Source organism: Cyanistes caeruleus, chromosome 1, assembly GCF_971803275.1.
Source record: "Cyanistes caeruleus chromosome 1, bCyaCae1.hap1.1, whole genome shotgun sequence".
NCBI classification, from domain to species: Eukaryota; Metazoa; Chordata; class Aves; order Passeriformes; family Paridae; genus Cyanistes; species Cyanistes caeruleus.
This window is the reverse complement of record NC_141701.1, coordinates 148,621,243-148,729,425: the sequence shown is the minus strand read 5'-3', so window position 1 is coordinate 148,729,425 and position 108,183 is coordinate 148,621,243. Positions and strand designations below refer to the sequence as shown.

The following is a 108,183-nucleotide window of genomic DNA, read 5'->3' as shown; positions in this document are numbered from 1 at the left end:
ATCATCATACTTGAAATTTCAAGTGTTGAGTTTGTGTGGATATATATACGCTATATATATTTAGAGTTTCTAGATTCTAAAAAAGCAATAGAGTTCTGTCCATAAAGTCAGAGAACGAGTGGAATGTTTGTAAAATTTGCAATACGGGTATTTGATTGTATTTTAAATACGAGATTTAAAAAAAAAAAAAAAAAAAAATTCAAATAGGAAAAAAAAAAACCAAACCTACAACTTGTTTCCTAAATCTCTTGCGTATTTTGAAGTGCAGTTACTGCATGCAGGTCACCAGGGCTGTTATAAACCCTGGGTTTCAATTCTGTTTCTGGATATTATAGAAATATTAAAAAAGTCTTTTCCCAGTTGGTCATTCTAAAGAGATGCTGCCTGGCCTGAAGTTCTGTTGTCCTTTTTATGTTGGGTTAAAAAACGTTTTTTTGCCTGTATGGGTATTTTTAAATTAAGCTGAAAGGCAGAATGCCTTAGACCCTTGAAACTCCAACGGGAGCGTTAACAGTGAAATTGCCATTTGTAACCTTAGGGCTGTGCTCAGAATCCTTGCTCACACCAGGAAGCGTGGCAGGCTGGGCATGGGGAGATGGTGGCAAATGTACAATATTGCTGTGTTCATTTAGGTAGCTTTGGAAGAATTTTGTCTCTTTGTTTCGCCCTTTTGATCTTTATTAAAACAGCAAAAAGTTACGCGTGGAAGAAACTCAACACCTGGAGACGTTTTGGTTGTCAGTGTACGCAATCACTTTTCTTACAGCATGATTTTGATTAGACTGGTTGGGGACAATAAAGTATCTAAATGACACTGGTGTGTGCTGATGTTGCAGCTTTTGAAATTTCAGTGTAAAAAAAAAAAAAAAAACAAGAAAAAGAATCTGTAGCTCTGTGACTTCCGAAGGCATTAACCCTCTGTTGGACAGATTGTTTTTAACCTAATAAAAACCACAGTTCCGCACAGCCCTATTTGTAAAACAAAAACAAGTTTGTGCCTCTGATTCCAAGGTGCTGTGATGTTTTTTTGCCTTTGTGGGGCGAGGAGGGGCGGGTGAGACTGGCGTGGGACAATTGCTTCAAAATCTCTCGGCTAACTATGCAAAACCAGCTGTCAGTTTTCTGTTTCACATGATGTTGTAAAATCCCAGCTGACTCTCTCTTATTTCTTGTTAAAGATCTGTTGGGAGCTCCTCAACAGAGGAGTAAGCAATGGAAATGTTTCTTTCTTTCTTTCTTTCTTTCTTTCTTTTTTTTTCCTTTTTTTTTTTTTTTTTTTTATCCTTATGATGGAGCTGTTTACACTTTGATGCAATGAACAATCCAGCAATACTTGAGAAACACTACAGATACCATATGAGTGTTTGCAGGAGAGAGGAGTGTTGTCAATCAGGTATTGAATGGTTTCTTTACTGTCACAAATAAAAAATTTTAACAATATAGTTACTTGTGCATGTAATACTTCTCTGGGAAAAAGCATTTCTGCAGTAACAGGCAGGGACTTCACTCCTGCTAATGCACATCCATGGTAGAGGGTAAAATCACCCATCTCTGTCCTTCCCTCCTCCCCCTCTCCTTTCTCCATCATGTGCAGGACTCCTCAGTGGCTGCCCTGGCACCTGCTTGTGCAAACAGAGCTGATGAACTACTGATGAACTCTGCTAAATAAATTGGTGGCGACTCTTGCAGATGTTCCAGCTATTTAGATCTCTTGGATGAGATCATACAATAATTTGTTCAAGTCTCAAAGCTGTGTGACTTCTTTTGAAGGGCTTACTTCAGCTACTTGAATAGCTGTTCTTAACATCACTGCCATATCCACATGAATATCTGAATAAAACACTTTATTTGGTTGGAAAAATCTATTTTGGGACTTTTTATCTGACACAGTAAGACTTATGCAGAGCCTTCCTTTCTAGGAAAAGGCACATATTATTGATGCTTTATGAGCAGAAAACCTCAGGCCTGTTGGAATTAGCAGCTGGCTGAAGATAGCACATCAGTTGCAATTAAAAATATTTTTTAGTTAGTCTTGTGATCGGTTGGAATGACCTGGCCTGCCTTTACTTTGTACTGGTTGGTTGGGTTTTTGATTTTTTTAGGTTTGGTTTGGTTTTGGTTTTGTTTTTTAATTTTACCAATCTCCTTGGCTGCTACTTAGGATAAAGATGCCTTTCTTTTTTATTTTTTGGTAAAAGAAGTGTTTCAAAATTCATAAAACAGCTCATTTATAGTGGTGAGAAAGATCCTGTTGTTCTGTGCTGACAGAAACCAAGTGTCTGCAGAACTGAATACACAATATTCTGTACACCTTTAGGCTTTCCAGTGGGTTTTGCCCCCACTTTTTGTTGTCTTTTGACTCAAGGAAAGCTAAGTGCTCTGCAGTTCCCTGCAGGATGGGATAGGGTTGTTCTAGGTGGGATGCAGCCTCCAGAAGGTTCCCTGGCACAGGACCTTTGCCATCCAGGCTTCCCACCAGCCTAGCCACGCTGGCAGGAGCCTGGACAAAGCTCTCCCGGGTTCCTCTGGAGCTGCTGGAGAAGGAATGACCCGTGGGTGACCCAGTGCTTCGGGCAGGTTGGCAGGCACAGCTTTGGGAAGCTCCCAGGGGTTTTGTTGGGAAGGAGCTGAGCTGGGAGCAAGGTTTCCGTGACTGTTGAGGGATCAGATGGGTTCCTGGGGCAGGAACCTGTCTCTGCACCGAGATCTGCTGCTGAGGCTTGGCCGTGGCTCAGGTGAGGCCAGGCTGGGTTTGGGAGGTGCTGGCTGTGGCTGTGTCCCCCGTGCTGCTCCCACCGCCCTTCTGGAATTGGCGTCGCTCGGTTCTGCATCCAGGTTCTGATGTGGACACTCCTGGAGGGGTGGAAATGGCAGGAGAAGCTGGACACAAGCACAGCACAGCTGGCACACCCAGCAGCCTCCTCACCTTGGGCTGCGCTCCAGCAAGGACAAGGCTGCTGCTGCTCCAAGGGAACAGAGGAGTCACCGCTCAGCCACCCCTCCAGAGAACCTCTGGCCCTCCAGATAATGAGGGGTGATCCTTTTGTCCCTACAAACGTGATGTCACCACCTCTGAATTCCCAGCCTTTCAGTAGATGTTGCACTTGAAAGGTCAGGGGGGTTGTTGGGGAGTTGCTGGCTTGACAATGGGTTGTTTTCTTTGATTTTAATGAGCTTTTGTGATGAAAACCAAATTTCTTTACAGTGTAACCTTGTATTTTTTTTTTTTTTTTCATGCTTTGATTCAGTCTGACAATAAACTATCTGTGTTATTTTTTTCATTCTCTTCATGTCTGATAATGCAAATGGTTTAGGTCTGTTCCCAGAAATGCCCCTTTCTCTGTTCACATGCCATTCTCCATGGGGGAAACATTGGGAGGGGGAAGAGAATTGGCTTCGGAGAATCAGGCCAGAAAGTTCTCATTCCATTCCTCTCACAGCTCTTGGGAGCTGCTTTAATAAAGATGAAAGCTTTGACTGCTGAGCACCAAGGCCTTCTTCCTCTGGCAGCAGATTTGGCAGAAGGCTTCAGCTCCTGTTCCTTTTGGTTAACCTGCTGAGGTTTGGATAAATCCATCTGGCTGCTTTCCAAGGCCACTGAAGCCTGTAAGATGGAGCTGAGAAAAGGAGCAAGATCCTGGATTGTGGGGGAGGATAAAGGGGCAGAAGTGCTGCTGGCTGCTGGGGTTTCTGTACAAACCCCTTTCAGTCCCTGCGTGCAGCCCCTTGTGTGACATTCACAGCATCCCTGGAGCACTCTTTGCTTCCTCACCCACCTGTCCTGGATTTTTAGGGATAAGTGGGGCTGAGAGAGGGTCAGGATCGCTGCCTTTCTCCCGGGCTGCGGTGTCACCTCCCTGCTGTGGTGGCAGTGCCTACTGTGAGAGCTGATGTTGAGCAGCTGCCTGGCACAGCTCTTGGGTCCCCCAGTCTGCAGCCAAACATTTATCCCCAGAGGGAAAGGAGGAGCTGGGGGAGCTGCCTGGTGCCAGAGCTGGGTTGGCTCAAGGTGCCCATGTGGAGCAGTTTCTCACCTGGCACACGTCCCAAGTCAGGTCTGCATGGAAGGATCAGGCTGAAGGAGCTGGTTGCAAGTTAAGCATTTGCTGGAAGACAAACCCAAAGAAAGGTGGAAGTCTGGCATTTTCATGTGTGTTTTTAATAGGAAAAATATTTTATAAATGCTGTTACATTTCTTTCATTCTAATCTACTTAATTCCCTGGTTAATACCTGCTGTACCCTCAGAGACTGAGAACCAGAGATTGGTGTGAAATGTGTCTGTAGGGTTTTTAGTGCACCTGAAATGGGCCATCTTTCTCCTTCACAAGCAAATGCATCTAGAAGAGGGGAAGATTTTTGTCAAGACCTGAAGAACCCACTTAATCACAGAATTACAGAGTCATTTTGGGTGGAAAAGAGTCACAGCTGAGAGGGACCAGGTGCTGTGTAGGAGTAGGGCTGAGGCTGAGCACGCACAGGTCCTGCCCTTGGCTCTGCATCACGGGGCTGGAGCTCTGTGACTCAACTTTCCTTCTGATTTTTCCTCTAAATAGCGACTGGAGCCTTGGTCTCGCTGGAATCCTCTGTAACAGACCTTAGAGCAGGTTCAGATGAGTGATCACCCCCTGGTCTGATCCCTGATCTGCTGGATAGATCTTGGAATAACAACCAGAGGGATCAGGCAAATGCTTTGGGATGATGATGCTTGGAAAACAATTGGATTATTGCATCCCAAAAAGGAGCGCGAGGGAGGAAGGCCTGGAGGGCTCTGGATTGTGGTGGTCCAAACCGTGCCATGGTCTGCCAGTGGCAGCATTTGGATTTGATGTGTCTGTGGTGGAAATCATGGAAAAAAAACAGGGTTTTAAAGGCTGTGGCCATGCAGGGCCCGGCCACACCACGAGATGGTGCAGCCGTGCAGCTCTGCCTTTTAAAAGCGCCCTAGAGGAAATTTAAAGGACATTATCTCAAGAAAGAACATCACCACAGCTTTGGATGTCTGAGTGCCCTGCAGGATTGTGCTCCACAGCTCCATGGATAGCGCCTTCCTTCAGGTAAAAAAATCTCTTTTGGTATTTCACAAGTAATTTCTTCATTTTCCCAATTATTCCTGAGTTTCCTTTGAGGAAGGAACCGGTGGCTCCACACCTGAATACAGGGGAAGTTTTCATGATAATTCCAGTCACTGATTATTTTTTTCTTCCATGAAAATGTGGAAATAGGTGACCAGCACAGGAAAATAAAAGAGGGAAATCAGTATTTCTCAAATAGTTGGATTCTAAATTATGTCCTTACACCTCCCCTAACATGCTAAACCGTTTTTTCCTCCAAAAAATTTGCTGCTCACCCTTTTTTTTTTTTTTATTTCAAGCAACATCATTTTAAATTGAGCTTTGGCTGAAGCACACAAGGAGAACTGTGGACAAATGTTGAATCTCCAGGAGGGAGAGGAAAAAAAGAAAGAAGAAATCGAAGTGGTGCCAAGCTGGCAGGTGTGTGACAAGGCACATTCCCTGTGCCAGTTCCGCTCCCTGCCCGTGTCCAGCGTGCGGGGGCGAGGGGACAGGGCCACAGGGAGAGGGGCCAGGCTGGACCAGAAGGGTTGGACCTTTCCAGGGGATGGACCCCACACCTGCAGGGCTGCCTCGCTCTGTCAGTGACTGCAGCATCTGCTTTCACGTTCCTGACACACTCCTGGGTTTTCTGGGAGAAAGGGAAGGTTTCCTGAGCCACCATCAGCCCATCTCCTTGGCTTTCTGCTCTCCTTCCCACCTGGAAGCGCCTGCCCTGTGAGGAAGGACTGGAGCAGTTGGGTCCCTGCTGCCTGGAGATGAGGAGGCTCAGGGGGCCCCTCATCACAGCACCCCAGTGCTGGAAGGTTCTACAGGGAGGATGGAGGCTCTCTCTTCACATGGAGCCCTGGAGAAGACAACAAGGAATGGCTACAAGTTGCCTCAGGAAAGGTTTTATCTTGACACAAGAAATCTTTACGGTGAGACTCATGGAAACAACTTCCCCAGGGATGTGGTGGAGCCCCCGAGGCTGGAGGATTTCGAGGTGTGATTGGACAGTGATGGAAAACCGAGGCTCCCTTTCCATGAGAGCCTGGGCCAGATGATCAAGATCTCTTTCAGCCCAGGCTATTCTTTGGTTCTGTCATTCCCATTTATCATCCTCCCCCTCCTGGCCATCAGTCCCCAGGAATGGGGTGACCATGGCAAAGCAGGAGTGCTCTTCATGAGGAGGAGCCATCCACCCTTGGCTGTTTCCTTCTGGCTTGGAGGGTCCCTCCTCTTTTGCCTCTCTTTTAATTCATGAGGGCAAGGCTGCCTTAAAAGTGAAATCCCATCTGGGATCCCAGCCTGGGCCCAGCTCCTGGCTTTTCTGGGAGACAGCTTTGTCCATCACAGGCAGCTCCATCCTCACGGGGTGTTGGAGCTGAGGGGAAGCTGCTGCAAGTAACTCCTGCATCTCTGTTAGCAAAACAAAGACATTGTCAGCTGCAAAAATCAGATTATCTGCAAATCCATGTTCTCCATGGGATGCAGGATGAAGGTGTAACTTGATGAATGTAACCCAACCCATATAGAAAATTTAAATTAAAAGGAGAAAAAGTCCATCTCTTAACCTTTACAGTGTGCCAGGGAAAAGGTTGGGCTCTGGTTAATGACTTGATGTTGAAGCTGGATCTCTCCAAGATCCAGTTTATCCTCAAATTGTTTCAGTTCCTTGGATGCTGCTGGGGCACAGACGCTTCTCACCTTCACTCCTGTGAAAGGGAAGGAAATTATCTGTACCTCATTGTCCAAGGGGTAAAACCATTCCACAAATAATATATTTTCTTTCATATTCTGTAAAGGTTGTGGCCTCATCTCATTTGATTGCACATCACTCTTGTTCTCCTGAAAGTCTTTGGGTCCTGGGGATAAATATTTTTTATCTGCCTGCAATGAGTCAGCTACAGGCAGCAAAGGGAGCCAGATTTTCTGGCTGCTTTAGATTTTCTAAATTTCAACTTTACAGAAAAAATCAAGTTCTTCTTTTAACTTTTTCATAACCAGGTTGTCAGCTGTGACACTTTGTTGTGATATTTTTTAAAATAATAAATTTGATGTGCTTGCTGACAGGCTGGATCACACAGGCACTGGGTTTGTACTCTGTCAGCCATTTTTAGGGATCTCACCACCAAAATAGGTATCAGCTCCATCCTGGAGACAGAAATGTTGAAGCAGAGCCACTAATTAGTCATAATGGTGGGTTCTTTTCCCTAATATCATTTTGAGCTTTAGAGCAGGTACCTCCTGAGAAGTGATGTGTGATTATCAGTGAAGCAGAAATTGGATCATTAAAAACTTCTGCAAATAATGAGAGTGGCAGCTCATCCTCCAGCAAGACGAGCACATCCTGGGCTGCATCACAAGAATTGGCACCAGCAGGTTGAGGGAAGTGATTCCCCCTCTGCTCTGCCCTTGTGAGACCCCTCCTGCAGTGCTGGCACCAGCTCTGGGGCTCCCAACACAACAAAAACCTGGAGCTGCTGGAGTCACTCCAGAGGAGGCCACGGAGATGTTCCAGGGACTGGAGCCAGGCTGGGAGAGCTGGGAATGTTCACCTGGAGAGGAAAAGCTCCAGGGAAACCTCAGAGCCCCTTCCAGGGCCTGGAGGGGCTCCAGGAGAGCTGGAGAGGGACTGGGGACAAGGGATAGAGAGACAGGACACAGGGAATGGCTTTAAATGGAAGGACAGAAGATTTGGATTAGATATTAGGAGTAAAACCTTCCCTGTGAAGGTGCTGGGGCCCTGGCACAGGGTGCCCAGAGCAGCTGTGGCTGCCCCTGGATCCCTGGAAGTGTCAAAGGCCAGGCTGGATGGGGCTTGGAATAACCTGGGTTAGTGGAAGGTGTCCCTGGTGGTACTGGATGAGTTTAATGTCCCTTCCAACCCAAATCCTTCTGGGATTCTAAGAGATCCCAGCTGCCATGGCCCTGCTGAGAATGACAGCAATTAGAGATGGGTCAAAGTGCTCTTTGTCCTTTTAAAGGACAATATTTTATCAAAACACACCTCAACATTGTCTATTCCTACAAACTTTCTGCTCCCCTTCCTACCCTATGACAGCTCAGGAACAATGCAAAAAAAGTAATTTTTTTCAACAGTATTTTCAAAATTCATAACAATTCTGTGCTTATTATTTTATTTCCTTTTTTTTTTCTTTAAATAAGCAGCAACTACAGCCTTACTGCTTTTATCAACCAACAGCCTTGAGGCTGTTATAAAAAAGCTGCACTGCTGTAATGAAAGAAACACAGAGACAGGAAAACTAAGGCTGCTACTGTACCAGTGAGATCTGTGTGGCCTCTGAACATTCAGTTCTAGCTTGCAGGTAGCCTAAACCACTATTCAAGGAAGGGAAGGGGAGAGAGAGGCCAAATTCTAAATGGTCCCAAGTCCAGGTCTGTAAACTGTATGAAAGCACAGCCCTGTTCTCTGAAATGTTCAGAGCTTATCCTGATGCTCTGTTTAAAATTGCACAGTGCAAGGTGGGAGGGGAGAATGACTGTATCAGCTGAGGTAGGAGGGAGGATAGGAAGCTCAAGCTGTCAGGTACTGGAGCTGCCCTCAGATCTACAGCCAAGGCAGCAGCTTCAAAGCTCTGCACCAAACCTCGGCTGTCTGAGCTGGAAAAGGTGCAGGAGTGGGAAAAATAACATCAGGTTTGCTGGGAAAAACAGTGGTGGGAGAATCCTCTCTCGTCTCAGGTCAGCCCAAGGTGAGGATGGCCAAAAAGTCATTCATAGAATCATAGAATGGTCTGGAAGGGACCTTAAAATTCGTCCAGTTCCAAGGCCCTGCCATGGGCTGGGACACCTCCCCCTGGGCAGGCTGAGGCCAGTGTTTCCCTGCTGTTACGTGCTCCAGCTGGTGTCTGTCTCCACCAGAGGTTTGTAACTTGGCTTTGCTCATCCTTCAGCTCCCCCAGCCTGACCAGAAGTGCTGCTTAAAATCTGGGGGGAAAATAATGCTTTAGTCATGCCCAAAGCCCCCTGGAAAGAACTAAACCCTCCTGTCTCAGCCTCAGCTGCTTAAGCTTGGTGGGCTTGGGGGGCTGCCCAAGCATCATTTCTTGAAGCAGTTTCCCCAGGGAGAGCCCTTTCCTGTGAGGATTTGGTTGCTGCTGTTTTAGGGGAGCTCCGTGCAAAATCAAGTTTGTCAGTGGATCTGTGGATCCAGCCACACCCGACTGATGCTCCCCCAGCCCTGAAGAGACCCAGCCCTGAAGAGACCCAGCCCTGGTGTCTGAAGCCATGGAGGAACAATCTGCAGTTGAAACTCCATGAGGAGGAGAAGAGAGTTTTCCCTGGGAATGACTGAAATCAGAAATGTGAGCAGGAAGATCCCCTTGAGTGACAAATCCAAGCAGATCAAATGCATGAGTAGAGAGCAGGGAGATAAAAGGAGGTGGTGATGAAGTGGGAGTCGGTCCCTTCTCCCATGTAACAAGCCATAGGACAAGAGGAAATGTACCCATGTTGAGCCAGGGGAGGTTTAGTTTGGATATCAGGGGAAATTCTTCACCACAAAGGTGGTCAGGCAGTGGAACAGGCTGCCCAGGCAGTGCTGGAGTCACCATCCCTGGAAGTGTTCCAAAAATGTGTAGATGTGGCACTTGGGAACAGGTTTTAGTGGTGGGCTTGGCAGTGATGGCTCAAAGATTGAACTCATGGATCAGAGAGGCCTTTTCCAAATTTAAAGATTGAATGAGCCTGTGCAATGAATGACAAGGTGTGGCTGGATCATCTGTGCCATGCTTCAGAAGGAAAAATAACCACAAGTTTAAAACAACAAACCATTGCCAAAAAAATGCCTATCTCATTCGAGGAATGGGGATTTTCAAAAGGGGAGTTATATAAAAAGTGAGAAATAACTGCTGTTGCTCTGCTGGATGCCAGAGAGGCTTCGATCGGAGCTGTGGTCAGTGCCAGTGGGCCCTAGGGCAGAAATCAGAGATAAAGTGGGCTAGGAGTGCCACAGAACAGAGTGTGGAAAGCACCATGGGATAAAAACACCACCAAGAAAGGCTCTTCTCTCCTCTGGTGTCCCTTCCCATGGCAGGGGGCTGGAACTAGACAGTTTTTAAAGTCCCTTCCAACCCAAACCACCCTAGGATTCTAGAAGAGGGAGAAAGTTGTTACTAGATAAATGCCTGACTTTCAGCAGGATGTCTGATTTGTGTCACATCAAAAAGAAGGATTAATTCTCAATACAAAAATGAGATTTCAGCAATGTGTAAGGACAACCATACAGCTACATCCTTGATGCAAGGGCACATGCTGCAGTTGGAGTGGATGATTCCTGTAGGTCCTTTCCAGCTGAAAACTCTCCTCTTCTCTTCTCTTCTCTTCTCTTCTCTTCTCTTCTCTTCTCTTCTCTTCTCTTCTCTTCTCTTCTCTTCTCTTCTCTTCTCTTCTCTTCTCTTCTCTTCTCTTCTCTTCTCTTCTCTTCTCTTCTCTTCTCTTCTCTTCTCTTCTCTTCTCTTCTCTTCTCTTCTCTTTTCTCTTCTCTTCTCTTCTCTTCTCTTCTCTTCTCTTCTCTTCTCTTCTCTTCTCTTCTCTTCTCTTCTCTTCTCTTCTCTTCTCTTCTCTTCTCTTCTCTTCTCTTTTCTCTTCTCTTCTCTTCTCTTCTCTTCTCTTCTCTTCTCTTCTCTTCTCTTCTCTTCTCTTCTCTTCTCTTCTCTTCTCTTCTCTTCTCTTCTCTTCTCTTCTCTTCTCTTCTCTTCTCTTCTCTTCTCTTCTCTTCTCTTCTCTTCTCTTCTCTTCTCTTCTCTTCTCTTCTCTTCTCTTCTCTTCTCTTCTCTTCTCTTCTCTTCTCTTCTCTTCTCTTCTCTTTTCTCTTCTCTTCTCTCCCTCCCCCTCCCCTCCCCTCCCCTCCCCTCTCCCTCCCCTCTCCTCCTCATCCGGACAAGCACACACCCTGTCACTGTCACCGTGAGGCTTCTGGCCACCCCTGCATCCCTGGCACCAGAGAACTTCTGCAGCTGGAATTTCCTGGCACAAATGCATCTGGACTCTTCTTCAAAAGCAAATGTCGTGGAAGCTCCCAGCAGGACTTACCTGCTGCTGCTCTGCCTTCAGGGAGTGTGAGGTGCAAAGCATCCCAGTGAAGAGGGTTAAAGACTTTGGGAAGCGAAATCCAGCTGGGAAAGCTGATTTAGCAGAGGAGAAAGGGGATGGAAGGAAATAACTTCAAGCCTGCATCATTGGAGATTTGAAGTGGTTTGGATTTTGGCTGAAATGGCTGAGGGCTGGGGCATGGGTTTTTATTGAATAATCGCCATTTTCTGTGTGAAGTGCAAAATTGTTCCTGAGAAAACTCTGATTTTTCAGTTGTTCAGACCACATATTCCCTGCATGCAAAATGTGGTCCTTTAGAAACAGCAGATCCTTTGCTCCCCGGGCAGGTTATCCCAGCAGCAATCCCTGTGTTCCCTTCAGCTCCCCAAACCCTGTGTCCTCCCAGTCCCTGTGTCCCTGCAGCTCCCCAATCCCTGTGTCCCTGCAGCTCCCCAAACCCTGTGTCCTCTGCAGCTCCCCAATCCCCGTGTCCTCCCAATCCCTGTGTCCCTGCAGCTCCCCAATCCCTCTGTCCTCCCAGTCCCTGTGTCCTCTGCAGCTCCCCAATCCCTGTGTCCTCTGCAGCTCCCCAATCCCTGTGTCCCTGCAGCTCCCCAATCCCTGTGTCCTCCCAGTCCCTGTGTCTCCTGTGGTTCCCATGAGGGAGCAAAGGCTGCAGCTGCCAGGATGGGCAGAGATGTGCAAACACACACAGTGCTCAGTGCTAACTCCTCTCCTTTGCTTCACTCAGCTGTCTGAATCTTGGAAATTAGTCCAGCCTGTTCCAATCCCCTCCCTCGACTGGTTCCTGGCCTTCAGTGCATCTGAGATGGGCTCTTTCCTTGTGGGACTGGAAAATGATTCATCCACCAGCACAGGAATGCAACCCTGGAGGCGTTGTTTGCAGGCCTCTCCCAAAATCCTCTTCTGGAGCTGGATTTCTGTGCAGAAGGAATGTGCTCAGGAAAAGTCCTCCCCAGTAAATCTTTGAGCAAAGAGGAGTCGAGTCCCACTTTCATTCTGATCCTCATCCAGATCCTTGCTGAGGAGAGAAAACATCCTAAACCCAAGAGTGGGGGCAGCAGATCTGCCTCAAGGGCCAGGAATCCTGCTCAGGTGTGAGTGCCCTGCCCTTCCCTCCTCCCAGGGGTGGTGAGCCTCGGTGCCACCCTCCTCCTCTTCCTCCTCCTCCTCCTCCTGCTGCTGTTTGCAAAGGGAGTGATGCCTCTGTCTGCAGGCGAGGCAAAACCCGAGCAGACACAAGGGAGGGCCCACGTTCCAGTGCACATCGATGCCACCAGGTGTGTGGTGCTGTCACTGGTGCCACCACTGCCTGTCCCCAGGCGGTTTTGGCGGGCAGGGAGATTTCCTGGTGTCTCGTGTTGTGTTGTGTGCTGGTGTCCATCCGCTCCGCTGCGTTTAATCCAAATCAGCCAAGCCCTGGGAGTAAAGAGAGGCGAGTTCTGTGACTCCTCATGCCTTCCCCTCGTGCCAAAAACAGGTGAGATAACACTGCAGGATGAGCTCTTTGAGTGAGTGCTGCTGTTCACAAGAGCCTGGAAAAGAAGGAGCCTGGAAGGAGACACAAGAATCCAGTTAATTCCTGTTGGGGCGTGGCACAGGGATGCCCCAGGAACAACCTCTCACTTGTATTAGGAGTCCCATCCCACAGGGAAGAAACGTGAGCTTCTTGTTTGGTGTTCAAACACAGTAACCAGAACTTCCTGGGAAAAGGCCCTCGGCTCAGCTGAGCTCTGAGCCGTTGCTGGGTGGTGTCCGTGTGAATATTCCAGTTATTCTCATGGAATAACCCCGAGAGGTTCCTGGGAAGCTCTGGCTGTATCAGCCTTGTGGCAGTGAAAATGAGAGGGTTTCAGGCAGCAGCACTGCTCCTCAGCAGCCTGCCATGCACATGCCATGGCTGGGGGACACCATTCCCTGCTGGCACCCAAGACTGGCTGGCTTTTTAACTCCACGTGTGGCCCACAGGGGACAGGGGCTACAGGAGCTGGGGGTTCAGCTCTGCCTTGGACTCTATGGAGATCACTCCTGATAAAGCAGCTGAAGTCTGTAGATTGTGATGTTGCCTGAAAAATGGCTGCTTGAATTCTCCACTCATTGAAAAGCTGTAATAATGCAAATCAGACCTGCACTTTATCTTGGGGGTATGGTTTGGTGGAGAACGTGGCAGTGCTGGGTTAATGGTTGGGCTTGATGATCTTAGAAGCCTTTTCCAGCCTTAACTACTCCATCTCCCATCTTTGAGAAGTTCTGTGGCTCCAAGTTAATCCAGCTCGCTCCAGCCCACCCAGTTTGTGATGATCCACGAGAAGGAGGTGATGATGTGCACCAGTGCCTGGACCACACGGGGAGTGTGTACATCACCTGCTGGAGTGCCTGGTGCTCCTCCACCACCTCCTCCTGAACCCAGGCTGTGATGGGGATCATCACCCCCCTGGTGCTGGCAGCAGAGGTGGCACAGCTCCTCCCAGCAGCCTGACGTGACCCACATCTGATGTGGGGGGCAATGGGCCAGGGAAGGACACCAGGCACAGACAGTGACTGTGCCCTTTGGGGACTGCACAAAGCAGGGAGGGGTGACAAACAGGGGGTGGCAGCTTCCCAGCCTTTAGGGGTGGTGGATTTTTGTTGCTCCTTCCTGGTTGGCACAGGCAGGGCTGCATTCCTGCTGACAATAGCTCTGCCAGGGCAGCCCCAGCCCTGGCCACCCGCTGTCCCCCTGGCCATGCAGGCACAACCTCGGCTCTGCCTGCGGATTCCCAGGCTCAGGAGCTTGCAGGGCTTCTCCTCTCACTCCTGCACCTCCTCAGAGTTGGATTCACGAGCTCTGCTTAGCAGATGTGAACAAGAGGAGTGATGAACTCAACTCAGCTGCCAGACTAGCTGTCCTGGAGAAATCTCTGCTCTGTTTTGGGGAAACAAACTCAAAAGTCCCTAAGAAAAATCTGAATTTTCTCGCAGGGCACAATTCCCACCTGACACAGGAAAAGGACATCCCCCGTGCTCTCCAGACTGGCACCACAGACTGGCAGCTGCTGGGATCCTAACAGTTTCATGAGAGGCTGGAGAGCCCTGGCAAAGGCAGGGATTCAGGATTTCACCCCCATCCCACACCCGAGCACACGGTGACTTTCTGTACTCACACGTGCAGCCTGGTCACTGAAATGAGACGGGTTAAAAATTAAGTTTGCAAGGGAGGGTGGAGTTATTTTGTGGGCACTAGGGTATGGCCACCAACAGGAGCAACCAGGTTTCCCACAGTGGTAAAAACTTCTGGTCTGCCTGAGGAAAAAAGGATAGAAGGAAAAAAGGAAATAAATGGTGAGGGTGAGAGCTCCAGCTGCCTTCACCAGTAAAGCCAATATATTCCACAGCTACCTCAGCATCCCGTGATCCTGACCCACAGTAAAACCACTGGGATTAAAATCCAGTTGGATTACTGAGTGCTAAAGGAGCAGTGTACCCTGCAGGGGAGAATCCCAGGCTGCCTCTCCTAGAGGTTGGGGGTGAGCTGTGGGCAAACTGAGCCAAATTTATGGTTCCTGCATGGACATCCCATGTCATCTTGCCCAAAAAACATAAATAACCTCTCTTTGCCTCAGCTCCCATGTTAGAACAGGGTATTAATCCCTCATCTTGCTTGCTCGTGGTGTGATTTTCATGCAAGGACAGTTCCAAGGAACCTGAACCTCAAGGGTTGTCACTGCCACAGCACAAGTGATTTCCCCCTCCACAGGATGCCATGGGATGACCTTTGTCAGGCTCACACACCCATTAACCAGCACCAGCGCCAGGACTGAGCCTCCCCTGCCTGTGGAATGTCTCCCTTCTGCTGGATTCAGCTGATGCTGGCAATGGCAGGGGCTCTGCCTGATGACCCAAAGTGTGCTGCAATTTGCTGGCTTCCATAAGGTTTTCATTAGGGCTGCGAGAAAGCCCCTGAGGTTTTGTGAAACTCCTAAACTATCCACACAGCGATTTGCAGAGCTGTTCTCTTTGCAGGGGTGTTAGTTTTCACTGATCCACTCTGGGTTTTTTCCTTCCTCTCTCACTGTCTCCCCCTTCAAGGTGTACACGTTGCTCTAAGGGAAACACCTGCTCTGTACCACGGCTGAAAGGGCGGTCAGGCATTGGAACAGGCTGCCAGGGAAGTGGTGGGATCACCAGTCCTGGAAGTGTTCAAAACCTGTGGATGTGGCACTTGGGGACAGGGTTTAGTGGAGCACCTGGCAGGGCTGGGTGAATGGATGGACTCGGTGATCTGAGAGGTCTTTTCCATCCTTAATGATTCTGTGGCTGAGGGACAGGGTGTGACAGGATGATCAGGAGGAGGTTGGGCACCATTACCGAGTTGCCAGGCTCGTGTTTGGGTGATCTGGGTTTGGTTTTGCCTTTATTACCCAGTTCCTTCCAGTGGTCCTGGTTGGAAAACCTCTGTGTGTATCCTGTGCTCCCTCCCAGCTCTCATCCCTCTCAGGGCAAGCAATAATCCCTGCTGCCTTCTTAAAACAGACATGGGACTGGAAAAGACCTCAGTGCAAGGCTCCCACAATGCCTTACCTGGGATTAAGTCCTGAATCAGGACTTAAGATCTCTAGAAGTTTGTAATTTAATATCAAGACTCAGCAGCTGATATGGCTCAGCCAGTTGTGGCTTGTGTACAACTGAGAAAAACACTCTGGAACAGGAACAGCACAGCTCTGTTTTCCTGCACATTGTTCCCCCATGGTTACTCTGGAAATTCACCCCATCAGACTCCATCTCTTTCCCTAAAGGGTCAGCTCCAGATCAGTCTTCACTGCCACCAAGCACTTCCCTAAAGCTTCTTGGCATAGAGGAAAAGCTGCATTTTCTGCAGCAGCAAACCCCAGTTTTTCCTGGCACAAACCTGATCCATCTTTGTGAGATAACCCAAAGAACACCTCGTGCCCGTCAGCATTAGGAGCAGGGTTTAACAGCAACAAGGGGGGGTGATGGGTCTTGGGCATTTGGGTGCTTCTGGAAGTTTCCCCAGATAAAACAACGGTCTGAACACATCCAGATCTGGTCTGGGGCCTCTGTGCTGCATTCCTCCTCTGGCTGGAAGGCAGCCAGGGCTGCCACGTCACGGTCCCACCCGGGCTATCCTGTTTTCTCAGTGCACCTGCTAATTGTTGGCAGTGGTGGGTGAGATTAAACAGGCAGAGGTGCAGAGGAGCCCACGCCCACAGTGCACACAGGCAGGGGCAGCTGCCCCTCCTGCCACCTCCCCTGCACCCAGAGAGTTGCAGATTAACCTCCTGGAAGGGGAGGGCAGCTCTTCTGCTCCAAGACAGGAGTTGTTCAGCAGCAGGAGTCTGGAATAAACCTCCTCCCCAAAGACTGGGAGAATTCCATTCTCCAAAATTCCATTCTCCCAAATTCTCCCGAATTCCATTCTTTCCAAATTTTGGAAAATGCGCTGCTGTCCGTCCCTCTGCAAAACTCCAGCCAGAGCTGACACAGACAGACCAAGGCACATGATACAGCCATTCCATCAGGATTGTTAGAGTTATGTTCACTGAGGTATTTCTCCTGGCTAGCAGAGACTTAGAGTTGTGCATCCCACTTTCAAGGATGGGTTATAGACATTTTAGGATGTAGAAGAGGGTTCAAGGCTGACCAGAAGCCCTGTCAGACCTTGCTGTCAATGCTGCAAGAAGTCACCATCTCTGTCTCTCTTTCAGGGGGGCACTTTGGCCCATGAGCCTGAGGACACACGAGCCCCATATCTCCTGTCCACAGCCCAACACAGATGGCTCAAAATGGATTTGGCACTACCATGGCCAAGTAATAAATTGGAACAACAGCTACAGGTTTGCTCAGCCTGAGTGTTGTAACCCCCATGTCAGAGACTGCTCCTGTCTTAACCTGCTGTGAGCTGCTGGCTCTGGAAGGGTGAACAGCATCTTCAGAGCTCTTGCCAAAGCTACTCCTGCCCCAAATCAGCATTTTCTCTCATGTCCTTGGCATGCCAAGGCCACACCTGTCTTCAGAATGGGCCCATCCTGCCCCTGCCTCCACAGTCTGCAGTTCCCAGGGCTCCATGCCTGTCTCCAGCTCCCAGAGCTGTGCTGGGAGAGCTCCTCGGGAGGATTGAGGGTTCTCTGTGTGCAGGGAGCCACTGACTGGCAGGAGGTGACCAGAGGAGGATGTAACCACTCCCTGCTGGCTCGAGAGGTGCGTGACAGCCCAGCTGTGCACTGCAGGACAGCCTCACTCCTCACCTGAATGCCCAGGCACCTTCTCCTGTCCCCAGATATTCCCATCTGCTGCTGTTAACCATTAACCAGCACCCTGGTGCCTGTCACGGGCTGCTCTGTGCTGCCCTGTCAGCTGCTGCCCACAGAGCTCTACAACAGGATCACAGAACCATTTAGGTTGGAAAAGACCCAAAAGATCAAGTCCAACTGTACACCCAGCACTGCCAATCCCTAAACCCTGTCCCCAAGCACCACATCTACCTTTTCAATCCCTTCAGGGATAGTGACTCCATCACTCCCATGGGCAGCCTGTTCCAGTGCCTGATAACCCTCGTGGTGAAGATTTTTTTTTTTCCCAATATCCAAACTAAACCTCCTTTGGCACAACTTGGAACCATTTCCTCTTTTCTTTTGTTACCTGGGATAAGAGACCAACCCCCAGCTCCTGTCAGCAAGTTGTAGAGAGTGATAAGGTCTCATCTGAGAGATGATCTTGCAGTCAGCTCACAGGCATTTGTAGTGCCTTCTCAACTTTTCCCCCACACCCAGGAGCACAGGAGGTGAGGGAGCAGTAGGTTCTAACCCAATCCTCCCCTCTCAGATCAGTAGTTACACCTGTAAGAGGCACTATGCAGATTTTCCTTTGGACAGCACAGTTTTATAGAGCAGAGAAGAGTGAGGCCACGTGAGGGATGTGCAGTGGAATGTCACTTGCTTGGGTTGTGGGGCGAGGAAAGCTCTCCTGAAAGCTTCTCAGAAATTCATGCAGTGCTTTTGCTATTACAGGTCAGGATCTTTAACCTCAGACTGATGGGTGAAGCACTGGTGATTTGAGCAGCTTGTGGGGTTTTTTTTTTAACTCCTTCCCTTGCTTTTTCAAGGCATGAGGCCCCTGCTGTGTTATCTCATCTGCAGGGCTTGGCCCTTCCCTCTTCCTCCCAGAGCTCCATACCCAAAAGCGGGCTGGAAATACCTTTGGAACGTGTCACTTTGCAAACACATCCTTGGCAGAGCCTGTTTCCCCATGCACAATGTCAACCTTGTCCACAGGCATGTGGGATGCTCCAGGCTGAGGCAGATGTTGGGCCATTCTGCTGCCAAGCCCTGAGTTTGCAGTTCTGCACTCTTCCTCCCAGCAGCTTCTGATTTACCCCAGCCTGGACCTGTGACAATGCTTTCAGTGTCTGGGGCTTGCACTGGGAGCAGCCTCATCTGCCACCTGCATGCACCAAAAATATATCAAACCACAAGTTCTCTGAGCTCTGGGAATACCAGGGCAGGGCTGAGGAGCAGGACACGAGTGCAGCAAGCTGCACATGGGAAGCACAGCTGGACAGATCACATTTCAGTTCTGAAAGTCAGGCTGTGTTGTTTTCCACCACTACTGAGTTAAACTGCTCGGAAATAATGTTTTCTGCTCTATAACCCCATGGCACGACCAGAATTAGCAGGAAGCAAAAGTGCCTATAGCTCAGCACTAAATGAGCCCATGTTTTATGATGAAGATCTTCTTTTCCCTTGGCATTGACTGTTCTCAACTACTTTACACATATTTCTGCAGAGCTGGGCTCCTTAAAAGCTCAACAGGATAATTTACTGCTTCTTCACTGTGGCACTAATGGAGAGGAGGAGAGGCATCACCTGTGTGTGAGCCTGAAGTGCATGAGTAAAGCTGTGGGTATAGAAATGACAGGTTCCATCCCAGAGCTCAGATCTGTGCAGCCACAGCCATGGAAGTGGCTTGATTTACATCAGCCCCAAAAAGGACCCAGAAACCCAACTATTAATTAAACCCTTGGTTCTGGGGTAATGAGGCAAAAGGGGAATGGGAAAACAAGATGGTTTAGTGCTGATCCTCCAAGATTCCAGGTGTTTTCACCCCACCTTTCAATGCCTCTCACCAGATCTGCTGGTGTGTGACCCTCACTGCTGTGCCAACAATGGGCTTAGGGTGGACTCCAAAGATAAAAGCAAGACCCTGTTGCAGGTCCCCATTCTCTGTGGACTGGAGGAAACACAAAACATTGTTCCTCTGTCCCCTGAAACAGATGAACACTCCCATGGTGTGCATGGTGAAATGAAAGAAAGAAATGAAAATAATGAAAAATGAAAGCTGAAGGCTGTTACAGGTTTATGAGCTGTAGACTGCAGACATAAAGGGAGAAATCACTTGCTAGGAGTTGGTTTTGCATCTTAAACTGTGAAACTCAGATCTCTGCAGTGATCCTCTCAGAAATGGGCACACCCAGGCTGAATAAGCAGGTCCAGCCCATGCCCTGGTTTGCAGCTCTCTGTGGTTAGTGGCACACAGGTCTGTAGGCAGCGTCACCGGTATTTTGGGAACTCTTCCCATTGCAGGTCCCTGAGGTCTAAGAGTGGTCAGTGGATGAGACCTGTGGAAACTGTGGTTTAAACCTATTCAGCCAGCTGGTTTAGCTGGTGAGCTGATTCATATTTATTTTCAGATTGTGGGGGCTAATCTAGAAAATTAAGGAAGTGACAAGAGAAAAATGTATCCGAAGGGAAGGGTGAGAATAGTTCCCAGTTCTGAGAGGTTGTGTGTTGTCTCCATCCTCAGAGATGTGCAGAACACAGCTGGACACTGCCCTGGGTCTCCCAAAAGTCTCCATCCTCAGAGATGTGCAGAACACAGCTGGACACTGCCCTGGGTCCCCCAAAAGTCTCCATCCTCAGAGATGTGCAGAACACAGCTGGACACAGCCCTGGGTCCCCCAAAAGTCTCCATCCTCAGAGATGTGCAGAACACAGCTGGACACAGCCCTGGGTCCCCCAAAAGTCTCCATCCTCAGAGATGTGCAGAACACAGCTGGACACAGCCCTGGGTCCCCCAAAAGTCTCCATCCTCAGAGATGTGCAGAACACAGCTGGACACTGCCCTGGGTCCCCCAAAAGTCTCCATCCTCAGAGATGTGCAGAACACAGCTGGACACAGCCCTGGGTCCCCCAAAAGTCTCCATCCTCAGAGATGTGCAGAACACAGCTGGACACAGCCCTGGGTCCCCCAAAAGTCTCCATCCTCAGAGATGTGCAGAACACAGCTGGACACTGCCCTGGGTCCCCCAAAAGTCTCCATCCTCAGAGATGTGCAGAACACAGCTGGACACTGCCCTGGGTCCCCCAAAAGTCTCCATCCTCAGAGATGTGCAGAACACAGCTGGACACAGCCCTGGGTCCCCCAAAAGTCTCCATCCTCAGAGATGTGCAGAACACAGCTGGACACTGCCCTGGGTCCCCCAAAAGTCTCCATCCTCAGAGATGTGCAGAACACAGCTGGACACTGCCCTGGGTCCCCCAAAAGTCTCCATCCTCAGAGATGTGCAGAACACAGCTGGACACTGCCCTGGGTCCCCCAAAAGTCTCCATCCTCAGAGATGTGCAGAACACAGCTGGACACTGCCCTGGGTCCCCCAAAAGCAGAGCTGGGGGTGATGACAAGGTACCAAGCAGTGCCCTCTCCAGACAGGGATGTTCCCTTCAGCAGTGAGCAGCACCACGCACATGGCAGGCAGGAATGCAAGCTGGCAATGCCAAGAGATGGTTTTTCCTCAGATCACCCCCAGCCAGCCACATCAGGCAGCCTTCAGTGGCTGCAATATTACAGCCCTCCTTCACAGGTCATTTTTTCCTCAGCAATAAGCTACAGGTGTCCACTCACACAGCTTTCTGCCGCTGAAGGTGGCTCAGCAAACGCTGCTGGGGCTGTCTGGTTTATCATTACTCTGCTCCTGGAAGGGCAGCCCAGTTAAACACTCCAATGCTCTGTTACATCCCCATCCCAGTCACTAATCCTCACCCTGTCCTTGTGAGCACAGGGACAGCCAGCTCGGCCTTGCAGGGAGCAGAAAAGCAGGGATCTTCCCCCAGAACTTTTCCCCTCGGCACAGCTTTGTCAAATCTGGGGACAGTCAGAGCCAGGGGCTGGGGCTCTTTGGCCCCAAGAGTTAACCCGGCACCGCACCTTGCTTTGTCCCGCAGACACCGAGAACAGGGCGGAAAAAAAAAATAAAAAAATCCCTCCTGTACCCTCCTAAACCTGGACAAAACAGGTTTTTAATGAAAGCAGCACTTAATCATTATTCAGCGAATTCAGAGCGGCGGATATTTGATGCAAACGCAGAGTTGGTTGGAACTCTCCCGTGCCGGCTCCCTCTTTGTCCCTCCGTGAGCCTGGGAATGGGTGTGATCTCCGGGTAGGAGTGTCTCTGCGGTTAAGAAGAGGATTGAATTACCGAACAGAGCTGTTCCCGAGCTGACAAGGTAGCAGAACAGTGAACAAAAGTGCCTTGAAACTCGGCGGAGAGCAGAGAGAAGGAGCTCGGTGGACAAGGGGCACCTGCGAGGACACCGAGCACTTTGCAGCCAGGTAAGAATCTGCACCCTGCCAGATTTAAATCGGCCACAGCTGCTTCAGGACTTTTCTTACTTGGGATAGCAGGAAACAAACAAAAAATTAATATCCTCCACACTTAAAAATAAAACCAATCCTTCCCCTGTTACAAGGCAGGATGCTGGAAGGAGCCCACCCTGATTTACATCGTTTGGGGCTGGAAGAAGCGGCTCTGAGCTTGCCAGGAGCCCCGTGTCAGGACACATCTTTTCCTTTAGCTCTCTGCACAGACTGGCTTTGATTTCCTGCAGCGACCAATTACCAGCGTTTTCTTTGGGCCTGGCTTGTTCTGTGTTTTGCTGCCGTGGGGATTTACCCAAATCTCGCCTGCTTTTGGGGGTCCAGGCAGCCACAGAAAGTCTTTGGAAGTTGCCACCGATGGGTTTTATTGTCATCCCATCGACAGATCGCTAATGGCCGGGCTGCTGTGCTCTGTAAATAGAATGTTGTTCTCATCCTGCTCGTTTGAGATGCGACTTGCACTGAGGTAAAATTGAGTTGTAATGGAGTTGAGCTGCGGGCTCATTTGCCAGTATTTTTCTTAGGCGTGCCTATTAGGAACATTAATATTTAACACAAAGGAGAGCTGATATGAATTAGCATCTGTGGGAGGTTCACGCTTATTCAAGGCTGCCCTAACGCAGATGTAAACAAGTGTTAGAGCAGCTGAAGCAAACTGGCCCCGCCAGAGCAGCACTCAGATGCTGGGTGAATCATCCAGGTGCTTTTTACACACCGCAGCCAAATGCGCTGATTAGAGCCTGCAAAGCAGAGATTAGACAATCACAGGGCACTCGAGGGGTTTTATCGTTCCCCCGGGATGCCAGGTGGAAGGCAATGCAAGGACGGGCAGAGCAGGAAAAACCCTGTAGTTGTATTCCCTCACCTTCCTCCTGGCAGAGCCAGGTGAGCATCCCCTCCTCCTCCTCCTCCCTGCACAATCAGGATCCTTTATCCTCCTCCAGCTCCTCGGAGGTTTCACGATGTTTTTTCCCAGGCAGGACTTTGAGGCAGCATTGCCAAGTTCTCCCAGCTGGGAGCAAAGGTTTTGTGCCATGGCTGTGAGCAGTGTCACCCTGATCTCCTGCCTTCTCCTGTGTCCTGGGGCTTAGGCTGTCAGTAAATCCCTGCTCTTGCATGGCCAGGGATGCTGAAGATCTCCACGCTGTCTCCTGGTCTTTCCCATGGAGCTGTGCAAGTGTTTCTGCACTTTGAGCATGGAAGTTATCTTTTCTATGATGGACCACCCATCCTGTGGTGATCCATCCCCAGCTGAGGAGGAGGCTGGCTTGGACACCTGCCCCATGCTTGGAAATATGCTGGGGCTCTGTGCTGGGCACATCCTGCTGGACCAAAAGCCTTGCCTCAGTTTCCACAGAGTTAAATACCTGGTGACCCACTTGGAAGCAGAGCAGGAAGAGAAATGCTCGGTGCAGTGAAGGGAGCTCAGGGCACAGCCAAAGCCTTGGTGCTTCCTGACCCAGATGTGTTTTTGTCACCCCTGGGGAACACCTGTGCCACCACTGACCCTCCTCAAGGTCCCTCCCTCATGACATTTTTGTGTCAGCCTTCTGAGATCCTCACTGGACTGACACAAGCCTCAGGCTGGGCTTTCCATGTCTGAAATGTCCATCTGCCCGAGGAAGGACTCCAGTGTAGCCACACCACACCCAAAGTTTCTCTCTTTGTTTATTTATGTATATTTTTCCACTTCTGTTGTCCCCTCAGAGGAGCAGATCCTTCAGTCACCAGGGGAAACACTCTCCCACAACTCATTAAAACCTCTCCTCTCATGAGCTCTCTCTCCATATAATACAACCCTGGAAATGGGCCTAATTGTGGTTTATCCTGGATGATTATACCTTTCTACTGTAATTCCACCCATTCTGGATGTGAAAGGGATGCAGAAAGGGGTGAATATTTGTCATTTCAAGTCTTTGGCATCTTTCACTCTGAAAAGTCCAGGCACCAAGTGATGTGAATCCAGTTCAGTTGCCTTGATTGCTGAGGATCTCTGCTTGTAACAGAAACCCTCTCATTTGTTATCTGCCTTTATCTGAGCCTCTCCAGGCATATCTGAGGCAGTGCTGGGTACAGCAACAGTGGAACTTGTCATTACCTTATATCCATGTCAGGGATGTGACACGTGGGGGACCTTAAATTGCATGGTTGGGCTCCATCCTGGGCAGTTCCTGTGGCAGGAGCTATTCAGAGCAGTCGACCTCTTCTACCTAAAAATGTCCTGTTGCCATGCCCTGGGATGAAAGGAGAGGTTTGTGCCTGGCCCTTCATTTAAAACTGCTCTTACAAAAACAGCTGCACAGGGTAGAAAACAGGCAGTGCTGGAAATTGTGTTCTTTTTTGGGTTAGAGAGACTATCTAGGTACTTTGGGAGTGTGCTAGAGGCCTGAATTACTCTCCTTTGTTGCTATCCCACCCATCCCAGCCTTTCAGATGTCTGGTTCCCTTCCTGATGCTCAGACAAAACTCCCATTGGCAACTCCTGGTGAAAAAGATTGTCCAGGAAGAGTGACTCTGTCTAAAACTGCTTTTACAGTGTTCTCAGGGGTGTTTTATTCACCTGGCTTCTTCCAGGTGATGTGCTGCTCTCTCTGCTTTCACTTCTGCCCAGAGAAGCTGAGAGCAGCCTCACAAGCCCCTGGGGGTTGGAAGGGCTGGGTGACACAGTGACAAACACACCGCAGGTGAGGTGTGAACACAAGCCTGGAGGGTAACACTGCCACCAAAAAGGTGTGTGGTGCTTGAGAAACAAAATTTCCCTCTGAATAAACCTCTCACATCTCACTGGGCCAGAGATGGAAGTGCAGTCACCCACAGAGCACCTGCTTAGGTCCAGGGCTTTTCATTTGCAATCCAAAAGGTAAACCTGTTTGGGTTTTTTGATTTGTTTTGTTGGGTTTTTTTTTAATGGAAGTTCTGGGTTTCTCTTCCCAGGCTTGATGTCATGTTTGCAGGTCTGAACTGGGACAAAACTGAAACTGTCCCTTCTTTTTGGTAGTTAATATTAATCTTGCCACTTTCCACAGGGAAGCCAATACTCTGAAACCAGTTCTCCAGCTGGTCTGAGTGGAGACAGAGCATCTCCCTGCTCCATCACCACCAAAAAAAAAAAGATCCTGAGGGCAAAGGCTTATTCAACTGCACTCATTAAACTGTGCACCAGGGGAAAGCTGCTCTTTGTCCTGCACACATACACATATGTGAATTCTTACAATAAATATAAAACTGTTGTGTGCAGCAGCAAAAATCCCAACTCTTATTTTTTGAGAAGGGTGGGCCAGGTGGGCACTGGCACTTGGGTTTAAAGGAGGTTTTATTTGTGGTGTTTGTCTCAGCTCATGCTGGCAGAATCTCGGGGCACAGTGGATGGCACTGAGCCCCCACACTGGGAGAGCAGGGGGAGTGTGACAAACTGGGCTCCCCACCCAGGGGTTTTCCTGTTAGACCAAGGGAACAGCAAATCCCTCCTGTCCAAGGTTCACTGGATCTGCCCTAGAGCAAACACCAGGATGAGGAGAACCACCCAGGGGAAGCCCTCCTAAGACTTGTGCAGCTGAAACTGAGATGCTCAAGAGAAGCTGGATAAATCCTGTTCACTGACCCTTCCTCCAGGCTCTGCATGGGAAGCTGGGGCCTTTTCTTCAATTTCAGCTGGGAAAATGCAATTTTTTATTTTTTTTTTAAAGTTTTTCTTCTGCCTGTAAGCTTTTGAAGAGCAGGTGCTCCCCAGGACATTCTTTGCACACTTTCTCTCCTCCCTGATGTCTCAGCTCTGATTTTACTTAACCTGCAGCCATGGGGTTAAATAATGCTCTGTTAAAATGCTGATGTGGCAGAGCATGGTAACTTTTTTAGTGGAGGTGGTGAGTAATTAGAAGTTGGTTAGAACCTGAACAACTTCCCTGGAAACCAGGAAGAGGAATTAAAACGTCTTTGCTTTTCTTCTGTGTGCACCTCCTGCCCTCACCGTGGCATGAAGCTCTGCCTTGGATGCAGTGCTGGTCCTGAGCCAGGAATTTCTCCCTTTCACCAGAGGAGAAAGAACTAAAAGAAAGGAGAGATTTGTTCCTGATGAATTGGCAAGCTACCTGCTCACCTTTCCCTTGGGATGGCTCCGTGCTGTTGCTGACTCAAAAACCCCACGGAGAGGGGCTGGAGGTGCAATGGATACCTTTGAAGTAGGTGTGGACCAAGCTGAAATTTATTATTTGACAAAAATGCACCTGGCACCACAGCAGCACAATGCTGTTGCTGGTAGCTTTTATGCAGAAGGTTTTTAACAGCTTCATGTGCCTGTTTTTTCCTCATGGATCTTCAGAGGGCTGGGTTTGCACAGCAAGAGTTTGTTATCGGTCACAGGGGCTGATTTCAGGGAGATCTTCCTGCAGCTCAGCCTCTGCTGCTGCTTAGGAAAGCTTTGAGCCTTTTAGGGCTGCCCTCAGCCTGCAGAGACCCTGCCTGCCTGGAAGAGCCTCCTGCTTTCAAAGACATCCTGGGGAAGAAGGACTCCCTGGGAAAGAACTCAGCCAGGAGCTGCATGGGTGCTCTGACCTTCTCTGTAGGACACCAAGGCCTGCCAGCCCCACCTTCAGCCAAGTGGCTCTTGCAGAGCTTTTCCAGAGCCAGCCAGTGCTGAGCTCTGGGCTCCACATCCAGAGTGATGAATGTGGAAACTCAGACTGCATGACTCGGGAGCTGTGGCTGAAATCAAGGTTCTGATTTAATTGTCAGTGCATTGTTCCTGCACTGTGAGAAGTTTGCTGGGACAATGCAGCTCCATCGTTCCCAGGACAAGAAGTCACCTGGTACAATTTTAGAGGGAGGACTCAGAGACAGCAGCAGTTTGGGGGGGAAAAAAAAAATGCTCTGACAAATCAGTTTCCCAAGACCATCTGCTTAAAGATCAGGCTTTTGGAATGCCACCAGCAGGGAGATAAACAGAAGGGGACAAGGGGGATCATGAAGAGCGGTGTGGAGAGATGAGCAATATTTCCTGGATGGAGAGAGGTGTTGAGCTAGAATTTATGGCAGGTGGAAATGCAGCTGCAGGGACCGGTCAAAGTCAGAGGAGATAAATCATGAGGTGCCTTCCCTTCCTAATCAGATGTCCTCTGAGGAGTTCAGAGAGGGAGATGAGATACAGATTGAGGGCTAGTGCAACTGGGAAGGTGGTTATTTGCCAGCAGTTTGGTATTTCCTTGTGCTCTTTGCTTTTATGTCAGGAACAATGGAAGGACTGGAGGATTAGTGAGAAGTCCATCCTCACAAGGAGCTGAAAGGTAAAGCTCACAGCCTCAGTGGTTTTCTGGGAATGACCAAGTATCAGCTGCTAAGTCTGAGATGCCAGAAATGGCCAGGAGGTGAAGGCACAGGTTATAAGAGGTCACACTAAGCCAGAGGTCTGTCTGTTTCTTGTAAGGCCTGGGATGGTGGCTGGAGATGGGGTAAATTTCCTGGGTTCAAGAGTCAGAGCAACTGGGTCCAGGAAACACTGGTCAACTTTTTTTCAGGTGAGGCAAAATGGTTATTGCTCTTTCAGAGTCCAAGAAATTCCTTGGCTAAATTAATCCAGGTTTCTGCATCCTTTAAATTTACTGAATAGGGAATTCAAACCTCTCCTGGGCTGTAGAGCACTTATAGTTTGAGAGGCCATCATTAACATTAAACCATCTCTTCATCCTGGGCTCTTATATCCTCACTCACATTAACCCTGAACAGGCTCAGCATCCTCAGCATCCCAGCCCAGGAGCAATGAACAGGCAGCACCAGTCACCCGAGGTGTCAGGTAGCTCATGGAGTGGTGATCCCTGGCAACCATTCATGGAAAAAGGAGGAAGCCTGCTCTGCTTAAACCAGTGAAGTCCCTTCTTATCTCCAGAGCCCTGAGGAGCACAAATCTCAGTTCATCCCATCCAGTGCCCCATCTCAGCTTTTGATCCAGCACCACTTAAGGCTAAAAAAGCCCTTCAAACCATTTCAAGATCCATCCTGATGATTTTGTAGCATGGACAGGGGATCTTTTCTGACCAGTGGAGGGGGCTGAAGCACGAGGGCCAGTCCATGTGTTTGTCTTATTGCCAATCCCATGGGAAGGAGCAGCTTGCTGGAAGTGCAGCACCTGAGCAGCCACAGAGCCGGAGGAGCTGAGCCCAGAGAGCACAGCCCAGCCATTCACTCATCTCATTTCAAAGACATTAAGTAAAGCCAAGCCTGCCAGCTTCCCTAATAAGCTGTTCCAATGTTTAATTGCCCACCGTGATCAGAAATAGCATCTTATTTCAAGGCCTGCTTTACGTAATTTTAGCTGCCAGGCAACAGCTCTTTCCAAGAAGGCTGAAGTGCTCCCTGTGGTCACCCAGGCGTGTCTGGGCAGAGCCCTGTCCTTGGCTTGAGGGCCCACTGAGCTCCTGAACCTGGACCTCACAGGACTTGGAGCAGGAGGATGAGCTGAGCTTTTTCCTCTTTTCCCACCCCCACCATACATCTCCTGTTCCCTGTCCTCATCAGCACGCTCCAGAACATCCAGCATGGGCTGGAGGAAGGTCTTACAGCTCTTAATGTGTAACAACCTGAGAGAGGAGACAAGCCCCATAGCTGGCACTCCCTGATTTTCCTGTGGCTGAAAAGCTGAATTTCACTCCTCTGGGCAAAACAAGAGTTAACCACTGTCCTCTCTGCAAACAAAAAATGGCACCTACTTGGGCCCAGATGCCCAACTATAGTGGAGACAATGAAAGCAATTCAACAGCCCCTGGTTTACCTCATCTAATGCCAGTCCAAGTATTCCCAATAATTAGGCCTTTCAGCCTGGAAAGGCTGGAGTCACAGCTGCTTCCTATTTTCCCAAAGCTGTACAGAGCATTAGTCATTTCACTGGGGGTTTTTTATTACCCTGACTACAGCCCAGGAAGCACGCGCCAAAACCCAGGCAAGCCAAAGCAGCCTGAATTCAGAGTGTGCTTCAGGAGCTTGAAACGTTCCCCTGTCCCCTTTCTGAGTCCTGGATTTTCCTCCCCACCCAAACAGCCCAAGACCGCCTGGAGAAACATCCTGCTAGGTCTGGGTTCCCAGCATGGACCGAGCTGACCCAACGGAGCAGTGATTGCTGCCACTTCCACCCAGCTATTAATCATTAACCAGCCTTGGGAGTGACCTTGACACTTAATTAGTCATGTAGTCCTTCCTGAAGGCAAAGCTTTTCCCCTTGCTGTGCTGGTAGGAGAGGGGATGAGGGCTGGATTTAGCAAGCAGGAGTGTTGCTGTGATTTTGGAGTGCACAGAGGGCAGGGGGTGTAAGGGAGACCCATCTGCCTTCCCCCACCAGCTGTGTTGCCTGGATTGTGACAGGAAAAGCTTTGATTTTAGCTCTGGAGGATCCAGGTGCCCCTGGCTGTAACATCCAGTCAAAGGCCAGCTCCAATGTTCGGTTTCCAGGTTCTCTGTCCTCAGTCAAGAGCAGAATTTGAGCTTTGCAATTTGATTTACAGCACCTCAACCAAGTGGTGATGACCCAGCAGAGCAGCTCCAAGGCAGAAGCTGCCTTTGCTGTGCAGTGACCACCTCTCAGCCCACACTCGTGGGGTGAACTTTTCTCCTCTTCCCATGGAGAGAGGAAGATTTCCCTGGCAATGGTGGCAATAGGACAGGCTGGCCCTGGAGGAGGAAATCGAAGTTGCAGGTTATTAATGTGGGGCAGAGAGATGTGAGCTACAGCTGCTTCTCTCCTCCTTTCACAGGTAAAGCTGTGTCTGCAGAAGGAAGCAAATCCATCCCCATAACCAGTGATTTTCCCTGGTGAATTCCTGCCCCAGAGGCAGCTGACTCACACTCCTTGCCAATTTGCATTTCACCTCATGCTGAGCAAAACTGGTTTGACTGAGATAAAGGCAAGGCTGCCCCAGACACTGCTTTTGAAACCCCAAGACTCTTAACTCTTAAATCCCTTTCTGTCTTCTTTTTAATTTCCAAAAGTTTCTGCCCCTCATGATTTCAGTACAGATGGGAAGATTTCACACCATAAATACCAGATTTCACGTCTGGACAGAAGTTGAATTATGGGATCATTAAAACCCCACATTAAATCATTAATGAAATGAGCTGTCTGATTACATAAGTCATATTCCTATTATTTCTAACTTGGCCACTGGCCGAAAGAAGCTGGAAAGTCCAAGGAAACAGACAACCTTGTCTGTGACTCACACTCCCCAGCCAAAGCTCTTAGGAGGAAGGGAGGGACACCATTTCTCAGAAAAGTGGGGTGTCAGCACTAATTGTGAGGTTTCAGATGGAGAAATGATCCCCAGGAGCAAGATCCAGGGTCCTCATTTTTAATCAAACAGGTTTGATTTGGAATCTGTGGAGCACTGCTGGCTCACAGAGGGTTCTCTCCAACACGGCTGCCTGTGGTCAGAGGAACCTCAGCATCCTTTGGGTTAACTTTTCTGGGAGAGGTTGGGATGCTGGGAGAAGCAGGGATCCAGCTGTGTCTCACAGCTGGCCAGCTGCTGGTTTCCTGAGCTGTTCGGAGGAGAGCACGACGCCTGCTGCCTTCCCCAGGGAGAAGTGTCAGTGGTGCTAAAAAACTTCACTGCCCTCAAATATAAATGTCTTTGCTGGCTTTCTTCTCAGGTTCTTCCTGTTTTGATGCTGGAAGGAAAAAACCCTAAATAAATTAAAAAGATGGCTGAGGGAAGGAGGCTTCACTTGGGTTTTTCCTTAATAGGGACCTTTTGAGTGTGACATTAAAAGAAAGGAGAAGTCTTTTGGCTAAAGATCTGAACTAAGACCATGTTTTGTATTTAGCTCCTGATAGCCCTGTACTCCAGGTCTGTAGGTGAGTCAGGACACGATTTAGAACATGTCTGTCTCCTCTGTGGACACTGAAATATCTTCCTGACTTTTAATCTGTGTGGGTGTCAATCACCTTTCTGTGAATTGAAGTGAAAAATGTCTTTTTTTGTCCTTTGCTGTTCGTCTTCCTGCCTGGAAGCTCTCTGGAGGACCTGAGAGGGAGCTGAAGGTTGCTGAATGTGTTCCTGAGGCCACATGGACTCAGTCTCTGACAGTCCTCCTGTGCTCAGGAAGGAATGAGCACTTCTGGCTGCTGCTGCTGCTGAGCCCTGCCAGGCTGTGCCTGCTCAGGTAACAGGGAGAGCTGGGGCTGTGCTCAGAACACCCCAGGAAACACCTGCATCTCCCTACTGCCTGAGCAAGGAGCCTGGCTCTGGCAGCTCTGGGCTGTGGGAGGTCTGGATGGACCAATGTTCTGCCTGTGGCAGCATTTCTCGTGCTCTTGCTTTGTGTGCAAACTCTTCAGGGTGACCAGCACTTGTTAGGACTTCACGGTGTCACATGCAGCGCTCGTAACGCGGGCAGTGAACACCTGGCAGGGATCACATCTCTCTTTTGCCCTCCTTCAGAGGAACACTGAGCTGTGTTTTCTCTGGAGGCTGGGCCTGGATTTGTGAGCAGGACTGGCTGATAGGGAAAAGGCTGATGTGGATTGTGCCCCTGCACAAACACAGCCTATCCTGCGGCTGCTGCAGCGGAGCCGGCTCCCATAGGATGGAACTCCACGTTTTGGTGTACGGTGGTTTGGGATTTAATTTGCTTCAGAAAGTTGCCCTGTAAACAAGCTGGGTTCAGAATCTGTTTCTTGAGCAGAAACCACAGCAGTAGGAACAGGGAGCATAGCTAAGGATACTCCTTTTTTTCCTCCACAACTGAAAGGATGAATGGGAGACCTCCACCCATCAGAGGGGCAGCTGAAGACACAAAAACCATCTCAAATATTCTCAGGCACCTTTGTGTGGGCAGCCTGAAAGCTGCTTCTTCCCCATGCAGAGCTTAGGAAGATGCTGGTTTTTGTGTAAAACAGACATTCTGGCTATTGACTGGATCACCCTGTGTGCACTGCTGTGCCTGCACTGAGATGGGAGCCTGGTGCCCTGAGATACCTGTCTCAGTTTGGAACTGAATATTGGCCTCAAGTAGAAGGGCTTCATTCCTTGGGCTCCCAGTGCCCCAAGGCCAGGGGTCCTGACCTGACCTGACCTCCAGTGACTGGCCCAGGAGGGCACAAGGACTCCTGGAGGTCCACTCGTGTCTCCTCCACCCCTCATACCACTGTGGGGACAAACCAGTCTTGATATCAGGTCCAACAACCCAATGGATCCTTTCCACCTTGCTCAAATCCAGGGAAAATAATCCCCCAGCCAAACAACAGTGTCCTATCCAGTGTTTGCTGGGCTGTGATCCTACACTTTGCTTGGTGAGCATGGATAGCCTGGGAATGGGGGTTCAGCCCACATAACTGTTAATGGCAAAGAGTCAGAGACACTTCAAAGTGTGGATTTTCTGTATTAAACCTGCTCTGACAGTAAGAGGAACCCAGCTGACCAGCACACTCACTGTTGCATCTAATCATATAATTATGTTGGGCTCTCTTCTTCCTTTGCCTTCTAGCTCAGACTGCAGGATGACAGACGGTGACACAAATCTCCCAACCATCGAGAGAAAGCTGGGACTGCAGATATGGGGCATAGAGGTAGGACAAGAGTGATGGCACATGTCCCCTGTCACATCTCCTCTGCACATCTGTGTGTTTATGTTTCAAGGAAGATGAATTCTTGCAGTAATCTGTGTGGGAAAAGAGGGACCTACAGATAAGATACAGTGGGAAACAGACTCAGTATTTCCCCATGAAATGTTCCACATGTTATTGTTTTGGTTTTCTGCTCTGTAAAATGGAGATGATAATATTTACTAAGGGAACAGGGATGTGGTGGGACTGAAAGAATTCCTCCAGCACTGGAGGCTTTTCTCACCCCTTTTTGGAATCAATGCAAGGCTGCTTTTATCACGCCAGAAATTCTCTGTTTCACCAAGATGGGTTATCCATAGGTACCCTTAGTTCACACCAGCAGCTGCCATGGGGAAGACACCTATTTTTGCAGCAAAGGCATTCCATGGAGTCTATTTGTACTTCTTCCTTGCCTTTCCTACTCTGTCACTGCAAGGAGAGCTCCTGCAGCCTGTGAGGTTGCCTTTTTGCTAGTGGTGGTATCTGATTTTGGACTGGAACCAAGCTGTGCTCAATTCTGCCTTTTCCTGGCCCAATTCACCAAGAGTGGGTTTAGACTGAGGTGCAGAATCCACTCAGGGGAGCAGTGGGAAGAGGTCCCAACGTCTCCAGGTGATATTCAGCAGGTCACAACCACATTCCAAATATCACAGGGTCTTCACCTTTCCATTTCTGTCCCAAGCACTGCACTGAGCTGCTTTCCAGAGGATCTGTAATTAGAGCTGTGTGGGTTCACAGGGGTCAGGCTGGTATGCTGGGAGACAAGTCAGGCCAGCAGAAGAATGTGTGTCTCTAATTTCAGGAGCCTCAGAGCCAGCTCCAGCCCAGGAGCTGCATGTGGACTGGTGGATGGCACAGCCAGGCACCTGTGCTGGGCAGGCATGGCTGGTTAATTATGCACTTGTGCTAGAGGAAATCTGCAATCTGGAGGGGTGAGGGACCATCAGTGTCCTCAGCTCTGTCTTTTCTCAGCACTGCTGGTTGCCCTGAACCTCCAGCAGAGTGGTTATCCTAACAAAGTGCTGAAAGCTGTCCTTGAACTCACAGGCACTGAGTAAAAACTCAGTAAAACCTTAGTTTGTGCCCAAAACTAAACCTAGCATGAGATGTGCTCACTCTCCTGGGAAATTCCCTACAAATGCAAGCTCTGGAGCACTTTAGCCTGACCCCAGGTCTAAATCCACAGGATTGCAGAAAAGCAAGGAGACTAAAACATACTTGTCAGTCTGTCCAAGCAAAATCATCCTTTTCCTGTTCTTGCACCTTAGTATTTTGAATATTCCCTCCAGAAGTGGCATTTCCCAGCTCCCAAACTCATCCCTGATTCTTCCTTCTCCAAACCCTGATTGTCACCTCATTGTTTTTCCACCCCAGCCTGTCCTGTTTCATACTCACCAAGTTCTGGCTTTGCACTTTTAGCAATGATCCCCACACTGATTTCCTTACAGAACATGAAGATGGTTCCTGTACCTGAAAAAGCTTATGGGACTTTTTTTGAAGGAGACTGTTACATCATTTTACATGTAAGTAATACAGCAAACACTGGTATCTGTTGGGCAACTGGTTCAGCCCTTTTTATTTAGATCTGCCTTGGTTCCTGTCCTGTGGAAAAAGCACTGTTGAAGTGGTTGTGCTCACCATCTAATCATGGATCTGAACTTCACATGGCTGTTGTGACAACACTGTCTGTTTAGTAAATCAGTTCAGAAGAGCCATTAACTTAGTAGTTCATTAAAAGTGTTTATCTTCCAGTCAACTGAGTCATGCACAGGTATGGCAAAATGACCAGTACATTCCTGGAAAACTCAATTAAGGTCCACATTTAAATTATTTATGGGAGTCCTTGGGGGATGTGGGATGTGACCAGCTGGAGGGTCTCATTTTTAGCAGGTGATGTGGGATGTGAAGATGTTCCATGTCGTGTGTCACGTAAGCAGCCCATCTCGTGTTCCCATAAGGACACTTCAGCCACACCCAAATTTGATCCAGACCTACCTGCAGCCTGAGCCTGGGCTGGCTGTGAAGGGCTGCTGAGAACCAGCTCTGTGCAAACTGCCTCGTGTTCTCAGATAATGTGTTACCTCCTAAAATCCCTTCCAAATCTCTTCATCTGCATGGAGCAGCCCAGGTCCCATTGTACCAAACCCCATCCATATGGTGGAAACCAGAAGCATTTCCCACTTCCTGGGTCTGAGAGTGCCTCCTGCAAACCTCCAGCAATGCCTCTGGTGCCCCACAATAACCAACTGCACATCCACCATATGCCAGGATGGGAAAGCAGGCTGGGACAGCAGCACAGGATGTGTCTCCTGCTCAAATGCCCCACACATGTGCCTTTGGGGTGCCTTCTGAGTGCTGGAAGCCTGAGTTACAGGCCTACAAACACACACTTAGAGCAGAATACTGGAGTCCTTGCAGAGAGCTGACAGTGTAAATAGGGATTTTGATGCTCACAGACTCAGCTTCTGTTGCAACAACTTCCCCAGGCAGAAGAGCCCTTCATCAGCCCACTATTCTCCTTTTCCCTGGAAGACAGGAGGGTAAAACACTCATCATTGTAATCTGCTTCTTTACTGGAGTCTCTTCAAATAAAGATCTTCTGTGGGACAATAGGACTTTGATCATCTTCAGTAGCAATGTATTAAATTGAACAATTTTTCCACAAATTAATTATCTGTGCCTGAGGAACAGAACTGTATCTTATTCAACTCCTTCTGCTGTGTTTCACTGTGGTATCACTGCACAAAGCAAATAAACAGAACTTAGTGTCAAATCCAGCTTAGAAAATGAGCTTTTATTACCTTTCCCAGGTGTCCACAATGGGATTTAACACAGTGGGTGCTGAAAATTAACTGGCACAACTCAAATAACACTGAGCACACCTTCTTCTCAGCCTGCTTGCCTCCTTTTTCTAGGCTGCTGGGGTTTCCTGTAATAAGATAAATCCCAGCATGCACACACTGGTTCAGCTTCATTTGGAGTTATGTCTGTTTTGCAATTCAGCAGGAATTCCGAGGCAGTTTGTGCTGCTCTGTCATGTGCTATGAGAACGACAACAGGAGAGAAAGAGTAACATCCCAGGCAAATAAACAGCAGTGTGCACTGCATTTCAAAAGGTGATCTATGAGAAGAATCTGCTTTAATTCTTAATATCAAAATATACAATAGTAGGGCAAGCTGAACACATTAATTTTTGTAATTGCAAAGGTGTTCGGTTTTCCTTGATAATAGATAGGAGTTATAAAAGAATATCAGACAGAAACATCCTTCAGTTCAGTTTATAAAACCCATAAATCACTCTGCTGAATAAGGAGAGCTCCAGGCTGAGCTCCCAGGGAGTACCTGAGTCTCTGTCCTCTCTCCCCTTGCCAAGGAGAAGGGCAGAACTGGGTAAGGGCTACATGGTCACTTGCTTTTCCCATACAAAAATGGGCTGTGCCTTCATCCTGTCTTGTCCTTCCCACCTCTTCCAGACCAAAAGGACATCCCGTGGCTCCGCTGTGGATCTGCACTACTGGATTGGCAAGGATTCCTCCCAGGACGAGCAGGGTGCCGCGGCCATGTACGTCACCCAGCTGGACACGGCGCTCGGGGGCAGCCCGGTGCAGCACCGCGAGGTGCAGGGACACGAGTCCGAGACCTTCCAGAGCTATTTCCGCAATGGGATCATGTGAGTAGCTCCAAATGACCTACATCGAGGTGGGTCATGGCCCCTGGGGTCCCCTATCTACGTCTCTCAAAGATATCCATGTCTCAAAAATGTGAAAAATACGGGTCAGCCCTGATGCTGGTTAAAATTCAGAGTGAAGAGTTCCCATTTTGAGGGAATTATTTATAGCGTTCAGTCTGGAGCCGTGGCATTCTGTTCCCCTGGTCATTTTCCCAGATATTTGCAGTAATTGAATCTTAACCTCCCTTTGTTCACCTCAGGGTCTTCGTTCCTCTCCTCCACAGACTTTCAAGTGCACATTCAGAGCACTTCAGAGTAATATCCACCTTAAAGTGAAGTGTTGATTTGGCTCATGCTGGGTGTAATGTTCCTGTAGTGGAAGGAAAAATTGAGTGAACTTGTGTCATCTAAAAGATAATGTTGAATATATGATATGCTGATATGTTGAATCCAGTCCCAGGGTCTTTGCTCACTCTGAGGTTTTTGGAAGGATTCCAATTACTGTCCTCCAAGGAAGATCTTCACTGGCAATAACACCCTGAGTGCTGCTTTGGTTTCAAGCAGCTGGAGGAAACTCAGATGAAAACCCATCAATATCAATATCAATGTCAATATCCTCCATCCCAGTCTGGCTGGATCTCTCTGTCTTGTGCATCTCAACAACCTGTCATGAATCTCAGAACTTTTCTGAGACAGAAAAGTGCTTTTAGCCTCATCTTAAAGATGAGTAAGGGGCAATGAAGGATTGAAAATCAGACGCTCAAAACCAGTCTATCTGGAAAGCCGTCTGCCTCTGAAATTAGCATGAATTAGAATTCATCTGAGTCTAAGCCACATCCCTGTGGTCAGTGAGGAAGTCTGAGGCAGAATGAGAAATTAAAGCAAGCTCTTTCCACGTCTTGGCAGGTGGACTAATCACTGAGCATCCTTCTGTGGGTATCTTAAACTGGGCAAAACAAGTCTAAAGTGCTGTGAGTCTGACGTTTCTGACCACATTAGCCAGTACCTTTCCAGCCACGATAAAATACATCTATTACCCACATGGCAAAAAACTACAATCAACAATTGTCTCTTTTTTCCCCTGAATGGCAATTCCTCTAAATGGCAATTGTGTCAATTATTACTGTAGTGTGAACAATGGATCTGTTTTCTAAAATGGTCTAGGATATGTAAGAGTGGATTAGACTTACCCAAAATACATTAAAAGGGCTGTGGGACTTGCTGTGGTGGGGTTGTGCCCTCTTGTGATTGTGTAAAGTTGCCACAAGAGAGGGGAATGGCACTGGGGCATGAGGTGATAGTGCTGAGTACTGCAAAGTGTGTGTTCAAGGATGGAATAAAAAAATTGGGAGGTGAAATCTGAGATAAAGACAGTGTCCTGTACCTGTTTGCAGTTTTGTTCTGCTTCTGGCAACACTCTCCTGTCTCAGCTGCTTTTCCTAGAATAACTATTTTGAAGAAAACAAAGTTTTAGCAAGAAGTTTGTTTTCTGCCAAGGCTATTTCATATTTTAATTGAATGCTTATGGAATATTTCAATTTTGGGATGCCACTGCCATGGTCAATGGGGTTTTCAGTTTGATTGTGTTACAATTCCATTGCCATCCCTGACCTGCCTGTTCATCTCCTCCTTTAATGCTTGAAATTGATGACCTTGAAAGGCTTGTCCAACCTAAATGATTTTATAATTCTGTGCACAGCAGCAACACAAAACCCATAACAGGCAGACAGACATCATGATAAGGACTAGGAACAGCAGTGAGGCAACCCAACATTTGCCACTGCAATTTTAGGACTTTGAGGTTATTTTGTTTCTTGATTTTTCAGTTGTCACCAAAAGTTTGGGATGTTCTCAGAGGATAGAGAGGAAGGTGTTTTCTAACCAGCTCTAACTCTTTTTTCTGTGCCACACAACAGCTACAAGAAGGGAGGAGTGGCTTCAGGATTTAAGCATGTGGAGACCAACATGTACAACATCAAACGTCTTCTTCACGTCAAGGGCAAGAAGCACGTGTCAGCCACAGAGGTGAGAAGCCCTTGCTCTTCTCATGGATCATTTCTCCTTCCCTCTCTTCCTACACTCATTTTTGAGCCGATTTGCCTGGTGGGTATCTCATTTCTGCTCAAGAACTATTTCAGGACAGTTTTCAAGTCCTCACTTGAGGGTTTGGTGTTACCGCAAGAGAAGCCACTGTGCTCAGTGAAGAGCTGAGCGAGAACAGAACGAGCAGTCACTGCAAACCCGTTCTTACATCCCCAGGGACAGGTTTGCCATGGCTGTGACTTGTCACCTGCAGCTCTCCCTGCCCTCCCTGCTCTGCCAAACTCTCTCATTTCCCTGTGGCAGGTAGCACTCTCCTGGGACAGTTTCAATAAGGGAGATGTTTTCTTGCTGGACCTTGGTAAAGTGCTGATCCAGTGGAATGGACCCAGCTGCAGCATTGCTGAGAAATCCAGAGTGAGTACAGGCAAAAGCCACTTGGTTTAAGGTTTCATCTTTTTTTGATGCCTAAGAGGAAAAAAAAATAAAAATAAAAACTCAGTTGTTTTCACAGCTAAAATCTTAAGAGCAGCAACATGTAGATGATGCAAATAGTGACAAATTTTCTACTTGCCCATCTGCTGGTTTTAGAGGCCCATGAAATTGCTTTGTTCCAGTTCAGACCTGGCCTCAGGTTGCGTTTCACAGGCAGCCAAGGGCACATTGTTACTTCCAGCCCCAGAAAGTCATCCAGCTCCCTCTGGAGCTCATCTCCATCCCCCTGTGCCCTGTTGTTTTCACAGCATAGGATTAGAAAGCCAGCAACTCCAGGTTTAGCTTTAGTAACCACCCCAGGGTAGATTAATTTTAATTTTTTGTTTACAGCATCAGCAGGGAATTCTGGCTTGGTCAGTATGAGACAAGCAGGAATGCATTATCCAGGTGCTGATAGGTCAGATCTATAGCTCTGGAGGCACTTTGCAAAAGGATCATTATCCTTATTTTACTGATACAGGAACCAAGATACAGAGATACAATAAAGCAAGATAGAGCAGTGGGTCATCAGCAAAGCTGATGGTGGTGGTTATTATAATATTAAAAGGCAGGTGGGTCTGCTCTGTGTGTGGTATCCCCTGGTGAACTGGGAGAGGGGGTATCTCCACTGGGAGAGGGGGAATCTCCACAGGGAATGCCATTTTCAGGGCACAGTGGAGATCCTATGGATACTGAAGAAGACACAAAGCAATCCTCAGTGCAGGAGGGAGAGCAGGTTCACAGCTGCTGGGTTCATCTCGGGCCTCAAGCAGGTCATTCCCTATGTCTGATAAACAGGAATCTTTCAAAGCTATTGCAGTAAGAGTCATGGGAACAAAAAAATCCAGTTAAAGATGGAGATTTCAGCCTAATTAGCTGCTTGACATTTCACACTGCTTTTTTTTCACAGAAGACATCCATGTTTTTTGAGCACTTGAATCATTTAAATGTAAAACGACACCGCGGGGTGGCCAGGGTCCTGCAGCTCTGCAGCATCCTGCCTCGGTGGCCTCAGCATGTGTTCATCTCTCCCCCAGACCACCCCATGAGACCTCTGGACCTGCTGGTGCACACTCACACACAGGCAGTGCCTATTGTGGCTCCCACGTGCCTGTGCCCTGTGGGAACAGCAACAGCAGCGACTACAATTAGCAGTATTTTCCTATGAGTTAGTTAATAATCAGGCATTACAGACATTTCTGCTTCTTTAATAGCTGAATTTGGAGGACACTAGGAGCTTCAGAGAGCTGTGCTAATCTGGCTTGGGCTGTTGGTTCTCAGTCACTGCTTGGGGTCAGGGGCTGGCTGGGTTTGTGGTGTGTGTCAGGACTTACCCCTGTGGGTCCTTGTGCAGGGTCTGGCTCTGGCTCGGAGCATCAGGGACAGCGAGAGGGGTGGCCGTGCTCAGATTGGCATCATTGACACCGAGAGGGACTCCCCAGACCTGATGCAGATCATGAGGATGGTGCTGGGCGAGAGGCGTGGGGAGCTCCACGACGCCATCCCCGACACCAAAGCAGACGAGCTGCAGAAAGCGAACGTCCGGCTCTACCAGTGAGTCCTGGGCTGTGCTCCAAACCCCATCCCTTCCCACAGAGGGCTCTGTGGGGTCTAACTCAGCTCCGTGGCTCTGTCTTGCAGTGTCTATGAGAAGGACAATGACCTGGTGGTGCAGGAGATCGCCACCCGGCCACTGACGCAGGATCTGCTCCAGCACGAGGTGAGAAAAAGCCAGAGTGGCCTTTATTGTGAGAAAAGGAGTCTGTAACTCACTTTGTTTTCAGCTGAGCACCTGTTTCCTGAAAATTATCAGGCCTCCCATCTCTAGGAGAGCTTAGCCCTGCTGTTAGGTTAGGACAGCTTAGCCCTGCTACAGTCTCAGCAGCCGGAGGTAGGTGGTGTGTTGAAGCTGTTCCAAGAAGAGATGGCAAATTGATGCTCTCAGCCAAGGATTATATTAGCTTGGCAATCACAGTGAGGGAGAGCTGCATACCAGGAATAAATTCCAGATGGAATGAAGGCTTCTTAATACCTGATGTTCAGGGATAGCCTTCCCTCTGCTGACTCCAGAGCAAATAAATACTCTGCTCACGAAACCAGGGAGATTTGTTTTCGTGCCGTAGCAAGTGGCTGGTCTCATTGACCCACCCTGGAAGGAGATTTCCTGACAGACCCTCTCTGCAGAATTTTTCAGAAAACAGAAGCTTTTCCTCTGACTAAAATTTGGCAGAGAATTGCTCATCCTTAATTCTCTGCAGTGCAGACCAGCCTTTTCCAACGCTGCACTGTGCCGCAAGGCTTCCGCTCCCCTTTTCATCCTGATGTCAGCCTTGTTAAAATCTCAGCCTCCCTTTGCAGACATATGAAGCCTTTTTTCTTCTTTCATAGTTCAGTTTGAAAAAGGAGCAGCCTTTGGTCCCACTGTGCTTGGGGCACCAGCTCTCTGCAGTGGGGATGGGCCCAGCACACACCTCATCCCCTTTGGGTTTGGGATCCTGCTGCGTTCACAGCAATGCAACACCTTGAGCTCCAGATCAGAGATCTCAATGAGGACAAAATATTCATGCAGAAGATGTCTAACTTGGACCTTTCCTGCTCCTTTAGTAGCAGATATGGGCATAAATACAGGCTGGGGTTGATATTTCAGCATATACTTCTCCTGGCCCCTTTTAGAGCTGGTGGTGTTTTGGTTTGAGAACACCTCCTATGAGGTGGTAATAGCCAGTTTTGAGCAATGCCTAAGAAAAATACAGACTTTAACTAGCTACAATTATAAATCAGCAGCCTGGGCCAAGTGTGCCCACACCTGTGAGAAGCCCTGCCCTGTGAGCTTGGTGGTAGCTGTACTCCATTTATAAACCATAAGAAATTCATTCTCTGTCACCTCTGATAATGGCTGCACCAGGGTTAGAGCTCTGCAAGGCAGAGAAATGAGCTGGATATACATCTAACCTAAATCTTCAAGAAGGATCCAACCTGATTAGGTTACAAATGGTGAGCTTTTCCTGCAAGAGCTTTTCACATCTGTTTTCTTCTGTTTCCTGTTTTTTTTTTGGTTTAACCTCAGGACTGCTACATTTTAGACCAAGGTGGCTTCAAAATTTATGTCTGGAGAGGAAAAGCCTCCAGCCCAGAAGAGAAAAAAGCAGCATTCACTCGAGCTGTGGTGAGTTGTAATAGAGTGCAAACAATGTTGTGGGTGGCTGATATATGCTGATCTAGATCTGACCACTAATTACAATTAAGTGTAGGTCTTGGGGAGTTGGCCTGTGTAATAACAGAGAGAGAAGTTAAATGTCTAGGGGAGGCATGATGACATAAACACAAAATTGTTAGGCATCAAACTGGGCTAGGACTAAGACCTGCCACTAAAACTAAGAAAAAAAATGGTTAAAGAAAATAAAGTATATATAAAGTATAAAGGGTTAAAGAAAATAACCATATATATGGTTAAAGAAAATAAAGTATAGCCATAAGTGTGGTTACAGAAAATAAAGAAAATAATTTTCTACATGGTAAATAGTGAACTTCTGGAAACTGTTGGTTCAAGGGGTGGTGGTGTCAGAGAGGATCAGCAGGGTCAAGATAGGATCAGACAAATTCATGGTCAAAAGGTGCATAAACCAATAATAAAGGGGTTCTGACATCCATGTGTTATTTTCTGTCAGAGCATTCCTCTCTTCTTCTCAGAAAAAACTAGCCTCAAGGGAGCCTGAGCAAGTAAGGTATTTGGTATTTTTTCACAAGTTGGCATGTTGGAAGTTGAGGCTATGAGGGAATTTGACATTTACATTTTGGAAAACCATAAATTTACACATTTACATATGGGATGACCATAAATGGCTTCATCTTCCATGAGATCTAGTTAGGAGATACTGAACTTCAGTGATTCCATCTTCAGTAAGGTCCTACCTGGGGACACCCAGCTTCAATAGGATTGTACCTATTGTCTCAGAGAAGATAAGCTTAAAAAACTTTGTCTTAGAACTTATCTAACTGTTCTCTGTGCTCCTAGCTTGACTCAGGCTCATTTCAGTAGGCAATCATCTCTGCAAATTCTGGCCCTGAGCTACACATGTAGAACAAAAGATGTGTCTTTCTTTCAGTGTGGCAGGTGGGAGGGAGGGAAGGACCATCTGCTGTGCTTTTCCCTGAGGGCAGTGTGTGGCTGCAGTTTTTACAGCAGAAGTTGGATGCTCAGAGAGCAACAATCAGGCTCCTTCCCTGAACCACTGCTGCCAGCACTGCACCTCGTGTCATCCTGGAGCCTTCTGAGATAAGCACAGGAGCGGTTCCCAAAACTGAGCAGGGATTTTGGCATTGTGGCAGAACACAGAACATTTTCTTCACACTCTTATTGTATCAAGCACCTCGTTGAAGTAGTCTTTTAACTCAATGGTAGCACTATTGCAAAGAAATAATATGGGTTCAGGGAAAAAAGTTTAAAAATAATAATAAAGATTTGTGAGAGTTTAGTCCCTTCAGAATAGACTTCATGCTCTGGGGATGCTGAGCTGCCTCCACCCCTTCACTCCCATGCTCCCTACCAGGCAGGACAGTCTTCCTGGCTTAGAGAGGGACAAAAAGTTTGCAGAAAAGGAGTAAGTGTAGGGTTCAGTCCCCTAAAGACAGATGTAAACATGGATACTACAGCAAGAGTCTTCAGTTATTTTTGATTAGTCAGAATTCAAATCTTGGACTGAACCTTGCCCTGTGTTCAGTGAGGGACACTCACTTTTCAAGCTGGTTCAGGTCCACACCCCTCTTCTCATGTCTGTAAAAAGTAAAAAGCTCTCTAATGACCTTTCTGAACCCTACCAGGGTTTTATCCAAGCCAAAGGCTATCCTTCATCCACCAACGTTGAGGTGATCAATGATGGAGCAGAGTCAGCCATGTTCAAACAGCTCTTCCAGAGGTGGACAGAAAAGAATGAAACACAAGGGCTGGGCAAGGTCTATACTACAGGCAAAATTGGTGAGCACATTGGTCCTGGGTTTGTCTTTCCTACCTGTGCTAAGCTATAGCTGAGGGAACATCATTCACATCAACTGTCTCCTGCCTTCAGGGTCTCAAAAATCTAATGTGCTTTCTATTTTCCATCTTCTTCAGTAGATGGAAAGGATTCATGAACTGAATGACATTCATCTCTGCTGAATTTTTTTATATGAAGCAAATTGCCACTTACTTTAAATGTAAATGTTGTCAGAGAGTCACTCCCCTCTGAAGAATTGTATGCAAAATTTCCCACTTGCAGAACTTCTGAATTTCCTTTATAAAGGGCTAATGCTGAGCCTGATAAGGAGTTCTGCTTTCATTTACACTGGCATCCATCCAATCCCCTCCTGACGTCAGTGGAATGATGCTTTATTTACACTGGGTGTAAATGGTGTATTTATCACACTGCTGAAGGGAATATTACAATGCATTAACCTCAAAGACTAAACAATTCCAAAGAGAGAGAATTTGTTGATGAATGATGGGAAGGTGACAGAGATGCTGAACATCTCCATCAATAACAGCTTGAGAGCCACAAATCTCCTTCCCTTGCAAATTCTCTCTTTATTCTCCATCTCTGTTTCTCTCTGTGCTGACTGTAAATACCCTTTGTTTATCATGAACTGGAGAAATACAGGCATTTTATTTCTGAAATCAGCATTTTAAAAGGAGGGAAATATTTATGCCAAACCATCATAATAGATTTTGAGAAAAACTAAGAATTTTCAGTCAGAAGACTACTAATATTTTTACCAGCTAGCCATCACTGGAACACGCTGTGTGGCCAATTCCAGCTTGCAACAGGTCCACACTGAAATGTGTGAGCTCTTGCAAATTCCAAATTCAGTGTTGGTTTACTGGGGGCAGGAGTGGCTCCTTGCAAGCCTGGGCTGGGTTTTACTTGCTGTACAATGGTGGTGTGTGAGGATGATGGGAAGGGTTTGTGTGTTGTCCTGCATTCACTGGGTTCTTGTTTCTGTTCTGCTGGCACTTGCAGCCAAGGTGGAGCAGGTGAAGTTTGACACCACCCAGCTCCACGCCAGACCTGAGCTCGCGGCTGAGCAGAGGATGGTCGATGATGCCTCCGGGGAGATCGAGGTGAGAGAGCTCCTTTGGCTGACAGAGGGTGCAATAATCAGCCTGTTTCCAAGCATTGCTTGGTTTGTTCAGCTTGGGGGAGACTGAGGATGGGCCTCACGACAGTTTACAGCTTCCTCAGGAGGGGCAGGCACTGCTCTCTTTCCTCTGGTGACCAGTGACTGGACCTGAGGGCACACCTGAAGCTTCAGTGGTGTGGTAGCCGAAGGGGTTGTGCTCTGTCCTCACCTTGACTCCACTGCTGCTCACCAGGATGTTTTGTTCCCCAGGTGTGGAGGATTGAGGACTTGCAAATGCAGCCGGTGGATCCCAAGACATACGGGCAGTTCTACGGGGGTGATTGCTACCTGGTCCTGTACACCTACCTGAGGTCAGGCAGACCCCACTACGTCCTCTATATGTGGCAGGTAGGTCAAAGCAGAGCAGAGGGAATTCTGCTGTGCCTGCTGTGCAAGCCTAAAGCTGAAGGAAGAAATTGCACACAAAAATCCCAACCCAAGCACCCATAAGAACTCAGGTACCCTTTGTTCATCAGTTTCAAATATCCCAAGCTGTCCTTTGTAGGTAGCATGGACACTGATCCCAAACTGGCATCAGACTGAGCAGCAGAAAAATCAGATAGAAAGACTTAAGGATGATGAGGCTTACAGTGCTGAGGTCAAACTTTGGAGTCAGATTGTCCATTAAAGCTTCAGTTCCTAGAGTTTTGTGGGTATAGGAACATCTCTACATTCCTTTATAAAGTATATTTTCATGTAGAGAGAAGCTTCAAACATGGAACTCTGAAGTCTACAAAACCAGAATGCCAGTGAAATTTAAATATCTGGAAGTTTTAACTCTGATCTCATGGTATTACACACTTGGGGATTGGCAAATGTTGAACTGTGAAGAGGCTCGTACCCTTGCTCTCATCACACTGTGTGTGTCACCTCTCTGTCCCCAGGGCCGCCACGCCTCCGTGGATGAAATCACTGCCTGTGCCCTCAATGCCATCGAGCTGGACAAGAAATACGGGGACGAGGCCGTGCAGGTGCGAGTGACAATGGGCAAGGAGCCCAGGCACTTCCTGGCCATCTTCAAGGGCAAACTGGTCATCTACGAGGTAACGTGACTTTGGGAGGTGGGAGCACCAATGATGGCTTAGCAGCTGCAGTGGAAATAGTCCAATAGAAATGGGCTGATACTCAGGAAAGGAGCCTGCCAGCTCTGCATGGGCTGGCAGAGGGGATATTTCTAGTACTCCTCAAACAGTCTGAACACTGAGTAAACAGAGTCCTGGTCTGACCCAACTCAACTGTCCACCCCTGAGCTCCAGCAGTGGTGTGTGAGGTTCATTCCAACTCTGTCCCAAAATATTTCACAGAGTCAGAATAAGGTGGTCATCCTGTGAATTACCAAAGCTGCTATCCAAAGAAGGTCCTTCAAAATATCCTACAAACATGATTTGAATTGTCCTTGCCTGAATTACCTCACATAACTGGCAACCCACCTCCCTTGCTGCCTTGACATCTGTGGTGGAGAAATTCCAAATGGCTGTGGGAGAGGGAGACTGCCCTTAGCTCTCAGTGTTGGTCCCACTATATGGTTTCCATGGCAGATGTTCAGTTAAGATGAGCACAGCTGGAAATCAGGGTACAGATGCCTTGCCCAGTTTGCATGGCAAATCCTCTACAGACACCAAGATCTGGTCACATGGATCTTGAGGATCCTGATGGGAGCTGGTCAGGACTCAGTAATCAGGGAGAAATGTGGAGGTTGTGCCACGTGGGTTTCATTCTAACCTGGAATCAGAAGATATTTAGATTTCCTCGCCTGCTCAGTGCAGAACCATGGCTGATCATTGCAACAGTGAGCAGGTTGCGAGCCCAAAGCCTTCTCCAAATCAGTCAGACCCTGGATCTGTGTGTCCTCCTCACCTCCCTGTACCACCCTTCCCTCTCTGTCCTTGCAGGGTGGCACGAGCCGGGCTCAGAAAGCCACACCCGAGCCGGCGATCCGCCTCTTCCAGGTGAGGGGCACGGATGAGGTGAACACAAAGGCCACAGAGGTGCCAGCCCGAGCCTCCTCCCTCAACTCCAACGATGTCTTCCTGCTGACCACCAGCCAAGTCTGCTACCTGTGGTGTGGGAAGGTGAGTCTGCAGGGAGGCACTGGGAAGCAGCCAAAGGAATCTGAAATTGCTGAGGTGGGGCTTGAGTCTCCTGCCTCTAGTGGGTCATGGAGGTGAATCCTTGGGCAGGTGTCCCATTAATTGAATGGAGAAACGGCCTCAAGTTGTGCCAGGAGAGGTTAATACTAGATATTAGGAAAAATTTCTTCTCAGAAAGGGATGTCAAGCACTGGAAGAGGCTGCTCAGGGCAATGGTGAAGCCAAAAGTATTCAAAAAATACATGGATGTGGCACTTGGTGACACGATTTAGTGGTGCTGGGCTGATGGTCGGACTTCATGATCTTAAAGGTCTTTGTCAGCCTTAATGATTCGATGATTGTGTGAGCAAAGTGCAGCCAGGAAAGGCTCTGTCTGTGAAGGGTCAGCAGTAACAGCCCTCTCTGTTCTGGGGTTCACCTCACCTCATTGCAGATGTTCATACAGCTTTTGGATGAATAAATCATCCCAGATTTTCCAGCTGTAAGAAATCAGCCAGGATGAGAGCAAACTCATTTATCTTGTTTCAGCTGTGTGTCAGGATGAGATGGCAGATCAAACCAAAACAGAGAACTTGTGGATGTCCCATCCCTGGAAGTTTTCAAAGCCATGTTAGATGTGGCTTGGAGCATCCTGTTCAAGTGGAAGGTGATCCTGATGATCTTTGAAGTCCTTCCTAGCCCAAATCATTCTGTCATGCTGTGAGTTTTGCTCTAGGTGCCATTGGCTGCACTAAATGTCCCTTCAAGGACTAGAAATGGATTCTGAGTGATCAGCTCAAGAGCAATCAAGCAGGTCTGAAGCTCTCCAGAGGACCAAGCCAGCTTTTCCCAAGGATAAGTCTTGGAAGTCCGCCCCTAACTGCACCTCAATCTTTTATCCTGAACACAGGGATGCAGCGGAGATGAGCGGGAGATGGCAAAAATGGTGGCTGACATCGTTTCCAGACGGGACAAGCACACCATTCTGGAAGGACAGGAGCCAGCAGAGTTCTGGGAAGCTCTGGGAGGCAAAGCACCTTATGCCAATGAAAAGAGGTAATAGTGTCCTGCTTGTTCCTTTGGGCCTGGCCAGGGGACATTAAGCAAGGGATAAAAACTTTTCAGGAAAGTTCATTCTTTGGTGCTGTGTCTTCAATAAAGGGAGCATGAGGCCACAATATCACCAAGACCTTGGCCAGAAACCACACAAAGGTGTTTCTTTCCTGGCTTTTGGGCCAGGAGTTCTCCTGAAGCGGAAGCTACAGGTCCAAAGCCTGCAGACAAGGGTGTGCTACATCCTCCTTTCTCCCCAGTAAACCAATCCCATATTTCGTCCTGAGGGCTGCAGGAACCACCATTTCCAGCCGTTAGCAGCAGCAGCCCCAGAAAAATCAGGAGACTAGATCTGCTTTTGACCAACATGGATTTCTCCAGCCCTCCAGGCCAGTGATGGTTTCCTTTGCAAAAAAAGGTGATCTGGTGCTGCTTTTACCTGTCATCAGGCTCATTGCCACAATGAGGAAAGGGTTCTGCTTTTGCCTTTTGGGGTGGAGAAAAAAATTACCTTTGAAAATCATTTAAAATGGTCTGAGAATCCCCTGATACCTGACACTGCTGACTTTCAGGCCTTCAGATGAGTGTGTTGCCATGTTCTACTTTTTCCTTCAAAGCCACAACAAATAGTTTCATGGCCTTGCAGTGAGCCAGGAGGGAAATATTTCTACCTTTCTTTCTTTTTCTTCCCCTGCCATGCACGAGGCAGGTTCCAGGAGCAGATCACACACTACCAGCCTCGTCTCTTTGAGTGCTCCAACCAGACAGGTCGGTTCATCATGACGGAGGTGGTTGGGTTCTGCCAGGAGGACCTGGATGAAGATGATGTCATGCTGCTGGACACATGGGAAGAGGTCAGCAAAAGCCTCCTCCCCTTCTCCTCTGACATATTTTCAAGCTGGTTATGGCTTTAGTTGGTGTTTATTGAGTTGTATCTCGGCCCATGACTGGGTTCAGCTACCTAGAAATGTTCAAGAGCTGTTACCTGAAATATTTATGCTCCGTGTCTGTCTCAAAAGAAAAATCTTCCTTGGCTGGGGGTAAATGAGGGCTCAGAATCACAGTGGCCTATTGGGAAAACACATTTCCAATCTTATCTCTGCTCCCACTGACAGGGGAGAGCAAACAGCTGTGTCTGCACAGGTTCTAATGCCTCTCTGGCCTTCAACACCTTCTCCCCATGCAGATTTTCCTTTGGGTTGGCAAAGCCTCCAATGCACAGGAGAGGAGCGAGGCAATTGCCTCAGCTAAGGAATATCTCAAGACCCATCCAGCTGGGAGGGACTTGGCAACTCCCATCATCCTGGTGAAACAGGGCTACGAACCCCTCAACTTCACAGGATGGTTCAACGCTTGGGACCCCTACAAATGGAGTGTAAGTTGCTGGAAAAGCCCTCTGGTGTTCTCAGTGGTGCCTGGAGGGTGTTGTTGTCAGTGAATATAGGATGCATGGAGTGAAACCTCACTAGGGCATGTCCTGAGCTTCACAAAATCATGGAATGGCTTGGGTTGGAAGGGACCTTAAAGATCATCCAGCTTGAACCCCCTGCCACGTGCAGGGACATGAGTTCATGGTGCTGTCTGAGCAGCTTCTGCTCCTTCACCAATAAAAATACCTGCGTGGTGAAACTGAGGCTTTTGCAAATGCACTTGAATTCACAATAGTAATATCTTTATAAATATTAGGTTCCAAATCAAGTTTTTGATTTCAGCCAAAAAGAGGTGGTGACTCTGGGTAGTAAAGTCAAGTTCAGAGGGAAAACAGACCCACCCACATCATAAAGGAAAAAAAAAACAACAAAAAACCAAACCAAATGAAATGAAGTTCATTGTTGGAAATGCAGCCACAGAGGCAAATTTATGACCCAGCTTTAAGGGCAAACTGTGGTGAAATGAAAGATATGAGCAGTCAGGTCTTGTGTTCAGGTTTGTGGAAAGCCCATCAGAGCCCAGGAGCTCCTGAGCGAGGTCACCCTTGGTCCCTGCACACCAGCCTTCAAATGGAGAGTTACAAATACCAGCTCCTCCCTATATAAAAACGGAAACCTGCCCCAGGAGATGACTGGGAAAGAAAAATTTCTTTCTCCCATCTTTCCCCAGGACTTCACACTGCAGGAAAACTCTTACAGAGATACTTGATTTCCTGTATCTGGGTTTGCATTGTCTTTCTTCCCAACCCATGTGGTGGTGGATCCAGTCTTGACAGCTGGATCTGGAGAGATAAGACAGCAACTTGCAGTGACCCTTAAAAATATGTTGATGTTTAAAACAAAGGTCAAAACTTGTGGGTTTGTTTTATTTTTTTTTTCCCAAGGAACTGCTGAAAAACAAGGATACAGCTCATAAAATATGTGCCTCTAAAAATATCCCCTGTAGGCAGCTTCAGCAACTACAGACAAGCCATCCAAACTGTTGACATCCCAGAAACATCTGGTGTGTGTTCTTTGCTCAGTTTTGGGTCTAAATCTGTTTTCTCTGCAGTCCATGTGTTTACGTTGCTTGCTCTTGTTGGGAAACTTGGTTGGGTGATTCTGTTAAGAACTGACATCTCCTGGCTGCTTAGGAAAACACAGTCATGAGCTGTGCCAATTTATCTAGCATATTCCTTTTTTTTTTAATAGAAAATAAGAGGTATCTCGTAATACATGGCACCTAATTACAAGAAGTCAGGACTTGAGGCTTTGAAAAAATATGTTGTTTTAGCTAAATTAATCAGGAAAGTTGGAAGAAAGGAATATTATTTCAGGCATTGCAAGATTCATCAAAAACGTAAAAGATTTAAATCCAGCAGTACGTATTATTTATCTTCATTTGCCTCTGCTCTAAAGTCTTTAAATTTCCTGGTTTCACCTGTTATTGTGCAACTACAAAGGCTGAATTGTTTTGGGGTTTTTTTTCCTTTGTTTTCAAGTGAAAACTCAGATTCTGGAAGTCTTGTGATTACAGGGGCTGAGGTTTGCAGGAGCTGCCACGTCAGTGTCCATCACTGGGCTTTAAAATTCATGATCTCCTGACCCAGGAGTGTGGATTTAAGACCCAGGAGTGTGGGCTAAAGGCAGCCCATGGCTCTCACAACTCTCTCTTTCCCTTTAGGATGGCAAGTCCTATGAGGAAATGAAGAACAGCTTGGGAGACGTGTCGGCCATATCCGAGATCAAAGTGGTGAGTTCTGTCTTGGCCATGCAAGTAGGAAACACCTGGGTTCACACACCACCACATCCCCCAGCCTGTTTGCACCAAGGAGGGGACACCAGGATCAGGGCAGGGGTGGGAACTCGGGCTGCCAGCATCAGAGCTGTGCTCCTCTGTGGGAAGCAGAGGGAGATGTGATAAATTACCCATAAATACACCCAGATCTCCTGGGCCTTTTCCAGTTCTGGCCAGAGGCATCTGTGAGCAGGACATTGTCCAGCTGCTCTAATGCAGAACAAATTCAGGTGTGGGCAGCTCTAAGAGGGTGCAGTTAAGTGTTCTGTGAATAGTTTACAGTGGTGGAGCCCTTGAGACCTCAAACAAGGGTCCCCTAGTCAAGAAGGGCACAACCCAGTGGGGGATCCTCCAAAGTAAATGAGGTCCCCACAGTCCCAAATTCCATTGCCACACGGGTCAGTTCTGCCCTGGGCAGGGTCAGGATGAGGGCTGGAAGGAAGTGGCAGGTTTGGATGAGGACAGATAGCTCATCAGGGAGGGATGTGCAGGTAATTTAGATGTTTTAGACATGGTAGACATCTAACCACACCTTCTGTCATCCCACATGTGCCTTCCCCTGATGTTATCTTGAGAAGAATGAGACTGCTGTAAGTATCCTCAGTTCTTTGCAAGAGCTCTCATTAGCTTTTAGCAGTCCTAACACCAAGGTGTAGCATTTACAGAGGCACTGCACTAACGCTTTAGTTGGGACTTTTCCCCTTGCTGCTTTGGAGCTACAGACAGTCTGTGCCAGAAACAGTCCCCCACAAACCCAGCAGAAAGATTCTGGGATCATCCCCAGCTTGCTCTGCCAGAGCATCTCATCATGACGTGTTTCCCTCCATTTGGCAGGACCTGAACAACCTCAGCCTGAACAAGAGAACCCTCAGCACGGCCAGCCTGGATGGTTCAGGTACAGCAAATGCCTCCTCGGACTACAAATCCCACTTCAGCCACGGTGACAGCAACAGCTACAGCAACAGCAACAACTACAACAGCAACAGCCACAGCAGCCCTGCCCTGGTGCCCAACGGGGAGGGGATTTACTCCCGAGAGGTGCTGATGCACAGGACGGTGGATGAACTTCCCGAAGGCGTGGATCCCACTAAAAAAGAGGTGACAGCATTGCTGGTTTGATTTCTAACTGAACCTGGAACTGGCTAAAAGTGTACTTTAGACTACCAAGCCCTGCTCAGACTCATGGGGACACTGGCAGGACACACAGGTGCTACCAAAAGCAAGAGCTTCGTGTGAGGAAGTTCATAGAGCCATGGAATGGGCTGAGTTGGAAGGGACCTTCAAGATCCTCTAGTTCCAGCCCCCTGTTGTGGACAGGGACACCTTGTGGTGGTTTTAGCCTAGCTGAAGTAATTATGGGGTTTCTATGGCAGGGAAAAAAAAAAAGAATTTTAAGTAGTAATTTCTAAAAAATATTTTATTTTGGTAGAATTGTTTTGCTCTGCCTCCCTTCCTCAGAGGGACAGGGGGACATGGTGACACAGCTGAGAACAAAGCCAGAATTTGCATTTTACTTGAGCTGTAGGTGAATGTTTTCATTTGAAACTCCTCCCAGAAGGGATGGTTTGGGTTTTTTAATTGTCACAAAGCTTGTGTTTCAGCAATTTTCAGTTTCGGGAGAAATTACACATCCCAGATTTCCAATCAGCCCAGGGATTTTGGCAGTGCCTGCAGCTGAATCCAAGCAAGCTGATGAGGGGGATAGAAGATTCATTCCCTCTACTCCCTGTATTCATTGTTTGACCAATGTCTCACCCAAAAGATCTGGCAAAGGCCAACACCCATAGCCAGAGTCACGATCCAGCTGGGCTCCACATGGGTTCTCCTACCCAAAATTCCAGGAAAACTCATTCCCATTCCCACAGGGCCTTTGTCAGTATCCCTGATGAACTTCTGCAAACCTTTCCAGCAATGGGAATGAACATTTCCAGTGAATATTTTAGGGGAGGGGACTGAGAGAGGGGGAGATGCTTTCACTGTGAATCGCTGCCTAAGGAACCACCCAAAATTCTAGCCAGCAGAGCTTCCCTGGGGGACCATAAATTGTCCTGGCCACAGTATCATCAGCAGGGACTAAATTCCATCCAGAGCATGCTATCTCCTCAAAACTGGAACATCTCTTTGGGCTGGTGGGCTTTTATTCCCCTGGTGCTTTGGGAAGCTGGGATGTCCCATTTCCCACCACGAGGACAGGGAGCTGCTGGTCTGGAGTCAGAGGTCAGCACTGGCACAGTGGGGAGGAGATGCAGCCATGGGAGTGTCCCAGGCTCTACAAAAGCCAGAGCTGACCTGTCCTTTCTCTCTCTTCACTGCAGTGCTATCTCTCCGATGCTGATTTCCACGATATCTTTGGGAAGTCCAAGGATGAGTTCTACCAGATGCCCAAATGGAAGCAGCAGAACGAGAAGAAACAATTTGGACTCTTCTGAGACTGCAGAGGGCATCTGATGACTCTGGGACCAACCCCTGCTCCCTTAGGAACTGCAGGAAAGAAGTGCAGGCATTTGCTCAATGATCCCAACCCAGCACCCCAGTCCAGTGCAGTTATTCCAGCAGCCGCTCTTCAGGGGATGGCTCCTTTCCCCCTGCAAACCCAGAACCCCCAGAGGCAAAACCTTTCACAGGAACAGCTTGACAGGATATTTTTGCCTCTTCCTGACACTTTATTGCTGATAGCCATGAAGACAAGTGTGTGCCATGCAACTTCACTGTAGCCTCAACTTTCCTCTTCCTTTTGCAAATTGCCACATGCACAAGGCCATGATCTTTCTTCATTTGTAGAAGTTTAGTCAAGACAAAGGCCATTTGTAGCTGCTGTGTAAATTCTGGGTGGGGAGAGGAGGGGGAAGCCCTAAGAGGATGGAGGGGGAGCCTTCAGGTCAGGAGAAAGATAATGGAGTAGCCAGATGCTTGATGGGGTAGTCTGTGGAATGACACCAGACAGCTCTGTCCCTTCTCACCTTGTAGAGAAACTACTCACCAAAGAACAGCAACCAGTTCCAGATTAACATTCATAGCCCAGGGCAGCTAAAACACGTGAGAACCTGGTTTGGGGAAAAAAGCACTTATGAGCATATTTATTAGCTGATCTGTCTCAAGACAATGATTGAAAAATCAGGCCAGACACAAATGTCGATTTTTGGCTGCCAGACAAGACTCTGTCTGCTTTTTTTCTCATTCAGACAGCATCTGCAATACCACCTGGCCTCCTTGACCATGGCCAGGTGAATGTCAGAGTCCACCTGCCCACAGAGCAGAGGCTTGAGGAAGCCAGGAGGGGTTTGGGTATGACCTGAGGCAGAGGGTGTCCTACTGAAGCTTTTATCAGAGCTCCATCCCTGTGATGTCCGTGGGGCTGAGAGTGCTGGTTCCACACTATGGGATCAGTCTGACTGGGGAGGGCAGTGGGAGATGTCAGCAGTGATTACAGGATGGAACTATAAACTAAAGGAAGAAACACCACCTTAAAAACTCAGACTATGTGGGTTTGCAGCATTACTCCATGTCCAACCTGATCAGTGATTCCAAATAAACATCCAGCAGCAGCACTGAAAGTGTCCTTGGTCAGCATGGGGGGTAGGATGGCAGCAGATAAAAGCTCTGCAGGGCCACAGATCCTTCAAACACCTGGTCATCAATAGAATTTTGGATTTTTTTTAAAAAAAGAACAAACTGAGGAGGTGGGGCCCCTTCTGTTCTGTTCTGTTCCATGTAGCTTGGGCCATTTGTCCCACCATGCCCATTTACCCTGCTCCTGAAGCCCCCACTGCCAGTGAGCAGCAGTACCTGGCAGCTCAGCAGTTCCTGACTGTCCTGACTGCCCAGCCTGGCTGCAGGGATGTGGGCATGGAGCTGGGGAGCTCCAGGCTGTTGGTTGAGGGACAAAGAGCTCTCACTCAACATCCAGGATCACATCATTGTGCTGAAGTGTCCCCATCTGTCTGGGCTGGAGCAAGGACCTCCAGGTGATGGGATCTTCTGGATAGAACTTTGTGTTTAAGAATTGGTAGTTAAATAAACCCCAACCCCGTTGTTGTGTCCCTGTTCCTACCATCACTTCATTCCATTTCTGCTTGAGGGTCCAGCCCAAAACCCACTGGAACCCCCTGTGCAGAGTAAGCTAAGCATCAAGCAGAGACACAAATCAGCTGAATTACCTGTGTGATTGCTCCTGTTGTGCTCATGTGAGTTGCAATCAGTGCACAATGGCCATGTTTCAACCTCTGTTGGCTCTGCTGGAATCAGCAATATTTGCCTTGCCTTGCTGAGGCGTGCTGCTGCCAGCTCCCAAATCCATGAATTGCACGTGCTGCTCAGTAAGATGCAGGAATGCCACCTACCTGTGAGTCTAAGGTGCTTCACACAATCAAGTGAAGACCAGCCAAATTGCAGTCAGATTACACAGATTAGGCCAGTTTGCTACAAATTGGTTTAATTCCCGTGGCCACCACACACACCAACACGAGTGGAGCGCTCCTGACAGCACTCAGGGACCAGCCTGGGATTTCACAGACCATGGAGCCTTCTGATATCTGGGCCTGATGGAAACTGCTGCTGCACTCCTCCTCTGATGGGAGAGCTGCTTTTACTCCCCGCCTCTGATTTCCAAAGGAAAGATCCTCTCCCACCTCCTCCCTGTGATTGTCGGTGGCCATGTCCTGTTTCTGCTGCTCTTTTCCCCAGAGCTCTTCCCTCCAGTGGGGCTCCAGCACATCCTAATCTTCTCAGAGATGAGCTCACTTGATAACAACATGGACCACATCCCTTCCTTTGGGAAGAGAGGAGACCTTGCAGCATTGTCATCATGCTCTGCCCATCCCATCTCAGCTCCTTTCCCACCTGGCTATAGTAGTTTTCCCCAGCTATTCCTACCTGATATGGGATGTTTTTTCCTCACATGAATCTTGCCTACCTTTAAGTGCAAAACAGGCAGAGGAAAACCTGGTCTCTCTGAGCAATCCATCCAAGCCCACCCTGGCCAGCTGGTCCCCCACTTCTCTAGTGCCAGCCACAGCAGGCAGGTGACGGCTTTAGCTCAATAATCCAACTGAAATCAAATCCTGCCATCCAAAAAATGCAAGTAATATGTTCACAGCCAACCCAGCAGGCTGATCTGACTTCACAGAGGAACAGAATCACAGAATGGTTTGCACTGGGAGGGACATTAAAGATCATCCAGTTCCAGTCCCCTGCCACGGACAGGGACACCTCCCACCAGCCCAGGTTGCTCAGAGCCCCAGCCAAAGTGGCCTTGAGCATTCCCAGTGATGGGGCATCCTCAGCTTCTCTGGGAAACCTCTTCCAGTGACTCACTGCTCTCACAGGGAAGTATTTCTTTCTAACTCGCCCCACAAGAGCTGGTGCTGATACAAGTGAGGGGGCAGGAACACTTCTTACCACCTTCACCTATGCTTTTCATCCTAAAACAAAGTGCTGAGAGCACACTGGGAGCAGGGACCAAACTCAGGCTGTCCCTGGGTGGAAGTCAAGGATGTTCTTGTGTCTCCAAGAACGTGCCCCATCCCAGAGGTGACCTGGGAGAGCCCTTGTCACTGCAGGGCCCCTGCTCTGCCTCGCTGGCCACTCTCGAGCTCTTCCATCTGGCTGGTTGTTAATGCAACATCAGCCTTTGAGAGTTGGGTTTAATTCACATTTAATCTGGCAATGGTTTACAACATCACACAGTATTGTAGTCAAGAGGAAAAATCAACGTGTCCAGCAATGTTTAGTGCAGCATAACAAACTCCAGGGAGGACTAAAAGAAACCCAGTTTTGCAGTGGGCCCAAGAATCACTAAATCCAGGCTATTTTGGACTAAAAAAATAAATGCATATCTTTAAAAGGACATTGACATCTTTGGTATCAGCCCCTCATCTTCACCACCAGGAATCAAAACTCCCAGGAAGAATTTAAGAAATTTAGCAGGTCTATCTCCAAATTCATGTATGTTGCATTCAAGTAGGACAAACAGGCAAACAGTGAAGTAATTGAACACTTCCAGATTTTTTTTGAAACTTTTAATAGTCTAACATACTGTTAGTAACACAGTTGGCACTTCAAAATATATATTATTTTATTTCAACAATATTCCCTTAACTCTGTAGTTCTACTTGAAGACAAATCACTTGTTGCCATAAATACTGTGTTGTTTTCAAAACACTCTTGTGCTGGGTTACCTCTACAGTGCAACTGGGACCTGCTAGCACTTACAACATCTACTTCCTCTCTGTTAAAAAATAACATTTTTCTGTAAAACACAAAATTTTACTGTATTAAAAAAAAAAGAAAAAAGAAAAAAGACAAAAAGAAAAGCCCTGCTGGCAGTTGAACATGTTTCCACTGTCTTTGGCAAAAGACCTTCTCTGAGGTCCCTTTGAGTGGGTTTCACTTTGGGTCAGAGGGAAATCTGCTGTTCGGCAGCTTCTTTCTCCTTCACAGGATGAGAGCCAGGCTTTGAATGCAAAGTGGCCTGGCTGAGAGCCAGGCACACAGGCAGAGTAGTGCTCATGTATTTTTTATTACAACACAAAAGGAAACTCGGGTTACATAACACGGGGCTTTGTAGTGCAGCTTTCTTTTTTAATCTGTAACAGAAAGGAAGGGAATTGTGTCCCCATTTAGGACTTCACATGGTGAAAGATGGCTGACACCTGCAGTTGCAAGAAGTCATCTGGCTCCTGGCCACTGATTGCAGTGCTGAGGGAGACTTTTCCTTGCACAGATGTTGGGTGCTTTGCCCAGATGCCTGACCGAGCCCAACCCAAGAGCTGTACTTCACTAAAAATGGGTCCCTATCCTCTTGCTAAAAGCAACATTAAAAAAAAAAAATAATCTAAATAAAGTGAACTTAAACCACAGCTGGATTGGTCAGACAGGTACAAAAGGATTAATCTCAACAGCAGCATTAGGATGTTTCCAGCACGCAGCAGGGAGAAGGTCGACGGCTGTTTCACATCGGGGGGTCCTACAGAGCACCGAGTGCTGCTCCGGGGAAGGTGCTGGGGACTGACCCTGGCACTGGCAGGGTTCACACTCTGAATTCCTCCCAGGTCTGTACAGAGGCTCACTGTGGCCTGGAGAAGCCAGGCTGCTAATCACAGTCCTGGATATTGATGTAGACAAAGAGGGTGGAGGAGGAGTACGGGTCTCCATTCTTGGTCAGGAGATGGATGTGGCGATAACCTGGAAGCAGAGACACGGATGGAAAATGGCTTTTAGTCCAGCTGGAAAAGCAGTCGCTGATGTTTGCCAGGACTCTGCACAAACATCTCCCTGTCTCAGAGCATTTTGTTCCCAGTTCCCCACAGGATCCTGAGCAGGCTGGTCCCAGAGGCACAACTCGTACCGTGGGCAACATAACGTGCCCAAGGCCTCTGGTGACAAGGGGGGCCCTCCCCTAGAGACAGTGTTAACAGCTGCCAAAAAAATCCACTCTGACCTGAGCTGTGATGGATCTGGACCACTCCACCAGGACACTGGAGCTTCTCAAAGGGCTCAGTGGCTGTGAGGAGCAGGCAGCAGGGCCTTACCTTGCTTCAGACTCGTGAAGGGAAGGGTGTACTGCCCAATGAAGTCATTCTTGGTTGACATGTCAAAGTCTTCCACCACAAACCGGACCAGGGCAAGTGCAGGGATCTCTATGTCAAATATAAACTCTTCATTCCAGTTTGGGTTAAAGCCTGGGGAACACAGACAAGGATGGAAGTCAGAGATGTCAGCATTAAAAATGGTGGTCTGAGGTGTTTGCAAATGGTGTTTTCCCGACTGTAAACCAAATCTGACCTAGACCAAGGCTCTCAGGAGGTGCCAAGAGCCTGGTTCCCAGCTTTGAAACTGTGATTTGCTATCTGGAATTAATAAATCCTTCAGCTTGGGCCATTCACTGCAGACCTTGGTCCTAGAAAGGATTGAGGACCAGGAGAGGGGAGGAACTCAGCTCCACAGGCTCTTGCTGGATGGCACATGGATGTCTTTGGCTGCCATTGGACCAGATACAAACTTTTATAGCCCTAAACCAAGGGAGGAGAGAGAAGCAAGCTGTGATTTTGTGTTGAGACAGCCTTCTGGGGACTTAAGCCTCTCCAACTGTTTGAGATACATCCATCTAAGCACCATTCTGTGTCTTCCCTGTCTGCAAGAAAAGTTAATGAGGGGTGTCTGATTACAAAAAGCATCATCAAGTCTGGATAAGGGTCATGTGGTTCAGAATCACAAAGCAAACAAAACTGAGACCGACACAGATGAAATGTAGAGCAAGCTCAGTGCCCCCTCTCCAGGCCATGGCAGGTGCAGTGTCAGTAAACCACTCCCCAGAAGCAAACAGGAGAGGACATCCTGTTGGAAACCCTACTGCCTGTGCAGAGCAGAGACCAGGGACAGCAAAATGTCACCTGGAGCCTGCTGGTCATGCAGGGTTTGTGAGTGATTCAGCAGGAGACAGATATTTTGCATCTGGCCCTGAAGGTGCTGAGATGGGCCTGTGGTGTCTTAACTGTTTGATTTGCTTTCCACAAGGCAGCACCTATCATTCCAGCATCATTCCAGTATTGTTCCAGCTAGAGAAGGGCTGGCCATGGGGCTGGGAGTGCTCAGCAGCCCTGAGGAACAGGTCTGAAATGTTCCCAACACAACTTTCATTTGACAGGCTGTAAAAATTATTGTAGGTGATGGAAATGGCAATGAGCTTTAGGAGCCAGGCCAGATTTACTCAAACAGGAAAGAGGAAAAGGGAAACATTGTTAGCAGGCAGGAAAATATGCACCAGCTTTTGCTTGGCTCTTACTCCACACAGAAAATCAGAGTGTGTGTTTGTGCAGAAGGCTGCAGTATTCAAACCCTCAGTGTACAGAGGGAAGTCACAGCCATTCTGTAAGGAATGTTCCTCCAACTTCTGAGATATTCAAAATTCATCTGGGCAATATCCTGAGCAGCTTGAGTAAACTTTGTATGGCCCTACTTTAGGCAGAGGCTGGAACAGACACCTCTGAAGTTCCTTGCAACATCAATCTTTTGTGAGTTTCTGACAATCAGCCCCACAAGAAGCATTCTCTGGGAAGATCCTGGTGAGAACCCCTGCACACCAGGTCAAATCCAACTGCATGGAGGTAAAGAGCACTTCCAAAGCTGTAGCTCTGCAAATCTGTCAGCCAGCCCCAAACAACTCATGTGACTGATGCTGTTTTATAGGGAATTTTTGTCTCCAAAAAACAGAACACATCATGTATCTGCTTAATGTGGGCAGGACTGGGTGCCCTGGGCAGGTCTGCCCACAGGGCAGAAGTCTTGCCAAGGAACAGAAAAGGTTCCTGCTCATGGGAGCAGGGCTTGGAGGAAACCCCCTCACCATTGTTTTCGATGACTTTGGTCTGCTTCTTGTTGTTGTCCTGCTGGACTCCGTGGATCTCTATCGTTACCTTGGGATCCACAATGGAGTTTTTGCTTTTGTTCACCTTTGGCAGCTGCTGACCAGAGATTATCTGTGGAGGAAACAGGGGAAGAGGTCAGAACAACACCAGGAGAGGGGGCTCCCTGGAAGATTCCCTCTCCTTCCCCAGGAGTGCAGGATCTGCTGAGAGAGGCTGGTGCTGCCCTTTCAGAGCTGGTGCTGTGACATCCTTCAGAGGAAGCTAAAGCACCTGAGGAACCTTGCTCCAGCCCAGCCAGCTGGCTTTGGGACAGGCAACTTTTCTGACTGTCCCCACAGTGCTCAGCTCTGGGCACACCAGAGGTGACTGCTGATGTCTGCCTGCAGGGTTCTGGAACCACAGCAGACGTTGTCATTAACCTATTGCCCAACATGAAACATGTGAGCAGGTCCCTGGAGGATCCAAGCCCAAGAGAGCCCCCAGACATGGGAATTCAGTAGGGTTAGGACAACACTGAAGGTAGGACCAGGAGAAGGAGAAGGTACAACCTACACACCCCCCCAAAAGTGGATGTTACTGAGATGTTTTCAGACTTCTATTCTTACTTTAAGCAGGAGCCTCTTCTTTGTTCCCCATGTTCCTTCTGTGATGGATTTTGGATTGAATTTGGTTTGTTCATCCCGGAGGAATTCCGGCTTTAAGACATACCCAGAAAACCCATTGTCCTGGAACCGACCCTGGTACACATCCATTTCTGTGCCTGCTGTCTGGAAATTTAGGGCAACTGCAACATAAATAAATAAATTCAGTCACTCAGATAAATCAATAGAAATCTTTTCATGCTAATTCTGTTCACATGAAACTGCACTTCATGGACATAAACATTGGCTTTTCCACGCTTCAAAGAGCAGTGGCAAACTCTGACCCTCACAGCCTGCCAGCCCTGTGGATTCCTTGCATTCAGAGATGACAGAGACAGGAGAAGCCATTGCAGCCATCCTGCCTTCCCCAGGATCAAAAATGGTCCTGCAAGGAATTTATGCTACCTACAGCAACTGCATCTTTTAGATAAACCTCTTCATTTCTATGCTGAAGGAGTTCTCTCCTGCAGTAAAGCCAGCAAATCCCTCTCAGATAATTTCTCTGGCTACTTAGCCTCATTATAAAACCTTTCCAGCCCAGATCTGCCTGTTTTCATTTGCCATCCCGAGGGGCATCAATGCCTCTGTTTGGATTAGAGAGCTCCTCATTGTCTGAACTCCTCAGGTGGCAGCACAGAAGCTGTGATCAAATCACCTCTTTATTGTCTGCTGCCCAAAATAGATCAAGCCTCACTGCTGCCCTAACACCAGGCACATTCCTTGTATTCTTCCCAATTTGTCAATACCTTTTTTAAAGGCATTGATGTAAAACCTGGAACAGCCTCACTGATACCACACAGGGAGTGCACATGGACCCCAGCAGCTCCTCAGTGCTCCCTTGGTTTCCTCAAGGATGATTTTAAACTCTTTAGCAATATCTAAGACATCTCTTCAGACACAGAAATTTATCCTGGTCCCATGTCCTTCAGATCCAGTCATACTTGAAGGCTGACTTTTATATATTTATATATAAAATATATTTATATTTATATATTTATAGATATCAGTATATAAAATTATATTATATATTATATTAAATTATATATTATTATATTAATTATTATAGATATTATTGATTATACATCATTAATATATAATTATATATTATTTATATTATCAATATAAAATTATATTAATTATATATAATGTATAATATAATTATACATATAATTAAAATTATATTATATGTGTATATCTATCTATATATAGATATATATATCTATATCTATCTATATATATATCTATATATCTAGATAGATAGGTAGATAGATAGATAGACAGATAGATAGATAGATAGATAGATAGACAGACAGATAGATAGATAGATAGATAGATAGATAGATAGATAGATTTGTAAAATTTATATATATTTTAAGGCACTCCCCTATTTTTCCACCTGCAGCAAGACTGTGATAACTGGCTTTCCTGGGAGCTGAAAGTACTCAGGGCTTCTGAAAAGTCTTATTTTGGGTGCCCAGATACTGAATTCAGGCCTTACTGTACCCCAAGGGAACTGATGGTGCCTCTCAAGTACTGTCCTGAGGCCAAACAGGGCACTGCTCATCTGTGCCCCCATGGGGGCTGCAGGACCCATGGAGTTCCTCCCTCCTCCTTTGTTAAATAGCAATAACCCTGCTAATTGTGAAATTGCAGGGGTTTGCACATTCATGTGCAGAAAAGCCTCTCCTAATGGATTTGTGAGACAGAAAAATTGTCTATTGAGATGGGCATTGTTTGGAAACCTGGTTTCTCCCAGTGACCACTGAGCCTCTGGCTGCACAGGGCTTGAGATTCTGCCTCAGCTGAAGCCCCTCCAAGGCCAGGGCATGGGTGAGCCAGGCAGGTGACCCCCTCCAAGGCCAGGGCATGGGTGAGCCAGGCAGGTGACCCCCTCCAGCCTCCCAGTGACACCCACCGATCTGGCAGCCGACGTTCCACAATTCCACGGGGCTGTAGTTGGAAGAATCTGTCCTCCAGCCTGCAGGGTAGATACGGCTCAGGTGCCTGATGTTGTGATGAATAAAACTGGTTCCTACAGAGAAAGGAGAAAACAGAAGAAAATGGCCCTTTCAGTGGTGGGGCTACTTTTATTTCTTCTTGCTGCTGCTGTGTGTTCCAGTCTGGCTGAACGGGAACCACCTGCAAAAATGCCCTTCTTGGTAACAGCCTTGAGGACATTAAGTTCTCCCCACTCTTCTCAGTGACATGCTTGACCAAATAGATCATAAGCCACGTCTTTGGGATGCCTTTTCCCCCAGCAGCTGTCCCTTTTTGGGGAGCAGGGGCAGAGCACACGTACCAGACTCCTGGGCCAGTTTCAGAGCTTTGCTCTCCGAGAACGATGACATCTCGTAGAAAGCCCGAGGATGGTTGGGGTCATCAAAGCCTTCAAAGTGGACACTCTTGCAGTAGACAACTGTGTCTGACAGCTCCTTGGCCAGCTTCAAGGTGTCACTCTAAAGACAGGAGAGCGAGAGGTTTGTGGGGTGTTTTTGCTGTCCTGCTCAAAATGGTAATTGTGTTTTCCCTATAGGACTCCTGGGGCTTCTCCTCTCCACCACTTCCACCAGAAGAAGATGCACACTCTCAGCACTCAGTGGCTGGGGGTGTGCCCTCTGTGTCACCCTGTGCAGGGAAGGTTGGAAAAGGACTCCCCCTTTGTTGGTGGGACACCCTTCCCTGCTGCTCTCTGCAGGATCATTTGTATTTTAGCACGTCTGTCTCCAGGTGCTAAACTTTACAGTAGAGCCTCAGCAATGCTTTTTCCATACTGTCCTGGTCCCAGGCATGCAAACCTGGAAATACAGGGAAGAGAAGGGTGTTTTGGACTCCACAGAGCTTGGGCTTTTTTCCCCTTGAACTAGAATTGTCACGATGCTCTGATGACTCTGACTCCACCTTGGTGCAAGTGAGAGTCCCCAGCTCCCATCAGAGGCAAGAAAAGTGACAGATGTCAAAATAATGTACATGTTATTGACTAGAGATCAGAGAAATAAATAAGACCCAGAAAGAATGAGCAACTCATCAAAGGGAAACATAGTTCAGACCAGATCCAGAGGTAACAGCAATCAGCTTTGCCATCAGTGGGGCTGAATGTGTCTGTGTCACCCATGAACACACTCTGTGAGGGATATGGGCTTCACAAGGACCTGCACACTGGAAAAATCCATTTCCTCACATGATGGGGCAGAACACTTGTGCAAAGGCCAGCCTTTTCCTTCCAGAAATCATCATACAAATTGCTTTAGTAACTGGCCACCCCTTCCCCACGGATCTTCCCTCCCTCCTTCCTGCAGGTCAGATACAAACAGCCAGTGAGGGTGCAGGCATATCCCAAAATGTGACTGGAAAAGCCAAACTCATGACTGCTCCTTGCCAAACAGATTTCTGGAAATGAGATTGAAAATGTGCCCTTCCACTGCTTCCATAAATGCTACATGGCCTGTCCTTGCTGCAAGGTCCTCCAGTCTCATTTCTGAGAAAGAAGCCAACCTTGGTGCTTGGCTGGCTCTGCAAGATCTCTGTTTGTGCTTGGGATCATTAAACTGGGCAAGCAGCAGGATCCTCAGCCCCAGCAATTTCAACAATTCACCCTTACATACCCCCAGGTGAGTGGCTGAAACCACACTGAGACCTGTCTTGGCAGGGAACACATGAAAAATTGTATTTCTACTGCTTTTCTTTTTTATTTCTTTAGTTGTGGTACAAAACCCACTTAAAAAGTGATTTCTCAGTGATTTCTTCTTTCACTTACCTTCCCCTTCTGCTCTACTTTGGTCTTCACAGATTCATCTTCAATTTCAGCTGCTTCATCTTCATCAGAGACATCCTCAGCCTCCAAGTTGTTGTTCCCATTGGAGGGGTCCTCGTGCCTGCTCAGCTTCTTGCCTTTCACCAGGATCTTCCCTTTCAATTGCTGCACAAGGAAAAATGGACAAAATACCTGGTGGTTAGAGGAAGTCCTGGCCCATCCTGAAGAAACCCCTCAGCTGTAACCAGAATTTTTACAGTAGCACCAGTGACTGGTAATTACCCAGAGACACAGGTAAAAATAAGTCTTTTTAAACTGAGGCCCTGCCTCTGCCCAGCCTCTGAGACCATAAGCCATGAGTCTGAAAACCCAGAGATCCCAGTGACTCCCCTCTGACTATCCCCTCAACCAGACAATTTAAACAGTTGTGCTGTTAAAGACAATTAAAATATACTTCTTTTTTTTCCCAAGGCTGAAATGTTGCTCAGCAAACAAGGCTGAGCCTGGAGCTCTGGGCTACTGGAAGGAGTTTGTGGCACCATTTTTTCCCCTCTGTGTGGCCTGTTATTTAATCCAGCCCTCGCTCTGCAGTGTGTGGTTACAAACCTGTGCACAACTCTGGAAACTGAGATCCAAGCAGGGGCTGAGGCAGTGTGACCTCTGCTCCAAAGACATTTTAATGGGGACAGAGGTCCAGTCAGTTCTGGATGGGCACCTCATGCAGGCAGACATGGAATTTTAATACATTTGGCATTTTGCAGGTGAAGCCTTTGGGTGCTAAGAGCCTCAGGAGGAGTTTCCAGACCCTTTCCAAAACTACATCCTCTTCAGGGAGCAGCTTCTCCTACCACTGCTGCTGTGGTACAACGCTGACCACAGCCAGCAGCATCACAGCTGGGTGCAGAGGGAGTCCAGGGAGCATTCCTTGTGCTCAATCAATTCTCTCCAGCCTCTTCCAAGGTCCACATGGAACCCCTCACCACTGATGTACCCTTTGTGCAAGCCCTGGCTGTGGGAGGAAGGCTGGAGCCTGGAGAGGGATGACTCAGAGCCCAAACAAGGCAGCAGCAATGCTTGAGATGGAGAGGTATTGAGAAAGGTGACTGGGGGAAATCTCCAGGTATGTGGGCTATGCCTTAAGAGCACCACTAGACTTGGCAGCTCCCTGGAACAGGAGATTTTTTGCCACCTGGACGTGTTTGGTACTCCTGGCTTTGGAGGGTATGAGTTATTCCAGAAAAATGCCATCTTGGAATTAGACAGTCCAACCCCTCCAGCTGTGTAGCACATTCCCCTTCCCTCAGCAATACCCTATATTTACCTTTTCTGCAACAGCAAAAGCAACAAAACCCCACCACATTCAAATGACAGGACCATGAAAAACCAATCATCTTTTATAAAACAACACAGGCATTTTTAAAGGACACCATTCCCCCTTTGCACCCTTTATGAGTTCAAGAAAATTGCATCACATCTTCACAGAGACCAGCCCCACCCCTCAGCACCTGGCAAAGCTGGGGATGAAGCTGGGTTTGAGCAGAGATCCAACACTGGCACCTGAGGCAGCAGCCAAGAGCATTTTTGTTCAGCTATCACAAATGAGCTGTTTACACTGGGGCACTTTCCCTGTCACACAAAAGCTACGCTCAAAGGAGCAGTCAGAGCACAGCAATGCCCTCATCCCCATCCCCAGACCATCCTCCCAGCCAGAGCTGTGCTCTGCTTCTTCACAGCCACGGCTGGGAGATGAGCCAGCTCATCTTCAGAGCCTGACTTCAGCCTCCTGCCTCAACACCCAGCTCTACACTGTTCTTGCAACCACAAAATCCAGTTCTGTGTGAGCTTTTAGGCTCTGGTCAGCACTTGGAATGCACAGGCCTGGAAGGATTTCACTGGGGACAGTAAGGAGAGGCTGGGAGCAGCCCCTCTTGTCCCCTCCAGGCTGCAAATACCATCCTGGTATTTAATATATTATCTGCCTCTGCTTTTTGGTGCTCCATAAGAAATGCTACTGCCTCCCCTCACAGCTCAGCAGTGGAGAACTAGGGATAAGGTACTTGAGGCAGCCTGCTTGATTCTTAATTATCAGCAGGTAATTAAGCTTTTTAAGTTTCTCCCATTCAGCCTGCACAGCAAGTGGGAGGTGCAGCTCCTGGCACAGCCCAGTCCTACATGGCTGAATAACGTGACAGGGGAAGGCACAGCAACACAGCCTCCACTGTGTGTCCTCACCACAGCCCATTCCAGGGCTGCCAGCAGCAGGTCCTCAGTGCTGCTGTTATCCTATCTAGCCTGTGGTTCCTCTGGGAAACCTTGGATACGGTGCAGATGCTCCCCATGGGCACAGGACACTGCTCCTCTGCCTACAGGGGAGAGCAGGCCATGTGCCTCCTAACTCAGACATCCATTTCCTTACTTGTCCACAAGAAGGGGTGAGACTCACCCCAAAGAGAGGCATTTTCATCCCCATTTCCTGCAAAAGCTGCTATCCTGTAGTAGCATTGCAGTGAATCCTCCCTGAAGAGGAAGCAAAGTCCTAAATCTGAGAGTTTATTTTCTTTATCAAGGTTTTAAATGAGCTGATACAGACAGTCACAAACACACAGGTGCCCTTGCTCCATCTCTCTTGGTTCCCCTTCATGTGATATTAAGTATTTCTAGCCTGAGGCAAAAGACACTCAGCCCATCAGTTCAGCTCTGTTGAGCAGGTCCCTTGTCTTGGGAGGCAGCAATAGCTGAAATACTCAATAAATGCTCTCCAAGTAGACCATAAAGCCATTCCAACTGCTTGTGGGAAGCCCAAGGTGGAGTACAACCTCAGGAAAGGCTTCAAGGACATTGGATCCACTGAGAACACACAGTGGAGTGGCTGCTGGAACAGATGCAACTCTTGCCCTTCTTCACATGCTCTATAAATGGTATTTCTTAGTCCCCCTGAAGTGAAGCTCATCTGCTCTCCCACCTTTTCCACTGCACACTGAACAAGCTCAGCTCTGCAGGTGAAATGGTTCTGACAACACTGGGATATGGAAACCATCTTATAGGAAAGCAGTGATTTTATCAGAAACAGCAGAGCTGTAATGAGCAGAGGATTTTAATAATCTGAATGCACAGGTTTATCCTACCTGAAAGTTTCCTGCCCCTAAGAGCAACCCGAGAGCCACGGCAAGGTCTGAATTGCAGTTTCCATCTCAGTGGGAATGGAAGATTTGTAAAGTGATCCACCTCAACAAACTTTCTGTGGCTTCAACACCTCCTTCAGAGTCAACAGAGAAAACCAAACACACCCAGGGTGTGATTGCTCCTGTTTGGACAAACATTGAGGAGGAGCTGGACCACAGCTCCAGCTCCTCTGATTGTTTCTCCAAAGGAGCCCAAAGTGAGGTGCTCAGGTACAGGGATACAGGGTCTGAGCACTGCCACCTGACATCCCACTCTCAGAATGAAGATATCCACCTCTCCAGACTTCTGAGAAGCTGAGGAATAACAAGCTCACATTCACGAGGAGATGTGCAGATCAGATGCACTAATTGATAGCACATCTCCATCTGTGCATGTCCTTCAGCTGCAAACTGAAGAGTTGCACCAGCAGTGAGCGGCGCCAGAGGATGAAGAGAGACTCCAGGAAAAGGGAAGAAACACATTCCTGAAGGAGGTTTTGGAGGATTAAATGAAACTCAAGAACTTCAGGCAAGAAGATGCACTGCAGACAAGACTGACACAAGCTGCGCTAAGGCTGGAGAAACAGAGATGTGCAGATGGACCTGAAGCCACAGTGACACAGAATGTGTGGGTGATGCCCAAAGCCACTCTCCTCATGAACAAGGAATTCCAGGAAAAAGGAACTGTAGGGCTTTCAGACACACTCAGTCCACTGAATAGCTCCAGCACTGGGAGGAGCAGTTTTAATCTCATTCTAGGACCATGAATTTGCAGCATTTCTAGCTGGGATTTAGGGACAGGGGCAAGGGGCCCTGGCAGACCCCTGTGCAGGTCAGGGATGGGACAGAAGGACAACAACCCACCGGCAGCAGAGAATGGATCAGCTCCTCCCTACAACCCTGCTGCTGCCTGGAGCTTTTACATGGCTTCTGGCCTTTCATCCAACAGCTTTTAATTCACTATTGGGACCTAAAGACATCAGCTTGTGGGAGCTATTTAGATAATCTGTGTAGCCCAGCGCTGTTCCTGAATGGAGCCTAATAAATCAGATTGCTGCCCTGGGCTGTGGTATGAATCGTTAGCACAAATCCAAACCGTGTCAATCTTCCTTTAATTACTGACCTTGCCCTGCTGACACAATCGGCAGCAATCCTTCGACTGTTTGTGTTTACAGCCTCCAGCCCTCTGCCCAGGGGCAAATCCCACCCTTTTCCTGAGATAAAATACTTTGTTGTCCCGGATTTCCTCATGTCCACGTCACAAGGGAGTGGAAAAGCTAAGAGGTTCCTGATTTGTTTGTTTGATTTTCCCTCATGTTTCAGTTTCAATGTACTTTACACACAAAAAAAAATCAGCATTTCAGCCCTTTGCACTGTCCTACCTCACCCAGCAGGAAGGCAGAGGGAAAATGCCAGGAGGAAAAGGATAGGTGCTGCAACATTGGCAATTTTTCTCTGTTTAAACGAAATGGATCAATCCCTCCAATGGAGCAGATCAGCCCAAATCCATTCCCTAGGGTAGATCTGGGCATTGTGATCAGCTGGGGCTATGTGCCTGTTTGGGCAATCAAAATCAGGAGGTTGGACGAACACAGGCATGGAAAAAACATCTTTAGGAAGCTGGGGTCATCTCCTACACTCACAAATCACACATTGCTTTGCTTGGTGTTTCTCCTTTCTTTCATCATATCATTGCCATCAGCAGAAAAATCAGCAGTTTTCCTGATCCTGCACCAGGATAAATAGCAAGTCAGGAGGGGACACTGCAGACATATTTTTCCAACTCAGTAAGAGCCTGCAAAGACTGATCTCTGTGCTGGGAGTGTCCTCACCCTGGGAGAGTCACTTCTCCCAGTGGAGGCTCCTTGTCTGTGCCAGACCCAAGGTCCTGCTGAAGCAGCAGCAGTAAAAATTACAATTCATCCTGTTTTATTGCCCTGGTGCTCAGGGACCAGCCCACAGCAGCTTCCCTCTGTGCCAGGCCTTGTATCAAACGAGGCATGACACTCCCAAACAAAAGGGGAAAGTCAGAAAGGGAAAGGAGATAAAGGAAGAGGGAGAACAAATACTGAAGATATTCTGAGTGGATTGTTTTCCTCTCTCCCCTGCTGACTGCCAGCTTTATCTCACCCACAAACTCCTTCCAGCTCTGACTAGTCATGTTCATCCAATTTTTGGCAAATGAGCAAAGAAATGCAATTTAAAAGGAACTGTAGCTAACCATACAGGAGTCTGTTTCTGCAAAGTGCTAAGACAGAAAGACAGACAAAAAAGAAAGACAGAATGCAAGCACAAACCACATGGGTGGGAAATAGATGAATGTTTTCTTTTGGCTCCTGTTTTGGAGACATATTTTTCACATCAAGATTCCACTTCCAGTTTTTTTTCTGCCAGCTAATGATTTTATAGTGGTGGAGCACTGTTGAGGGCTGTGTATCTCTTTCCTCCTGCAAGACCAGGGCTCAGCTCCCAGCCTTACAGCTGCCCTGATTCCTGGGAATAAAAGGTGCATCTCTAGGCAGCCTCCTGCTTCCCTTTTTCCTCCTAAGACATCTCCATGCCCACCAACCCAGGCCATTCCCAGTGCCTACCCGAGAACACTCTCAATGGCAGGACACTTTGTGTTTAATGTATCTGCAGGCTACTTGCAGGGGTTTTCCCCTTGAGTTTTTAGATTTGCACTCAGCAAGAAGAAAAAAATCCCTCTTGTCTAACCAGAAAGTGCTGGAGTGGCCTTGCTTACCTCTGGGGAGGGGAACTGGGATTTGTTTCCATCGACTGGGGCAACCAAGAGCATGTCCTGCAGGATGGTGGTCATGTGCTGGGCCATGACCTTCTGCTGCTCCACGCTGCAGTGGTTCTCCAGGGAGATGATGACGGGGTATGGTGAGGTCTGGAACAGGACAGCAACACACACCATCAGTGATCTCTGCTCAACTGGTACAAACCCCAGTGCTGTTTTCTCTGGGAATGACTGTGTCAACAGGAGGGTCTGATATTCTACTAAAGCAAGGATTTGTTCAAAATGGACAAATTTAGCGGTGCAGTGGTTACTCATATCTGTGCTGATGCCTTCCAGAGATGATGGTCCAATGGAGAAGGCACTCCCTGTGCCTCCATTCTCCACCTGCACTGTGTGTCAGAGCACCTTCCCACCCACCTTCAGAGGAAGGAATGGGAAGGGGGCTTTGAAATCACAGGGTTTGCTCGAACCTTTAAGTGATATCAATCCTTCCTCCTTCCCTGCATAGGCCTGATCTGGTTCCCTGTGCCCCCCAGGTCATTTTGTGTGCTGAAGGCATTGTCATTACTGTCCTTGTCACTTCTTTATGGCCCCAAACAAAACCTGACACCAGCTCCCAAGTGCACTGAAGGAAAATATCACAGAGCCCAGTGAGTCAGGACAGACCTAAGGTTCTCTGGAGCCTGCTGCCATACAAGGCAAGCCCTGCTCATTGCTTTTAAAGCAGAATAAAAGCAGTCCTTCACATCCAAAACATGCAGATGGGTTCCTCTAAACAAGAAACAGACCCTGAAACATCAAAGCCACACAAATTGTGAGCTTGTTGGTGTTTCTCAGCAGGTATGCTCAAGATTATGGGCATCATTTTCATTGCAGGGGGGTCCAGGATGAAGCTGTGCTGGCACAGGTTCAAACTCATCCTTGGATGGTGCTCTCCCTGTCCAGCAACCCCCAGGAATGGATCTCTGTAGGAAGAAGAGCATAGGTGCCTGGACAGCAGGACACCTCTTGTCCCCATGAGAAATGCTAAGGTGAAGCTGTCATTGCTTCTGCTCTCTGCTCAGAGGGAAGAGATCTACAGCCAGTCCTGGCTTGTGCAACGTGAGAAAAAGTCCCTCAGCCTTACTTTGAATGCATAGTTCTTGATGGCCTTAATGACATCGCTGAAGAGGATCTTGGAGGTGAGAGTGTAGCCGTGATAAATGACGGGCTCTGAGTTGGGGCCATCCCAGCAATCCAGCTCCACACAGCGACAGCCTTTGGTGAGGGCTCTGGAAACAAAGAATGGACCTGGTTGGGTTCTACACCTCCTGCTCCAGCTCCAAGTGAGGGCACATCAGGCACAGGCACTGCCTGGGAAGACTGGCAGGAAGTTCAGGGAGCAAGGGAGAAGAAAGGAGCTTGGAAAAACAGGAAAGCAGATAAAGGATGGGATCAGGTGAAATCAGTGTCAGCAAAGAGAGCTCAAGGTTGAGCAAGGAAAGCACAGAAGGATCTGATAAATAAGGTAGTGAAAGTCCAAGGTAGAATTATCTGAAGAATAAGACACAGTGAGTGCCAGATGAGAAAGGACACTGATGACTGTGCCCCAAGTCTTTCCCCAAAGATGATGAAGAGAAGAGAAAATCAAGAGTGGCTGCAGTGGAAGAATGACAGTCAGAAGCCAGGTCTCAAAGTTTCAGTGATGTGATTTCTTCATCTAGGTCTGATATGACATGAAGGATGAATCCTCAGAGCTGGGAGAGAGAGAACTGTGGGAACTCCAGCACAGCTGAGGAGACTGCTGAGGACCTATTTCCTAAACTGAGTCTACAGATTGAATTTCCAGGTGAAATTCCTACCTCTACGTATCCATACTTCCACTTCAATTTATTTTCAAATAAATAAATAACCTCCACTCTCGACCCCTTTTCTACCTAGGAGGTGATTTTTTCTCTTTTACAGTAATTCCCTAAACATTTCAGATTACACAATTCCTTGAACCCATTGCAATAGAATCACAGAATGGTTTGGGTTGGAAGGGATCTTAGAGACCACTCAGTTCCAACCCCCCTGCCATGGGAAGGGACAGCTTCCACCAGATCAGGTTGCTCAGAGCCCTGTCCAACCTGGCCTTGAACATTTCCAGGGATAGAGCATCCACAGCATCTCTAGGAAACCTGTTGCAGAATCATAGGGGTTTTTTTGTTGTTTTTTTTTTTCTGTTTTGTACAACTAAAACATGCATCTGTAATTTTAAGACTCTGTAAGATGAATTCATAGAGCTACTGAGAAGCAACTTGTGCCAGATTTCACTCTCAGCACTTTTGACCTTGTGACTCCAGTCAGCCACTGCTCCTGAGAATCAGGTAAGTCATAAACAGAGGCAGAACTGCAGCCATTGACTGGCTCACAAGGAAACACTGTCTCACCTGAGAAAAACAAGGAGTAATGTAAGCTGGGTGTGCAAATTACTAAAGGTCACTGAACCCATCTGAGACATCAGCTGCTGTAAAAGGCAGACATAGGCAACACCTAATGCTCTGTGCTGTGGGAATATCCGAGATGCTAAAAAGGGACCAGGTGTCAGTTCTCCTGATCACTCACCCTGCTCCACCAGCACACATCCCACCTTGTTTTTGTGACTGCTCCAACTAGGACTCTCCAAAATAAACCCCAGCACACTTGTGGGGACAGTCCCTGCCATGGGGCTCTCCCAAAAGGCAGTACAGAGCATAAGCACCGTGACACTATGCATCATTTTGGCTCCTTCCAGACCTGCAGCTCTATCCCAGGAATCTTTGCATCTTCTAAGCTCCTTGCACTCTCTCATGCCATATTTTGGGAATGCACCACCCCCTCAGCATCATGCTTTGAAACACCAGGCCAGAGGGCTGTAATCCAGCCTCTGTGTGACTGCAGATATTTTATACGGCTTCCAAATGTAGTAATTACACATCCTATACTCAGGTGGACACCAGATGAGACCCAGGTCAAAGAGCTGTGAAAAGGAGGGCACAGCCAACCTGGTTTGGAAACAGCTCACTCTGGAAACATGGGCCAGCCCATACTGCCTGGTCTGGTGGGAGATTGCTTCTTGATCCCTCACATCCACCAGCACAGACACTTCTGTCTTCTGAAAGAAAGAGGTTAACCTCCCAAACACACACAAACACAAACTCTTTACCTGATATAGGCCTCTGTGCTGCTTGGGCCTGTGATCTGGTCTTCCATGAGATAGGTGTTGTGTGAGGATGACACAAAGTAGTGACTGAGAGGTTGGGTCATGTCCTGGTAAACTTTTCGGTGGGAGGGGTTGAATATGTTCCCCTCATCTGACAGCAGGTACATCAGGAAACCATCCTTGGTCATGGCGTTGCCCCTCTTGGCTGCCAGGTAAACAGAAAACCCCACACTGAAAATGGGACACCACCAGGTCGTGCCACCACCTTCACCACGGTGCCTCTGCTCTCCAGGAGATCCCAGAGGCAAAACGTGGTCCCCAGACATTCAGTAAAAGCAAAGACATCGATGTTCTCCAGACAAGGATGACACCTTCAGCTGCCTGAAAATGCTTTTAAAGCCCCTTCGCAAGCGCGGCTTTTTATGACACTCACCATCCTTGATAACATCTTAAAAGTGTCAGACAGACCTTACCTCATCTGTCTCTAGAGATTTACAGCATGAAAATCTCCATTTGAGCATTTCAAGGTTTCTTTGTGCCAACCCAGAGAAGCTGTCAGATGTCTAAACATAGCCAGATAAATCCTGTCTAGATTATCCAGTGAAATACATGATTTGCAAAGAGGAAATACAAAATTACTTCCCATTTTGAGGGACTGAACTAGATCTCAGTTCCTGTACTAGGTCTCTAATCCTAAAGCCTGACAGTTGCAACACCTTGCCCCTCTCCTGAAGGAAGAGCAGGATAGTGGAAAACCAGCCCATGATTCTGAGTTGTCTCTTTGAACACATCCTCCAAGGTGCTCCAGACTGATGATTCACCCACTTTCTGAGCAGACAGACAGCTCAGTGACTGCCTCCTAAACAGCTGTCACCTCCTTGGCCTCTGCTCAGAGATCTTATCTGCAGATGGCTTTACAGGCACCCACATCAAGGACATCTGCCTCCACTCCAGCTTCTGGAGAACACAAATATTGCTACATTATCAGCCTTGAAAAGCCACATGAGGTCTTGGCATCTGAACAGCCCATCTGAGTCTTTCCCGCAGGATTTTCATCATCCTCTAGGCAAACCTGTATCAATCCCTCTCCTGCTGTTCAGTGCACCTAAAATAAAACTGAAGAGAGATTTCCCAGCTTCTCCTCTTCCTAGAGCTCTTAATAGCCCTTCCTAGAGCTGTTAATGTTCCCCTAGGAGAGTGGTGTTTCAGAAGCAGATGTGGGGAGAAAATAATACACACAACTGGAGAAAAAAAGCAGCAGCAATGCAATTCATAGTCACCAAAAATAAAGATTTTGAAGCAAACCAGACAGGGTTTTCAACCTACCTCTTTCGTTGGGCTCATATCTCTGAATTAAGGCCGGGGCAGCAACAACAGCATCTTCCTCCTGTTGTATCTCATAGAGAAACCTCACCAGGTTCTGGCAGGACATGAACCCTTCTGGGTCCGAGTACATTTGGAAGATGCTGTCTATTTCCTTCCTCTCTGTCAGTATCTTGTAAAATTCCTCTATCTCATCATCCTCCAGAGCCTCTGTTTTGGACTTGTCACAGTGCTGTAAACGTAGAGGGGAGAAGGAGTGAAAACCTTCTTTCCTTCTGGCATAGGCCAGCCGTAATCTGCACCAGGGCTACACAACGCAGAACACAAAATAATTGCAAAGAGTTACTGGCCAGGGAGTGAGGAACAGTGACAATGGTTCTCATTGACAAGGCCAATAGTCATCAAACAGTTACAGTAATTAGCATTTGTACATTATCAGGGTGCTAAAAAACACCAGCCTTGAGTTCCATCACTTGGTGTGCTTCAGTCAGGACAGCTCAAAATAATCCCAGCACAAACCAAGGGTCAGAAGAAATGTAATTCTTAATTTCAAGAGGAATAAAGGGACACAATCAACTATTTTAAATAATGATAGAGAGTATAGCCAAAAATCCAGTAAGTTAAGTGAAAAGAGCCCTCCCTTTGACCCCTTAGTGGCTCAGACCTCAAGAGGCTGTCAAGACACACAGTAGGGCTGTTTGCAAAGATGGCATCAAAAACAATTTAAAAACCCCACAACATGTGAATGTTTAGGTATGAAAAAATCCAGCTCTCCAAGGAAATTTTCCATTCTCATCCAAAACCTGCCATGTAATAAAATCCTCACAGATTTCAAATCAGATATAATCTTTTCACAAGGAACTGTAATTCAGATTCCACATCTTCCTCTGGGGTTTGAACTTTTCCAGTAGATACAATCTCTGACAGAGCACCACAGCCAAGGACTTGATTGACCAGGAAAGATGGGGAGCTTGGGGAGCTTGAGATATACATGTTTAATGTCTCCATGAAGGACACAGCTTTTCCAATAACAAGTTTTTCCAGTTTATTTAAAATACTCCCAGGTTCAATTTTTCATCAGAAACAACTTTTTTTTTTTTTTTTTTTCCTGGCAAATCCTGATATTAATTTTGTTGTTTGTTCCTAGCTGAATTCTTCAACTTGTCAAACCAGAGGAATTAAATTGCTTTCCATCTTTGATCTCCTGTGACAGATAGAGCTATTTTCCTGGCTTTTATGATGAAAATGCCTGTCTTAGTTTAACCAGTCATCACACTAATCTCAACCTAGCTCTGCCAGTGATCTCAGTGATGGCCATGGTGGCTTTGACAGTGTCCCAAGATGATAATGAGGGACTTTCATCCCCTGCAAATCCTTCACTATTTGTTTTTGGAGCACATATAAAATCAAAGAACATTATCATGATGCCTAGCATCTCACAAACTGAAGGGACAGAAAAAAAAGAGTTCAACTTGTCCTGACTTCAGAACCTGCTGGGTAGGAGCTATGGGCTCATCTCAGGGATGGGACAACCTGTGACATGCTCAGTACTACAAGCAACTCCAAAATAGGTTTGAGAGTTCAAGAACTGCCTTTTCCTCACTGCCTTACATGTCCATGATCCTGTGCTGTGGCTCTGGCAGATCCCTCAAGCTAAGCTGAGCATGATGCTTAACAACTGCAGAAGGAATATAAAGAGGGAAAGCAGCTGGTGGACATGGCAGGGATGTAGTGAATTACAAATGCTCTTTTCTTTAAGACATGACAGGGAAAATGACAAGGTATTTCTTCTAGGAAAGTGGCATTTTAAGTGGTGTGCCTTGGGAAATTTATTCATTAGTTGCCATTAAAGGCTGTGATGAAAACAGGGCAATAGCACTGGCACCAGAGTCAAACTTCAGGGCAGATCAGATGCACGGTGTAAAACTGGGTTTTTTCTGCTTTGGCTACAAGAGGTCCAAATTAGAAAGAGAATCTCAACCCAAAATACTGTGTTTTACCTCCTCTGTATGCATCACGAGCCATGAGTCCTGAATGACCCTTGGCCTGCCAGCAAAAACACCTTTCTGATGCATCAGAATGAACATTCACGTTGAAATGACGTAAGCAATGAGCAGAGCTTTGCATAATTTCTGGTTGAATTGCAATAAGTTTTACTCAGGTGTCTCAAACCTAGATGTGGACACAGAGTCAAGTGATGAAAGGCAAGAATAATGTGAGAACATGCCCTGCAGCCCCCACTCGAGCTCCTGATCACCCTTCCTTCTTCCTGTGACTAAATGAAGAAAACTCTCTGAGACAGTTCACCCTTTAATAAGCTGCAATGCCCTCCTCCATCTAAGCTGAGGCAGGATGCAAACTTAAAATTTAATTGCTTTAGGAGCAGGGCAGACCCTTCCTGGAGGCAAATCAGCCCTCAGGAGATCTGAATTAACCTCCAAAGAGGCTCTCTTTCCAGGGGCTATACAGGAAACTTAACAATTACTTGCCTAATGATGGTACTTGAACTAACTCCCTGCATTTCGATGGGTTGAATCAAGGTTTAGCAATTACTTGGAGTCTTTAAGCAAAAAGGATTAATTTCATCAGGTTTTCTCTCCTAGAGCTCCCTTTTAACTATTGTGACAGCAGAAGAGGTCCATTAACTGAGTTAATAATTAATTAAAGAATTAACATTACCTCTAAAACTAAAAAAAGTTAAAATAAAAAAAAACCAAAAAAACCACCAAAAACCAAGGGTGATTTTTTCAGGTTGTTGATGTGTGAAGATGTGGGAGGGATTCATCTCCTCTCTGTGAGATGTATCCTTCTGGGTGAGGAGATTCACACCGTGGTCCCTCCTGGCTCCACCTGCACAGACTGCAAAGGAAGTGTTGGCAACTACTTCCAGTGGACAAATGCAACTCAATCAGTGGATTCCCAGCCTTATTTCCACTCTTCCAGGATCTTCCTGGCCAGGGAATAAAGGATGGGACACACCAGCCAGAGCAGGCAGTACAACTGGAATATTTTGTGAGCTGAAATTCTTTAAGATCTACTGATAACCTTCCCCCTAATTCCTGAGGAGTTACCAGGGAGATGTCTATAAAGCAAAGATAAGGAAACTTGGACCTCCTCTGGGGGAAGCAGGAGAACACAGAGAGGAGCAGAATTCCTGCCCAGTGCCCAAAACCACCCACGTGTTTACCACTGATCAGAAAACACATTTCTGAAACTGCACACCCATTAATTCAAATCCTGCTTCAGACAGGATGGAAGTTTGGAAATTTTCCAGATGTTTTATCTCACCTTGGCAGGATGGATTCTCTAGAGAGAAACCAAAGCTTAACAACTGAGAAATTTTTCATCCCTTTCTCATCTTCTGATAGGCTCAGCCAGCAAGCTGAACCTTGAGAATTTAGAAGTGTACATCCCTAACCAGATTAAATATGCCTTGGGAGCATTAAATCAATCAGACTAGTCCAGGCTTAGGTGCAATGTTATGTATCTATCATGAATCTGGAAAGTTTTTTCCTAAATCTGCACTTCTTTTGTTTGTTTGTTTGTTTATATCTGTCACTTTGCACCCTCCTTCTCTGAGAAGGTGAGGATCTGGGTTCACAATTGTAACCAAAAAAAATTCAGCCAGACTTAGGCATTGACAGGCAGTTGTGGCACACAAAACTCCTGAAACCACTGGGACTTCAACTTTGTTTCCCTTTTTCTTGCATTATCCATGTTTGCATCTCATTTTCTGCTTCGTGGCAAAATTAGGCATTGATTATGAAAAAAGGTCTTAACACACCATCACCAAAAGCATTGTGCTGGCCTGACTTAGTGGAAATCAATTATTCTGAGCAATAAATTACTGAGCACCAAAACCTGAGAGTCCTTCCTTGGTACAAGAAAAGAAGCCAGGAGTTCACTTTAGGTGAGGTCTCCAACCCAAGCTGAAAGCTCTGGGACACTTTGACCTCAGCCAGCAGCAAAGCCTTTTTCTGCTTGCTCCCATTACCTGGAAAATCTTCTTGGCATGGTAGTCATCGACTTCAATGTTCACTTCCTTCAGGAAGTCTTTGAGCTCTTTCAGGCTCATTTTGTTGTCTTTGTTTTTGTCAGCTTTCCGCAGGCAGGTGTGAATCCAGCTGCAGGGAGATGTAAGGAAATCTTTCCAGGTCAGCGCCTCGCCTAAACACCTAAATACCTTCTGCTGCACATGGCAGGGGGGAAATCCTCTTCTAAAGGCTCTGAGCCACCTCTCCAGCTGCTGTAAATCCGCCTGGGCCCCCTGAGCAGCTGACACAACCTCACCTTCTGCTCCCACTGAGCGCAGTGCTGCCTTGGCAGAAGGAAAATGCGCCGTGACACAACCGAGCGTGACCCGGGAGAAGCTTTTCACCATCTGGCCAAGGCTGGATCGGCTCTCTTTACCCTGTAGGAGTTTCTGGCCACAGCCAGAAACAGTTTGATTTCTCTTTTATGACAGAAAGTACATTCTGCTCCAGACGGTTAAAAGGGGATAAAGGAAAGAACGAAAAGAGCTCCCAAGCCTGGTAAACTCATTGTCATGGATTTGTTCAATATTCAGCGTGTTATGGTGAACACTGAACTCCAGAGGTATCAATAATAATTTTTGAACTCACCTTCAGCATATTTTTAGGGATTTCTACCTATATCTCCTAAGAACTTTATTGTGAGTGGAATCAAATCAAACTTTGTGGGTCTTGCTTTTCTTTCCCTGATGAAATGCACAGGGTCTGCCACTGTACTGTGATAATATTTCATATTTCTTCTTGCATAAGAGCTTGAGTTTCCATCTCTTTAGTACATCTATGGATCTGAAGTAGCTGCTGTAAGAATGATCTTAATGTGATGTCAGATAATTTGAACTGTGTCTCACATTTTCTTTCAGTCTCTAAAATAATGTTTGACAATTGAAACACTCTGCAGTTTTAAATACCAAAACACCCCATGCTTTTTGCATCGTGGAACTGACTATCTAATTTGCTCTACTGTCAAATAATAAAGGTCATCCAGAAAAATATCTACTTTTCAATAGGAAAAAAAAAAGGATCAAAGTAAGAATTTGATCTCCAAGAATAACCTTCCATGTCTCACATAGGAAACAATGCTTCAAACTCATTCCAGAAAAACTTTTTAAAAATGCCCATTCTAAATGTTAATCAGAATAAAGCTCAGGATCAGCAAATACTAGCTCAGGCATATAGTGTTGTAACATTTAAACTGGGTCTTTCAAAATGACCCCCAAAAAGGGTATTAACAGCCTCAGGGGCTGTAAACACAACCCTGAAACAATGTTTACCAGAGCTACCCCTGCATTGAAGTATTTCCTAGTGATGGAGATATGTGTAAACTGTTAGTATTGTTTGTCTCATGGAAAGTTGAACTTTCTGACTTTAAAAGTCTTGGCAGGTGCTAAGCGATGACCTCACCCCACATCCGTCTTAGCCTGGTCATATTAATATTCCCCTTCTTTAGACATGGAAACCAAAATAAAGAGAGGCTGCATTTCCCAAGAACGCTCCAGAACCCTGAACCAGGGTCTGGCTTGGACTGATTCTTCCCAGAAAATCCAGTTTGAGTCATGAAGCTGCCATGAGCAGAGGATGCTGTGCTGGGAGCACACCACACCCACCCTGGGGTGCAGAACTCCCCTCCACCAGCTCTGCTCCAGAGGGGTCTGCTCAGAGTGTCACCCTGGTGCCACCCACTCACAGCTGACCCTGCACCTCGGGTCCCCTTCCCAGCCTTCCCTAAAAACAACAGGCAGGAGGAATGCCCAGCTCTGGTGAGCCAAGGGGAAATCCAGTCTGCCACAGCCAGAGGTGAGCAGTAGGGGTGGATAGAAACTACTATTTTGTGCATAGAAACTGCTGGTTTTGTGCTAACCACTGCAAAAAACCCCACATGTTTTTTAAGAGTCTGCATAATTTCCTCTGATAATGAGCACCCAGAGGTCATGCACCTACCCAAAGGCCTCTCTGGAAGGCAAAATGTGGGCAAAAGAGTATGCCCAGATCCTCCCTGTGAATGGAGGATGCTTTTCTCTTAGATCCCTTCCTAGGAGGCTGAGAAATGCAGGAGGGAAATCAGAGAGCCCAGGAAGAGCCCAGGCACGCACAGTGGGTCCTCCTGCTGCAAGGGCAAGCAGCAAAGAGAGAAAAAGGAGAATCCAGACAACCGAGATCTCAGTAAATAGCAGCATTCTGGCCCCAGAATACCCAAACTCCCCATCCATCTGGATCCCCTCAGCTTTGGGAGAGCTTACAGCAGCTGGATGAACAAAGCATTCCAACTGAAAGTCCTCTTGTCTGCTACAAACACCATTTTTCAGTCCTGGCTGTGGCTCTTCCTTTCACCTTCTGCCCCTCTGTGGGCTTGAGTACACTAGGAAAAAGCTGCTCCCATTTCTGTACACATCCAGATTTCTGTATACATCACAATATACATAATACAGATTTCTGTATACATCTGTATCCTTTCTGTATACATACATTCATCCTTCAATCACATCCAGGGAGAGCCTGCCTCTTGCCTCTTGTTTTTAAAGGATATGCCAGCTCCAGGGCTACCAGTTTTCTCTTAGTTTCAGTCATCCCTCTTTGGTTTCTATCTGGCAGATATCCCATGAATCTGCTCAGAACAGAAATGCTGCAGAAATTCTGGTAAGTGCTTTCAAACCAGAAGAAAAGCTCACACATAAACCCCAGAACTGAAGCAGATGCTGCCACCCTGCTCAAATGAAAAGTCCTCTGTATTTTCTAGTCCAAAGTCTTCCCTGCACACATACCTGCAATATTTCCTAAACAACCTAGGCCAGCCTGCTGCAAGGTTGAATCTGAGACTTATTAAAACAGGACTCTGTGTATAAGAACATCAGAAATGCTCATCAAGCATGTGGGAGCTTTATCTGTGTAGGAATATAGGACTGGAAAAATACGTAAGACACTGAATCCAGTCCCCTTCTACCACAGGCAACTCCATTGAATTCCAAACTGAAGGAGCCCCATCTGAAACTAGCAGAGTTTTTGCTTTCAATCCTTGTTTTCAAAAACTTGCACATTCCTTACTTGTTTTGCAAGGCTTTGGGAGGCTGAAAAAGATACCCTGCAAGGCAATTCTCCAGTCAGGGGGGACGGGCAGGGGACACAACACTTCTCATCTCCTGACTCTTCCCCTTCTGTGCTCACAGATGTGGAGAACACTCCTGAGGTTTAAGGAAGATCTGAGCGAGCCCACGCTGCCAAGCAAACCCAGTGAAGGCAGACTAAATTTAAAATCCCAGGCTTTAATTAAACATCATCAAATTTCAAATGAGAAATCATGCTGTTCTGTAATTCCAGGTTACGTTAAACGGCCTGAGACAAGCCCAGATTGGAAGCCAGCACCGCACAGTAATTACTCTTCCAGAAATATGGTTTGCCTACCCACCCTATTTAGCTTCAATTCTGCTTTCCAAAGACAGAAAGGCACTTTTCCATGCTGGAAATTTACAGCCTTCTTCCTTTGCAAATGTCATTGTTATTTTTCCCCCCTTAACAATCTTGTCTCCTCTTACGGGCAAGTTTTTCAGCAATATACTTAACTTGATATGCTCCAGGGACAACTTTCTGTAGCCCAGATTTTCCCCTACACACTGTGGGGTGGCTGAGGAGTGACCTTACAGCCCAGAGCTTGAAAAACCAGCCAAAAAAGACACTCATAATGCAGGAGATAAAGAGAACATCCCAGGCACATATAATGGAGATAATTCCTGAGTCTGATTCCTTTAAGTGAACAGCACTGTGGCTGTGGAAAATGCTTCTCAGACTTCAGAGAATCCACAGAAGAACAAAGCCTGAAGAAGGCTCAGCATTATGCACCACCTCCTTCTCCATCAGTACATTATTACCCAGCAAAGAACCCACATGGAATGGAGACCTAACTGAGGGCAAGACTCCCTGGTGCCTGCTCAGACTTGAGCTCCAGCTTTGTGATTCTTCCCAGCTGAGGATTTTGCATCTCCCCTTCCTCTCTGATGTTTGGTGTGAAACAAGTCATGAAGCCCACCCAGCCTTCTCTCCCCAAGAGATGGCTCTTCTCCTCTTTTCCTCTCTGATAGATGAATGTCTACGTTTGGGAACCTTAAAGGAACTTAATATTTCATGGCTGCTGCAGCTCTATCAAATCAGGGTGAAATCAGCAAGCAGTTTCAGATGTAATGTCCAGAGTACCAGACACACAAGGACTGAAGAAAATCCACCCAAAACTGCACCCACAGATATTCTTTCTTTTTATACATGAGACCTCTGCTTGCAAAGGAACTTACTGAGTGAAATGCAGCCTCGGGGAAAATGCCCTGTGAATTCAACAGAGCCAGGATTTCACCCAATAATCAACCCCTCTCCATTTCATAATGAATTCACCCTCCCTTCCTGCTCTGTGCCTTTTCCTTTCTCATCTCTGCATTGTCACTAGAGCAACTGCAGAGTTTTTCAGGGCAAAACTTCCTCCCATGCTGAGGCTATTAAGGAGCAATTTCACTCAAGTCAGTGGAGCTACCCTGGAGTAAATTTGGCAGTGAGAAGAGGAGAATCAGTTCCCTCTCCTTGTATTACCGAGAAACACGGTAAACAGTGTGGGCTTTTCATGCCTTGCCAAGAAGTGCCTGTCCTGCAGTTTACTGCAATGAGAGTGAAACAGACCCCTGAAGAACACAAAAAAAATAATGATTGTTTTATCTGGAGCTCCATGAAAGGGAGAATTCTTTGCTTAAGGAGCCACATTAAGCCTGACTCCACTCTTGCTGGTACCATTGTAAAACAGGGGGGGAAAGCACAGGAAAGCAGGGAGCCTGCCTGGGTGCAAAATCAGTGCAGGAGAAAAACCCAGTGCCCAGGGCCAACAGGGAAAAAAGGAGGTTAGTCTACTATCCCCACCCACATGGAAAGACAAGTGCATCTTTGTCTGTGATTAATCACTTTATAAGGCAAAGGATACTGTTGGAGTTTCTGTTTCTGGTTCATGGAGTTGCTGTGGGCTATGATTTTCCCAAGGCCGGCGATCCAGTGGTTGGCATCATCCTCTGAACTCGCAATGAGGTCCAGGTTTTTCCGCTGGTCTTTGAAGACGATGGAAAAGCAGCGATACTCTGGGACATCCTTGGCGTATTTTTCCATACCTTCTGTTTTATGGCCTGACCTCACATCCCGGATATCTTCAATGGAGACTGTGGAAAGAAAGCAGAGCCTGCTGTCAGCAGGGGTTCAGTCAGCCTTATCTCTGCTTGGTGAGGGATGTTAAAAAGTTATTCTTTCTCCTTTTCCTGAAGCCTCTGGAGGGTTCCCTTCCTCTCTTCCCCAAGCTTTGCTACTAAAGAAAACTCACCTCAAAAGAACCAGAAAAAGCAAGAAATTTTAAAAAGAAAATCCCTCTCCCCATGTTTTTTATTTATTAAAGAAGCAGAATATGCCACAGGTGCCATACTGTGATGTCCTGCTCATGAAAATCAAATCATGGCCAAGAGTTTGGTTCCAAGCCCTTGGAGCGTCCCTTGACTCATTCCCCCTGAGAAAGGGGAGAGTGGAGCTGTGCCTCCCTATGAACATCACCCCACAGGAGAATCCTAAAACCACAGAATGGTTTGGGTTGGAAGGGACCTTAAAGATCATCCAGTTCCAAACTGTCCTGAAATGGACAGGGACACCTTCCACTAGATCAGGTTGCTCCAAGCCCTATCCAGTTGGCCTTGAGCAGTTCTGGGGATGAGAAGACCACAGCCTCTCTGGGCAAAATAAGAGGTGACTTCAATAAGAGGAGGGTAAGGAACAAAGCTGTCCTTCTTTAGGTTGCAAATATAATGAGAAGGTAAAATTTAAGATCCCCTCTGTTCCTCTCAGTCATGGTAATTCAAATTAAAGAGGCAAAGACCAAAGCTTCAGAGCAGCCTGGTGTCACCCATACTCCATCCTAACCCCTGTCAAGGGTAGAATTTATCCTCCTTGCTGTAAGAAATCAAAACACTGTTTTTAAGATCATCCTTCCCCAGTTCCATCTCCGCTCTTGAGAAATGAACCCTGAAGTTACTCCAAGTTTGCAAAATGCACACACAAGCCAATCCAGAAGGAGCAGTGTATGATGAGACTTTTATTAAACAAATATAAGTAACAGAGACAACCTTAAAATACCCTTGAGAGCAATCGGTGCCCTCAAAGCAGGCTGAGCTCAGGTGAGCTCCCAGCAGCACCCACAGCTTCTTTTTGCCTTTCATGGGTCACTTCACACATTTACAAAGCACTGGCACAGGTTGCCCTGAGCAGTTGTGGATGCCCCATCCCTGGAAATATTCAAGGCCATGTCAGACAGGGCTTGGATCAACCTGGTCTGGAGCTTTGTTAAAAAGCATTGCCCATGTATAAAATATCCCCAAAGTTTAGCTGAATAGGAGAAACTTGCTTTTAAACATCCATTTCACCATTAAAATGTCCAGTTAATTCAAAGTCAACACAAGAAAAATCCAGCTCAGTGTCCAACTGCACATTTTTTGACATGACTGCCTTGGGATTATCCAAAATTCATCAGATGCTCATTAGAGGTTTGAAAACTTCTCTTTTTTCCCCCAGAGCAGTCATGACAATGCTCAGCTGCTGGGGGAAAAAACCCCAAAATTCTGCATCCAAAATTTCAGTCTTCAAAAATCAGTGACTTTCCAAAAGCAACACTTAACATTTGCTTCAAGTTCAAATGCTGGGGTGGTCAAACACCTTCCACAGCTCTTTGCTGGCTTGATTCCTGTACAAGAACACACCATGAGGAGCTCTCTGGAGCTGGCAAAACTCTTCCCCAGCAATTATGAGCTGCTATCTCTGGGTGGTCTTTGATTATCACTTCATAAAGGCCAACAGTTGATCATCTGGGGGGAGGGGAGGAAAAGGTTGGGTTGGGATGGGCTGCTGTGGAATTATGTTATCTGGCCAATTTACCTTGGAGTGAAAGTTTATGGGTTTGAGAACTAAAATCAGCTTAAGAAGAAAAAAAGGCTGCAATTCCCCCACAGCTGAGCCTTCCTGTTGACCTTGCCCTTTAACCAGGACATTAATCAAATTATAGTGGTTGTGCCTAAGGTGGAACTTCACCTTTAAGGCAAAGCATCTTACCATGTTTGGCCAGATTCAGTTCAATCAAAAAGTCTGAAGTTAATTAAGGTTTCTTTTATAACCAGTGGGAAATAAATCAGCTTTTGGAACACAGCTGTTCTATCCTATTCACACAAAAACTTCAGGGTAAAATAAATTAATCTTAATCCATGGCTACAGTGGACCCTTGACCAAAAGGGAAGTGCAAGCTGGGCATCTCATATGCAGACTGTGCATAAGTATGGGATTCTCCTCCTTTCCAGAACTCTTCTGCTAATGGCAGTGAAGTGGAAGGATCATCTTGTTATTCCTCCTCACCTGCCAGCTGCTCACCACTGCTTGGCTCACAAGAGTTATTGTCCTGCAGAACGGCTCCTTAATCTGCTTATGCAATCAATCCCTAAATTTTGGATTGGCAGTGGCCTCGTGTTTCCAAGATCAGAAAATCTGATGTTAAATATTGGAAATTTAGAATGGATTCTTTGGAAACCATTACGTGACTGCATGAATCCACTGGAAAAGAAAGCTGTGTGGGAGGAAAAAAAAAGGATTGAAAACCTGTGTCTGGAAGGGCTGCCTTGATCTTTTCAGAGTATGCTGAGAAGAGAATGATGGAGATAAAAGAGCTCCTCAATACAGGAAGGGTACAAGGAAGGCTGAAAAGCAGGACTGGTGTCTATTGTAGTCACACAAGAGAAAAGGAGAGAAACTATCACCACAGGAACTGTTAAAACACAGGGTAAGGAAGGACACTTTTTATAGCTTTCCATAGCTTGGTTGTGTGTACTGTTTTCATCTATCAATAAAAAAGCTGAAGCCAAAGGACTCAGCCCAAGCCATCTGCTAAAGTTATCTCTTTTCTGGAAAATCTTAACCCAGCATGAGTACTTTATCAGCTGCTCCCAGGCAGCGACAGAACTCTATTAGGAGTCCCAAACTCTGTGTTCAGCCAAGCTATCTGCAAGGAGAAATCAAAAATAACTGGGGGACAGAGATGTTTCACAGCAGAGGAACACTGGCAGCAAACAGCCATCAATCACAACTCCCTGCAGCCTCCCTGTTCCTTCCCCATCACGCCACAGCGGGGAGATAACCACAAGCAGAAGAGAATCTGGAAAGTTTGCATCTCCTTCTGAGTGTTTGCGTCTGCTGAAGAGGTGGTTTGCAGAGAGCCCAAAAGATGACGCACAGCACAAGGAAGCCTGTGTTTCTCCTGGCCTCCAGACTCACACAGGTTACATCCTGGTCAGCCTTCCTGGCTGCTGTGCACGCTGCTCGGACATCCAAAGGCTCCCCACTGACACAGACATACAGCAGCCTTCCCTGGAGCCAGTGAAATGACTTTGAACTACTCTCAGGGAGATGTTGAGAACTTTCCTTCTAGCCCTCCTTTCAGTTTTCATCACTGGCTCCTGCTCTTGTGCTTTTCCCTTGCTGATTTTCAGCCCAGTGCCCTTCTCTTCTTTCACCCCTGGCATCAGCAGGCAGGGATGACTCAGGCCCTCGGGGTGCTTTTGATATTTTCAAGCAACCAACATGTATCTTTTGGGTATCTCTCTTGATTTGGATTTCTCTCTTCACAGCGCTCAAGGAGCTTGGTGTTACACTTGCAAACTCATCTCCTCATGCAGAAGGAACTCTCCTTAAAGGAAATCTGCTGGATGATCCTTAAGGTCCCTTCCAACCCAAGCCACTCTATGATTCTGGTGTAGAAGAACCAGAAGGAGGAGCCTGACATTCCTAATGATGAAAGCAATTGTCTGAGAGAGGAGCCCTGGCCTCTCCATCTCTTCTCTCATCACTGCTCCACAATTGAAATGTCCAGACCATGCTGGGAGCATGAGCAGTAAAACTCTTTGGTAATCCTAAGGAATAAAGGGAAAGGAGGAACGAAGGCAGAAAACAATCCCTTTGCTTTCCTCCTGCTTGATAGGCAGCCCTTACAAATGAGGCATTTTGTCAACAGTATTGGTCATGAGACAAAGTAAGAAATTGAACCTGCACCTCCTGCAAACTACTGAGCATGTGAAGGACAAGGACTGACTGGTGTTTCCCCTTTCTTGTGCCTTTGCTGATGAAGTGGGAGGGGAGTGTATGGGCACTGCCAAAGCAGCCTTCCTTGAGTCACTCCTTAGGGAAGGGGGCAGCTCTTCACTCTGGGGGAAGAACTCCTCTGATCCTTTCCTTATGCTAGCCCCTGTCAGTAGCAGGTGATCTGTGCAATGTGGCATTCAGTCACACTGAATTACTCCATCCCACTCTAATTGTCTCAGTAAGTCACCTCTGTTTACTGTCAAGAAATGCAGATGAGAAACGTGCTGAGCCGTACAGAGCCCTCACCCCATCCTGCACGTCTGCAGAGAGGCCAGACCCTCACCAGCTGCACCTAGGCTCAGCATCTTGTCAGGAGCAGATGGAATCTTCTGCCTGAGCCCAGGACCATCCTGCAGAGATTTCACAACACGCCCAGTGTGCCCTGTGCGCTGCTTCTCGCGTTGGTTTCACCCCGGGAAGAGACGTTCAGCTGATTTTGGTTTCTCCAGGGTGGCTGATGCTAATGGCCAAACTCAGGTGGGATCAGGACCTTTGTAATCAGCGGGAGCTGGAGCACTCTCAGCCCCCTGGGCTGGGAATACCAGTGATGGGTGATGGGTGAAGGCTACCCATCACCCTCATCCCTGAGGAATGCCTTTCCAGAATGACTCACGGGTGGATTCAGCACGAGCCCCGCTGTGCTGTGCCCTCCCAGCCCTGCCAGCACTGCTCTTTCATCTCCCTGTGTGAGAGTTACAGCAGGTCCCAGCTGCTGATTCCTCATCCATGCTCTTCCCCACTCACCCTCCACCGATATGCCCAGCAGGTTGTTCTGACTCGAGATCTGCTGCACAGCAGTCTGCCCTCATCGCTGGCCTGTGTTCAGCAGCTGACAACCAGTGATACAATGCACATGCAATTTTACAGGTTGTTTGGAAATACCCTTTCATATAAGGTCTTTATCCAGTCTTTCAGTCTCCCCATCATGGCTTGGGGCATTGAAGCAAAGAGAGTGATCTCTGTTTATTCCTTCCACACAACCAAGGCCCTGCAAACTACTTTGGAGACCGGTTCCTACTTCCCCTGCCATCACAGCACCGCTAAATCTGGATCTGAGGCTCTCAACACTTCTGCCTTTGCATTTAGCATATGCTATGGAGAATAAGGTCAATATGTGTCTGTGATGAAAACCGTCCCAGCAACGCCCGCGGTGGCCTGATTCAAAACTCAATCGAAGAAACAGGCAGCTCTGCATCTGAAATGACGTGTTGGATGGCTTGAGCGATTTTGATAAAAAACTAATGAGACCCACAGACAGATGGTTTTGTTTCCAGAGCTGATGGCTGCCTTGCATAACGCATTCGCATCAGCGAATATTTTTCCAGGGATAAATACATTTCTGACCACAAAAGCAATGATTCCTCAAGAAACTACAGAAGGAAGCTGTCGGTGCAGCCAGCTACCTGCTGTGTGCACACAGGTTGCTGAGAGTTTCTGTTGACTTTAGGCACTTATCAGGAACAATTTCAAGCTTTTGCTTCTTGACTCAAGCAAACACAGAGCAAAATTATATCCTTCCTGTTCTTCTGCAAGCAAGTTCAGGACAATAATTCAATGGAGACAATAATTTATTCTTCCACTAAAGTGGTAAGGTATGTTAATTGCATGGTATTTTAAGGATATTCATAAATTTCACAGCAAGACAAAAGCAAAGGAAAAATTTTCTGCTGAACACTGGTACTAGGCTATAAACATAAACCTTTTGTACTATGTTTAAACCAAGCAAAGAATATCCTATAACTCTGCCAGAAACCAGAGGAACAGAAACAAATTCTGTGCATTTTCAATAGTGACAATAACTAATCATCAGATCAAAAGATCCATTTCATGACTTTAAGTAATAATACAGTCACCACTTGCAACACTCAGTAGTACAACTGAGATTTCTGTTTTAATCAAAAAACAGAAAAAGAAAAAAAAAAAAATCCAACAATAGTAATTTTTACATAAAGCTTTTGGCCAGGAATGGAAATATTTCAGCTACAACTCCTGACGTTCTCTCTTGACTTCACTGCTCATGACTCAACAACGCAGCCCCAGTGAGTCATCCCTGGTTCAGTGTGTGAAGCATTTCATGGCTGTCATGGAAAACATCAACTCCCCGAGCCTCCAGGAGAGACACAGCACAGGAGGTGCCAAAGCACCATCTCTGGGGCCCCACTGCAGCACCCCTAAACTTAATGGACTCGTTCAGCCTTTTCCTTCTGCCTTTGAATACTCTGTTTCTCTACCAGCTGCTCAAAAGGATGATTCACTGGAAAGTTTTCAACCATTCCCACAAATCCCCAAGTTGAGAGAGTTTTTAACGGGATTGAGTCTGGCTTAAGTGAGCTCACACTGGGGATTACAGCTGGTTTAAAAAATGCTTTCAAAAATCAATTTCACTGAAAGCAGCAAATGGCTTTTTGCTCTTTTATTTATTTATTTTGTTTTTCCCCACCTGCATGAGATCTGGTATTTGACCACAGCTAAAGGAGGCAGTGCTACTGCCAGGCTGCTGCTCTGCCCCCTTTGGCTCTCCTCCCTCACACCACAGTGATGCTCAGCAGTGAGCTGCCTCAGAATGAGCTTTTTTCCAGCTCCCTCACACAAATCTCTGCCCCAAAACTGTTAATACAGCCACTTTAACTCTCTTTCTGGAGGCCAGGGAGAAAGCACTGTAAAAGCCTTTCAGGCCAAAGAAGCATCCACCCTCCCATGGTCCTACACATCAGTTAGGATAATGAGAGCAGCAGTTTGTGGATCTGGCTGTAGCTCAGCCACAGGAAGGAGCAATCCTGTGGTGAAAAATGGATTTTTAAATCAATTTTTGGAGGATTTGGGTGCTTTTGAGCAGCCCTTGGTGCCCAGCACCCCTGTGTTTCTGCTGGAGGCAATCAGAGAGAACACACAGGGCAGAACATGCTTGTTGGAAAACTGACTTAAGATGCTTCAATGGCTTTTGGAAAAAAAAAAAAAAAAAAAAAAAGAAAAAGGTGCCCTGGGGCCTAAATGGAACATACTGAAAAATAAGGAATTATTGACAATAAGGAAAAAATGGATTATTCTACCAGATCAGAAACCATTTTGGAAGGACAGCTTATCCCCAAAGCCCTGTTTGGGTAATGCAGCTATGAAGACATCATCTAATTTAAATTCCCAGTTGTTTAAAATAAAGAGAAGAGAGGAAGGTACTGCTTATATCCCATGTATCTGATCCAGGCAACATCTGTTCCTGTCACAACCCTGATAAGTGGGGGTTTTTGAACTTCAAACATCTGAGATTGTCCTGTCTAACCTTGGCAGTCCCCAGCTTTATCTACTGGACTCCATCACACACAGGTTTACAAACAGCTTTTCCACACAGTAGTAAGAATACCAAAAGGAATAACAAGAGACTATCAAAACAAAAACATAACCCTACCCAGACTTCCCTCCTCTGAGGTGCATCCATCACTGTCAGCAATGCTGCAGATAAGATTAGACCTCCTGCTAAACCTCCCCGTTTCCATTCTGCTCATCCTTTTTTCCATCCTGAAAAGGGAGCTTATCTGCAGCTTTGTCCTGAAAAGTCAGTGTCTGTTAACAAGGAAGGGTGACCCTCTGTAGAGACTCGCCCTGAAGTCTGATTTGGGTGTCAAATCACGACCCTGCACTATTCCTCTGATGTGACAGCCTTCACACTGGACCAAAGGAGAAGGCAGATGTGGTACCAGAGCCTGCCAGAGTGAGCCAGGGGTAATCCACTTTGTACCTGCACCCAAAGCAGCCTGGTGAAGTTAAAAGCCCCAAAACAAAACTCAAACACGGTGATCACTCTGAAAACTCAAGAATGGAAGGTCTCAGAGGATCAATAAAAGAGAAAGGCAAGGAGAAACATGAAGAGAAGGTTGAGGGAAGTGCTGTTGTCCCTCTCCTCTGCTCTCATGATACACTTGCAGTACTGCAGCTCTGGGGCCTCCAAGAATGTATTGGAGCAAACCCAGAGGAAGCCACAAAGATGCTCCAAGAGCTGGAGCCATCTGCTCTGGGGACAGGCTGGGAGAGCTGGGGGAGTTCAACCTGAAGAAAAAGCTCCAGGGAGACATTAGAGCCCCTTTCAGCGCCTAAAGGGGCTCCAAGAGATCTGGGGAGAGACTTCTGACAAGGGCCTGGAGTGATGGGATCAAGAGGAATGGCTTCACACTGCCAGAAAACAGGTTTAGATTAGCTATCAGGCAGTGATTCTTTACAGCCAGGGTGGTGAGGCCTGGCACAGGCTGCCCACAGGAACCGTGGCTGCCCCATCCCTGGAAATGTTCAAGTCCCTTCCAACCTAAACCATTCTATGATTTCATGAAAATGGACCTCTTTGATGTCATGGCTTAGGACTTGGCAGGAGTCAGTTATCATCTCTCTTGTTGTCTGCCAGGCTCAGGTGTGTGTGCAGCACTTGCTGGAAGCAGCCCTGAGTGTCCCTCCAACCCTCCCAAGAGCTTGGCACAGGCTCACATCCTGCCAGGAGCACATGGGACACAGCCTGTGCAGCTCCCACAGCCAGATGGGTGTCAGGGTGCAGAGCCAGCCTGGTCAGAGCTTGACCAGAGCTTGGCCAGAGCTTGCCTTCACAGAGCTGCAATTTGTCTCCATTGCTGTTATCCTGATGACAAAAAAAAAGAAAAAATAAATATTTTCCTGGGAAAGGTGTGCCTGTGTGAAGCACCAAGGAGCAGGCACGTGCTGTGAGCCATCAGGTAACATTACTCCATCTCCACATGGCACTGAGGTCACTCCCAGGGCACAGCAGGTTCTCCTGCCCACAGTGGCACTGCCTGTCCCCAGCAGTGTGGCAATGTTACCAAAGGGGATTTGGAGTGCTGTGAATCCACACTCACACACACGGAACCCAGGCCTGGGAGCTCTGAAAGTCATTCTTCTCAACTCACACCCTTATTTGATTTAGAGCAAGATATATTATATAGAGAAAGATACACATTATCTGGGGAAGAACTTTGATTTTATATGGGACAGAGCTCAGCAGAGCAGACACTCCCAAGGAGTGGGACTCCAGGGAGCAAACATTCACTGAGGACTTTCTGTTTGCTGTGGTCATGATGGGTTATTGCACTGGGAGACCTGAAGAGCCCAGCTGAGCTCAGGACCCTGCTAGGCTGGGCATCCAAACACCCAGGAGGGGACACCCTCCAACCCAAAGCCTCAGGGGAGGTCTCACTGCAACCTTCCCCTTTTATAAAAAAGGAGGGAGAGGGACTTTTTACAAAGGTAGATAGCAGAAAAGGGGGAACAGAAAGGAGAGATTTAGATTAGATGTTAGAAATAGTAAATTCTTTACTCAGAGTGTGGCAAGACACTGGCACAGGTTGTTCAAGGAAGCTGTGGATGCTCCATTCCTGGAAGTGTCTGAGGCCAGCCTGGATGGGGCTGGGAGCAACCTGGTCCAGGTATCCTCACCCATGGCAGGGAGATGGAACTGGATGATCTTTAATGTCCCTTTCAGCCCAAACCTGTGTGCCTCTCTGATTCAAAGCCTTTTACAGTTAGAGGGAAGAGAAAGAAAATGTGTGGAGAAGGATGCACAAAGAGATTAAATGAGGTGCCCAAGATCATGTGAGAAGACTCTGGCCATCAGGGTTACAAACCAAACATATTTTACCCTGCTACTTTACTCCTCCTACTGGAAATCTTATCACTGTTTGTGGGAGGAAGGGAAGTAATTTGAAAGACCCACCCTTCATTTAGTTAATTGTGATCATTTCCAAAATCATTGCATAATTAACACGTTTCAACATGCCATAAAACATATTCCATGTTACTAATTTATCTCCTGGATTTACAAGACCACAATGATTACTGAAATAAGAGAGAAAAAATGTCAGAAAATATGGAGAAATGTGTTAGAAAAATATGGAATGAGAAGAAAACAAAGATATAAACAGACACACACCCTGCCTGATTCCATTTTGTCTGCACAATTGGATTCAATTGGGGTCCCAATTACAGTGCCAAGCTGGATGCTGCTGGAACAGAATGGTTTTTTCCTGTGCCATATAATGGTGATTGTAGTATCTGGACTTTTTACAACAGAGTAGATCCTGGGATTCCAAGATAAGGATGAGAACAGGCTTTCCTTCTCATCTCTTGTAAACCTTTGGATTTCCACATCTCTGCAGTTTCCTTGTGAGGCTTGAATGCCAGTTTTCCCTGGGGCTGGCAGGCAGGAAAGGAGCAAGAGCCACACACCACCCCATGGCAGAAATGCTCATACCATGTCTCACACCGAGCATTAGGGCTCAGGTACCTGAGTGAGCTGCACAATTTGGGGAGGAAACGAGCCAGGCAGGGCTGCTGAGACCAGCACAGCCCACCCCACAACAATCTGAGGCAGCAGCTCATGAGCTTGGGCAATGTGACCATTCCTGACATGGCAGATTCCTCGTGGCTCTCCCAGGGCTGACAGCATCACTCGGTTTGTGTGTCACAGGAGGAAGGAAGGACCTGCTCTCATTGCTACAAACCCTCTCTCCACACCACATAATGGTCCTGGCTCACCCCACCTCTGACAAAGCAAACTTTACTCACAGATCTGTGACTCTGGGGATCTCAGCACCTTCTTTGACTCCTGCCATATGGTTTTGCAGTCCTCCTGGAGCTTATAGAACCGCTCCTTTCTCCAGGAGCTTGACTTCACTTTTAGCAGCTGGCTGCCTTTCAGGAGGAACTTCAGGTCCTTGTCATCTTTGAGGCCTGTGGAGAAACAGTAGTGGTAGTGTTTTAAGAGACAGCTCAAGAAATGATGCTCAAAGAGTTTTCCCTTCCACAGGGGCAGTCAGGTCTGGGGAGGAGAGCAGAGCAGAGCAGAGAGACCCAGAAATCCTCCACATCGCTTCATGATCACAAAAGAGGCTGAAGCCTTGTGCACTTCTCAGATTGAGTCTGAAGACTTTGTATAATAATTCTCAGGTGTTTTACAAAGATAAAATATCTCCTTCCCAGCAAATACTGTTAGGATGCAAAACCTGCAACAAAACCAACAACAGAACAGTAAAAGCAGAGAAAGGAAAATTGCATAACTTGTAACTGGAATGCTGTCAGGAACTTTCAAGTGATTTCAAATCCATTCTGCAACAAAATTTCCTCTGTGGAAACAGGAATACACAAAGATAACTCTCATCCTCCTCTGGCAAGCAGTGCCTTCCTATCCACGTGGGAATTTTGCAGATCAGATGAAGCTTAGGAGAGTGAATTTTGGTGACAGGCAGCAACAGATCACTAAGGCAGCAATAAGGAGCAGCCACGATCTCCTCATTGCTCAACCATCCGAAGGGTCTTTGTCTTTTTTACACTTTGAGGCCAATGCAATGTCAAATAATAACAACCAAACCTTCTGGTTGTGGGAACTTTGGATTTCACAACTTAGCCTAGATTCAGGAAGGCACTTAAGACATCTAGAGAAGAAACAGACACCTACTGAGACTCCAAAAACACAGAATTGGCATTCTACATGGTTTTGAGTGTCTCAGCAGTGCATGACTTCCACATACCTAAACACCTTGGAGAATCTGTCCCTCAAACCAACCATTAATTACAGATGTGAAGCATGCAGACTGAGGAGGGTGAGAGCATGAAACACAAGAAGCACATCCTGGGCTTTCTGTAATAGGCACCTTCAGCTCTGTGACACTGCATGAAAGGCTGGTTGAGAGCTGGTGAAGCAGCATTTAACTCTGCAGTGCTGACCATGAGCATCCCAACTCAGAGGAAACTTTTCTAACCTCACCTTGGCAATGCAGGTAGCCACTTGGCCACCTGCAGCCACCTGACACTCACCTGCAGGGAAATTCCTCAGTACTCAACAAATCTGACGTGGAGTCTCACAAATAACATTTTTCACTGCAGTGTCCCCAGTGGCATTGGGTTGGTTCTTCTCTGGGAGACACAGCTGCTTTGAATCACTGGCTTTTAAACAAGGCAGGACAATAAATTACCAGGCATCATTTTGGGCCTGCTTGAAAAACAAAACTGTGAGATTCAAGTGGCCAAATTCCCAGTGTCCTGACACTCCATACAGGAAACTGAAGTGACAGGTGCTGCAAAGCACCAATGTGGGTTATGGTGCAGCAGCAAAACCCAGCACTGCGAGTTTGTAGCTGGGATACACTGGCCTAGAGAGAGAATTTTAGGCAGCCAAAGCCTGAGATTTACATCAAAGATAAATACTAGGGGCGTCCAGTGTCCACTTTGTGAGCAGCTCACACCATTTATTGGTTTTGCAGAGCTCAAGGAGCATGCCTAGACCTGAGCCAGGCTGAAACATCCAGGCTTGAAAGCATCAGAGTAGAAGCTGGAGATCCTGCAAAAGTGGCTTTGGCTCTCTCTTTCCTCAAAGTTAAATTAGGTATCTCATTAATTGTCTTCCCCACTACAGCACTGCTTGGCTTCTCAATTCATGAGTGGTCTGGAGGTTCCTGAGAGGGGAATTTGAATGCTTACCCCACAGAAAACCTCAGAAAAAAATTCATGGAGAGAAGAAAAAGAGCTGTCTCCTGCAAAACACAGAAGGGTGACAAGTTGAGGCCAACTATGGGACGTGGGACAGCACTCCCAGGGGCTGATGAGAGGCCACCTCATCTGGAAATGGAAGGACACACACCACAACAGCTTCACAGGTTCTTGGTCTCCTGAGCTGGCTTCTGCTGTTAGGCAAAGGTTCTCCAAGTGCACAGACTGCAGCTTTACTAACTAATCCCTGGGGCTCCCCTCACAGTTCTTGGAAACTTCTCCCTTCTCCCTCTGCACCCACATTTCTATTCTGGCTCCCAGATCTATTCCTTCTTTTTCTTCAGATCCCAACCACTTGAGGAATCATTACAGGACCAGGAGGAGGACAGGTCATCCTAGGGTGACATGACGAGGAAAGCAGGAAACCCACCAAATCCTTTGGATGCCTATGTCCACAGGTGTGGAATGAGAAATCCACTTAACCAGGGCATGTTTTGTTCTACAGACCCTGTGTGCAGCACCTGTAATGTGCCCTGCTACCAGGACATCCCAAAGAGCTGCACCAACATAACAGGGACAAATCTGGATGGGCAAAGGTGGTGGCCAAGGGCAGATTCCTCTCCTCCAGGCTTCAAGCACACAGTTCAGACACCAGCTGGAGCTCAGAGCCCTTCATCATGATCACCCAGGCAGTGTAACAGCGTGGTCAAAACTCCCCTTCTTCCCCAGTGCTTCAGGCTCTGCCTCCTATGCCCAACCAAGCACTGGCACAGACTCTTTTCTTGGGTGAGTCACTGAATTTCTGTGTTCCTACCTGCATTTTGTTAGGCCAGAGATGCAGCATAAGACACCGTGATCTGCTGATACAGGAACCACAAACACACACACCCCTGATGTGTCAGTGGGACATTGCTCTCAGCTGGCTTTTTAAACTGCTTTCCAATAAAAACACCCCACCTTTTCCCAGCAGAAACCTGAGGATTTCTTCCTAATACCCCACAGAGAATCATGGAATGGTTTGGGTTGGAAGGAACCTTACAGGTCACCCCATTCCACGCCCCTGCCATGGGCAGGGACACTTCCACTAGCCCAGATTTCTCAAAGCCTGAAGCTGAGAAGGTTTGTGCTCCAATAGTACATTTCAAAGCAATGAAAACTCATATCTAAGAAACCAGAATCATTGTACACATACATCATTTAAAAGTTAAGAAACTCTGTGCAGCAGGACAAGGATATTGACTCCCAACTATATAACAACATTTAGCATGAGAAGCACAATCACTGCACTGAAATAGATGTGCAAATCCTGCCTGAAGCATGTGGCAAGACTGTTTCTTGTTTAGAATCCTCTGTAAAATACCAAATACACATTTAGCATGCAAAATTCCAGAGTACTTTTCAAGGGTCGGGATCTCCCTATTTGCAAAACATCAGTCAAATACTTTCTGAACAGAATATATTCACTGTGCAGTGAAATATATTTATTATATGTATATATATATACATATATATATATATATATATTGCACTGTTCAGAGCAAAAATCATGTTTGGCCAAGGTAGGAGCGCCTTGAGCACACACACAGCACTGCAATAACCATAGTGTTAATACTCTGCACTAGGAAGCTTGAGACATTGAGACATTGGGAATATTAACCTTTGGCTTATCTAGCTCAGTTTTACAGCAAGCAGGAAGCTCAGTAAAACAATAGCTGTCACGGTAGGAGCCGGGCTTTGAGTTCACTGAGGAAATAGGATGGCAGTGATAATCCATATTGCTGCACTGCTCTTGCAAATCTGCTGATCTGACAGAACTTAATTACAGTCGCTATAAAACAAGTCTCCTTCTTTCCCCTCTCCCCCTCCCACCCGCTTACAGACCAGGCTTAACCCAGGTTTGTTGGTTTAAATGGGCAGAAAGCCTTTCTGGTAAAATCTAAGGAGCTCAGGTGGGTAAATGGCTATTTCCCACTTCCACCCACCCTCTGTGGCACCAGGAATCAAGGAACTCTCATGCACTCGGGCTGTGCCTCCAGAGCACAGGAACCAGCAGTGAGTTCATAGGCACACAAGTTATGAAACTCGCCGGGTTTCCTCTTTCATCAGCAGCCTCTGAGTGCTTCCCTGGGCTCTTACAGCGACCGGCTCAGGGCTGAAACTGGGCAGGACAAGGGCACTGCCCTCCCCAAACACCCTCAGTCAGAGGCAGCTCAGAGAGCCCAGCAGGAGATTTGGGGACCGAGCCTTTGCCCGCATTCTTGGATGCCTCCAACCAAGCGCTTCACACATCTGGCGTGTGGCTACAAGCAAACGAGAGGAAAGGAAACCTTGGGAATTTAACCCTGGAGTTCAGGGTGGAGCAGGGAAAAGAGAAAGGAAGCGGTGCCGAGGCTGTGCCCAGGCTGTCCCTTACCCAGCCTGATGCCATTCAGCGCGGCCACTCGACGGCTCTGCTCCAGCAGGATGTTTTCCTGGGACACGGTGCGCTTGGGCTGCCTCCGGATGCACTGCATGATGCAGCGCGGGGCTCGGGGGAGGCAGCCGGCCCTCGGGAGGGCTGGGGGGCAGTGCCACCCCCGCAGGGATCCCTGCTCATCCAGGGGCTCCACGGAGCGAGCGCGGCCAGCGGCAGCACAGCCCGGCAGGGGAGGGCAGAGTCCGGCCGGGGGTGGGACTGGGGGAAGTCTCTCCTCCCGCTTCACACGCCGCATGCAGAGCTAAGCCGAGGAGCCTGCCGGCAGCTGCCCAGGTAGAAGGAACGAGTTTTCCACCAGTCGTTCGCCAGTGGGATTTTACGCATCATTTCCGAAGGCTGGAGAAGTCGCAGATATTGTTTGTGGCTCCTGATCACTGCCTTGGGCTTGCCAGCCTGGATCCGAGCGAGCCCGGCTCCTCCTTTCTGTTCTCCGTGCTGCTCCCACTGACGGGCACCGAACGCGGGGCCTAAAGCCCCCCTCAGCCAGGGCAAAGTGACTCAAAAGATGCTCGGAAACTGAGCTTTAATGCTCTTCCTTTTCCACTTAGGAAAGAGTGTTTTCCTCTAAGTGTGGGGAGTGTCTTCTCTGCCACTTTTCTATTTCCTATGTGACTTGGGTGAGTCACTGACCCCACATTTCTGCATGTCTTTGGGTTTATCCTTGTAATTCAGATTCACCCTGCACTCTGGTACAGGAATAAGCCCCCTCGGGGATTTAACAAGTCACTGATTACACAGAATCATGGAACAATTCAGGCTGGAATGAACCTCTGGGGCTCTCTTGTTCATCCACCCATTCGAAGTGAAGAGTCGCCTTCAAAGGCAGATCTGGTTGCTTGCAGCCTTGTCCAGGCAAGTTTGGCTATCTCTAGGGGCAGAGACTCCAAAGCCAATTTAGATACAAGAGCTCAGATGTTCTCAGAAAAATTTGTTATGACCAGTATAAATTTCCTTTGATGAAACTCACATCCATTCCCCATTGTCCTAGCAATGGCTGGGACTAAAATCCATTTCTTCCCTAGCCATGACCTTTTCTGAAGGGAAGAACAGCAGCTATACACACATCTTGTCACCAACCTTTATATATTTATACATTTTTATATATATATATTTATTTATTTATTTATTTATTTTAGGGGGGTTTTTTTTGTTTGTTTTTGGTTTTTTGGTTTTTTGTCATTACCTTTGTGAGCTGCTGCTGTAAGGGTAAAGGGTCAAACTGGGGTGAAGATCCCTTACTGTAGAATCAGCATATACCAAGAAACTTGACATCAAACCACAAGTCACTGTTTTAGCCACTATTTTCGACCTAAATGAAGGCTCTCCATCACCACCCCCTCAACATACTCAGTACAGGCTCTATAAACATTGTTTCTGGTGTCTGTCAATCCAACATCTTCCCCTTCTTTCTCTGTAGTTTGAAGGAAGCCCCCCCAGCCCTCGCAGGGAAACAGAGGACTGGGTTGTTTGCCCAGCACAAGGACAGGGTCAGAGTCATTAATCACTGCCAAACACCGAAGGTGAGAAACTCTCTGGGGACAAGACAGAGCCATTGCACGGCCTTGAACAGCAGTACATCTAATAACTCTTTATTTACACACAGCCATTGCAGATCACAGACAGCAAAGGAGAATAAGGGCAGTCTCTGAATGGTACATTGCTGAACATGTTAGCCAGGTTGTCAGTGGGTGTTTGGGAAACACCTCCAGCCTTCCTGGGCCCCCTGCACAGGCAGGGGCTGGATGTCAGAGCTGTAATCTCCATAGCCCTCCCCGGGGAGCTGGGAGCTTTGGTTTTGCCCTGGCAAGGAGGTGAGCACCATGAAGCAATGGCTGGATGATATTTATTAGCTATCAGTCTCTGAGTACTTCCCATATTTCACATTGTGCTGGAGAAGACTGATCTAATCAAAGGAGTGGGGAAGTCTCCCATAATTGCCTTAGCAAAACAATTTGCTTCTACACACCAGCTCTCCTGCCCAGGAGCAACCAGAATCCCATAGGGATTGATCTGGGAACACACAGAGCCCCTGTGCTTCAATTTCTCATTAATTCCTAATAGCAGTGCCAGTGACAGCTCTGCTCAAAGCTTTCCATGCCCTTGGAGAACATTTTACTGTACTTAGCCCTGAAGTTTGCTCACACACAAAGCACAGGGTCAGTATTCAATGAATTTAGATACCGCTCCAGAACAGCAATGTGCAAGTTTTGCTGTTGTGAGGGCTTCAGAGATGTTCAATCAGTTTGTTTTTAAAATGAAGATGGGATAATTGGGACAAAAATTCCCTGCTTTGGTAAACAACTGAGCTGGATTTATTGTGGTCTTGAGTTAAAGACAATGTCACAACTCAGAGAAGAAGCCTGATGGGTAAGTGTGACACGGGTATTGATGTTACACGATACTGTCACAGTCTGGCACAGGAGGAAGCAATTCCTGCAAATGGCTCATAGAAAAATTCTTCAAGCCTTATTCACTGCAGGTAACTGCACCTCTGTGGGTCGTGCAATTTTACCCATATGACCAACCCCAATTAAATAAATGGCCCTGGTCACATGAGTGAAGTTATCCATGTCCCCGTGCCCAGGATCGGGGCTGTGCTCATCACCCTATCGATTCCAGCTGGATTACTCACAGAGCAAATGGAAATCGATGGGAATGAGGATGTCAGAACACAGCCCCAAAGTTTGCAAAGTGCTTGAATATCCAGGAAACAGGCACTTGCAGATGGAGTGCCTGCAGTGTCTGGTAGGAAATAGGCTATGTGAGAACACTACAATCCACAGGCTGCTCTTTAGATGATTTTCCAAAATTAATCAATCTCCATCACATCCTTTCACAAAGGAGATAAGGAAGCACTATTACCACTTCACACTGGGAGAAGCAGGTTGGCTTTTGAGTTCTTTATTAGGGCTGCACTTGTTCTCCCATCACCATCATATTTAGGCAATGCCAAAAGTGGTGCAACCCTAATTCCGATTACAGTCTCTTTAGAGCACACTGACAAAAATGACAGGACAAAACTCAGCTGCTGATTTGCCCATACTTGTGATAATTTAGGAGTGGAATAAGAATACCTGTGCTGGTGATGACCTCACCACTTCCTCATCACATCATGCACATGATGCAAATTAGAACTAGTAATGACTGTGGGAACTACATATCAAATAATAAATGTCATGTTCAGGGGAGATTTTTTCCCCTAAAGAGGCCAAAGATTTGCTTTGCTCTGTATTTGTTACCAAGAAGAAAAAAAAAAACAGGTCTGTTTTACACGATGCCATTCTTCTTACTAAAGAATATGACAGAAAGGTGCCTTCCACATCTGCAGGGTCCCACCTGCTCTGTCCTTCCCCCACTTCATCCATGCCCTGCCATATTCCACCTGCAGAAATCCTCCTCCCTCTTTCTCTGCCACCTCCAGGACACCACTCACTGCTCTCCCCAGTAACACCTCACATCCTCTGAGGACCAGGCCTTGCTGTTAGCACAGCTTTTCACCTCCAGCAAAAAATGCCTGTGGATCCTCTACACCAGCACTTTCCTTCTTGCTCCCTGTGGGGAAGTGGGGATCAGGGAGTGGGTGCTGAGACCAGATGCATGGGTGCATCCCTGGCCAAGGATGCTGCTGCTTGTTCCCAGTAGGTGCCTCTTCAGAGCATGTGGTATGTACCAAGTTCCACCTTGTGGTCACACTGAGAACGGGTTTCTCCAGCAGCAAACCTCCTCCTCCTCCTCTTCCTTACATTGGCTTCTCTTGCCCTCTCCCTTTCCAGAGTGCTTGAGAGGTCCTGCTGAGCTGGGGCAGAAACTATATACATTAAACCTTAAAGATTCTTACAAGAGGAATTCTCCCAAGTCTTGAGTTGTGTTGTCCTTTAAACCATTGCCTGAAGCCTCCCTGTGCCTGCACACTGGCCAGAAGCCGTGTGACAGGATCAGCGCTGTCACCCTGCCCAGCATTTCTCAGCCCCACTTTCTCTCTGTATGTTTTGGCTGTCTCACCTTGTCTGAACGGTCTCTGTGAGGAGAAAGGTCCCTCCTCCAGCTCTGGCAAGTCCACACAGCCCATCTTTCCCCAAAACAGGCTAGTTATATCCAGAATGCCCAGTGGGAAGGGCTGCAGGCCCATCACCCAGACTGTGCCATCTGCCAGCTTGCTGTGGGTCAAAACCAGGCTGGGGAATGTGCTGGCAATTCAACAGGGAAGAGCCCTGGCCTTGCTTTGTGTAAACAAAGCCAGGCTGCCTGCTCAGACATTTCACAGACAGACAAATCATGACCTTTATTTGTGAAAGTCTTCATACATCTTCCTGCCAGTCCAGGTTCCTCACAGGGAGCTTGGATCAGTGCAGGGAAGAGGCTGTGACCAATCAAAAGCTACTGCCCTGCACTCTTGATGAAGTCCAGATAAAGTTCATTGTGCTTGGGAACCCAAAATTGGACTGAAGGTTTGGTTTGCTTCATCACAGTGCACATAGAGATTTGACTGCAATGAGAGTGTAAAAAAAATAAAAATAAAAAATAATACTGTCTTGCCATAAATTACAGCTTTTCCAGTAGGTGGTGTGGAAAGAAAGTAATTGAAAAGAAAGATATCAACTTGATAGATAGGACCAGGATCAGCAGCCAGGAGCACTTGAGCAACTCAGCTGCCCACCTCCCAAGTCATGCTTCTGGGAACATGCTCATGAAGATGTTCTTTTCATAAACCCAAAGTCAGTTGTAGGTGGGTCCCAGCCTCATTTTTTAAAGGCCACTTAGCAGCTTTTCTCAACATTTTCTTCAGGAGCTGAAATTTCTTTCATAGACAAAATGCATGTCATTCTCAATATTCTGCAGCAAGGCAAAACTTGTGCAAAAATTAAATTGCACAACTGAATTATGCAAAACTATGGAAAATATAATTTTTTTCTTTTTCCCCCTAAGGGATTTATCTGGGATTTCTGTAACTCTAGTCAAAACCAGCCACTGAGACTTGTTGTGTGGTACCTCAATACAGGGCTTTAAAAGGTACCATGTGAGGGGAGGTCTGAGGTGTGAGAACTTCCCCACACACAGTGTTTAGGCTGGCTCATTTAAGGTGTGGAAGTATTTCAGTTTAGAAGAAACTGTGTCAAAATCTTCTCTGCCTGCATAGAGAAAAGAAGAAACCTCTATGTCTGACCAAGGTCTGCTGCCTTCTGGTCTGGTGGCTTGGCTGGATGAGGACTGAGACCCTCCACGCACGGGAAGGACCTCAGAGACACATGGCTGGGGGTCAGACTGCAGTATTTAATTATCTACAGTGCTAACAAGAGGCCAGGAGAAGACAGGATACAATCCTCCTGCCTAGATCCCTATAAGCCTAAAATTTTTTAGAGATACCTGTGCTGACCCAGCACAGGTCAGCACCTGTGTGATCAAATCACCAAGTGTTTGGGAGCTTTCCTCCCAAAATGCTTTTTTTAATTGATATCCCTGTACAGGAAACTCTACTTTGCTCCCAAATCATTGACACCTTTGGCTCCCAGCACTGCCTATCCAGGCAGTTGAGTTTCCATTCCTACACAAACCATCTCTTCCCCACACACCTCTCCATTTTGCTTTTCCCTGTAGTTGGGAAAAGGATTCCCTGAATCCTTTCATCTTTGCTACCTGCAGCACTTGTCCAAGTGACTGCATTTCCCTCTTCTTTCTTTCTCATTTCCTCATGAAAATCTATTTTGCCCCAAGCATCCTCTGGCCCTGTCTTAGCTACTTTTGGGCCTGATGGGGCTTTACACACTGGCAACAATCTCAGAACCAACTGTGGGCTTTAGTTTTACTAAAAGACATTGCTCAGATGGCAAATTTAGCAGCTTTTGTGTCAAAATAAACATGTCCCAAAGTGAATTTTACTTGTCTGAAAAAGGAACATGTTGACTGTTTAATGTGATGGGATGTGTCAGTATCCCAAATTCCCCTGGACTGTGGGGAACTATGGTGAATTGTGGTTCACAAAACTCCCACGTAGTGCATCAAGCACAACCTGCATCAAAGGTGTGTGCTGGGAGCATTTTGTTGCTAGGAAAGGAGATCAAAGCTATCAGCTTCTCCAGAGTAGAACCCAGCTGATCCCAGGCTGAATTCCCTCCACCCATGGAACTTGCAGTCCAGAAGGAGCCTCCTCAGTGCTCCCAGCTCACAAGGGCAGGTGGAGATGATTCATTTGGAAATTTCAATAGAGATGTTAATCCTGAGGAATTGCTGGCAGAGGAAACAAGGAAATGGCCTGTCTTGTAGGATTTTACAAGGATCTGTAAAATCCTTGATCTGTACTGTGGCAGAGGGCATTCCCCTCACAATGTACACAGTGTCCTGGGTAAAAAGTCAGTGTTTAAGAATAAGGCATAGTACAAATTGGCTATTCTACAATCTGTGAGCACAAGGGCTCCCAGTTCAGGAACAAACCAACTTCATGAGGCAAGAGAAGGAGTATTACTAACCCACCCACATTAATTCTGACATGGTAAATACAGCTGTAGTTTTATCTACTTTGAGGAAAAATTTTTAAAAAAAGAGAGAAACTGAAAGAAAGAACCTGAGTTTCAACATAGAGCCAGGTGACAAAACATATCCACAACTCACAGTATCAGAAATTTCTGACAAAATTCATAGCACAAGTCTGATCCTGCTAAGAAGTCCACATGTGAACAACTCCTCTTGTCTAAGTAGTCTGGCATTTGGACTGACTTTGGCACTTGTGTGTGTATGTGTGTTATGTGTCAAAGAATTTCAGTAAATACTTTTTAAAATTCTTGGCTCATTCAACATTTGTGTATTTTTCTGCTCCAGACAAAAAAAAAAAATAAATAGATTACCAGCCACTGAATCCTTCTTGTTTCCTAAACCCAGAGGACTAAATAATATTCACTGAAAAATAACTCACAGGCCAAAATGGGAAATGTTTTAACAGTTCCAGATGTGTTTCTCGGCTTTCTTTCCCCAGTGGCTGTATAATGAATGAGATACCTACAAAAAGTATAACATTAACCTCTGGTTCACCCTCCTGTTGGATTTCTATCATCTGGGAAAATCAGAGTGAAGATTTCATCAGCCTGGGGGAATCTTTCCACATTTCTGCTGGTAACACTAAAATGATTATGTTCATGGGTAATCACTTATTGCTGTATCACTTTAGTTTTGTTTATAGCTTATCTGTAATAAGAAAGCACCCACCTCATGAAACAAAAAAAGTACTGGAGGCTTTTCCCATTTCTTTGGGATCAAAATATTCCATTTCAACCTGTAGCTCTCACAGCCCTGAGTTGTTTCTGCTCCTCAGAGTAAAGAAAATACAATGAAGGGGTAACAAAGCAATACATATAGTCAGATGAGGGAATAAGGGGGGATATTTTATTATCCTGTCTATCAGACAAGCCTCCCAGACTTGGCACCAACAGAATCTTCCTAACTCTCACTTGCTACAAGGGCAGAGAGAACTTCTTTTTTTAGAAGCATTACTTATTTTGTCGTCAATATTTGCAGTGTCTCGGGGACAGCCCCTGAGCTCAGGTGTTTCTCCAGGCTCTGCTGTCTCCACCAGAGCCCACAGAGTTTATTCAGCAGGGCACCCATCCGCTCTCAGTTTCCCATAAAGGGGAGGAGATCTGGATCCACTTTTCTGAACTTGCAGATGCTTCCCCAGCCAAGGCACCCTTCCCTACCTACTAACACAGACTAAGAGAGAAAAATCTGTCTTCTCTCTCTGTAACAGCGCTGGAATGCCCCATTACATCCAAATGAGAGAATGGGGAAGTGGAGAAGAAGAGAGGAGGAAAAATAAAGCTCTTGGAGAAGAAAAGCGAGCTGAAACACAAGAACACTTCCCCAGACTTACTGTTGCAGGCGAGGAATGTGCCATTGGGCTCCATGGCCGCAGCGGGAGCCGCCGGCAGCAGCAGCAGCAGCAGCAGCAGCAGCAGCAGCAGCGGTGCCCCGAAGTCAGCGCTGCTGCGGGGCGGCGGCCAGAGCCGCCAGGCTCCCCCTGCTCCTCGCTCCAGCGATCCCCGCCAGCAGCTCCCTCCTCAGGGGCTGCTCAGGGCTCGCCCCTGGCTGGAATTGCGCCCTGTCTATGACTCCTCATTTATCTCTCTCCCAGCCGCACGCCGCCGCCTGCCCGCGCACCCACCGCGGCCGAGCGCCGCTCTGGCCCTGCCTCCTCCCTGCTCGGCTTTGGCGTCTTCACCGCTGGCCCGGCCTCCTCCACCTCCTCCTCCTCCTCCTCCTCCTCCTCCTCCTCCTCCTCCTCCTCCTCCTGCCCCTGTCCCTGCTCCTGCTGGAGCTTCCCAGTGCTGCTGCTTTCCTGTGCCTGCCGCATTCCCGTGCTGGAATCCATCCTCGGTGGCTCGCAAACCAAGGAATGGGTCTTAAGCAGATGCCACAGGTCAGAGTTTAGGGGTAATGAGCTTTTAGATGCTGGTGGAGGCATAATTCTTTTCAGCGAGTTAAAAGAAAAAACAAAAAACAACAACAAAAAAAAACCCGTTCAGAACTTGCCAGTGTAGAAATAGAAACTGTAACCACAAACGCTCACAAAGGCATGAGCTTAGGGCAGAAAAAAAAGTTATGAGCTTTGCATTTGAGACAGCGAGACAGAAAAATCTGCACTGTCCTGAGGCTTTTAGTGAGTGGAACTGATTTCTTCCACTCTGTTCTCTCCTCCTGAATTAGATATCTTTGAAGGGTAGAAAGATGGTGATGGCAAACAGGGAGAGGAAAAGGAAAGGAAGTCAGTGTGGGAAAATAAAGTTTTCCTCTATTTGAATGTTTTTCAGTAATTGGTTTGTTATTATTTATGGTAATGGTTATTTAGGTTATCCCAA

At 47.3% G+C, this 108,183-nt stretch overlaps 2 protein-coding genes across 4 annotated transcripts; one reads left to right on the top strand and one right to left on the bottom strand.

The window, feature by feature from the left end:
- Positions 1-21,528: 21,528 nt before the first annotated feature.
- On the top strand, positions 21,529-54,579 carry VILL (villin like). 2 transcript variants are annotated; one of them, XM_023921998.2, is made up of 20 exons: positions 21,529-21,738; positions 32,248-32,329; positions 33,814-33,888; positions 35,839-36,035; positions 37,952-38,060; positions 38,382-38,492; positions 39,904-40,103; positions 40,191-40,269; positions 41,617-41,715; positions 43,371-43,524; positions 44,543-44,643; positions 44,913-45,050; positions 45,587-45,745; positions 46,595-46,774; positions 47,682-47,827; positions 48,534-48,678; positions 49,011-49,199; positions 50,918-50,986; positions 51,866-52,129; positions 53,347-54,579. In XM_023921998.2, exons 2-20 carry the CDS (start codon positions 32,261-32,263, stop codon positions 53,458-53,460), a joined length of 2,598 nt encoding a protein of 865 aa, XP_023777766.1. In that variant the 5' UTR covers positions 21,529-21,738; positions 32,248-32,260; the 3' UTR covers positions 53,461-54,579. The 2 variants fall into 2 exon arrangements, with proteins under 2 accessions (XP_023777766.1, XP_086722709.1); XM_086866583.1 differs by lacking the exon at positions 21,529-21,738 and adding an exon at positions 30,778-30,924.
- Positions 54,580-56,667: 2,088 nt separating this feature from the next.
- Positions 56,668-107,571, bottom strand: PLCD1 (phospholipase C delta 1). Of its 2 annotated transcripts, none has more exons than XM_023921996.2 (15): positions 107,199-107,571; positions 94,945-95,109; positions 84,158-84,386; positions 79,173-79,302; positions 75,182-75,410; positions 73,859-74,060; positions 71,819-71,963; positions 70,693-70,842; positions 64,792-64,953; positions 63,337-63,493; positions 62,953-63,069; positions 61,002-61,180; positions 60,375-60,507; positions 58,561-58,710; positions 56,668-58,213 (listed from the first exon to the last, which is right to left on the bottom strand). In XM_023921996.2, the coding sequence occupies exons 1-15, from the start codon at positions 107,230-107,232 to the stop codon at positions 58,122-58,124; spliced, it is 2,274 nt and encodes a 757-aa protein (XP_023777764.2). In that variant the 5' UTR covers positions 107,233-107,571; the 3' UTR covers positions 56,668-58,121. The 2 variants fall into 2 exon arrangements, with proteins under 2 accessions (XP_023777764.2, XP_023777763.2); XM_023921995.2 differs by lacking the exon at positions 107,199-107,571 and adding an exon at positions 99,278-99,529.
- Between the last annotated feature and the right edge of the window lie 612 nt (positions 107,572-108,183).

What these genes read in the sequence shown, in the direction of transcription:
- VILL (XM_023921998.2), top strand. Translation starts at nt 32,261, where the DNA reads ATGACAGACGGTGACACAAATCTCCCAACCATCGAGAGAAAGCTGGGA. An exon ending in CTATACTACAGGCAAAATTG is followed by an intron (nt 43,525 to 44,542) that starts GTGAGCACATTG and finishes TGGCACTTGCAG; the next exon opens with CCAAGGTGGAGCAGGTGAAG. An exon ending in TGCTGGACACATGGGAAGAG is followed by an intron (nt 48,679 to 49,010) that starts GTCAGCAAAAGC and finishes CTCCCCATGCAG; the next exon opens with ATTTTCCTTTGGGTTGGCAA.
- PLCD1 (XM_023921995.2), bottom strand. Translation starts at nt 99,377, where the DNA reads ATGCAGTGCATCCGGAGGCAGCCCAAGCGCACCGTGTCCCAGGAAAAC. An exon ending in ATCCCCAGAGTCACAGATCT is followed by an intron (nt 84,387 to 94,944) that starts GTGAGTAAAGTT and finishes TTCTTTCCACAG; the next exon opens with TCTCCATTGAAGATATCCGG. An exon ending in CTTCACGAGTCTGAAGCAAG is followed by an intron (nt 58,214 to 58,560) that starts GTAAGGCCCTGC and finishes CTCTGCTTCCAG; the next exon opens with GTTATCGCCACATCCATCTC.